The sequence below is a fragment of the Mustela erminea genome, chromosome 11, assembly GCF_009829155.1.
Source record: "Mustela erminea isolate mMusErm1 chromosome 11, mMusErm1.Pri, whole genome shotgun sequence".
In the NCBI taxonomy this organism is placed as follows: domain Eukaryota; kingdom Metazoa; phylum Chordata; class Mammalia; order Carnivora; family Mustelidae; genus Mustela; species Mustela erminea.
Window position 1 is genome coordinate 20619154 of NC_045624.1, and position 144179 is coordinate 20763332.

A 144179-nucleotide genomic window follows, 5' to 3' on the forward strand; every position below is an offset into this window, starting at 1 on the left:
TACCCTACAACCCAGCAATTGGACTACTGGGTATTTACCCTAAAGATACAAATGTAGTGATCCGAAGGGGTACGTGCACCCAAATGTTTACAGCAGCAATGTCCACAATAGCCAAACTTTAAAAAGAACCTAGATGTCCATCAAAAGATGAATGGATAAACAAGATGTGGGGTATATATATACATATATATATATATATATGTATATATATACACAATGGAATACTATGCAGCCATCAAAAGAAATGAAATCTTGCCATTTGCAATGATGTGTATGGAACTAGAGGGTATTATGCTGAGCGAAGTAAGTCAATCAGAGAAAGACAATTATCATATAATCTCCCTGATATGAGGAATCTGAGAGGCAGAGTGGGGGGTTAGAGGGGTAGGGAAGAAAAAAATGAAACAAGATGGGATCGGGAGGGAGACAAACCATAAGAGACTCTTAATCTCACAAAACAAACTGAGGGTTGCTGGGGGCAGGGAGGTGTGGAGAGGATGGTTGGGTTATGGACATTGGGGAGGGTATGTGATATGGTGAAGGTTGTGAAGTGTGTAAACCTAATGACTCACAGACCTGTACCCCTGGGGCATATAATACATTATATGTTAATAAAAATAATTAATAAAAAATTAAAAAGAGAACTTTAACATGATCTAACAACTCCACTTCTGTAAATATGTCCAATGGAAACGGGAAACACTAATTCAAAAAAATATCTGCACGCCCATGTCCCCTGCAGCATGACTCATAATCACCAACACATGGAAACAATCTAAATGTCCAACAATGGATAAATGGATAAGAAGTTGTGGTATACATACGCTGGACTTTTATTCAGTCTTTCAAAAAGAGGAAACCCTACCATTTGCAACAACATGGATGGACCTTGAAGGTATTACACTAAGTGAGATAAGTCAGACAGAAAAAGACAAATACTGAATGATCTCTCTTATATGTAGAATCTAAAATTTTGTCCTAAAAAAACAGATAGAAAAAGGGATCATATTTGTGGTTGAGAGAAGTAGAAGGTGCGAAACTGAAGGAAGTTGATCCAAAGGTACAAAATATTAACGACCGGGTAAGTAAGTACTGGGGATGTGATGTACCACATAGTGACTACAGCTGACACCGCAGTGTGGTATGCAAGAAAGTTATTAGAAGAGAAGATCCTGAGAGTTCTCATCACAAGAAGAATCTTTTTTTTATTTTCTTCTTATTGTATCCATATGAAATGATGGATGATAACTCAACCTAATGTGGTAATCATTTTGTAATATATCCAAATCAAACCATGCTATACCCCTCCAAGTTATACAGTGAGTTGTGCCAATTATCTCTCAATAAAACTGGAAAACAATCTATGTAATCTGAGCCACAGATGCAAGCCACAGATGCAAGTTACTCAGCCTCTGTTGCCTCATCTTTAACATGAAGATGATAGTATCTACCTTGCAGAGTTCTAGGAGGATAAAATGAGGAAGTGCTTAGAATAGTAATGGGCACATGGTGAGCAATGTTAAGGCATTTACTGCTGCCATTATTATTATTATTATTATTATTATCATCATCATCATCATTCCTACTGGGACTTAGTTATCTCATCTGTCAAAAAAAAATGTTAAAAACAGATGATTATTGAAATTCCTCCTTCCTCTGTTGTTCAGTGGAAAATTGGGATAGGAATCCAATGCTATGTAAGTGTAAGTTCTGGAGTATCCTGAGGGCAGGACCTCAGACCCAGCCTGTTTCTACAGGGGAGATCTGCAAGATGCTGCTTCTATGGCTGGATAAGGTGGGGAGAAGGACCTGCCGCTTCATTTGTCAGCACTGTTAGAAATGTGCTCTCTCGGGGCGCCTGGGTGGCTCAGAGGGTTAAGCCGCTGCCTTCGGCTCAGGTCATGATCTCAGGGTCCTGGGATTGAGCCCTGCATCGGGTTCTCTGCTCAGCATGGAACCTGCTTCCTCCTCTCTCTCTGCCTGCCTCTCTGCCTACTTGTGATCTCTGTCAAATAAATAAATAAAATCTTTAAAGAAAAAAAAAAAAAAGAAAGAAAGAAATGTGCTCTCTGCACCCTGGGCACATGTTGACTTCTTCCCTGGACAGCTTCAATATTCTCACAGAAAACCCCCATAGACCCTTACCAAGTCACCAGTTATAATCCTTCTGCTTTTTGAACCTTTGAGCTAGAGGAGATCTAGGCTGGGCTTGCAGTTTGAAGCAAAACCCATCCTTTTCCAAGTGCCTCTGGCACTAACTAATAGGAAAGAATCCCCACAGGGAATGATGGCCCTGCAGCTTTGCCCACCAGCTGTCCTTGGGCTGAGAGATGAAAGAGAAGCTGGGTGGTCAGAGGTGGAACACTTGAAAGCTGTGAATGAAGATGCTAAAACTGCAGCAATAGCTACCCCAAGGGGCACAGTTCGAGGCCTTCCACCTATCTGGCTTCTTTCCCCTAGAGACCAAACTGATTAGAGTTGTAGAAATGCAGTGTAGGAACAGCCCAGTGGGTCAGGCGCCTCATCTCTAGGGAGACTGGTGCGGAGAATGCATCTCCAAACTCATCTTCAGGAACTGCCCCAATCTCTCCTGGAATGACTCAAAAGCTGGAGCCTCTGCTACTGCCCTTGGAGGGCAGGAATCTGCCCTCTAATATGCCTCAGCACCAGGAATTCTTCCTCCCCAGGATACCAGTTAGAAGGATGACAGGACTACTCACCTCAGAAAAAGCAGTTCAACAACCAAACTACAACCCATGCCTCCCCAACCCTCACCCCTGCCAAGCAGCAGTTTCTTCCCAGCGGTTTGCGTAGATATGCTGAGAGCTCCATTCGCCCACATCAGCAAGTCCTTACCGAGAGCCCACCCTGGAAAGGGAGACGCCAAAGAACTGGGAAGAGCAGACCCACCCGGGGGGGGAAGAGACCCCAGCCCAGTCACCAGGCAGCGTAACAAGAACAAAGCACCGCCCTTGACCCGAGAGGAGGCAAGAACGAACCTGAGACCCTCATGCTCCAGGCCATTGGGAGCACCAGGTCCTGGATTCCCTTTTTTCTCTAGGCTAAATGGAAGGATGTTTTCTGCACATCCCAGACACACTCACTGAGTCTGAAACACTTCAGTATTCTGGCCTGACTGAGTGCCCTCCACATCCATTGCAAAGGGGTCACATTCTCCCTTTGTGACTTGCTGAGAGCTTCCTGGCAACTGAGCTGTACCCAGAAAGAATTCCAGAATCCCATTATCTAAAGCCAAGGGCCGGTCCGAGCGAAGAGAGTTGCCACCATGCCTGTATGGTTAGATACAGAGATACCATCTCTGACCCACCAACCTCACCCACCCACACCCCCGTGTAGCACCTTCCAGATGAGCCAGGGGCAGGTCTCCTTAACTGCAGCAGCGAAACACCAGAAATCCAGGCAAGACACAAAGAGACTTTCCTGTCTGGCCCTGAAGGAAAATGAAGGTCCTGCAGGACCTGGACCAAAGAGAACTAGAATGTGAAGAAAGAGGCGTGGACTTTTCCCACACTGCAACACGAGCGAGTTTTCTGCTCCGAGGCCACCTGTGGTCTTCAGTTAAGGCGCCTCTCCAGGCCTGTTCCTTTGGCTCATTAGGTAAATGTGCCGAGGCAAAGAAAGAAATCAAGATCTGTTTAGCTTTCCCCACTGGCCCTGTCAATTGTTCCGAGGAAGACAGTTCCTGCCACACCGCTCAGGAAATGGGCCCCCGAGGGCCAAAGCACGGCTCCGTCCTGTAAATGTATTTACACAGCACGGGCTTGTTCTTCATGTTTAGCCAGCAGCCCACCTCTCCTGAGAGCCCCCGGCAAGTTTTATCACCTGGGAGGGCCCTCAGCTGCTGCTCTCACCAAGTCCCTCCTCGATCATCAGAACAGACAGATTGGCTGGCTGTGCAGAGATGCACCACCACCAACCCGCTTCCCCGCACAGTGAGCCGGCTCAGGGGCTGACAGAAGGTTCTCCAGCCGGCTGAGACAGGCAGCCCCTGCAGAACCTCCTCTGAACACCCTCTGAGGCCCCTGGCTGGGGCTACCTACTCAGACTGCCCAAAGAGACGCTCTTCTCAAGGCGGAGGGAGCAGACAAAAGCTCAGATTACAGCATCTTTGACGCAGGTTTCACTTGGAAATGTGGGGAATGGGAAGACGCAGCAGTGGCGTCAAGGTCAAGCCAGACACAAGACTGATAATGCCAGAGAGTTTCAGAGACAAAAAAAGGGGTTCAAAGAAGATCTAGTCCTGCAACCCACTGTACAGATGAGAAAACTAAGACCCAAAGAAAATAAGTAAGAGTACTGCACGGTAGCGAAAAACAAGGGCTCCGGACTTGGTTGCAACCCCCACTTTACACATGTTTGCTCTATAATCTCTAACCTAATCTCTATGAATCTTTTCTCATCCTTAACATGCATATAATAAAACTCATCTCATATGATGTTTTCTTTTTTTTTTTATTTTAAATTTTTTTATTTTTTATAAACATATATTTTTATCCCCAGGGGTACAGGTCTGTGAATCACCAGGTTTACACACTTCACAGCACTCACCAAAGCACATACCCTCCCCAATGTCCATAATCCCACCCCCTTCTCCAAAACCCCCTCCCCCCAGCAACCCTCAGTTTGTTTTGTGAGATTAAGAGTCACTTATGGTTTGTCTCCCTCCCAATCCCATCTTGTTTCATTTATTCTTCTCCTACCCACTTAAGCCCCCATGTTGCATCACCACTTCCTCATATCAGGGAGATCATATGATAGTTGTCTTTCTCTGCTTGACTTATTTCGCTAAGCATGATACGCCCTAGTTCCATCCATGTTGTCGTTTTCTGATCCTCACTTGGGACCATGAAGGAAATAAAACACTTAGCACAGTAAGTGACTACATAATTAATGGCAACGTTACCACTATTATTAAATAACTTGGCCAAAATCATTCAGAGAATTCCTCTCAGATATAAGACTCAGATTCATTTCTTTGTTATTTCTACATCAGTGTTCATGTTCAGGGGGTCAGAGACTCCAAGTCACTTTCTGTTTCAGTGAGGACTTCCATTCCCCTACATAACAGTGACATAAAAAATTGGAGGTACCTTCTTCCATATAAGTAAGACCAAGTGAAGCACAGTGATGACAAGGGGCCCATGAACACAGACGCCTACATTTCTGCCATCCTGCACTCTTGGCTTACATCCTCAAGGTCACAAGACAGCTGCTGGGCTTCTGGTCACTGGCAGGAAATGGAATGGGAAGGGGTAACAAGACACTCCTCCCAGAAGAGTCAGCCCTCTTTCCAAAGATTTCCTGGAACCCCATTCTGTGACTTTTGCTTGTAACTACACACTCTGGCTGCGAGGGAAGTTGGACACCTGAGAAAGCGTGGGTTCTGTTTACAAAGAAAGGGAAAGATACTGCAAGGGTAATGAGCAGTCTCAGCTCTGCAGCCACATTCTTTATGATAAATTGTCACCCCTCCCATCTGCTTCCCATCCAGGAGCTCTACTGGATTACCTGGACACGCCCCATCTATGCCTGTGGCTGCCCCAGGGGCCCAGCCTGGTGCAGAATGGGAGTCTTAACACCCCATAAGCATCTGATCATGCCTTGCTGCTAAGGGCTGACAAGGATTCTGTAAAAGGAAAGAGTAAGCAAAGGAGGGGCTGCTCTAAGGGAGCCCCACATTGTCCATGGCCTCCCCAGAGGCCCATAGGTTTAGAGGTAGAATTCCCATTCCTCTCTCTTAGTAGAGTATATTTGAGCAACACTGAGATGACACCTTTGAAAGTCAGTTTCTAAATCAGACTATGTCTCTTCTGCTCCAAACCCCTCAAAGGTACCCCATTTCTTCCATGGTAAAAGCCAGAGTCCATCATCCATCACACCCACCTGCCAGGCCTCCCATAATCTCTTCAGGCACCTCTTTTGTGTCACTCGATCTACTCCTACATAGCAGCCTCCTTGCTGCTCCTCAAACATGCACATACATTCAACCTCAGGGCCTTTGTACTATTCTCATACCTGGAATGCTCCTTCCCCACATATCCAAATGGTTCGTCCTCACCTCCTGCAAAGCTTTGTTTAAATATCACGTTCTCAGGGCGCCTGCGTGGCTCAGTGGGTTAAAGCCTCTGCCTTCGGCTCAAGTCATGATCTCAGGGTCCTTGGATTGAGCCCTGCATCGGGCTCTCTGCTCGGCGGGAAGCCTGCTTCCTCCTCTCTCTCTGCCTGCCTCTCTGCCTACTTGTGATCTCTGCCTGTCAAATAAATAAATAAAATATTTTAAAAATAAATAAATGAATGAAGGAAGGAATGAATATCACGTTCTCAGGCTGCCTGGGTAGCTCAGTTATTAAATGTCACCTTCGGCTTTGGCCATGATCCCAGAGTCCTGTGATCAAGCCCCACATCAGGGTCCTTGTTTGGCAAGAAGCCTGCTTCTCCCTCTCCCACTCCCCCTGCTTGTGTTCCCTCTCTTGCTGTATCTTTCTCTGTCAAATAAATAAATAAAATCTTTTTTAAAATAAATAAATAAATAAATATCACCTTCTCACTGAGGCCTACATTGACTATTCTATTTAAAATTGTAACTGGGACGCCTTGGTGGCTCAGTTGGTTAAGTGTCTGCCTTCGGCTCAGGTCATGATCCTGTGGTCCTGGGATCCAGCCCTGCGTTGGGCTCCCTGCTCAGTGAGAAGTCTGCTTCTCCCTCTCCCTCTGCCCCACCCCGACTTGTGTGATGCGCGCTCTCTCTCTCTCAAATAAATAAAATCTTTTAAAAATTAAATTGTAACCACCATGGTACCCCCAACACTGTCATACTCCCCTACCTTCCCACAGCACTCATCATCTTGTAACTTACCATACCCTTTATTTTTTATTACATGTATTCATTATCCTTGTTATATGGCCACGCAATTTATTCATTTCTTGTCTTTAGTTACTTATGTGTTTTGAAAGCCGGGACTATGGTCTGTTGTGTTCATAGCTACACCCTTAGCACCTAGAACAGAGCCTGATATGCATAGCAAATGCTTTATAAATATTCATTGAATAAACATATACATTAATGTAGCTCTGTCTGGGGCCAAATTAGAATTGCCAATTGGGAATAAAGCAGGTGACAGGAAAGGAATAGATAAGAATCTGGCATAACCAGCAATAGAGACAGAAACATCCACATAAAGTCAGATCAAGGAAATGCGCCTTCTGAGAGAAGACACAGAAAAGTAATAACCTAGATTTAAGCTATACTTTTCCTACCTGGATGAGTAAATACATCCTCTACCTATTTTGCAGATAATGTAAGCACCCATTCAGTGGATGGGGAAACTAATTACTGGCAACAGAGAGTCTAGCATCTAGTATCTCATATGGTCCTACTAAATGATCTGAACTCAGCCCTGGCTCAGGGTCTACAGCCTGAAAGAAAAAGCAGGCTCCTTCTCCAAACCAGCTGCCACTAGGGTAATGGTTCATTTTCTTCTACCTACAACTTTCTGTCCCTTCTCTGGAGCTGCTCTCTTACTGTGTGGCTCTCACAAGCACCTTTCACCTCTAAGAGGGCACTTTTCAAAATAAGACCACCGTGCTGTCGAAAGCCAGAGAAAGGCCTAACAGTCCGGTCCAGGCAATGTTCCCTTCCATTTATATGCCCCAACACTCACACTGAAGGGATGCCTAGGTGGCAATGGAATCAATTCTCTGTCCCTAAATCAGCTGGAAATGGTTTTTTCCTCCCCTGCTGAATAATTTGGAAATGATTTTGAAAATGCAATGCCAAGAGAGCAGTCTTTTTTTGTTTTTTCTCCTAGCCATGAAAATACACACTGCCTTCCAGAGCCTGATTAATGTTAAATATGACCTTTTGCAAAGTTTCTTGGCAGGTTAATTTATGATACTTCCAGATTCTAATGTACCAGACAGTGGCTGTTGATGCGTTTGATGAAGTATTCTTTGTCCGGAGTTGATATGTTTTACCAGATCTTCTGTCGCTCGCTCCCCCTTGCTCCCTCTTGCTCTTTCAATCTCTCTTTGACTCTAACTTTGTGCTTGGGTATTTAATCAATCTTACTAGGGGAGAAAACATGAATATATTTATGAATTCTCGGTCCCTAAGTTGTCATGCATGCTGTATGAGCTTATTACTGTATCTCCAAGATAATTCTTCCCTCTCAGCTCCCTACACCTGTGCTTTTGAGTTCAGGGAGATCGCAACTCAACCAAAATTACTTTTAATGTATGGTTTGCTACAAGAGCTGCTTTGAGGGTCGCTGTCCTGAGCAGGTGTATCTTCTCCTTATTGCCTTTGTGTTTGTTCTTCCTCATCTCCAAAGAGAAATCTAGTGAGCTAGACTCGAGCCCCAAGAGGCTGTTTCAGTCCATGAATATAACTAAGCTTAATGAGCATGTACATACCTTCATGGAGGAAAAGCCAACAAATGTGCGTGAGGGACAGAGGGTGCTCAGGAGGCACTTTGCCCTCAGAAGGTACGTCGGAGAAGTCAACCATTGATTACACGGCAGTTTCAAGATAGCAAAAATTTTTGCCTTCCTTCTACAGAGGCTGGACCAGTGCTTGGCACACAGCAGGGGTTTGGGTTTTTTGAAAGAAAGAAAGAAGTGAGACAGCAAAGAAGAAAAGGAGGCAGGAAGTCCATACTCTCTCATACAGTGACCCTCAAATTCTCCATTAGAGGTGTAAGGAACAAGAGTTTGAGCCCAAAGGGCAATTTTTCCATTTTGATAATAGAGGCCAAGGTTGTGCCCAGTACCTCCTGGACTGTCACTACCTGAGAAAAGTTGTAGATACTGGAACCCACCTTTCCCCGGAACTACAGCCCTCTTTATGCTGTCGAACCCCAGGCATGTGCGCGTGGGCTGGTACTTTTTAATGCATCATAGACAGCTTTACTATAACAGTAAGGAAGGGAAGGAGCTGAAAACCAGAGCAGAGCAAAAGGATTGTTGAGCTACATCCCAGGACCAACTAAAGCAAGAGGACACAGACCGTGTGGAAGCCAGACAGGACAGCTGTGTGGTTTCTCCAGAAATATTCTGCCGCCTGGAAAAAAAAGCAAGAGAAATGGTATGGCTGAACTTGTCCAAGGTCAGGAATTAGCCAGACGAGTGCAGCACAGGCTCAAGGGGACAGGGAGGGGGTGAGTCAGAATGACCCAGGGTCCAGGCTGCAGAGACAGTGGGGAGAAAGCAGAGGCTTGTGATCTCTGTTATCATTTGGTCCAAGAGTTTTATATTTGGGAATGTATAAGTCATTAATGGGATAGTTTATTTTCTAGCTATTTGGGCCTCAATTATATATATCCCAACTTCCTTTGTCCACCTGAGGAGAAAATGGAATTGAGCTGGGCAGTTGCTATTTGCACTACACACCTTTGGGGGCTGCTTATGCAGCCTGACAGCTCTGTTCCAGGACTCTAGATTGGATGAGCCTCACTTGTGAGAAAAAGACCCAGATGTCACCTCTCTAGTGTAATTTGAAGGGCAAAGGGAAAGCTGCACAGCCTTACTTACCATGTCTTTTGTCAGCCTGCCATAGTGCTTGAAATTTCCCTGTTACTCATTGCTCAGGTTTACTGAACAGAAATTCTAGTAAAGCACAAATTTTACCTGAAGGGAGTCATGCAACTGAGATGGCAGAGAAAACTGAGACTCAGACCAAGCTGGATTCAGATCCCAGCTCTCTATATAGCCGTGTGATACTAGGCAAATTACTTAGAATCCCAAAGACTCTGTATCCTTATTACAAAAATATGAATTCTATCAACCTTGCATTGTCATTATAAGGATGGACTAACTGACACACAGAGAACTAACACAGAGACTGAAACAAGGGGGGGACTCGAGAAATGTTTGTTCTTTTTATCTTTATCGCTATAAAGGTACAGTAGGAAAAGGATATGGACAGGACTAAGGGCAAGGGCAATGAGTTCTAGTTCCTGCCCTTCCATTAATGAGCTATGTGACTTATGGGTTTTGTTGTTGTTGTTGCTGTTGCTGTTTAAGAGAGAGAGAGAGCACTCACGTGAGCTGGCAGGGAGCAGAGGGAGAGAAACCATCTCAAGCAGGCTCCACAGCCAGCATGAAGCCCGACACAAGGCTTGACCCCATGACCCTGAGATCATGATCTGAGCCGAAATCAAGAGTCAGATGCTGAACCAATGAAACTACCCAGGCACCCCAACGTAGGTCCCTTTACTTCTCTGGGTTTCAGTTTCCAGAGGGACTTGAACTAGAATCAGCCATCCAACAAATGTTATCAAGCTTCTGATATGTACCAGATGCTATTCATCTGCTTGCATGATCAATAAATTAATAAATAGGTATGTGAAACAGTGGTAAGTAATAAGTAGATAATTAAAATAGAGTCTTAGGATGGAGAGGTACTGGGAGGTTACTTTAGACTGAGTACTCAGGGAGACCCATGTGAGGAGGTGATTTCTATACTGAGGCCTCGAACGACAAAAGCGGGGGATGAAAGGTGGGAATGCTGTACACGCAGAGGAACAGAAAATGCAAAGGCTTCCCCAAAGAGGCAAAGCTCAGACGGCTTCTAAAGTTCTTTCTAGGTCCAACAGCCATTATCTTGTGTTCTTTATGATTTTTGTGTGTGTCACCAGAATACATCAACTGACAGTTCTTTGATGGGCTGATTACAGTCATGAAGAGGTAGAGAGAGGGTGATCTGGTTAGACTAGTTCTGCTGGGGCCCAACTGAGCAATGGGAAAACTAGAACAAAGACCAGAAAGGAAAAGAGTATGCCCCAAAAAAGCAAAGAAGTAATTGGGTAGAGGGCTAAAAATGGGATTATAGAGACTGTGTGGCCAGCTTCCTCCCAAAGCAGCCATCAGATCCTTATCATAAGACCTGGAGAGACAATGAAAGAAGCTGGATGTTCTCGGGAAGTCCCTTTGCTAACACTAAAGAAAGGTGGAACCAAGTCAAGAAGAAGCTTTCTGGATAAAGAAGGTTTAGGCTGGGAAAATTCTGGTCTCAGATGACAGAATAGAGATAGTCATTCATTTACCCCTCATTTACTTATTTAACCAGTATTTGTTGAAGAAGGCTCACTCTTCTAAGCCTGTTCTAATTGCTGGGCTTACATCCTTGAACAACATTCCAGTGGAGGAGACAGATGTGTACTGAAGAGGCCAAGATCTCAAACCTACACAAATTTAGACCCTTAATTTGCTCTCCATATTGAGTGACAAATCTGTGCCTGGTGCTGGGTTCTATCCTTACTGTTTCTGGACATGCAAACACATATGATACCTTAATAGAGAGGTTTACAGCTCTCAAGCTTTAAGGCTCTCACTAAGTTCCTTTTGTCCTCACACCACCTGACAGGCTCAAAAAGGTAAAGGAGTCTGCTTAGGCTCCCTTCTCTGGAAGATTGTGCTCTGACCTAAATCATCTGCTAGTCTAGTGGTCTTCCAGTTATATCCCTTTCTTACTTAGTACACAACACTCCCCCTGACTTTATATTGGAAGCAAGGGCAGTGACCATGCAGGAGCTGAGAGAATCCATTCCGTTCATGTGTGGCAGCAGCTATTTCTAGTTAACCAAGGCAGCATCTAGTTGGGGGGACTGCAGGGCAATCTTCAGTGTCAGTGCCCCAGGGCAGCAAGAGTGGTGTCTTTGCTGCCTTTGTTTTGTTGCACAGAATATTCTCCCAGCTGTATAATCCATGTATCCTAGGCTTCCTGAAGTTATATGGAACTACCCAGTGCTCCTCTTAATAAATTCTCCCTCTGCTTAAATTAACTGGATTTGACCTCTGTTGCCTAAAACTTAGATCTATGACTGCTACATTCACAAAGCCCACTGTTCCCATTTACCTACAAGATAAGCTAGTCTTTCTACAATTAAAAAAAAAAATCCTTAGCGTCTCAAAACAACAATGCTTCCTATCTTGATCAAACTTCTTGTGCATCAGGTTGGCTGGATTTTCCTAAGAGAAATGTAAAAATATTTTGAACTGAATGAAAATACACTAACTTATTATCAAAATTTGTGGGATGTAGCAAAAGCAGGGTTTAAAAGGAAATTTGTAACACTGAGTGTATGTATTAGAAAAGAAGATAGACCTAGGACACCTGGATAGCTCAATCCGTGGAGCATGGAACTTTTGATCTCGGGTTCATGAGTTCAAGCCCCATGTTCAGCATAGAGATTAATTTTATTTTATTTTTTTTAAAGATTTTGTTTATTTATTTATTTGACAGGCAGAGATCACAAGTAGGCAGAGAGGCAGGCAGAGAGAGAGGAAGGGAAGCAGGTTCCCTGCTGAGCAGAGAGCCCGACGCGGGACTCAATCCCAGGATCCTGAGATCATGACCTGAGCCCAAGGCAGAGGCTTTAACCCACTGAGCCACCCAGGCGCCCCATAATTTTAAAAATAAAATCTTAAAAAAAAAAAGGTGGGAGGCGCCTGGGTGGCTCAGTGGGTTAAGCCTCTGCCTTCGGCTCAGGTCATGATCTCCGGGTCCTGCGATCCAGTCCCACATCGGGCTCTCTGCTCAGCAGGGAGACTGCTTCCTCCTCTCTCTCTCTCTGCTTCTCTGCCTACTTGTGATCTCTCTCTGTCAAATAAATAAATAAAATCTTTAAAAAAAAAAATACCTAAAATCAATTACCAATCTTCCACCTTAGGAAATTAAAGAAAACTGGTAACACAAACCTAAAGAAGCAGAATAAGAGAAATAATAAAATTAAAGCAGAAATCAATGAAACTGAAAACAGGAAACCAGTAGAGAAAAACCAACAAAACCAAAAGCTGGTTCCTTTAAAAGATTAATAATATTAATAAATCTCTAGTCACGCTACCCAAGAAAAAGAGAAAGAAGACACAAATTACTAACTTCAGAAATGAAATAGGGGTTACTCTAATGGTCCCACAGACATCAAACCATAACAAAGGAATATTATGAACAACTCTATTAAACACAAACTTGATTAACTTATATAAAATGGGCCAATTCCTTCAAATATATAATCTACAAAAGCTCATACAAGGAGAACTAGGTATTATGGATAATCCTATTATATCAAAGAAACTGGATGAATAATTAGCAACATTCCAAAAAAGAAAACACCAAATGCAGATGGTTTCACTGCTGAATTTCACCGAACATTTCATAGAGAAATACCAATTCTCTATAATCTCTTCTAGAAAAGAAAAGCCGAGGAAACATTTCCTAACCCATTCTGTAAGATCAGCATTGCGCTAACACTAAAGCTAAACAGAAACATCCCAAGAGGGGCACCTGGCTGGCTCAGTCAGTAGAGCATGTGATCTTGATCTCGGGATTATGATTTCAAGCCCCACACTGGCTGTGAAGACTACTTAAAAATAAAAAAGTTTTTTTAAAAATTCCAAGAAAGGAAAACTACAGACAAGTTATTCCTCATTAACACAGAGGTAAAAACACTCAACAAAATATTAGAAAATCAAATCAAGTAATGTATAAAAAGAATTATACACCATGGCCAAATGGGATTTATTCTAGATATGCGAGGCTGGTTCATCATTCAAAAACCAATTAGTATTATCAACTAACTTTAGTATCAAAAGCTAAAGAAGAAAAATTATATGATCATATCAACAAACACACACACACACACACACAAAAAATTTGCAAAATCCAAAACCCATTCAGAATAGAAACCTTGGGCAAGCTAAGAATAGAAGACAACTTTCTTAACTTAAAAAGAACATCTATGGGGTACCTGGGTGGCTCAGTCATTAAGAGTCTGCCTTTGGCTCAAGTCATGATCCCAGGGTCCTGGGATCGAGCCCTACATTGGGCTTCCTGCCCAGTGGGAAGCCTTCTCCTTTTCCCACTCCCCGGCTTGTGCTCCTGCTCTTGCTGTTTCTCTGCCAAATAAATAAATAAAATCGTAAAAAATAAAAAAAATTAAAAAGAACATTTATAAGCCTTTCCAAGCTATTATTACAGTGAGTAACTAGATGCTTTCCCCCTACAATCAGGAACAGGAAAAGATGTTTCCTCTCACCAATATCACAAAGGACATCACATTTACGTTAGATAGGAGAGGAAGAATTAAAATTACCTTTGGTTGCAGATGACCTGATGGTCTATGATATCTAAAATCCCAAAGAATTGACCCCTGCCCCAATCCCCCCTCCAAAAAAACCCACTCTGGAACTAATAAGCAACTTTAGCAAAGTTTCAGGATACCAGGTTAATATACAGAAGTTGAATGTTTTTCTATATCCCAGCAATGCACAACTGGAATTTCTGTGAGATTAAAAACACAATATGACCCATAAGCACCAAAAAATTCTGAAATACTTAGGCTTAAATCTAACAAAATAAGTATAGAACCTATATGAGGAAAATTATGTAATTCTGATGAAGTAAATAAAAAATCTAAATAAATGGTAAAATATTCTAATTTCCTGGGTAGAAAGACTCCATATTGTTAAGATGTCAATTTTTCCCAACTTGATCACAGACTTGACACAATCCTAATCAAAATCTCAACAAGTTATTTTGTGGATATCAACAAAGTGATAATCAACAAAATGATGCTAAAGCTTATACCAGAAGCCTAAAGACACAAAAGAGCCAATATGATACTAAAGAAAAACAATGTCAAAAGACTGTCATTACCTGACTTCAAGGTTACTCTAAAGGTACAGTTATTAAGAAAGCTTGGTACTGCAGAAGAAATAAACAGATCAATGGAATATAAGAGTCCAGAAATAGACCCACACAAATATAGGTCCCTGGTCTTTAACAAAGGAACAAAGGAAATTCAATGAAGAAACAATAGTCTTCAACAAATGGTATTGGAAAAATTGGACATTCTTATGCAAAAATTTAATCTAGATATAGACTTTCTACTTTTCACAAGTTAATTGAAAGTGGATAATAAAACATAAACATAAAAGGCAAAACTATAAAACTTTTAGAAGATGACATAGAAGAAAATCTAGATGACCTTGGATTTGGAATTGAATTTTCACATACAACACCAAAAGGGCAATAGATGAAAGGGAAAAAAATCACAAGCTGGTCTTTATCAAAATTAATAACTTCTAATCTGCAAAAGACACTGTTAAGAGATGAAAGGACAAGCCACAGACAAGAAGAATATATATGTAGAACACCATCTGATAGAGGCTTTGTATCCCAAATAGAAAATGTGCTCTTAAAACTCAACAATAAGAAAATAACCCAATTTAAAAATGGGTGAAAAATACAAACAAGGTTTTTCACAGAACTAGAACAAATAATCCTAAAATTCGTATGCAACCACAAAAGACCCCAAATAGCCAAAATAATCTTAAAAGAGAAAAAAAAACTGGAGGTATCACAATTCCAGATTTCAAGTTATATTACAAAGCTGTAGTAAGCCAAACAGTATGGTACTGGCAAAAAATACTCACATAGATCCAGAACAGAAAGAACAGAACAGAACAGAAAGAATGGAACAGAACAGAAAGCCCAGAAACAAGCCAATTTTAATCTTTGACAAAAGAGGCAAGAATATACAATAGGAAAAAGTCTCTTCAACAAATGGTGCTGGGAAAACCAGACAGGAAAATGCAAAAGAATGAAACTGGACCACCTTCTTATACCATTTGCAAAAATAAGCTCAAAATGAATGAAAGACCTGAATAATGTAAAGAATTGTTGAATCACTATACTGTACACCTAAAACTAATATAAGACTGTATATTAACTATACCAGAATTAAGATAACTTGATTTTAAAAATGAAAGAAAGACAGAAAGAAGGAAAGTTCTAAACAGAGATCTCACCAAAGAAGATACACAGATGACAAACAAGTATATGAATAGATATTGAACACCATATGTCACTAGGGAACACAAGTTAAAACAACAATGAGGGGGCACCTGGGTGGCTCAGTGGGTTAAGCCTCTGCCTTTGGCTCAGGTCGTGATCTCAGGGTCTTGGGATCGAGCCCCTCATTGGGCTCTCTGCTTGGCAGAGAGCCTGCTTCCCCCTCTCTCTCTCTTCCTGCCTCTCTGCCTACTTGTGATCTGTATCTCTGTTAAATAAATAAAAAATCTTTAAAACAACAACAACCACGAGATACCACTAAATACCTATTAGAATCACTACTATGTAAAGGAAACTTAACAACACCCCATGCTGAAGAGGATGCAAAGCAACAAGAACTTCCAGTCATTGTTGTTGGGAATACCACAGGGTACAGCCACTTTGAGCGACAGTTCAGCAATTTCTTTTTTTTTTTAAGATTTTATTATTTATTTGATAGAGAACACAGGTAGGCAGAGAGGCAGGCAGAGAGAAAGGGGGAAGCAGGCTCCCTGCTGAGTAGAGAACCCAATGCAGGGCTCAATCCCAGGACCCTGGGATTATGAGATCATGACCAGAGCAAAAGGCAGAGGCTTAACCCACTGAGCCACCCAGGCACCCCTAGTTTGGCAATTTCTTATGAAGCTAAACATAGTTTTACCACACTATCTAGCAAGTACACTTCTATGTATTCACCCAATTAAAATGAAAACTTACACCCACACAAAATCTGCACGAGAATGATTATGGCAGCCTTATTCACAATTTTCAAAAACTAAAAGCAATCAAGATGTCCTTTAATAGGTAGATGGAAGTGTGTCTGCTTGGCTCAATCAGAAGAGTGTGTGACTCTTGATCTTGAGGTCCTGAGCTCAAGCCCCATGTTGGGTGGAGAGAACACTTAAACAATTTTTTTAAGTGAATGGATAAGCAACCTGCACTCCATATAATGTAGTATTATCCAGTGATAAAAATGAGTGAGCTCCACACCAGTCAGAATGGCTAAAATCAACAAGTCAGGAAATGACAGATGCTGGCGAGGATGCGGAGAAAGGGGAACCCTCCTACACCTTTGGTGGGAATGCAAGCTGGTGCAACCACTCTGGAAAACAGCATGGAGGTTCCTCAAAATGTTGAAAATAGAACTGCCCTATGACCCAGCAATTGCACTACTGGGCATTTACCCTAAAGATACAAACGTGGTGATCCAAAGGGGCACGTGCACCCGACTGTTTATAGCAGCAATGTCCACAATAGCCAAACTATGGAAAGAACCTAGATGTCCATCAACAGATGAATGGATCAAGAAGATGTGGTATATATACACAATGGAATACTATGCAGCCATCAAAAGAAATGAAATCTTGCCATTTGCAACAACATGGATGGAACTAGAGCGTATCATGCTTAGTGAAATAAGTCAAGCAGAGAAAGACAACTATCATATGATCTCCCTGATATGAGGAAGGGGTGATGCAACATGGGGGCTTAAGGGGGTAGGAGAAGAATCAGTGAAACAAGATGGGATTAGGAGGGAGACAAACCATAAGTGACTCTTAATCTCACAAAACAAACTGAGGGTTGCTGGGGGGAGAGGGGTTGGGAGAAGGGGGGTGGGGTTATGGACATTGGGGAGGGTATGTGCTTTGGTGAGTGCTGTGAAGTGTGTAAACCTGGCGATTCACAGACCTGTACCCCTGGGGATAAAAATATATGTTTATAAAAAATAAAAAATTAAAAAAAAAATGAGTGAGCTCTAACGCCATGAAAACACACAGAGGAAACTAAAACGCATACTGCTAATTGAAAAGAAACTACTCCAAAAAGGCTAAATACCATTAGGATCTCAATGATATGACATTTGGGACAAGGAAAAACCACAGAGACATTAAAAATACCAATGATCAAAAAGTAGGTATATATATATCAGTGATCAGCAAGAGCTCAGGGCAAGGGAATAAACAAACAGGTGAAGCACAGGATTTTTAGGGCAGTGGAACTATTCCACATGACAGTGTAGGTATGGACACCTGACATGCATTTGTCAAAGACCATAAATCTGTACAACACAAACAGTGAATCTAATATAAACTGTAAACTTGTAAACTATAGTTAATAATAATATACAAATAATGATTGATTAATCAAATATAACACACTCCAGCATGATGTTAATAACAGAGGGATCTCTGAGAGGGGACATACATGGAACTCTCTGTACGATCTTCTCAATTCTGTAAATCTAAAACCGTGCTAAAAAATAAAACCAATTGATTTTCTTTAAAATACCTGGTGGCTTAAAACAGCAATGGTTTCTTTCTTGTTCATATTTCATGTCCATAGCAGGCTGGCTGCCTTTTCCTCATTGGGGACAGCCTGTTTGATGGAGCACCCCCATCTTTAATATCACCAAGCACCATGGCAGAAATAAAATAGAAAATCATGCGATGGCTCTTAAAACTTTCTCCCTAGGAGTGCATCACTTCTGCTCATATTTTACTGTGAGCAAGTCATATAGCCACAGCTACCTTCAAGCAGGTTGATAATGAACTCTTACCATGTGTGCAAAAAAAAGGAAAATCAGAATATGAGTCATTAGTTCTAAAAACTACTATCGCTTTCTTCCTAGTTCCTTCCCCCTGGTGCAACATCATCACAAGGACACAGCGGCAAGACACTTGTGCACAAGGAACTTCAGGGCCAATGTAAGGAAACAGCGGCTGCCCTGAAACAGAAGTTCTGCAAGCCCACTAATCCCTACTTGCTCATCTCAAGCCCTACCTGTTTAATTGCCTCTTCACTCTGAAATCCCTCCTGAAAAACCTAGCTCTTTTATGAAGATCTCCCTTGGCTTCATACTTTTGGAATCAATTTACACAAGGGAGTCTGAAGAGAGACAGAAGCAAGACTGAGAAAACTGTGTGTTTCCAAAAGCCTTTGTAGGTAAGAAGATCAAGGACCTCAGGACCAGATTTCACCCCACTGAGTATGGCTCTGCAAACTGCTTGACCTGCCTCTTCTGCTGTCACAAAAGTGGATGGCAGACTACAAGAGGACATATTAGTGGTAAAAAATTATAAACTTTTGTTCTGCTCATGGTGGCCAAGAATGCCTTAAGTATTCTAAAGCTGAGATAAATGGATGAGAAAGTATTATTATGGACTACTTAATGAGCATGTGACAAAAATCTGACTCTAACCAGGAGCACCTACCTGGCTGCTCCAGCCAATAGACCACAAAACTCTTGATCTTGAGTTCATAAGTTCAAGCCCCATGTTGGGCACAGAGCCTATTTAAAAAAAGAAAAAATGACTCTTACCAGCTTAAACAAAAAAAGAATGAACTAATCTATATAACCAGGAAGTCCAAAGGGCAGGGCTTATCACAGAAATGTCTAGATTAAGGGATTCATTTCAATAATGTCATCAAATCCTCTCTTCTAAATTTTAGTTTGTAAATTGATGTATATGTTATGCCCAAGATTGTAGGATAAAGATGCTACCTTTTAAAGAGACTTATTCATTGGTAAAATGTTTACTTTAGTTTAAAATTAATTTAGTTTCCTTTCCTTAAAGTTGTTTATTCTGTCCTAAAAGTAGTCCTGTCACTGTGTTTATATGCTGTTATTGGAAGTGGAACTGACTGGCGTTCCTTGGCTGTTTTAACCAAAGCCAAGGAAAAATGATTTCACATCTTGTTGATAGCTACTTCAACAAACCACTTTTTGGGACCTCAGTTTTGTATATAAAAGAAAATATACTTCTTTAAAAAAAAAATCCTCTCTCCTCCTTCCCTACCATCCATGCCCAACCTCCAAACTCCATCCTGGTTAACTGGCTGCTTTTCTGTGTTGATTTCATTCTCAGGTAATCTTCCCCCATATGCTACAAAACTGGCCACTTGCGCCTCTAAACTTAGTGAGTTGACTCTATCCCAGACTGTTAGTTTTTACAGGAAAAGAGACAGAGACAGAGAGATAGAATACTTCTGCCACTGATTCTAGCAAAAGTACCAGAAGGATGCTGATTTGATCCAGCTTGTGGCACATGACCATCTTTGAACCAATCTCCATGGACACTGTTTTCTGATCTCACCATCTCTGAATGGAATAGGCTTCTTGTTAGAAAAGGGATTTCTGTTTCCATAGGAGAGAAGAAGGAAAGAAACTAACACTACCACTATCAGAGCCTATGGAAATGGGAAGAGAGGCTCACACAAACCCACACACATATTCAGACAGCCCTTCCATTCCCAAACTACCTATCTTGAACATGTGTTATGACTCCAGGATCTTCTATGGCTGAAAATGACAGAATCATTCCTCCAGAGCTGCAGCCCTGCTCCCATGCTCCATGAAGATGGGACTTGCTGTGGCACTCAGCTTCTCCTTGGTTGAACACTTGTGTGGCATGTGTTTCTCTTTGCATTCCACTACATGGCCCAGAAACACTCATTCAACCAGTGTTGAATGGACTCCTGGGTCTATGGATCCATGGATACACAGAATAAGGAGTTTCTGAGAAAGTAGAAGATATGTCTCTGATTCTAGGATCTTTTTACTTTGTCAAGTACACTTGGAATACCTTTTTAACATAACAGAACAGATTCACAAATAAAAGTAGCAACAAGTATAAATTAACTCCATATGATTCGGATTCAATAGTGATGAGAGAATGCCAAGTAACCTCATAAAAAAAAGTCAGGTTTCCACAGTTATGGAGTTCACTTAGAGACCACTTTTGCTTCTTGTCATTTGTACTCAAATTTTAATCACTATCAGTAATGTGATCTTCAAGTGAGAGGGACACATGGTGGATACAGAGAGTACCTTGGATTGGAAGGGCCTATGGTGCTTTGATTAATACAGAGGAACAAGCCTTAGGGCTCTACTTCCTGCCCAGGTCTAGAAAAGTCTGTGGCTGGCTCCCTTCCCCTTCCCTGGCCACCAGTGAGTGCCCCAGTGATCTCAACCATCCTCCATCTGGGAATAAGGAATTCTTCCACGTACAGAGAGTCAAAGTCCCTCTAATCTTCCTCCTCTGACATATGCAAACCGCACATTAGCATGGTAATGTCTCGTGCCATTAGTGAGTAACATGCTGAATAATTAGACTATGAAAATCTAACGGCAGGGATTTTTGTTTTATTAGCAATTTTCCATCCTATTGTGTTAATTTCATCTCATGTCAGTCGGCTTTCTAAGTAAACAATGATCACAGGCAGACATCATTTCCCAGCACATTGTGCTGCCTTGGGTGACTTAACAGACCAGAAAATGGCTTAAGTTGCCTTTAGTCTTGCAGTCTTCACCTTCTGTTGATGTCACAATATCTGGGGTCCCTGATTTCTTATGGCCCTGGAATATTCATTTCCTTTTTGTCTGTGTGTGTCTGCCTCTGCCTATCTGTTCTCAGTCTATCTCCATGTCCTTGGTGTTGTTCTTCCTCTTCGTCTTTCTGCCATTTCCTCTCCACATCTCTGCACGCCTACCTATAATGACAGTGCACTTGTCCAGACCCTTTTTCTAGTCAAACAGTTTTCACATCCATCTTGCATTCTCTCCCCTTCCCTTCCATTTTCTCCATACATCTTTCATATCTTTCACTTTCCTCCCTAATTCATCTGCTTTTCTTCCCACTTGCCTATCTTCTCATCATTTCTTCTTCCTCCCCTTCCTGGCACTCATCCTACCTAGCACCTGAAGTGCTATCTCTCAGTCTCTCCCCACTCCCTAACACATCCTGTGCTTCCTGTTCACTGCGATTTCTGGCTGACAGATGATTAATATTTGGCCCAGCCGCGTTGGAAAATTTAATGTTTTTTTTTTTCTGAGATATCCCCACAGTCATCAAACATCTGCAAGTTTCTCCCACAGCTAAGAAAAAGTTCTATTATTTAGGATGTCTTTGCTGTCCAAGTTACAAAAGCAGCTGCCATATCCTCAAAAAAGATGGTGGAAAAAGATATTGGCAGCATTTACCTAGGTGACCATGTGGGACAGATTTGGTGGGGAAGGAGTCATACGGATTAGCACTGTTTCTTCCATTCTCTCCTTCCTCTCTGCCTCTAGAAGAATACAGGTCTAGATTCCTCCAAGGCAGGATGGTGCTTACTGGCACTACTCAAATATCCAGGTCAAAGAACTAGAACAATGAGGTAATATCTACTTAAAAATATAGATGGCCAAATGCCAGTAATTCAAGTGCTTGATCTGTGTATGCATCCATACGAGACCAATCACCTGGCAGGCTGCCATCTGGGGCATCAGTTTGAGAGGAGCGAAAGTAATCCATAGTTTTCATAATTGACCCACAAAATGCAACACAGTTACTCTCCCCGCTAAGGACCACCAATACCATCACTTTCATTTTACCCACCCTTGACTCCTCATCATTCAGTCACATTTCTCTACCCCTTCTCTATAATCCCCAATACATATATGGCTATTTGACTTCTTTTAAAAGCAACTAGCTTAACAAATGAGATTTTAGGCCTACAAAAGCTGGCATGATTGTTGTACAAGAGAGGTTCAGGAAAGGTACAAGGAGCTTTTGAAAAGCACCACAACCCAAAAAGATTTGGTATTTTTTGTAATCTTTCACATCTCCAGAACCATACAGTGGAAAGTACAAAAGAAATGAAACATAACTTCTGTGATTTCAAGAAAATGTTGATTAGATAACAGAAAAAGAATCAGTGACTGTTAGATCATGTGAAATAAGTCTCATATATAATTGTACTTCAAAAGAGAAATAGAGAACATGGCTTCTGGAAGTCAATAATGATTTAAGTCACATTTTAAACATTCTGGAATAGAGAAACACAGCAATAAAAGCACCACGGTAGAATACACCCAGGTATACTGCAACAGAGGTGACACCACAGATCAGAATTCCACAAATGGGGTTAAGAAAATTGACCGGGGTTGGGGGTGGGTGGGAGAGTGTTTAAAAAAAAAAAAAAAAGTACCAAGGTAGCAATGTAGAAATGTACATGGTCTGGAATCACAGAAAAGGCAGCTTTGCTGATGTGAACAGTAATCAGTACTGGACAGCAGGAGGCTAGAAGGTGCTCCCAACGGCTATCCTGGCATAGCCACCTAGCATCATCCCAGGATGGGACCACTAAGACTATTATGTTTAGTTCACTGTGGACCAATCTTAGAATCAGAAATGGGCTCTCCAACCTCACTCCTGCCACACCTTCTTTCTTTCAGCTCTCACCACCTGTCCACATCAATATCCTGCATCAAGCACACGAACAGCCCGTGCGCTGACTGCTGCACTAGCTAAAATCACCAGCCACAGACCACTTCTCCTTGCATTCAGCGCATCAGCATTCAGCACCATGGCCAGCGCCTGAGGCAGCAGAAGGGGTGGCCAGGAAAATATAATCATTCTCTCCATAGTTAACCACGGGGCCTCTGATTCTTTCTCTTGTCTCTGATGTTTTCTCCCTAGGGTCCACTCAGGACCACTGTGTCTGGGTGACCAAAAAGACTGACTGTGTCATGCTAACATATTCACAGATTAACCAGCAGAGGAAGAGAAGGTAAAGCACCCCATCCCTCCTCTTTATATATACACAGCTCCCTCCCCTCTCTAAGAAGCCAACTGTGTTTGACAACAACTGTACAAACTCCTCCTTCCCACCCTCTGCCATTTGGTGACTGAGAGAGCAGGCGCTGGAACTGAGCTGCCTGGATTAAGTTCCCCCACATAGCGGCTGTGTAACCTTGGGCAAGTTACATAACCTCCCTGAACTTCAGATCCCTCATCTGCAAAATGGAGATGAGAACAGTATCAACCTCACTGGATCAGTGAGAACAAAAAATAGGTTATCTACACACCACTTAGCACAGTGCTAGGAACACAGAAAGTACTGCATAAATGGTTTTGTTGTTATTGTCACCCTCATTACCATTATCTGGCCACACTCTTGATTGAGCGTACTCCTACCTCAGAGCCTTTTCCTTGGCTATCTCCTAGCTGAGAAGCTTTCTCCCCAAATATCCAGGTGGCTTACTTCTTCACTTCCTTCAGGTGACCAATGAGATCTTCCCTGGCCACACTCTATAAAATACCTCTCTCTGTTATGCCCTACCCCACTCCTGTTTTCTCTTTCTAAAATATATCATATTCTGATGTACTAGATAGTATTTTTGTGTTTTTATTTTCTCTTTCGTCTTTTAGAATATAGGCTCCATGAGGACATGGATCTTGTTTACTTCTGTATCCCTAGAGCCATTAATCAGTACCTGGCATGTTCAAAACTACTATTATAAATACATTATTATCATCAATGTGATTATTCAGAAATGGTTTTTTTTTCTATTTTACAAAGAAACAAACTGAGACATTAAAAGAATGTGCCCCGCCTATAAAATATAAATCACTAGACATCAAGAGAAAAATGAATTAAGAACAAACCTTTTTTTTCGCTACGTTTGTTTCACTAGGACATTTGTTTCACTGGGATAGCACCTAACCCAATGTAGTGTTCACATACAGCCTGAGAGGGAGGTCCCCATAGCTCCAGAAGAATCCTTGGGTAACAGTTTTCATCTTCTGCACTCCCACCCAGAAGCCAGCCTGGGCCTCTGGCGAGACTGCTGAAGGCTGGCAAAGCTCTAAGGCTTCCCTGTCCTGGGAGGCATACTCCAGAACCCTGCCTCCCAGGGCACTTGGGTGGCTCAGTTCAGTCAGTTAAGCATTCGACTCTTGGTTTTGGGTCTGGTCATGATTCCAGAGTCATAAGATCGAGAGCTGTTATCAGACTCCACACCCGGGGTATGGATACTGCTTAAGATTTTCTCTTTCTGGGGCATGTGGTTGGTTCAGATGGTTAAATGGCTGCCTTCAGCTTAGGTCATGATCTCCAGGTCCTGGGATCAAGTTCCACATCAGGCTCCTTGCTCAACGGGGAGTCTGTTTCTCCCTCTGCCTCTGCCTCTCCCTATGCTTATACTGTCTCTGTCTATCTCTGTTTCTCTCTCTCTCTCTCAAATGATTTTATAAAACCTTATTTTAAAAAAAAAATTTCTCTCTCCCTCTGCCCCCTCCCACTCCACTCCAAGCTACTGCATGCTCTATCTCTCTCTCTCTCTCTCTCAAAAACAAAAAACAAACAAACAAACAAACAAAAAACCACCAAAGGATAAAAAGAATCCTGCCTTCCATGGGCCTGCCTGGCTCTTCAGATCTTGACATGAGACCTGACTAAAGCTAGACAAGGCTCAGCATGGAGAAGGTTGTGCCTCCAGAGATCCAATATATTAAGGTTTATCTCAGCCTCTTCTACAGTAAACAGCATCTCCATGAACCATTCAGCCCATGAACCTTGTTGCTGCCCTTCTGCCCTCTGGAAAAGGACAGTGGATATGACACCCATGTCCCTCCCTCAGCCAGAAGTTTATCAACATGAAGGGCATACAGTATGGATCATTCCGAATCTCCTCAAAGGAGTTTGCTTCTGAAATGCTCAGAATCTTAAATCTAACTTTTTTATGGAAGTTCTTATCTCAGAGCCAAGCTGAGAGAGAGATGCACACAACCTCCTCAAAAGGAGAAAAGCCTGACCTCAGGATGAGGTCATGTGAAAAGCCCTGTGCCATGACTGTCCTAGTGAAGAAGGGGCTCACTAGGGACAGAAAATCCAAATGTGGGCTGCTGAAGCCAACTCGAGAAGCTGGTTTTTCCAAACACTGAGTCTAGGAATGAGAGAAGTGACATCAAAACAGGACAAATTAGGAAATAAATGAGTGACAGGAAGTCCTAACTCTGCTCTGGGAGAGCTTTTAAAACCAAGCTAAATCTAGTAAAACTGAGTTCTGTGAGAAGCAGAAGACAGAGCCACAACACAGGTCCCTATTCCTAAGCCAGGCACAGAGGAGCACCTTCCACTAAGGAAGAAGTCAGAGGAGAACCATCACAGTCCAGAAGTCATGGGCTCCATCACAAAGAAGAATGACATGCTATGACTGGTCCAGCACCAACTCGAGAGTTAGTTCAGTCAGAATCTGGGGATGGATCCAGGAATGTGCATTTTAACATCCTGCCCAGATGATTCTCATGCACATTGAGTTTTGAAAGCGTTGCCATTAATTGTGCTGCTGAGGCAGAACAATTCAAATCACTCCAGCAAAACTTCTGTGAACACTTACAGGTTAGCTGACCTTCTTGGAATATGCAGTTTTGGGGGGTGAGGATGAATTAATTGTGTGGCCTCCTATCCATACGGTAGTAAGGAATAGGTCCAAGGGAATGCTGGATGCATCAGCGAGACGATTCATGGATTAGGGCAAAAGAAGAGAGAAACTGTTGCTTAGTCCAGCAGAGCTGCTTCCAGAGTTAGAAACTGGTAAGGTATCAAGCCTTGGGTTTTGCGCCACACTGGAGCCCATCCTCAGTGCAATGTAGGGGCAGCAGTTGGGGGAAAGGGAAAGGCCAGGTTACCCGGGGAAATTGGTGCTGACTGACCCCCACGTCTCACCACATTCCTCACTTTCATATTTATCTCTTCCTTACTACTCAACTGTTTATAGAATCAGACACTGCATTATAGAATGCAGAAAGAATTTTAGGCCCCACCCAATACAGACATGTCCTTCATGTCTCTGTTGTCTTCTTCTCCCCCACTCAATGTGAGGACTGCACCAATTCATCCAAAAGAGGCATGAACCCATCTGCATTACTTAACACCTGAAAGGTGGTTGATCCATATCAACAGTGTGAACCTGGTATATCCAAAGTCTGGCTACTTAAATGGCTAGCAGAACTGCCTCCAGTTCCCCAGAGAGCACTAAAAAGACTATGTGGAAGTCTAGCTTCCCCCAGAGAATAATGGAAGCATGTTCCCTCACACTACTTTGATGTCCTTCAATCATGCTTTCAAACTTTGCTACTCAAAAAGCACTAATACTAGAAATGGAGTCACTTGTGATTTGAGCTCATCACCTCTGACTACCCTCAGAAACCACGTGTGTCAGAGAAAGTCACGGCTCCTCTGCTTGTTGGAGGGAGGGGCATGAAAAGGGAGTGGCCAAAGATCAAAGCCTAAAGTTTTCTTCAACCTTGGCCTTCATCATTGCAGATATGCCTGACATCCAAGTCATGTAATCTTCCTTTCATCAGAGCACCCATTCATCAAGAGCAGGGCCATGTCTGTTTAGATGCATCAACCATGTCTGTTTAGGTCATCTTTGGATTCTTTGCAAATACTCAATGAAGGCTGCCTGGGTGGCTCAGTCGGATAAGCATCTGCCTTCAACTCAGGTCATGATCCCAGAATCCCAGGACGGAGTCCCGCATCAGGCTCCCTGCTCGGTGGAGAGTCTGCTTCTCCTTCTGATCCTCTCCCATCTCATGCTTTCTCTCTCTCTCTCTCTCTCTGATAAATAAATATTTAAAATCTTAAAAAAAAAAAAGGGGGGGGGGTGCCTGGGTGGCTCAGTGGGTTAAAGCCTCTGCCTTTGGCTCGCGTCATGATTCCAGGGTCCTGGGATGGAGCCCCACATCGGGCTCTCTGCTCAGCAGGGAGCCGGCTTCCCTTCCTCTCTCTCTGCCTGCTTCTCTGCCTACTCGTGATCTTTGTCAAATAAATAAATAATAAAATCTTTTTTTTAAAAAAAGTCTTAAAAAAAAAAAAAACAGGGCCCCTGGGTGGCTCAGTGGGTTAAAGCCTCTGCCTTCAGCTCAGGTCATGATCCCAGGGTCCTGGGATTGAGCCCCACATCGGGCTCTCTGCTCAGCAGGGAGCCGGCTTCCCTTCCTCTCTCTCTGCCTACTTATGGTCTCTGTCAAACAAATAAATAAAATTCTAAAAATACATAAATAAATAAATAGTCAATGAAGACAATATATAAGAACTAAGCTGCAGAACTTGGCAGTCAGGCTTGGCAAAGAGTATAGAAGCCATAGCTTAGATCAATTTCCCACCTGTACCATGGAAGAAAAAGACTGGGTAGGGCACCTGGGTGGCTCAGTGGGTTAAAGCCTCTGCCTTCAGCTCGGGTCATGATCTCAGGGTCCTGGGATCGCGCCCCGCGTAGGGCTCTCTGCTCAGTGGGGAACCTGCTTCCCACTCTCTCTGCCTGCCTCTCTGCCTACTTGTGATCCCTCTCTCTCTGTCGAATAAATAAATAAAATATTAAAAAAAAAAAAGACTGGGCCACCACAGTTGCTTCAACTACTCTCACAGATATCAACCAGCACAGTCAGCAATTTAGCAACTACCATGAATAAGAACCATTTATCGACCGTGCTAAGTAGCCCTGGTGACAGAGGGTCTCTCAAAAGAGGCTTAAATTAAAGATCCTATTGAGTTAAGGAATTTCAATGAAGGAGCCGTAGTTTGGGACTAGAAACTTAATTTGGCCATTACCATGCTGTGATCTCCTTGGCCTCTCCATCTGAATCTGAAAAATGAAGGGACTTGGCAGTGAGGATAAATGAAATCATGTCTTCACTACTATCAGAACCGTCTGGAGAGAGTATAGTATATACTCAAGGTTGTGTTGCCAAAGACATACTCAGGTGCCTTCTAAAGTTTAGAACTAATATTAACGGGAAACAGTTAACTATTTCATATCTCCAAAATATGTCAAGCAGAATGTCCTAGCATTAAACTAATGGCCTATTCTCATCTTTCTCTGGACTTCAGCATTTGTATCGGCTTCCTGATGAGAAGAGACATTACTAATCAGTTGGACTCAAGGATGTAGACTGACTTCCCTATTTGGTAATGCTCACTTGTTTCACTCTCCCTCTCTCAATATCTCTCTCTCGCTCTCTCGCTCTCTCGCTCTCTCTCTCTCTCTCTCCCTTCTTCCTATCCCCTCTCCCCTGCCCTTCTCTATCAAGGTGATACTGGCCACACTTCAGCAGTTGTAGCCCACGCAGCCACAGTAACAACAAGCAACAGCAGCCTCAACAGCAGAAAAGGCAGAGGTAAACAGAGCATCAGAGTTTTCCCTTCTCTTCATTTCAAGGAGTGAGAGACACAATGCCAAATGATGGGAAGGGGGCTGGCTGCTGTAGAATCTCAGCCCTCCTCCAGGAGCCTGGCACTGGGAATAGGAATTGCCATGAATACACACACTAACAGGGCAACTTCCAGCTGGCACAGAGAGCAGTACCCTCAGCACTGTTGGGAGGAGCTCGGAAGGAGGGGGCCTGAGCCAGCTTCTGGCTAGAGCTGAGATGTAGCCATGGCAAGAGTGGGGGATCTCAAAGCCATAAGGTAGCACCATGGAGTTGGACCCAGTCTCTAACAAGGAAATCCATCTGTCCTTGAGGCTCGGGGAGGGGGAATCCTTTCTGAAGGTCACATGGTGATGGAAAGGAAAAGCCAAACTTTTCCAAAGGACTTGGGCTCTGCTTCAGAGAACTGAAAACAGAGACAGCGAGCAAATAAATACAAGTCACTAAAAGTAAACATATTCTCTCAGCTCTCTATGTCTTGCCAACCTGAGCAGTGCTTCTGGACAAAGCACCCAACCAATATTATATATCTCATAGTACATAACATTTAGATAATGTATAAGATTTGAAAGAGCCTTCTAGAAAAGGCTTTAAGTATTGGTAGTCGAGATTGCAGACTCCATTTCCCACCAAACCATCGTCTATAGCTGCAAGCCCCGACATCTCTTTGGACCTGGCTATTCCTCCATGCCTTTCCCTATAACATCCCTGAAACCCTGGGCTCCAGAGGAGGGATCCCAGCCACTCCCCTAACTCAAACCTAACCAAGACACCTTCTGCCCTTTCCCAGCAGGCACTGCTAGAAGATCTGAGAAGCAAGCACCCAGAGCAAGGTGCAGGAAGAACTCTGAGAGTATCTGATAAACAAGCCGGGGAACTGAGGCAGGCAGTTCCCTGGAACCACAGGCAGTTCCAGTGACTCCTGGAACCACACAGTCTGGGTTCAAGAAGTAGCTCCATTCTTACCTGCTCTGTACTTGTGCATGCATTATCTAACCTCTGCGCCTTAACTTCCCCTTCCAGAAAACAAAGATGCTAACAGCAGCACTGATGCCCCGGCAAGGTTGAGCCACTCAGGTGAGAGTGCAGGGCAGTGCCTAGCAGGTGCCTGACCCCTAGAGACTATGGGGCAAAAAATAGTTCTATAATGGGTGAAGGGGTCATTTCCACAGGACAGGAGGAAGGCCACGGTCCAGGAGGAGGAGGTTTTGAACTACAGAAGGTATACAGAACAAACATTCTTCCTATATACTTAGCAAATTTCCTGAAAAGAAATGTGCTTATGGGCCCACAACCCTCACTGATTTGGGGATCCCATTCTTTTACTGAAATGCACCTTCTCCCTCTGGTTACCTCTTTTAAAGTCCTTGAATCCTAGGCCGGAGGGGCCCCCCGATGTTCCCATAACCCCTGGGCCCCTTGGTGAAATCAGGCTCTAAGCAAAGCAGGCAGGAGAGGCGGGGGGACTCTCCTTTTCCTCACTCCTTCCCCGCCCTCCAACTCTGGGCAGAGCAGGCATCTCCCTCCCTCAGGTCCCCGACACCTGTTGGTGTGAGTGCCAAGTCTTCTCCCACGCCTGCCATCGTGGGATCCCCCTCCCGAGCAGTCCCTGCACCTGTATTTGTTAATCAAGCCGCAGAGGACGCAGTAATTGCCCAGCAGAAAACACGGGTGCAGATGTTAGGGAGCGCTGGGGCAAAAGCACTAAATGAGATTCTTGTTTTCCAAACAGAGCCCGAGATTTAATTACAGCCTTTCCAAGTGCTTATTAAAAACCCTTATTTTTTTCCTTATTGTTTTCCTGCATGGCGCATATTGAATCAGCCGCCGCTGTTGTCTTGTTTTTGGAGCGTTCATAAAAAGAACCGATGTGGAAAATTGCAAACACAGATTGTACCCAAACAATATCTTCTCCCTTTGCTTTTCTTTCTGGTCTTTCTTCCTGCTGAATAACAACATCGGGGGTTGTATTCTGTGCACATCGGGCTCTTTCCCAACAGCCAAAGGGGGTCTTTTTGACACACAGGACTGCCTCTCCACCTGCCTGAGGAAAGAGTGTGGGGGCGACTGAGCTTCTGCTCTGAGGCCAGCGGGAGAAGCAACACACAGCCTGCAGGAAAGGCAAGGGGACAGGTGAGTGGGAGACCTGGAATCACAGAGCACCAGAGCCAAGGGGGCTCTCTGCAGGTGCGGCCATTGTGTCCCCTGACAGCTCAGTCCCTGCAGGTAATGGGATGGATCCAAGACAAGGCCAGACCTCCTGCCCAGCTGGCCTGGAGAATTTCCCACTGATGTACACAGCCGCTCTTGACACTGTGGGAGGGGCCCACACCCAGAAGGATCCATGGGCTCTTCTTTTTAGCTCATAAATTTCCACATCAGAAAAGGGGGTTGGACCCTCAATGCCTTCTCAAATGGAACATTCCATCCTGACGACCAACTGTGCTGCCCATAAGTCACATCACTGCCCCCAGGGGACCAGGACAGATATGGTGCCATCCAAGTGCTCAAAATTTTACTTGCCCACCTACCTCTGAATGATGCTGCCTCAAAAAACTGTTTCCCAGGCCTTGCTTAGGCCATTTCCATGAGACAAAGTCCTAGGGATGCAGCAGGAGAAAGAGACTAAAGCTCTCTGGGTATCCCCAGGTCTCCAGTAGAGCTACCCTTCTACCCTCTCCTACTTTCCCCACTCACTGTCCCCAACACTGCCTCTTAGATGGAGGCCAGCTTCTGAAGGAGAGCTATCGCCTCCCTCCAAGGCACCTCCCCTCCTCCCCCACTGCTCTACTGACAGGGATGGGGGTGGGGGTGCCCTTAGGACCAATGCAGAGGAGCAATGCAGGCATGGGGGATGTTCCTCAGTACACAATGTATAAGACTCTGTCCCTTCCTTCTGTCCGCCGTTGCTGGTACTCCACCAGCAGCAGCCAGCCTCCCGCCCTCCATGCGGGTCAGGACCCCAAGCTGCCACGTCAGCACAGCAGGAAAGAGTAAGGAAACGGAGCCTGTTCCTCCACCCCTGCTCCAGGTCAGAACCCACTGAACTCAGACTCTGCCCAGGTCCCTCCCGGCAGAGAAGGGGCCCATCTGTGCTTCGATAATGGGGCTCAGGGCTCTGCCGTGTGCCTCCAGAGAACCCTTGCTTTCCTCCTAACGTTCCTCCTGAACTCCTTCATCCTCCAGATCCTATTTTTCAGCCTCACCTCAGGACAGGAGCTGGAGTAGACCCAGGGAAGAGAAGGCAACTGGCAGATTCCTTCACCACAGAGGATGGAGGCCACAAGGAGACCTCAACGGTCATCCGCACCCACTGCACAGCACGCAGTGGGGCACACAGGAGCCTGGGTGAAGTGTAGTAAAACCAACAACTTTGGAAATCTGCTTCAGGGCTAAGATCCCCAGCCGAATCATGGAACCCCGGAACAAAAAGACTGTGCTAGACGCTCCAACTGAGTCTTAACCTCCTTTCTCCCTTCTAGCTCCAGGGCTTGCAAAGCTAAAAACTCCACCTCCCAGACAGTCTGGTAGCTCAGCTCAGGTTCTGCTGCTTTGATGCATTTCTGCCAGATTCGGAGAGTGGTGCCTCATAGGGACCATGTCTCTGCAAAGCTCAAACAAGCAGGGCCAGGCAGATGGTTGGACCCCAGGGTCCACAATCACATCACCAGCTTCAAGGATGTGGGACAGCTGTGACAATGACAGCAGAGGCAATGACAATGACAGAAGCTGACCCTGCCCTTGACTTCATTCTTCTAGCTCTTCCAGTGATTTTGTGAAGTACTAATTCTCTGTATAAAATTCCTTTCTGCTTGAGGGGCACCTGGGTGGCTCAGTTGCTTAAGCGTCTGCCTTCGGCAAGGTCCTGGGATTGAGCCCAACTCCGGTGTCCCTGCTCAGCGGGGAGTCTGCTTCTCCCTCTCCCGTTCCCTCTGCCTCTCCCCCCTGCTCATTCTCTATCTCCCTGTCTCTATGTCTGTCTTAAATAAATAAAATCTTTTTTAAAAGTCCTTTCTGCTTGAAATACCTACAATGGTTTCTGTTTTCCGCTTCAAATGCTGACACAGAGTCTCTAAAGGTCTTTGTATCCATTTTGCAGATGAAGCTCAGAGAAGTGAAGTGACTTCTCCAAGGCTCCACAGCACCTTAGAGACAGAACAGGCATGGGATTCAACCTTCTGGTCTAATTCAGAGTTCACGTCAGTGGCAGGTGAAGAGAAAAATGGCTCTTTCCTTCAAACTCCCACTCCTTGCCCCGCCAAGGCCTGCCCCTGCGGCCCCCAGCAGTGGCGCGTGTTGCACATGCGGGCACGTCAGTACCCAAGCACAGCCGTATGTGTGCTGGCACACGTTAACGTGGCACATGCCGGGACTGAGGTGCTTTGTCCCTGCAGCCACCAAAGGCCCAAGTAGCTGAGCAGCAACCTTTGTGCTGCAGCTCCATTAAAGTTCTTTCGGGAACGAGCTTTCATTTCATGGACAATTCAGAATCTCCGCTCAGAGGAAATTGATGTTTTGCCAGGCATTTTCCCACTTGAGAGATGGTCAGAACTTACGGTAAGAACAGATAAAGACAATGTAAGTCAGCAGCCTGAACAACAAATAAAAAAGCTGAACCAATGAAAAAAGGTTCTGAAGGTGATGCAGCTAAAAAATGTGTCTTCCTCAGGAAACTGTTAACAGCCTGTCACCTGGGGCCACGGGGAGCGATCCACCAGCCAGAGTCAAACTCAGACAGGGTTCGCACAGACTGGTCCCAGGAGCTCTAGACATAGGCTTCCAGCTGGACTCTACTGGGACTTTAGAACGTTGTGGCCAAGACTCTGGCTGGAGCAGAGCTTCCTTCCAAGAATGGAAACTGGAAGGAAGAATGGAAACATCTAGGAGATGACGTGCCCACTGGAACGGCAAATGGGAAGGGTGTGTTGAAAAGGAGGGGGAATGGGAGGAGACCCCACCAGGGAGAAGCCCACTGTGACTCCCTCCTCCAGCTCTCCTTTTCTAAGATGGGCTACGTTAGAAGAATCGACCTGGGCTGCTTCGAGAAGAGTCCTCAGCTCTATCAGCCCTTGAGGTGAGGGCAGGCCACCTCTCAGCCCAAAGGGTGCTCTCCTACTCCAGCCATCCCCTCTCCCTCTCCAGACCCCACAGCTCCTGGAGCCCCCGAGTCCTTTGTCTTCAAGGCCAATCTACAGACCAGATCTACCCAGGGGAACACTTTTGTCAGACTTTATCAAAATGAAACAATTATAATAAGGATAATGCAGGATGCACAACAGCACGCGCGCGTGGGTGTGTCTGTGTGAGAGAGAGAGAGAGAGTTTGCCAACTGTCCTTTCAGAACAAACTTTTATTCTGAGATTATGAGAACAGTCCCCTTTTCAGATTAAAATATCCTTTCTTAGGGCATCTGTGTGGCTCAGTCAGTTAAGTATCTGACTCTTGATTTCAGCCCAGGTCATGATCTCAGAGTTGTGGGATCAAGCCCTGTGTAGGCTCCAAGCTGAGTGTGAGGCCTGCTTGAGATTCTCTCCCTCTCTCCCTCTCTCTCTGCCCTTCCCTATCCTGCTCTTGCATGTTCTCTCTAAAGATAAATAAACAAATAAATAATTTTAAAAATTAAATATCTTTTCTTTTTTAGAGAAAGAGATTTATTTACTTATTTTAAAAAGAGAGAACACACAGGCAAGTGAGGGGAGGGGGAGAGGGAGAGGAGAGAGAGAGAAGAGAGAGAGACCAGAGGAGGGGCAGAGGGAGAGGGAGCAAATCTCCCACCTCTAAGGATGGAGCCCCACACAGGGCTCCATCTCACAACCCTGAGATCATGACCTGAGCCAAAATCAAGAGCTAGACACTTAATCAACTGAGACACCCAGGTGTCCCTAAAATATCCTTTCTTTATTATTTTTTTAAGATTTTTTTAAAATGTATTTGACAGACAGAGATCACAAGTAGGCAGAGAGGCAGGCAGAGAGAGAGAAAGAGGAGGAAGCAGGCTCCCTGCTGAGCAGAGAGCCTGATGTGGGACTCGATCCCAGGACCCTTGGATCATGACCTGAGCTGAAGGCAGAGGCTTAACCCACTGAGCCACCCAGGCGCCCCTAAAATATCCTTTCTTTTGTGAATAGGTAATAATAGTAATGGTGGTTTTATTACGGTTGTTGTTTTATGGCCATGTTTTTATTCTCTTTTTTTTTTCTTCCAAATTTGTATTTAAATTCTGTTAGTTAATATGTAGTATAATATTGGTTTTAGGAGTAGAATTTAGTGATTCATCTTATATGGAACACCTAGTGCTCATCACAGCAAGTGCCCTCCTTAATACCCATCCTTTTCTTTTTTTAAATTCCCACTTGACAGGGGTACCTGGCTGGCTCAGTGTGTAGAGCAAGTTAGTTCAAGCCCCATGTTGGGTGTAGAGTTTACTTAAAAAAAAAAAAAAAGAAAGAAAGAAAGAAAATCACTTGACAAAAGAACTCAGTTCCCTCATGTTAGTCCCCATCAGCAGGCTGGGTGGTTGGTTTTTACTTTTTACTGGGACTGTGCAGTACAGAGACCACAACTCACCCCCATCTTTGTAAGACTGATGTAGAGGCCCAAGGGAGGTTCTACCTTCCCTCCCTTGAGGGGCTTGCCTCCAGCACCTTTCTCATAATGCAGCAGGGAGCCAGAATTGGGAGGCTACCGACCCCCAACCATCTTCTTAAGAAAATGAGGGGCACCTGAAGCCCCACCACACTCAGAGGGTCGCACCTTCGTGTCCACCTGTACCATCTCCTTCCAGACAGAAACCAACAGTTTTGACGCAGTTCATGTTAGTCATTGCCCCAAGGAAGCTTTAAATTCTTACAAAGGGCTAGCAGTGAGTGTGTGAGATAGCAGTGCCATCTCAAAACCAAGCCTGTCCTCTCTGAAGAAGGCTCTCGGCTCTGAGTCAGGCACCAGCCAGGCAGGTGGAACACGTGTATGCTTAGCCTCATCTTCGCCTCTGCCCAAGCTCCCCACTGCTGGTAGGGTTCCCTCTGCTCCCATCTGCCTCTACTTTACCCCTGTTTGTAATTCAGATGCACAATCAGCTAATGAGAGGACCATTCTGAGAACTGCTTCCTTCCTGGAACCACCAGTGCCCCAGATAGCCCCAGAGACCTCAACATTGACCCTGTCACATATAAGCTGCAGCCAGATCCCCAAAGGACTCCTCCCACACTGAACTCTCCATCACCCCAGAGCTCCAGACCCAGGCAACTCGGGGTTACAGGGATTGTTTCTCCACATACAGCGCTCCCTGCTCAATTTTCCCACCCTCTCTCTGCAGCCAACCACACTAGCACACTGCACATTCTTTTATGCTTCCCCACAGAGTGAATTATACTAGCAGGTATTCCAGGCCCAATTTTTTTTTATGTGAAATGCATAATAACTTCTTTAATGTGTACTATTCTTATCCCCATTTGAGAGATAGGAAATAGGCACAGAGAAGTTAGGAAACTTGTCCAAGATCACACAGCTCGTAGATGGGAGAAACTGGGATTTGAACCCAGCAGTTTGGCTCAAGAGTGCATGCTCTCTCCTCTGTCCTTGACATATGATGAGCCCTCTGGGACCCAGAAGCTTGGACAAAGGTAGAACTTGGGAAAGACAGAAATCAAAGACCCATTTCATGCCAAGCCTCATGCAGATCTAAGAGGTCTAAGAGACCTCTTAGATTCTCAGGTATGTGGAGGTAACTAAGTAGCTCTATGAATGTTGCTAACCTGCTCCAGGAAGCCTATGAGAGACCTCTCTCCACTTAGCACCCTCTTGTTGTCAGTAAGATTTCCAGGGGGATCCCAGGAAAACCTCTGCAGGCAATCGACAACTTTAGAGCAAATCTGGGCAGGATCCCCACCCCTCTCTCACTGGCAAAGCCACCTTCTCAGACCCACCATAGCCCGCACTCTCCAGGGGATCCCCAAGTATCTCTGAGACCCACAGAGTTTAGGGGACCACAAAACAGCCTGGCCCTGTGCAAATCAGAAAACAGTGTTTACCCAAAAGTGAATAAAGTCCCATGAAACACCATTTGTTGAGCAAAATGCAGGCTGTGTTTTAACACTCTCTTGCTCCCAAGCAGGTTCTCCTGTGCACAACCACATACTTATTTTGGGGAAGGACATTCCAGACAAAGAGAATAGCAAGAGAAAAGTCAGGCTACTGTGACAAACAGATGTGGGGAGACGGGGAAGCCAGAGGACCGTGCAACTGTCAAGAAATGAGCAAGTCCTGCGAATGGATAAGGAAGATGTGGTCCCTATATACTATGGAGTATTATGCCTCCATCAGAAAAGATGAATACCCAACTTTTGTAGCAACATGGATGGAACTGGAAGAGATTATGCTGAGTGAAATAAGTCAAGCAGAGAGAGTCAATTATCATATGGTTTCACTTATTTGTGCGGCATAAGGAATAACACAGAGGACATTGGGAGATGGAGAGGTGAAGGGAGTTGGGGGAAATTGGAGGAGGAGATGAACCATGGGAGACTATGGACTCTGAAAAACAAACTGAGGGTTTTGAAGGGGTGGGGAGTGGGAGGCTGGGTGAGCCTGGTGGTGGGTATTATGGAGGGTACATATTGCATGGAGCACTGGGTGTGGTGCATAAACAATTCCAGTACACTGAGAAGAAATTTTAAAAGTTCAAAATTTAAAAAAAAAAAAAGAAAGAAAGAAAGAAATGAGCACGTCCTGAACCAGGGTGGGTAGAGGAAGGGATAGGAAGGGGTCCGAATGTGGATGTACTTTTAAAGCAGACCTGGTGACTGGATGTGGAGAATTTAAAAAGGAGTCAACGAAGACTCAATGATTTTTTTTGGCCCGAGCCATGGAGAGATGGATTTGCCATTTACTGCGATGAGAAAATTGGAGGAGGAGCAGGTTTGGAATGGAAGATGCAGAATTAAAATTTGTCAGGGCAACTCTGGGATGCCTAGTAGATATCTAGCGGAGGTGTCGAAGAGCCAGCTGAATAAAAACACACACCTGATGCAGTGGAATGGTCAGCATAAAGCTGGCACATTCAGGAGACTAAATGGGGTCACCGAGGGAGTGAACACAGAGAGATAAGAGATCAAGAACCAAGCCATCAATGACTGGAGGTCCAAAAGATAAGGAGAAACCAACTGGAGTTGGAAAAGGAGAAACCAACAAGGTAGGAGGTGTTAAGGATTTCAAACAGGAGAGAGTAGCCATGGTGCCCAGCTGCTGATCACTAAAAATGAGGACAAAGGACCGGCCATCGGACTTCACTAATGCTTTTGCCTTGAATGAGACCACTTCACTTCCCAGGCACTCTTTTCTCCATTTGTCCAACAGGGATAGCATAGTACCTATCTCATCAGGGGGCTGTGATGAGCTGCTAGGTTGAAAACAGAAAGTCACTCCAAGTGCCTGTCACTGCGCCTGGCAATGGCAAATGACAGCTCCGAGTAAGTAGCACGAGATATTCAGCAAGTTCCTCTCCTCCTCAACTCTTCAAATGTCAAAAGGAAACGAGGGAGGCGGCAGGTTCCTGTAGGCAAGGAGAAGAAAGCTGGAAGTATTTTGGAGATTCTAGCCACCACCTGCTTCTTTCTCCCAGGCTTTTAAACATTGGAAGCCTTCTCCCCAGGATGTCACCCAAGCCCTACAAGGGGCATGAGGACCAACAGGGGCACAAGGGAAGTATAACCCCAGAGAGAAGTCCAGCAATGCGCTGGAACTCACTAGCACTGCTAGAGCAGAGCAGAGTGGTGAATCAGAGCACAGGGAGGTCGGGGGCGGGGGGGATATGGAGGGAGGCGGGCAGGGAGGAAAGGCTTTCCTGGACGATAGGAGAAGACCTCACAGCGCTGAGGGCCCAGTGTGTGCCATGATACTACCACTGGCCAGTACCGGGGTACTCCCATAACCTCCACAGCCCCTCCCAGCAAACTCTCTCCTGGTCTCCAGTGACAATGACGCTTCTGCTTATGATCTGCCTCCTGCCCACCCACCCCAACCCCCTCCCACCGGGCACCTTCAGCACAGGTGGGGCAGGGCCCAGGCCCATTCTTTACAGTCTGGTGCACTTCCGGTTCCCATAGCTACCACACACCTCCTAGCAGGTCAGAACTGAGACCTGCCTACTCCCACGGCTGCCCAGCCTCACTCCCCAGCCTGACAGGTACATGTTGCTAGGCATACACAACTCCCTTTTCCTCTGCTCTGGGTTAAAGTGGCTCAGAGTCCCAGGGGTCTCTTATCTGAGCCAAAGGCCTTAGCTCATCACAGCATTTTTGCCCCCATTACCTCCAATCTGCCAGGCCAAACCCAGACTTGCTCTAGGTTGCCATGGTAACTCATGTCACCATCACATGGGCCTTGACCCCTACGGCTAAGAGACTAGGATTTGTGCTTTCAGCTCTTTGGGATGCCCACCACTGAAGCCCCTAGACAGGCAGGACACCGAGCTGAAAGCACCTATGGAGCTGGTGCTGGCCCTGCTGGAAATTTCTGCAATAAAATATTCCTGCAATAAAAAATAAAAAATAAAAAAAATCCATGTAGACAAGTGAGAGACAAGACACTTTCCAAATTGCCTATTTTTCTCTGGTCCTGTCTGGCACCAGCCCAGTCTTGGCCACCAGCTTCTCTCACCCCGACTAGGCTAATGGCAGACAGGACCAGAAGAATGTGGGAGCAGCCTGTGATGGGTCACCCTGACTCCAAGAGAGGGCCTGAATCCCTTCTCCACCCACAACCATGGATCATTTTGTAACAGAAATGGCTTCTATCAGACCCCACCGAGTACTTTTTTCCTGCTGTTGAGTGTGCGCTGGCTGTCTGAGCCCTGCAGGGTGGGGAGAGGCGTAAGAGCTGTCCAACCACACCACGGCACACCCAGCCCCCCTCCTCTTCCTGGGGAGGAATGAGCTCCAGCACCCCCCCACCCCATGCAGCCACTTCCAGTCTCTACAGCTGATTCCCTGGAGGCTACCTTCACCTTCCTCAGATTCAGGGACACATTTCCCACGGAGAGGGGAGGGAAAATCCACAGTACTCTCCCGCCACCAGGACTTAAACTCCATATTTCTGAAAATTATCTTGACGTCACCCTTGTCTGTTGCTTCAACAAACTGGGGATGAGGATGAAGGTGTGACAGTGGTTGGTGACAGGGCCTTCTGGAAGCTTCTGTAATGCGAATGGTGGGAGTACCTATTATTTTCAGGTTTGAGGCCCTACCTGCAATTCTGCAAGCAGACACAACTGGAGAAGTGTCACTGGGCAAGCTCTCACACTGCGTCTCTGGAACTGAAGTCACCCGTGTAGAGGTGCCCTCCCATTTCCATGTCCTGTCGTTCAGTCGGTCAGTCAGTCACACGTGGATTTCTCAGCTCTGTGTCCTGTGAGAGGCTCAGTGTTAGAGACACAGAAGTGAATGAAGACAATCATTCCTGTCTTCAAGGAGCAGAGAGTCAGATGAGAATGCAGACCCGCTAATCTACATGATAGGCCCTGAAGGGGAAAGATTAAGCGTAGGAGAGTGTGCAGGCACCCAGCTTAGCTGAGGAGGGGTGGGTATCGGGGAAGGCTCTCCAGACTAAGTGGTAACTAAGAGGGGCCCTGAAGGCTGATCAGGAATTAGCTAGACAAAGGGGATAAGCCAAGGGCACAGCACTTGCAAAGGCCCAGAGGACAGGGAAAAATACATGTGGGGAATTACAAGAACTTCAGAGCGGCTAGATCACACGAAGCAGGGCAGGGGTGAGGGTTAAGGGATAAAGGGATAACTAAGACCGGAAAGTTGGCCGGAGTCTGATCACGAAAGGCCTCGTCCCAGCGCAGGACCTTATCCTGAGGATAACAGGCAGCGTATGGAGAGTGTCTAGCAGAGGCCGAGAAAACACTTTCTCCAGCTACAAAACAGGGCACGTTATGGGTGGAGAAGGGATTGTAGGGCCTCTCCTGGAGTCGGGGAGACCCAACAGGAGGCTGCTCCCACATTTTTCTGGTCCTGTTTGACATTAGCCTCGTCCAAGGGAGAGAAACTGGTAGCCTGGACTGGGCTGGTACCAGAGAGAACCGGAGATAAGTGGGCAGATTTGAGAAACATCTTGTTTTTTATTGGCTTACACTGTTCCTGGAAAACCCGTCAGGCCCAGTACCACTGCAGCAGCATGCTCTGGGAGGGGGGCAGCAGGAACGCTGACTTGGGTGGGTGGTGGGATGAGGTGTATAAGCCAAGCTGTCTTTTATTCCCTAAAGGGGCTGGAAAGCCAATCTCTGTGCGAGACGGCATCAGGGGATGGGACAGGAGACTTGTCCTGGCTTCTCTGTATCCTACTCAATTCAGATGGTTCAATAAGCCAGATCCATCAGGAAAGAAAATAATTTGTGTCTCATGTGGATCTGGAGAAATAAGGGCACTGGGGAGTATAACCATGGAGAAGTTCCTCCGAAGGCAGGGAGATGAGCTTTTAGGCTCCTGCTCTTCCTCTCTGCCCCATCGCTCCCCTCCCCCATGTTATTTTGATTATCAGTTATTAAGCATCTGGATCAAAGTTCAGCACTAAGGTCAGTCACGCTAATGCTAAGTCAACACCAGTGCCATTTCCAGAATGGGCACAACATCCAGCCAGGGTGTTCTCTTCCATTGTTCATTAGAATGTGTGCTTTGGCTTCCTGAAGGCACAGCACACACTCGAATGCAAAACAAGGCAGACTGAGCCAGCGCACGTGGCACCCCCAACACTACTCGGCTTTGGACAAGAACACCGCTCACAGCTCTGAATCCTGAAATTTCTGCCTCCACAATAAGCCCCAACCCAAGAACAAAATCTCTTTCCTTTTTGGTTCCTAAAATGATGTGTTTTCCTCTTTCCCTTCCTCCCTGGTTCCTGTTTCCAGCTCCTTGGGTCTAACTATTTATGACGTCATGACTCATTAACATTCCTCCCAGGATATCGTTAATAAATATGCTGAGGGGGGAAAGCGTCTGCTTGAATATTAAATATGAAATTTATAAGACATATAATCCTTCTAATTAAGTTGAATTTAGTCTCATGCATTAGATTAAGAGAATGGGAAAGGCAGTAGTAGCCACCAAAAAGCCCAAGGACCCGGCAGCAGGCTCAGCCATTTTAAATCCTAGGAGTTCTGTTCTCTGCTCCCTGGGACATAGAGCCCGACAGCAACTCTGGGGCCAGAGCCAGTCAGCCAGGCAGGCTCAGAAAGGATTCCTCTTCCACTTGATCCCTGTTCCCTGCAAACAGGCTGGACTCCAACGCTCCATGTCCAGCTAGAGAGATGGAACCTCCAGCATCTCGAGAAATCTGGGGAGCCTGGCCTTACAACCCCCACCCCAAAGGTGAGGTCTCCAGCCCAGAGCCACCCCCCCAGGACACTCATTCTCCAGGCTTCCTCCCCCACAGAGATCCCCAGGTGCCCTTGAGTTTCTGTACTTCTGCATTACAGCATTTCATGATGGTATTTGCCCAAAGCATTTTCACTGTTGTTAAGGTCTGCTCCTCCCTGGGCTGTTCGATATTCCTAAAGGGTCCCTCCCACAGTGCCCCTTCCCATCCGTCACACACACCTCCTGGGCCTGCCTGTGCTACCTACTGTTTGCCTGGAAAGAGTCGGGCCTGTGGTATCACTCTCAGATTTACTCAACCCGTATTTTTTGAAGCCCCACTATGTACCGAGTTGTCTTTCAAATTCTACAAGGAACACCAGAATAAAATAGGTCCTGCTCTCTGAGAGCCACCTGTCTACCGGCTGGCTTGAGAAAAAGGGGGACACATTAGAGCAGGACTATGATTCCCTGTGGGAGGGGTAGTGGGAGGAGCTCCGGAAAGAAACCTTCCAAAGCACAGGCGCAGTGCACGGCCCTAACCAGGCACCAAGGTCTGGGGCCAAGGGTGCTGCTAAGGGACCAAGTGTGCTGAATGGACTGGAGCAGAGTCAGAAGAGTCAGGAAGAGGCTTCTCAGGGGCAGGCGAAGGTAGGTAGACGTGCCTGGGTGGGCAAGGCCTGGATAAACAAAGGGGACAGAGACATTTCAAAGGGCATCAACCCGTGCAAAGAGAGAAACCTGAAACAGACAGGACACAATCAGTTCCCTCAGGGGTAAGATTATGCTCCACCGTGGGAAGCCTTGTGGGGCCCAGCGGTGGGACACAGAGTCTTCCTTGTGGCCCTTCCAAGGGCATCAGTCACTGCTGGGGAAGAGACTCTGACTTTGTAAAGAAAAGTCTCTGCCTACCTGTGCCCTCCTCGGGCAGCTGCTTTCCCAGTAATCGATTGGAAGCGGCTGCTTGTGTATGCTAGCTTTCACTGGTAATGGGAGAGTAAACAGCCTCTGGCCCTTTCTGCAAAGGAGAAAAGCAGAAAGTGCTCTGAATTCCAAATGGAAAAACAGATCAAAAAAAGGGTGGGGCGTCCCTGACACAAAGGGGTGGGCAGAGGCCTCAGCTTCAAGGGACAGGGGATCCAGGAGGTCCTTTCTGCTCAAAGCCAAGTGGGGGCAGGCGTCGTAGAGCAATGTTGCTACGCTCAGGGGGAAAAAAAAAAAAAAAAACAGGGACCAGAGGAACTACTGTCCTCTTCGGGAGCAAGTGAGTGCGGGGAGAGCTCAGCGTGGGTAAGAGCTTGAAGCTCAACAGAGTGCCCACAGGGCAAGCAGGATCTGGTCTCGGACGGGGCTGGCTTTGGGTAGCTGGAACGGTGCTCCAGGAGCTGAGGCTTCTCTGCACAAGACCTGCAGAATGACGCCTATTTCTCATGAACATGTAATGCCCACCCAGAAGCAGACTGGGTGGAAAGTGAAATCAGCAGTATGATCGCAGCAATGCTTTATAAATATGCATGAGATAAAAACTAGAAGGAAACACACCTAAGTATTTGCAGTGGTTATCTCTAGGTCAAAGAATTGTGGGTGATTTTTATGTATCTTCCCCATCAGCCCTCGCCTTTAATTACTTTATTACTCTTAAGAGTCTGTATGCTATAAATCCTTAAGCCTGCAGGCTCTTGTTGCATTTTCAATGACCAGTCTGAAAGCATGTTGTCGATAACTTCTTAGGAAAGAGTGAAGAAGAGACAGACATAGGCTGCAACCGCAGGAAGCAGCCCCAGACACGCAGGAGACGGGCGGCTGCAGGCTGGACACAGGGTCACCGGGTCAGTACCCTCAGAGCCAGGCCCAGGGCTATACCTGAAGATTGCAGGTGGAGATCACGCCAAAAGAGGAAGGCTCTGCTGAGAACCGGGAGAAGCCAAGAAGGCTAAGAAAGGAAAGCATTGATCTCAGGAAATCCGCTAAAGGAGCTGATGCTGGTCTAGAAAGGGAATCTGATATATAGAGAAGGGGAGCAGTCGGGTACAGGATTAAAGGCACAAGTGCAAGAGTGGGATGGGGGTGTGCCTCCACCTAGGAGGAGACACAGCAATTAGCCCCCAGGAAGGAAAGGGTGGGAAGGTCTGGGACAGAACTGAACCTTTCTCAAGTTCATCCGTCAAAACCGCTCTCATCTGAGCTGGGCTCCACCGGGAGCTGGCAGAGACACCCAAGGCCTTCTGGTATTTCCCCCCTGTGTCTGCATCCATTATGTTTGCCAATGTTCTCGGGGAATTGGATTTTAGACTCCCGGGTGGGAAGGAACAGGGATAACAGGATTACAGCACTTCCTGTGCCTTTGACATACACACACAGAGACTCACAGCAGGAAGATGAGCTGTAGGAGCCCGCTCTGAGCAGCCTCAGGGTCCCCTGCCCCAGAGCACCCCATGGGGCACAAGTGACCAGCCACTTTCCAAAGCTGTGGCCTCTGTGGTCATCCTGCAGGGCTCCTGGGTCCTGTCAGTAGCCCCGCCCTCATCTTCTGGACCCCGAGAAGCAGCTTCAAGGAACACCAGGGAGGCTGGGTGGGCGGATATGCCAGAGTTGTCCCTCACCACCCACACCTTGTGACCTCAGGGCTGACTTGGCTTGCTTCAGTGGCATCCAAGCAGACAAGCCTGCCAACAGCCCACTTCGGTGTCAGAGACGGCACAGGTGGTATAAAGCTGTGCATTCATTCATCCTACAGATTTTTACGAAGTGTGGGCCACTGAGCTCACATTCTAGTGGGAGACAGAAAACACAAAATAAGCATAGACATGAACAAAATCTTATCTCCCCAACCTCTTAAGGAGGGGGCGGCCCAGGGCTCGGTCCTTGGGCCTCTCCTCTCCTCCTGCCTTCTCTGTCTCTACCCACACTGGTGAGTGCCCTGGTGTCTTCCCTAAACCTAGACTTCTAGCCAAATGTCTACTTTTGGCTGGTTGGATATAAATTGCCACTTGGATATATATAAAATTATTTCAACTTAACATATTTCAAACAAAAATTTTTTTTAATTTTTTTATTAACATATAATGTATTATTAGCCCCAGGGGTACAGGTCTGTGAATCACCAGGTTTACACACTTCACAGCACTCACCATAGCACACACCCTCCCCAATGTCCATAACCCAATAAAACTAAATTCTTAATCCTCCCCTCCTCAACCCTAAATTTGCTCCCCCAATAAATCCCCCATCTCAGTTCATAACAGTGCAATCCTTGCAGTTGCTGAGGCCTAAGACCTTGAAGTCACCCTTGACTTCCTGCTTTTTCTCACACCCCAGATCCAGCTTGCCAAGAAATCCCGCTGGCTCTACCTACAAAATGTAATCAAAATCCAGTCACTCCTCACTCCACCATGATTTGGACACCACCATCTTCTCTCACCTGGGTCAGTGTAGTGGACTCTGAAATGTTCTGCTTCCAGGCCTGCCCCTACAGTAGCTCTCAACCCAGCAGTGAGAAGGATCCTGTGTGGTGGCTGTCACACCTCGGGAACTGCCCAGAGTAAACAGTTACTTGCAGATGGCCAGGCAAACAGGGAGGGTCCAGGATCTAACACTAACCCCCATCTAATGAGGGCAAAGCAGGCCCTGGAGAATCTGCTGTTGCTTTAGGGACCAGCAGAAAGAGTTCCTTCCGGGGTGCCTGAGTGACTCAGTGGGTTAAAGCCTCTGCCTTTGGCTCAGGTCATGATCCCAGGGTCCTGGGATGGAGCCCCTCATCGAGCTCTCTGCTCAGCAGGGAGCCTGCTTCCTTCACTCTCTCTGCCTGCCTCTCTGCCTTGTGATCTCCGTCTGTCAAATGAATAAATAAAATCTTTAAAAAAAAAAAAAAAGAGTTCCTTCCAGAGGGCAAGCTCCATATCTCAGGGACACAACAATCTCTGGCATTAGTCAAATAACAGCAAATAGAAGAAATCCGAGGCAGGGATATTTTAGGGAAAAGGCCACAACATGGAGACACTTGGAGAAAAGGGTCTTAGACAAAATCACTAGCCCACCTGAGATTAGAGGTCCTAAGGAAATCCCCCACGTCGCTTTAATATTGACTTAGTCCAACCCCAAATGGAACTAAGTCTCCCCTTCTGCCTCTGTCTCGAAGAGCCACAGTCAAAACCAAGACCAAAGACACTGAGGGGATAGGAAAAGATGTGATACCAGAAGAGGTAAAAAGACTGACGCCTGAAATCCTGACACTCATTGCTTAAGGACACAAGGGTCGGGGCTGCCTGGCTTTTCCTCTTAGATGGTCATCAGGAGGGGAGCCTGGGAAGCTCAGTGGGTTGGACAACTGGTTTTGACTTCAGCCCAGCTCATGTTCTCAGCATCATTGGATCAAGCCCGTGGACTCTGCGCTTGGTGTGGAGTCTGCTTGTCCGTTTCCCTCTGCTCCTCCCTCCGCTTGCTCTCTCTCAAATAAATAAAATCTTTTAAAAAAAAAAAAAAAAAAAAAAGGATTGTCAGCAGAATCCCTTTTCCCATGTCCTACGTCCTACTCTCTAAGAAAACTAAAAAGAAACCAGGGTGGGTCCAAGAGAAAAGAGGCATGTGCAGGAAAGCTCAGGCTTAGACATAAGGGAACTGATCTGATCTCCTGAGACCTGGAGTGCTAAGAGCATTTAGGGCCAAATCCCTATCATAGTAGCCAATAATGCTTATTTGTGGGTTATATAATCGACATGTATCTTCCTACAGAACCTAGCAGGGAAGGCATAGTTTGATGTCTGGCTGGCTCCTCCCTGGAGCTACATCCAATTCTTGAGGGATAAGGCCTGGCATGTTTGGCCTGTCTGCCTATCCAATTAGAAAACTAGACGATCGGGGATGGGTCTGTGGTCTCTTACTATCTGACAGTCAATGCCGCATCCATTTGCCTTGGTTTAAACGCCCCTCTGAAGCACCAAATGCAAATATACAGACATTATAAACCACAGCTCCCAGGAAGGAGTCTCTCTGTCTCTGAGCTAGAAGTAGCCTCTCCATGCTGGCTCCCAACCACCCGCAGAGCAAACCCTGTGTCGCTCTGCTCCTACTCCCAGCTCTAAGGCTCACCCCCACCTTCCCTGCCACCCTCCCACCCTCCACTTGCTGCTTCTTGAGCTGCCCAGAGCAACAGTGTGTGTGGTCAACACCATCTCATTCAGAGGCTGCCTTCAAATATTCATCTCCTGAGCATCCTGGAGAGGACATGCTGATAGACAACTGTGTCTGGTGGCCACTTCCTCTGTTTTCTCTCCAACCCCCACTGTAGCTGCCCTGGAAATCTAAACTCCCACATTGGTGAGCAATTAATCAGCAAGGCCTAGCAAAGCCAGCTCAAGGACAAAGCCACACCTGCTTGGCCAGAGGTGAAAACACCATAGGAAGGGCAAGAAGTTACTGGAGTGGCCATTTCCCAAGGCCTACTGCACCCAGCCATGCCTTCCCTCTGGCCATGCAAATTCCTAAAGGCGTTCATTATTACTCACCCAGAAGACACTGCTCTTCTGACATACTCTCTGTGGATGTGTATTGTGTGTGTTTGTGTTTATGTGTTCCTGCACGTGGGCACACCAACAGGGCAGGGAGGATTGAGCCTGTTACCAATATTGTTTGATGGAATCATGCTGCACTGGGAGGCATCCAGTCTACAAACAACTGTAGAATAAAAATGTCCACATGAAACTTGGCCCAGGACATAAGTCATCAAAATGGAAGGAAAAAGCCTTGCTAGCCATAGGATTTTTATCCTCCATGCCAATATTTGTTTGAATGCAGAAAATCCTTAATACTCACAAAGTCAGAAGAAACTTTTCCTGAACAAAGATACTCTAATCAGCTGTCTGCTTGAGAACAATTTTTAGATTAGCTGGGACATTTTATTTATCATTGCTTAGAAATGAGTGCAGTCTTGGGAGAATAGCAAATGATATGTTCTAGATAAACTTCCTATTTCTTTTTTTTTTTTGACAATTATTGGGACTTTATATCAAGACATGAGAAATATAAAAATAAATATGATAAGGTTCTTGCCTTCACTGTTTTCAATCTTCAAAAAGACTGGTCAGAATTTTTTTTTTTAAAGTATTCCAATCAAATATCAAATATCAATCAGATATTGGATACCATGTATTCCCTAAAAATGAATTAATATCAATTTCCAGTAATACAGTAGATGACATAGCCAAAACATCTCCCGTTAACCAAATGCTTAGAAATGCTGGATAGGGCGCCTGGGTGGCTCAGTGGGTTAAGCTGCTGCCTTCGGCTCAGGTCATGATCTCAGGGTCCTGGGATCGAGTCCCACGTCGGGCTCTCTGCTCAGCAGGGAGCCTGCTTCCTCCTCTCTCTCTGCCTGCCTCTCTGCCTACTTGTGATCTCTCTCTGTCAAAGAAATAAATAAAATCTTTAAAAAAAAAAATAAAATAAATGCTGGATAAAATAAAGCAAACATCCTTTAAATGCTTGCATGATCTCATAAGAAAGCAGTAAAATCTCTAGAGGCAAAATTAATAAATTAATTAATGAAAAAACAGAAAGAGGAAGCTGAAATCCAGAATGGTAAAGTAGTGCTAGGGCTGGGGCTGCCCCTGGAGCATTTACTGGTCTTGATTAAAGGCAAATAACAAAGTTTGGGTTTGAATAACCACATAAGGACAACAGACAAAGCTGGGGGCCTGGATGAAACGGGGAATAATTCATCTGAAGGCTATGATCTCTGTCTATGGTCAAAGGGAGGTGGCATGGAAGCCTATATAGCAGGGCCTGAGACCCAGGTAGCCAAAAAATGTCTTCCTAAGAACATATAACCACAGATCTGCCCTCTACTATCTGCAGTCTCAGAACCTACTGACTGAGAAAGCCACACAGAAGTGGCCCCTTTGCAGTGCCCCAAGCACATGATAGAAATGAATGCAAACCACCTCCAGAAAGATATGCTCTTCTATATATTGTACAGAATACCATTGTTAAATCCCACTATATAAAAGCTGGTCAGCCCAAATTACAAAACATGTGAGCAAACACAACAAAGTGAACAGGAGTCATCGGAAACAATAAACAGCAGAACGTGACCCAAGGGAGTTTTAGTTCACAGAATCACTTGATACAGACTATAAAATCAAAACCTCAAATCATTCATAATACAAAATAAAGAGTCAAAAACAAGAAAGGAACAAGATAGTAAAAAAGAAAGGTGTAGAATTTCTATAAATAATTTATATAATCATTAAATTTTAAATCTCAATGAAGTCTACTAAGACTCAAAGAAATACCACATATTAAAAAAAATACATAAAAAACTTGCAACTTATTATCAGAAATAACCAACCACACAAGGGAGCAAAGCCCCATGACTAAAAACAAGCAGAAACAACAAGATGCAGAAGCAGACCTGCAAAGGCATCATACATTGAAATTATAGGGTTAGATTATAAAAGAAACACATAGCTTTAAATAAATAAAAGTCAAGCTTGGAAGAAAGTCTGCAGGATAACAGAAAACTATAATCCAAATGACCAAGCAGATCTGAAAAAGAACCAAAATGGGATTCTGGAATTAAGATAATGAGAATAAAAAACTCAGTGGGTGGATTTAGCAGCAGTTTAGACAATCTAAAGAGAGAATTAGTAAAATAGATTTTTTAAAATAATGATTTTGTTTATTTATTTGACAGAAAGAAAGAGAGGACAAGCAGGAGGAGCAGCAGAGGGAGAGGGAGAAACAGGCTTTTTGCTGAGCAGTGGGCCTGATGTGGGACTCGATTCTAGCACCCTGGGATCAGACCTGAACCAAAGACAGACACTTAACTGATTGAGCCACCCAGGTGCCCTGAATGTTTCTAGTCTTAAATGCATATAGTAGGTAAGAAGACAGGATGGAAACTCTATAACCCCAAATCTGAAAGTCAAATAAAATGGACAGTTTTGTAGCAAAACATATAAAAACTGACTCAAGAAAAATAGAATATAAACCAATCATTAAAGTAATCAAATCATTGCTTACTTTTGGGGAGTGGGTCTTCATAAGTATGTTCTCAAACCCTCAAAAAATAAATAATTTCAATCATACTCAGACTGGTTTAAAGAGAAAAAGCCATAAACTCATCAACTTTTGAGGCTTCCAAAATGCTGACTCTAAAACCAAGAAGGAAGGAAATATTTCCGGCCAAATTCATAAAAAATAGATGTAAAAATGTTAAATAAAATTTTAACTGAATCAAATAATGTTTAAAATCATAATATAATACAACCATGTAAGATTTTGTCTCTCAAACGCAACGAAAGTTCAATACTGGAATCTACCAACATAATAAATGGCATTAAAAGAAGGTAGGTAAACTACATAACCAACTCAATAGAGACAGAAAATCTTTTGATTAAAAAAGCATTAGGGACTTTAAAAGTTTTATCAAACTGGAAATAGAAGGGATCTTCTTAATAGCCACCAAAAACTTTATCAAATTTTGTACTTAAGATGAAAAAGAAGGGGCTCCAGGGTGGGTTAGTGGGTTAAGCCTCTGCCTTCAGCTCAGGTCATGGTCTCAGGGTCCTGGGATCAAGCCCCGCATCAGGCTCTCTGCTCAGCAGGAAGCCTGCTACCCCCCACCCCACCTGCCTCTCTGCCTACTTGTGATCTCTCTCTCTGTGTCAAATAAATAAATAAATAAAATCTTTAAAAAAAATAAATAAAAAAGAAGTATTTCTTTTTAAAAGCAGGAACAAGGTGGGCACCTGGGTGGCTCAGTGGGTTAAAGCCTCTGCCTTCAGCTCGGGTCATGATCCCAGAGTCCTGGGATCAAGCCCCGCATCGGACTCTCTGCTCGTTGGGGAGCCTGCTTCCTCCTCTCTCTCTCTGCCTGCCTCTCTGCCTACTTGTGATCTCTGTCTGTCAAATAAATAAATAAAATATTTTTTAAAAATAAAATAAAATAAATAAAATCAGGAACAAGGTAAGAGCAGCACTTTCATTTCCTCTATTGACCATTTCATTAAAAGTATAAAACTGTAATTACTCACGAATAATATGATTTCCATATAGAAGACCCAAAACTATTTTAAAATAATTAAGATTAATGAGAGAATTCAGCAAAGTTGTGAGATATAAAATTTTTATACAAAAATGAAGTATCCTAGGGATGCCTGGCTGGCTGAGTCAGTAAAGCATGCAACTCTTGATCTTGGGTTTATGAGTTCAAGCCCCATGTTGGATGTAGAGATTACTTAAAAATAAAATCTTTAGGGGCACCTGGGTGGCTCAGTGGGTTAAGACTCTGCCTTCAGCTCAGGTCATGATCCCAGGGTCCTGGGATCGAGCCCCGCATCGGGCTCTCTGCCCAGCAGGGAGCCTGCTTTCCCTCTCTCTCTGTCTGCCTCTCTGCCTACTTGTGATCCCTGTCTGTCAAATAAATAAATAAAAATCTTTAAAAAAATTTTTTTAAATAAATTTTAAAAAATCTTTAAAAGAGAATGAATTATCGGGGTGGCTGGGTGGCTCAGTCAGTCAAGCATATGACTCTTGGTTTCAGCTCAGGTCACGATCTCAGGGTCTTGAGATTGAGCCCACATCTGGCTCCCTGCTCAGCAGGGAGTCTGCTTCTCCCCCTCTCCCTCTGCCCCTCCTCTGGCTTGTGCGCATGTGCACTCTCTCTCACTCTCAAACAAATACATAAACATTTTTTAAATGAATTATCCTATACATTGACATCAAATAGTCAGAATATTTAATTTCAAAAATACAACCTAGAATGGCAAATTAAACTATAAATGATCTAAGAATAAATGTAACAATAGGTACACAAGATTTTTATAGATAAATCATAAAACACTACTTAGTGCTATTACAGACGACCAAAAATTTTTGAAAAATATTTGATTTTAAGTCCATAGTCAATTTTTAGTTAATTTTTGTACAGGTGTGAGTTTTAAGTCAAGGCTCTTTTCGTTTTTGTTTTGAGGGAGCTTTTTTGCCCATGGATATCCAATTGCCCAGCGCTATTTGTTGAAAAGACTATACTTCTTTCACTGAATTATTTTTGCACCACTGTCAAAAAATCAGTTGGCCATTCTTGTGTGGGGCACTTTCTTGGTTCTCTATTTTATTCCATAGATCTATATGCCTATCTCTCTACCAATACCACACTGCCTTGGTTACTAGAGCTATTACAATGAGTCTCAATATACACAAAACAGTTCAAAATTTAAAAATCAATCCATGTAATCCCTACATCAAAAAGCTAAAGAAGAAAAATCACATGATCATATAAGTTGATTCAGAAATGGCACTTGACAAATTCAATACCCATTTATGATTAAAAACTCTTGGAAAACTAGAAAGAGAAGGAAATTCCCTCAACTTGATAAAGGACATCCACAAATAAGATACAACTAACACCATACTTACTAGTGACGGATTTCCCTCTCAGAGCAAGAACAAAGCAAGTCTGTCCACTCTCACCACTATTCTTCAACATAATACTGGAAGTTTTAGCAATCATACTGTGGCAAGAAAAGACAAGACATACAGATCAGAAAGAAACTGAACTGTCCCTACTTGTGCATGACAGGAACATCTGGGCAGAAAATTTCAGAATCTGTAAAAGCAAAATCGAAATTCCTAAAACTAATAAGTAAGTCCAGCAAGGTCACAGGATTCAAGATCAACATTAAAAAATCAACTATAAAAATACAATGCCACTCAAGAGTAAATGAAATGCTTAGATACAAATCTAAGAAAATATGTATAGGACTTACATGCTGAAAACTACAAAACACTAGTGAAAGAAATCAAAGATCTAATTAAGTGGAGACACACACTGTATTCATGGATTAGAACACTCAGGGTAATAAAGATGTCAATTCTCTCCAAATTGATGTAAAGGTATAATAAATTCCTAGCAAAATCCCAGCAAGAATTTTTGTCAATGTTTTACAACTTTAAAAAATTTCTGGGTCACCTGGCTGGCTCAGTCAGTAGAGCATGCAACTCTTGATCTCAGGGTTGTAAATTTGAGCCCAACTTGGGGTATAGCAATTACTTATTTTTTTTTTCCGTAGGTCAACCAGTTTTTACAGATTTCAACTAAAAGAATGAATACCTGTGTGTATGTGTATGTGTGTAGGATTAGGCCTTAATTCAATTCTCTGAAATACAACCCTTTGTTATGCTTGGCTATTCATGGCCATTCATTCCTCCTCAATTAAGTTCACTTTATATGAAATACAAAATATAAAACATAACCACACATGAAACAAAGACATGTATGAACCACTACATGTTATATCTTGTGTCCAGGCACACTTTCACTTTCCCTTTTCTTCCTTCACTCTCATCTGAGACCAACACAGGGAAAATATCTAATATTATATATAAATACCTAATAATCTAATATCTAGTATTTCTCTCCCTCACATCTGCATCTCAACATAACACTGAGCACAGACAAGGTCCTCAATAAACTCCAGAACTAACTCTTAATCTAGTCAGTTTCCTACATCACTTTCCTGTTGGCCTCTGCCAAGCTAAAAAAAATCCAATATCCACTCAGTTTGTCTTAACTCCACACAGCATTCTCCCCATCCATGAATCTTGCCCATCCAAGAATGCCATTTATTCTTTTATCTTTGTCCACGTTGTTTTCTGCCTCTATGCTCCCACTGGCACACAGGTGTCCTGGTCTCATTATGGAACACTCATTAATATTCATCATGGGTACCCTGTGGGTGTCCTCTCTACCCACAGATGTGTCTAGCCTTCCATGAATATCAGCACTGAGAAAAGCACATTAAAAATTAGTGGTGAATCAACAGGGAGAATACAGAGCTCTGAGGTGGGACTCAGAGTAATGGGGCTGGGGGACAGCTGGAGTGGTTTGACTGTGATGTCATCACAAATCATTCTGATAGAAGATTCTATGTGAAAGCCAAATTCCATTAAGCAACTGCTCTTAGTGGTGCTTGGAATTTGGCTGGTTGATAACCCAAATATAACTCAGCGAACTTCACTGCTCATACTTCAATCCAGAGGTCTTGATGTTGGACCCCACTGAGTTCTCCAACTCTGCTCAATTCAGGGCAACTTGAAACACTCCAGACCATGTTCACATGATACTCATGGCTGAAACACTGGCTTCTGCTCCACTGCCAGTGGTAGATAGGATGAACTATAATTAATAAATCAAAGCACACCCTCTGTGTGCCAGGTGCCAAACCAAGCACACTGGCAAGTAAAGTGTCAAACCAGTTAAGGACTCTGCTCCTTAAGATCTTATCATCTACTGGCAGAAAAGAAAATCATCACTAAAGAAACAACTGAGGACTCTTAAATAATGTACTGAGGTCTGTATTTGCAGGTAACTTAAAAGAGGAGTAATCACAACACGGAAAATTGCCCATGTAAATTTCATGGACCAGGGCAAGATTTTTTTCTGGGTCTTGCAGGGTGGCTGGTGATTGGATGGGTAGAAAGGAGAAAAGAAGTTGTCTGAAGCAGAAGGAACCTGCCAGCCCCACATAGAGAGGGAGCAGTCCAACTGGCTGCTGCACCCACATCCAGAATTACTTTGGGTTACCTGTCACCATGAATGGGAAGCACATAGAAATGAAGCCACCATAGCTGACCTACCTCACCAGTTCTCCCCAGAACTTGAAGGAACTCACCACTGATACTCCTGGAAAGCACACCTTAGTGAAAGAAATGTAGACTTGGCAGTAAGACCAACTCAAATTCACTGCTTACGTGACCTCAGGCAAGCCGCCTGTACTTTCTAAGCCTCCCTCCCTCTGCTCCAAATGGGACTAATAAAAGTACCAAACCCACAGGACTATTATGGAGAATAAATAAAATAATACATGCATATTGCCTGGAACACAATGCACACTTCATAAAAAGTAACTCTTGTTATTATTTTACACAGTCAATATTCATGACAGTTTATCCACATAGTCACTCTTCATTCCTTCCTGCATCCTTGGGCTCCCATCTGGAATCCTTTTCCTTCTGTCCAAAGAATAATTTTAGTATTTCTTTCAGGGTAGGTCTGCTAGTGAAGAATTCTATCTGTGTTTGTGTGACTAAGATGCTTTATTTCACCTTAACTTTTTTTTTTCAAAGATTTATTCATTCTTTTTGAGAGAGAAAGAGAGAGTGCGTGCATGCACAGGAGTGGGGGGAGGAGCAGAGGGAGAGGAGAGCAAGAATCCCAAGCAGACTCCATACTGAGTGCAGAGCCCATTGTGGGCTCAATCTCAGGATCCTTGAGATCATGAGCTGAGAGAGTCAGACATCCAACCAAATGAGCCACCCAGGTGACCCTCCCCTTAACTTCTGAAGGATATCTTCAATGGACATAGAATTCTAGATTAGCAAATATTTTCTTAAGGCACTTTAAAGATATCACATTGTCTTCCAGCTGCCATAATTTCGGGTGAGAAGTCAGCTGTTAATCTTACTGCTGTTTGAAAGTAACATCCATTTTCTCCTCTTTGGCTGCCTCATAATTTTCTTCTCTTTATCTTCTGTTTCTGGCCATTTTACTATGATGAGCTTAGATATACAGTTTTCTTTGCATTTACCTTGCTTAAGGTTCATGGTTCTTCTTGAAACTATAGTTTGTTTTCATCACTTTCAAAAAATTCTTGCTTATTGTTTCTCCCACTATTACTTCTGCCCCATTGTCTCTCTGATCTTTCTAGGATTCCCAATGCATATTTGTTGGAACTCTTCATCATGCTCTTTCTATCTCTTATACTCTTTTCTGAACTTCACATTTTTGTCTTTAGTCTGATTATTTCCTCACTTCAGATCACTATTCTCTTCATGTGTGTCAAATCTACTATTAAACCCATATTGTGAGCGCCTGGGTGGCTCAGTGGGTTAAGCCTCTGCTTTCAGCTCAGGTCATGATCTCAGGGTCCTGGGATCGAGTCCCACATCAGGCTCTCTGCTCAGCAGGGAGCCTGCTTCCTCCTCTCTCTCTCTCTGCCTGCCTCTCTACCTACTTGTGATCTCTGTCTGTCAAATAAATAAATAAAATCTTTAAAAAAAAAAAACCATATTGTGTTGCATTTTTCAGTTCTAGAATTTTCCTCTTTTTTGCTTGTAGATTCCAGTTCTTTGCTGAAATGCTCTTTCTCTTTGAACTTCCTGAATATGTTAATTATTTATTTTAAAAATCCACTATGCTTGTCCTAGGATAAGTGTTTTAGGGGCATGTAGGTGGCTCAGTTGGTTAAGTGTCCAACTCTTGATTTCAGCTCAGGTCATAATATCAGGATCAGGAGATCAAGCCCTGTGTTGGGCTTTGTGCTGAGCATGAAGCCTGCTTAAGATTCTCTCTCTCTTCCTCTCCTTCTGTCTCTCCCCCTACCACACTCTCTAACAACAACAACAAAAAAGTATATATATATATACATATATATATATATATATATATACACACACACACACATACATATATATATGAAGAATAAAGAAATATAAGTCTTTTATAGGTTGATTTCTATTACGGTTTTTTCCTCCATGGTGGTCCTGTTTCTTGAGATGACTCACATACCTGAAGCTTAATAATAGCACAATCATTTCCCAACTAGGCCCTTAACTCCACCCACTTCTCTGAATTTGGTTTTCTCCTTTTTTTAAAATTTTATTTTTAAGTAATCTCTACACCCAATGTGGGGCTTGAACTCACAACCCCAAGATCAAAAGTCACGTGCTCCACTAACAGCCAGCCAAGCACCCCTAAATTTAGTTTTCTTAACCTCTCCCTCCTTACCAAGTGACACTTTGATAGAATTCTAACAACTTTATTTCCTAATCCTTTAAACATAGAATAACAGTGCTATACTTCTTTCCCCATAGTATCCAAAATGGTATCTGAGACCCTCATGAGCCAATCTCAAATTTCCCACACTTCCCGTCATATAGCCTACAATCCAGCAAAGTAGAACCACTTGTTGCCCTATTGCACCCCAGACCAAACTTCGGCATGGAAGGTACCCCTACTCTCATATTTACCTGCCCAAACTCTATTATCTAAGTCCCAGATTAAATGGCACCTTTCATAATTAAACCCTGAATCCTCAGGATTTGTATTAGTCTCACCTTTCTCTGAACTCCAAGAATCTTTTATTGGAACGTTATTTATGCCCAGGTCCTATTTCCACCACCAGCTCACTGAGGATGGTCAATGTTTCTGTCTTCCAAAGATCTATTCTCCTTTCTAGTGGCATAGTTACATGCTCAACTGATGTTCCCCTCAGGAGCCACCTCTCTTCACTCTCTGGTTAGGTGGTTCTAACAGAACCAACTCCTACTGCTGGCTCACAGAACCTACAGGCCTCAGCCAAGAAATCTGTATGGAATTTGGGGAATGGCTAAATTGGAAGGATGTCACACTATTTCATTTCTCTACCTACTCTTAGAGGAGAAACCTTGAAGGCTCTAGACAGATCTAGCCTTCTCCTCCTCTTTGACCTTTTTTCTGTGTTCTTTCCCACCTGTCTACTTCAGCCACACTGGCCGCTTTGATTCTTCAGACATGCCAGGCATAATTTCATCTTAATGCCTATACTCTATCTTCTCTCTCTGCCAGACCAACCTTCCCCCAGACAGCCATTTGACTGACTCCAAATGGAGACCTAAAGGAGTCTGTGCAAATCTCACTTCTCAGCAACAGTTATCCTGACCCCACTTTACTGCTGACACACACCACCTGCTCAGCATTCCTGATGCCTCTCTTTCCTTTTTCCAGATCACTTCTTTCTAATAGACTCTATAATTTGCTTATTCTTAGCTTTACCTACATTTACATGCAGTATATCTATACACACTGGAATCTCAGCAACCAGAGACAGGAATCTTTGCCCCTCACTGATATCTCTAAAGCCCTAGAACAGAGCCTGGCTCAGAGTAAGTGCTGCAGAAATACCCACTGACTGTTGCATCAACTTGGGATCAGTCCTCATTCTATGAGCAGCAAGCTTGCATCACACCCTCACTTGGGTACTTAGAAGATGCTGATGTTCAGGCAGGGGGAATGTCCTTTGAAAGTCCCAACTTCAGGGGCTGCTACAGCTATGTCTGCTCTCATGGGTGGGGACACCCCCTTGCTCTGCCACCACCATGCCTATCTCTTCACTTGAAGAGAAATTTTATTAATCAGGCAGAGAAATCAAGTCAGGGAGCAACAGACTTCAACTAAGCCCTGGGAAACTGAGATTGAGCTAGACACTCTAAGTAAAATGCATGTGTCAGTATCTAGTGAAATAAATCTGGGGGCCAGAGTAGATCAGAAGCTCCCTGTGGTTCAATTGGCCTCCTGATGTCAAAACTAAATGTTAACCAAAGATGTCATGCTTTTACACTTCACAGACTCTTTTTGTATACATTATTTCACATTATCTTCATAACAACTCTAAGAAAGCAGTCGTCCCCATCTTAGATGGTAAGGAACTGGTGCTCTGGGAAATGAAAAGATACCCCCAAAGCCATACAGCCATGTGGTGATGTTGGAAGTCAAATCTCATGACTCAGCACAGAAATGTTCCCACTGGGGTGTCTGAAGCCCAGAAGTACGTGGATGTGTGCCTGAGGGGACCCAAAGCCACAGCACAGATATGGCTCCCCAGAGCACTGATTCCATCCTGGGGTTCACAGAAATAAAAGATGTTGGGCATCTGGGTAGTTCAGTCAGTTAAGTGTCTGCTTTTGACTTGAGTCATGATCTTAGGGTCCTAGGACCAAGCCCCTTGTCAGGCTCCCTGTTCAGCATGAAGTCTGCTCCTCCCTCTACCTCTCCCCCTCACCCCTGCTCCTGGTGTTTCTCTCTCATTAATACTCTCTCTCTCTCAGATAAATATAATCTTTTTTTTAAAAAAAAAAAAAGAAAGAAAGGAAGGGTCTTATTCTTACACTAAAACAAACATGGGTTTTGTGTAAAGGACAATGCAAAATATTTGCATGAATTTTAAAAATTAAACAACACAAGTTTCCATATTTATAGAAGGCAGCTTAGAGCTCTGTAGCACCCTCCCCCAACCCTGCATAGCTCTTACACTAACCAGCTGTGCAGCCTTGGACAAGCTATTTACTTTCCCTAAGCCGAATTTGGGGATATGAAATGAAATAATATTGCCGTCCTCATAGACTTGCTGTTAAGAACATTAAATTAAGACAGAGAGGGGCGCCTGGGTGGCTCAGTGGGTTAAAGCCTCTGTCTTCAGCTCAGGTCATGATCCTAGGGTCCTGGGATTGAGCCCCACATCGGGCTCTCTGCTCAGCAGGGAGCCTGCTTCCTCCCTTCTCTCTCTCTGCCTGCCTCTCTGCCTACTTGTGATCTGTCTGTCAAATAAATAAATAAAATCTTAAAAATAAATAAGTAAAAATAAATAAATTCAGACACATAAGAGAAGTCCTAAAAACAGACCCTGACATAGGAAAAAAGATTTTTTACTTATCATTATTATGATGCAATATTAAAAAAAAAAAAACATACGGGAAGCAATCATCCCATTAAGTCCCTAAACATGTCCAATGTAAGGTTTCACTTGAGAAGCAAGAAGAGGAAAAGATTTAGAGAATACAAATAGCAAACATGATTGGGGGTAAAAAGCAAGATGCTTCAGAAAGGTTAAAGGAACCAATATTCTTTGAACTTGAGGAAGAAAGAGCTGAGAGACTTGGAACCTTCACGAAGTAAAGAGAAGGCTCAGCTATTGTCCACCTTCACCAGAGCAGCGAGGGGCACCACCCTGACCCTAGCTGGGGTGGGGCAGAGAGGGCTGGTTAGGCATCAGGGGTATCTGCATTGCTTTGGGGATCTTAGAACCAATGAGAGAGAATTGGAGCCCATTTCCCTGGAGATTTCCCTGGAGAGCCTAGATACGGACACATGGATGAGGAGGAGCTGATCATGTAAGTGAAAAGCTTGGTCATCAGTAGGGTAAAGTTTGATGCACCAGGAGTCCAAATTCCCATGTTGTCTTCTTCACTGACCCTGTCTGGCTGCCCTGCGGTCCAGTTTTACCTACTATATTGTGTTAAGCCATTTATGGCTCCGAAGGATACATGCTACCCCCAAGGCATTATCGGTTCAGTCATTACGTCTTTAACACTAAACCTCCTTAAATGAACTCCTGCCAACCAGGGGAATACCCAGGAAAGGACACAGAACAGGTATGTCGTGAAACTGCAACACGAGAAAGGCAAAGGACCCCCTCGGAGGGACCTGGCAGCCCCGGAAGGAGCTCGGCTTGGAGCAGAGAGGGGCCAGGAGATAAACCTCATTTCCTCCCAAACCCTCCGCTCCACTCACCCTGCTTTCAGGAGGCTCTGTCTCCTCGGGGGAGCTCGAGGAAGGCACGGACTTTGCCTTGATGACTTTACTCGTGGGTCGAAGAGCTCGCGCACCCACCCCTATGTGGGCACACTCCCACACACAGTGCTGGCCACTCAAGGCGAGCTCTACAGCTGTAGCTGGGACCTCTAGGTCCCTGGGGCCTCTGTCTAGTCCGTGCTTCATCACTGCCTACTCCAAGGCTTCCGGTTTCAAATCTGAAGCACAAACACTCTCCGACACCATCCTGGCCTCTCACATCCTGTCCTGGAGGTAGGGACCCCTCCAGCCCCCAACTGTCCAGCATTTCTCCTTGTCTCATCCCCATGAAGGCCCCAACTGCCCTCCCCGCTGCCGCTGTCTCCTCGCCTCTCCGGTCTCCCCATCCCTTCCCCACCAGATCTGGCCTGCCCATCCATCTGGTCCCCTTCCCTAGTCTGTCCTCCCTCCTACCCCGATCTGTCCATCTTCTCCCCCAGTATCTGTCACGCTTCGCCCTCCCACCTCTGCCTGGCTGGGTGCCCCTACTCGTCCTCTGGCTCCATCCTCCTCACCGTTCTATCCCAAATCTGGAGCCACGCTGGGTTCTCACTGCGGGGAAGAGGAGCAAGACTATCCATGGGGCCTGAAACTGGACGTCAATCCCCCTCCCTAACATAAAAAAAAAGGACGGGTTACATCATGGCTCTTCAGTAAATACCGATAAACCAATGAATGAACGAATACTAACTGAATGAGTAATGTGGTAACAGTGACAGTGGCAGGCGTGAGAGTGCAGAGGACACCGGACCCATCCAGAATCCCAGAATATTCGGCAGCACAGGGTATTTCTCAGGTGTGAGCAAACACTGTGGGAGATTCCTGCTTTCTGGGAAGAAGGGTCCTGCGAGAGAGATCATGCCATCACCCAGGGGAAGCCAGAGTGATTGCCAAGGCTCAGGACTTGGCTGGCTGTTGTTTCACTTGGGGGAGAGAACAATGACCCTGAGGGAACGATGACATTCCATCTGCCTTAAAGTCCCCTGTGGCCTCAAAACTCCCTCTGGGCAAAACACAACAGAAACAGATTCATGTTATTCTGTCTTTTCTCAAGGGGCTGTAAGGCGCTAGGAACCCTGGGCCAAGTCCCTCGTGCTCAGTAAGTTCATCCTGCAGCCTCGTCCTGCACTGTACTCAGATGCTGGGTGAGGGGGGTACCCGCTGGGAACAGAACCTGGCACCTGCCTTCGGTCTCAAGCTGGGGGCACTCAGGAATCTAGGGACGTGGGGGATGGCTGAGTGCAGGCAGGAGCTGGGCTTCCAGGAGCTGGGCCAGCAGGGGGTCAGGGTTCCTACTAGGAGTGGAGGCTGAGGGCAAGAGTCTGGGCAAGGGTCCAGCCTCCAGGCAGGAGACCTGGCGCAGGTCTCCTGGGGTGGGTGCCCCCTTGCTGTTTGCACTACCTGAGCTCAGCAGGTGCCCTAGAGGGCCTGGCCAGGTGAGACCCCCCCCCCAACCTGCTCTCCACCCAACTGTCAGTGCTCATCTGAGCCACACCCGGGGACCCCCCTCTGAGCGGGAAGCTGGGTGTGTGCAAGCCGTCCCTAAGAGGGGCCTCAGCATTAGTCGGCATCATCCAGGACACCGTCCCCCTCCACCTGGGCTCCCTGGAGGAAATCCGCACTTAATGCCAGGCCTGGTCCAGGCGGCCCTGCCACATCAGGCCCTCGGTTAACCCATCACACGCAGCCCATTAAGACATCCACCTGCCTGCCGCACCCACACCAGCTCCCGGAGGTGGCTTTCAGGCCCAGGCCAGGAAGCCTGGGGGTGGGGGGGGTGGGGGGAGTCAAGACACGAGGTGCTACTGCCCTCTGCTGGCAGCTTCCAGATACTCCGGCTGATGCCAAAGAGAAGGCCGAATAGGCCAAAAAGGGCATCCTCCCTCCTCCCACTCATCCTTACCCTGGGGAACACACAGGATTGGCAGCTCTCACTGGGGTCGTGGAACTGGCTGCACCCAGTAGAGTCAGCCAGCTTGCAGAAGAGAGCAGACAGCACACAAGACGAGAGAGGAAGAGGAAGCAGAAAGAAGGGAGCTCACCCATCTCCCCCGAGGAGTAATAGCCCCTTCCATTTACTAGTCCTTCACAGGATGCAGAGAGCGCTCGCATATATTGACCAACACATCAAACAGGACAGCCCCAAATGACACGGTGGGGCAGGTATGGGTTCCTTCCATTTTGCAGATGAGAAAGGTGCGGGCCCAGAGGGTTGGGGTCCCTCACCCACAGGCACACAGCCACGTGCGCATTGAGACCCACAACACAGGGTCTGCCTTCCTTGTCCAGAGCTGGGACAGATAATACTAAACAAGTGATTCTTGTCCCGTTACACATCCCAGAACACCCGCCATCATCTGGGCTCACCGTACACCCACATCTTTGTTGGTTTGGGGACCTTCTTCCTCTTGTCCCCTGGAGACAGATTATGCCCTGACCAGTCCCCGTATCCACATTCTCCCCCATGCTCCCTGTTTCTGGTTGGTCTCCCACGGCCTCCGCCCTAGCCACTGCCCAGGACTGCTTTCCTCCCTCCCTCCTGCCCTTCCCTAGACTATGGCCTGGGTCAAGGGCAGAGCTAGCCCTCCCAAGCAGGATTAAACTGATTAGAAAGAAGCAAGCACATCCCTCATGCCTGCTTCTCTGAGTCAGCCACAAGCAATAGCAAAATGCGTCCTCTGCTCTGGACCGAGGAGCTGGTGACAAATGGGCAACGTGTTCTTGCTCTGGATTTTTTTTAACGCTTAGAGAGGAGAGGAGGAATATTTATTAGTAAGGAAATGGGACTTGTCGGAGCCTATGAACGCCCCCACACATGTCTGCTCTCAAGGAAGAAGAAAGACAAGTTAAGAAATCTAAGACCCCCGGTGAGCTATGGAGCAATCTCTCTGGAAATAAAATGTGCACCCAAGCAGGGGCTCCAATCAGACACTTTCACCAGCTAGAAAGGGGAGCTACCGGAGGAGAAAATGAAGCCTGGTGCCCACCGGTGCCCTCAGTCCTGGCTTCCCTGGAGCTCATTTCCAGCCCTAGTCTTTGCCTACCTGAACAAGTCACACCATCCCAGACCCCCCTGCCACCCTGGGGTGAGTGGGGTTCCGGCAGCTTGCAGATGGGCCAAACCTGTCCCAAGAAAGCTTTCTAGAAGGGATTACTTCCACGGAAACTCTGAGATCACTGCCGCCCACACTTGGAGTATGCACGGTCTTGGGGCAGATCAGGCCTGTGCAGGTCTGTCCCTTGTGGCTTCATCTGTCACCCCAACTCACCGTGTCCTGTAAGAGCCAGTGCTGACCAGATGGTGCTGACTCACTCATCTGCTCTCAGGGACTACCCTCCATGTGCCGAAACAGTGCTCAGCCCCATGGGGTCTGAGAGATGAGTAAGACCCCGTTTTTGTCCTCACAAAGCCTTCATGCTTAAAAGGGATGGTCAATGACAAAAAGTAACATTTCTATCTCATGTAACTGCTCAGAAGAGTGTTTATGCAATTACCTCACTTTCAATACCTAATGGCCATGGGTAAGAGCTGGTTTTCAAATCTCTGCTTCGCAGAAGAGTTAAGAGTCTCACAGAGTTGACCGGGACGCTTAGACTTCTGCTCCAAGTTCTGGTACTCTACCGCCCACAGGCGGATGGCAAGGCAGGGTCATTCCACTGATGCCAGAAATGGGGAGGGTCTTGATGAGCCCCCGCACAGAGACAGGACCACTGGCTGGGGTCCTCGGATCGGAGGGTGTGCAGCTGTAGGGTATGGAACTTTCTGCCTACATGAGTGCCTCTCCCAAACCAGGTGTCCTCTCCAATAAGCATCCCAGACGAGGGAGGGGGACAGACAAGTCCTGTTTCTGAGCAATGGGCTAAAAGCAGACTGGACAGTGAGACTGCCTGAACCAGGTCCTCCCTGGTGCTGCCTGGGGTCACCTTTTCAGTGGTCCTCCACAGCACAGCTTCAGCATCACTCTATAGAGCCCAGAGGCTGGGAAATGTCCAGCCAGAGAATCTGTCTTAGGGAGAAGAAGAAGATTCAATTTTCCTCCCTGATCCTCACTACATCTTCCTGACCACCCAGCCCCCAGCCAAGGCCGGGGACCTTCCGGGAAACTCAGCCAGCGCCACTCAAGCCTCATACGTGGGTCTCTCCTTCCCTCTGGTGGACAGACCACAGCAGTGCAACCACATCCCTGCACAACCCAAGCGCAGAAATCCCCGTTCTTCCCGCTGCCTCTCTGACCTTTGCTTTTTCCCCCAGGATGCTGCGCCTGGATGGGGGTCAACGACCCTGATCTCTGCTCCCAACTCCCACTCCTCTTACTTCCCCCTACAGATGAGGACCAGCTCCTTTCTGACCTCAGCGCTGCCTAGCTGAGAGTCCAGGCCCTTCCACGTGGTTGGTGCCCTGCCCCTGGTTCTGTTGGGCCTCGGCTGCACCGTGACCCCTCCTCGCCAGACCTCCTTGCCCACATCTCATTCCTGCCATCTGCCTGTCAATCTGGTCTCCTCACCCACAGAAGGCTCTGACCTTGGGTAAGGGCTGACCTGGCCCCGGAGGCCCCACTGTGACCACCAGCTTCGTGGCCCTGGGATGCCAGTTTCTGAGCCTCTGCTTCTCTAGGTTGACTTGATTTGCTGCTTGGCCCCAGTTCAACCCACCTTAACCAACACTGACCTTGGCTTTTAGCTGGCACTGTGCTAGGAGCAGCAGGAGCCAGTATCAGTCTACCAGGTAAAGTGGACATGAGTCAAATGAACCAATTATGGTGACACCAGCCTGGAAGCCCTGAGAGGGAGGCTTTCTGGGGAAAGTGCTCCGTCTACACTGATGCATGAGCGACTTCACCCATGGGAAACGGTGTGAGGAGGCTGACTGCAGTGGCCGCCTGAACACTGTCTTTGTCTACAGCACCTTCCACCCTGGTCCTAGCCCTGAAGTTAACTTATTACCTGATGATGGAGTCTCAGAGCATTAGAGTAGCTTTCCCACAGCTAGAGGGCTATTTGCACCTGGTCTCGTGTTGCTTGCACCGTATTCTGCTGCTTTTCCAGCAGAAGGCAGAGCAGGAGCAAACACGTAAGGGCCCGGAGGTTCTGGCACACTGAGGAATGGACAGTGTTTCCAGATAGGCTGGGACAAAGCTCTGCCCGCATGATTTTGTAGTAGAGGGAGGTGTATGACTTAGACTTTCCGAGATTTGCAGATGGCAAATGAGGATGGTAAGACTGGGAGTGGCTGACCAGATGGTCCTGCGTAACCCTTCTCTCCTTCCACGGTAATAGAACCTATAGTTTTTACCTTAGTGCTTGGTCACTCTAAATGAAAACTACATTTCCCAGCCTTCCTTGCTGATGTGACCCATGGCTACGGGATGTAGCAGAGCCTACTGTCAACAACTTTTAGGGGATGCGTTTGAAGAAAGGAGCGTGCCTTCCCTTTCCTCCTTTACCTCCTGCCCCTCGCAGGACTGCAGAGTTGCTGGTGAGATACATGGGATCACACAAACGCAGGAATAACAGAGCAGAAACAGAGGAGACACCTGCATCCCACACACCACAGAGCCGTCATGCTGTCCCAGGACTGCCCATGGTCAAACCGTTACTTATGAAAGAGAAATAAACTCTCGCGTTTAAGCTGTTGTTATTTGTGATCTCTCTGTTGGAAGGGCCTTGGCCAGAGAGGATGAGTCCGAGGCCGTGGCAAGAAGTGGGGGACAGGGGGCAAAGACACTGGAGGAAACCCTAACAGGACTTGGCATCTGACTGAATGGGAGGCATGAGGATAAAGGACCAGAATGGCATTACGTTGACAGCAGAGTGGAGGTAATTTGAGACACAGTGTCCTTTCTCTTTATTATTTCGCTGTTAGATCTAACTTCCCCCTCACCCATCTTCTCTTCAGGATCTCGCCTTTCCCAAATGCCAAATAGCTTTGCCAAGACCTCTCCTGCCTCTGTCCTTCACACATACTTCTCTCCCTGCTGGGACACCACTTGCAGCCCCACACCACCTTTGCCTGGCTGACTCGGAGCATCTCTTATGAACCCAATACAAACAGTGCCTCCCCCCGGGAAGCTGTCCTGACTCCCCGGAGCTGGACGGTGTCCCATCGCCTGCACTTTCCCTGTGGCCCTGTACTACACTCCCTCTGTCTCAGCATGGACTTCTCTCTGTGCTGTAAGCATTTGCTTTCCAGTCATTTCTCTCACTTAACCAGGAGCTCCTTGGGGACAGAGACCATATTCACCTTTGGATCCCCACCGCCCAGTACAGAGCCTGGCACTTGATGCGCAGCCAAAGGATGTCACTGTGCGGGATTTTCCTTTATCCTCACTCCTCAAAACCACCCTCTGGCTCCGCATCTACCATTCACCCTCAGCAGGTTCCACCGACTGAGTTACGTACGGCACTTACATGAAACAGAAGCAAAACAAGCCAGCAACGCCGGGCAGCCGCCTGCAGCTGCCCTCACCATGCTGTGACTCAGAACTGCCATCATCAAAAGGTAACAGGTCTCTGCAGTCTTCCTCCTCATTTGGGCGGAAAAACATGAAGCAAGCTTTCTCAAGGATGTTTAACTTGAAATGTTCCGTACCTTAAGACGTAGGTCTCTATTTCAGAAATGATTCAGCCTCAGATGAAAGAAGACAAATGTTGCTATTTTACCGAAAGTTACGAAACACCACGCACGCATGTCAAATCTCCATATACCTTTCCCTCCTAATGCAGCAAAATGATACCTTTATCACCATTCAATCAAAGGCTCATCAAGTCGGTGCGGGGAGACGGGTCCGTAGCAGTAATCACCGGAAGCTCCTGCAACCCCTCACAGCAATCTACAGCCCAGCACCGCCGTCATAAACACATGAAAGGCTTCCTTGATTTCACTCCCCGTCATCATCAGCCACAAGAGGTATTTACTGACCATGTGTTATATGCAGGACACTTTGCTAGGTGCGGGAAAGGAAAACTTGAAGAGAAATTTCCCAAGGACTTTGAAAAGGCGAGCACGTGTCCCTTAGAAATAAGTTATCTGTCTCTGAAATGAGTCACCTAGTCATCTGTAAAAGGAGACAAATACAATAGCTTTTACAAAGAAAAATGATCGAGACCAATGTGCACTGTCAGATTGCTCTGTGTGCCATTTTTGCCCAATGCAGGAAAATGATGCCATCATAATTATTCAACCGTGTGGTGACCGAGTCCATGCGGGAAGGCCAGACCTTCAGCAGTAGGCATCGACATCCCTCTTCTGGCGCCGTCTCTGGATTCTGCCCCCCAGCACTGCCAAAACCAGTTGGCAAAATGTTGTCACAGTCCTGCAATACACCCAGCCACAAGATGTGAAGACTGGCTTTACAAATGTTTTGAGGTCAAGAAGATGTTCACTTTTGAAGAAGGCTCTGTGTCTCCAAAATTCGTCACACAGAGAGTTAAAACAATTGCACTGGTTTCCAGGAGAAAAAAAGACAGAATTCTATGAACACAAAATTTCCGTTTGCCTTGGTTAATGAGTTCAGGAAAACAAAAGAAACGTCATTTGTCCTACAAATGCTCACTGAGTCACTCAGCAATGCAAGCCTTTATCAGTTGTTTCAGAGCATTTCTTAAAATCTCTTTACACATTCAAGTCACTGAGCATCGTTATTAGCAAAATATTGAAATGTACATGATTTTACTCATTTGTGCAAGAAAACTTGAAGGGAAATTTCTCAATATTTTGAATCTTGGAGTTTTATGTATTTGACACGTACCATTTCTGCATCAAGTATCTATATAGCTGTTTTGTTTAATGTGGAGAAAAAAGGCTTCTATCCCTATTTAGAATGCAGAGCCTGAGAGATACCAAAAACCAATTTCTTCACTCTAAAAGAAAAGAAGATGGAGGCCCAGGAAGGGGCACAGCCTTCACAGTCACAAAATGTGATGCAAGAGCCAGGATTGTCTGAAAGTGACCCCAAAACCTCACGCTGGGCTTCCAGGGCACTGGGCCAGCTGGGAAGAGGCTCCCAATTCTCCCGGGGCAAAGTGCAGCACTCAAGGCCAGCTTGTCCACTTGTCCAGCCTGACCACTGGGTTTCTTCCCCTCCCTGCACATACGCCTCTGCAGAGGAGCTGCAACTTGCAACGGCCCCAGACCTGCAGGTGCTGAACAGCTAGAGTTTCCAGAAAACTCTGTAACAGCTGGTACTAAAACCCAGACTGCCCTGTGCCAGGCACTAAGGTTTCCCTTGCCGACTATCAGGTCACTCTCATTCTTGCCCCCCAAAGAGGCAGACTGCAGGTAGAAAGGTCCTTCCACTGGAATGCAAAGCCAAAGCACCTGGTCCTGGTATGCCCCTTTGGAGAGACAAGGAGAGGGGAGAGGTTTGTACCTTTTCCTTCTGCTGACTCTGCTTCTAAGTTTTTTGTCTACCCCCACCCACCAAGAGAAGCCTCATTCTTAACCTGTACCATGTGACATTGTGGAATGCATACTGAGTCCTGCTGCATAACAGGTGAACAGCCAGATGGAAACCCCTGTGTCACTCTGGTAACCCCTACAGGACCCTCTTGGGCCATGCAGAGCCAGCTGACAGGAAGAGTTGGGAAGAAAACCAAGGAGCCCAACTCCCAATCTGCCTCATTATTATAACTTCTGCATTATATACTTCTGCAGAGATGGTAATACATATATAACTGTGTTTGTCAGGGTTCTCCAGAGAAACAGAACCAGTAGGAGATAAATATACACAGAGATATAGATATAGACATAGATCAAGAGATTTTTGGTAAGGAATTGGCCCACATGATTATGGAATACAAGTCCCAAGATCTGCAGTTGGAAAACTGGAGACCCATGAGAGCCAGCGGTGCAAGTTTCAGTCCAAAAGCCAGCAGCAGGCTCAAGATCCAACAAGAGCCAAGTGTTCAGTTCCATTCTGAGGCAGGGAAAGACCAATGGCCAAGCTCAGCAGTCAGGCAGAAGTTCTCTTACTCAGCCTTTTTTGTTCTATTCAGATCTTTAACAGATTGGATGAGGTCCACTCACCTTAGGAAGGGCAATCGGCTCTCCTCACACTACCAGTTCAAATGCTAATCTTGAAGCCCCCGCTGGCTCTCTCAGTAGAGCATGCAACTCCTGATCTCAGGGTTGAATTCAAGCCCCATGTTAGGCACAGAGCCTACTTACCAAAAAAAAAAAAAAAATTTAATGTTAATCTACCAGAAACCAATACTGCACTGTATGTTCACAAACTAAAATTTAAATTACATATACATACATACATAAATGCTCATCTTATCCAGAAATACCCTCACAGGCACATCCAGAAAAAATGTTTAACAAAATCCCTGGACACCCCCATGGCCCAGTCAAGCTGACACATGAAATTCACCACCACAATAACATGTCACAGCTATCCACGGAAGTCCTAGGGGAAGTTATTTAGTATTTGAAGTTCTTTAATGGGGAACACACACTCCAGGGTACAGTTAGCATTTGGAATATTCTCATGAAACCCCACACTCGAAAGTTTCTTATAAGCATTCCAACCAACTTAATCTCTGACTGACGTTACCACTTTTGTAAACTGGTCTAATGGATGTTAGAAAATATTTTCATCACTGCAATAAATGCTGGTCAAGATGCACAGACTGACTAAACATACTTCACAGGCATTACCCTCCATGCGCGAATGAGGGCTCTGAATCCACTCAACACAGCAGCCTGTGCCCTCCAGAGGAACACCCTGGACCTCAGGACTCGCCCCGTGCTTATAGAGGACAGTCACCTGACCCTAACTAGCAAGTTCACAGAATCCTTTAATCAAGCCTCATCTCATCATACCCTAGTACACGAAGTGCTTAGAACAATGCCCAAAGGACAGCGAGCTGGGACATCATAGAGCTTTCCAGAGTGGGCTTTATGACTCTTTTGTGCCTGTTGGCTGATAAGAATTTGCATGTTAAGGGCACCTGGGTGGCTCAGTTGGTTAGGCGACTGCCTTCAGCTCAGGTCATGATCTTGGAGTCCTGGGATTGAGTTCCATATCGGGCTCCCTGCTCGGCAGGGAGTCTGCTTCTCCCACTGACCTCTCTCCTCTCATGTTCTCTCTCTCTCTCTCATAAATAAATAAAAAAAAATCTTAAAAAAAAAAAAGAATTTGCATGTTTAACAGAATTCAGCTTGAGGCTACTTTCCCTGGTACATACCATTCAGTACACGATTTAGTAGGAAGAAAACAACACTATCCTTTATCTATCTCTAAATAATAGAAATGATTGGTATCAACTAAAAAGAACCTAAAATACTGATGACCTAATTGGCTTGGGGACGTTCACAAAACCATTCATCCACAGCCCTTTTTCCTAAGCCCTCAGGTTCACTATACACTACCATGTGTTGTGCCCTCCTCCCTAATGAACAGAATCACAATTCAAAATCTCTCCAGTAAGCTACAATACGGACTGTGCCCATCAAGATGAAGCTTCAAAGAGATAAATGTAGAGTCCCATATTCAAGTTTACAAACTGTCCATTGCAGAACTATAGGACGGGATAGGAGATTGGGTTTGTAGCAGAGCTGCATCCTAATCTGTGGATGGTGGTTTAAAGTTTACCTAGTCAACAGAGAGGATGCTCAGGAAAAACTATTAAGTGTTCAGATGACATCTAAAGATGAGGGAAAGAGCAATTTCACAGCACTCTGCCCTGGTCAAAGCACATCTGGAATATGATGAGAAAATCTGGGCACCATATTTGAAAAGTCATTTTGACAAATGAGAATATATCCAGGAGAGTGACCAGACGGATAATGAGTCTTAAAATTATAAAACGCATTTAAACAAAGAGCTCAAGAGATTTATCCTGGAGAAGAGACAACAAAGGGAAGAGGTATTTCAACATCAAACAGCTAGAAGGCTTGTTATGAAGAGATGTTTCATAGATAAGGAGATAGAAGACAAATTTTGCCGAGACAGAAGAGAGAGCTAGGAATGTCGAGGATTGGAAGGTACGGGCTAATAGCTCATTGCTCCTTATACAGTAGATATCGTCACTGCCACCATCATCATCAACACCATCATCACCATCATCACCATTACCACCATCATCACCAGCCTCTCCATTCCTATTCTACAGATGCAATTACTAGCACTGAGACTAGCTAACTCACCCCCTGGAATGTTGCTCATTTTATTTATTTTTTATTTATTTATTTGACAGAGAGAATGAGAGAGAGAGAGAGAAGCAGGGGAAGCGGCAGACAAAGAGAGAAGCAGGCTCCCAGCAGAGCAGAGAGCCCCATGTGGGGCTCAATCCCAGGATCCTGGGATCATGACCTGAGCTGCAGGCAGATGCTCAGCCAGCTGAACCACCCAGGTACCCACATGTTGCTCATTTTAAAAAGCCATTTCCAACAGTACCACTCTACTATTTTTAACTATCCAGGAAGCGATCTCTTTTCTCCTCTCTCCCTGACAGAAGAGGAGGGAGGTGGATTTATGAGCCTATCCTGAGACTTCTCTCTGCCGCTTGTCCTTTTTAGCAATTGTTAAGATGGTGGGCTTTGATCAAAGGAAATGAAATCTTGCCATTTGCAACAACGTGGGTGGAACTAGAGGGTATTACACTGAGCGAAATAAGTCAACCAGAGAAGGACAATTATCATACGATCTCCCTGATATGAGGAATCTGAGAGGCAACGTGGGGGGCTTGGGGGGTGGGAAGGAAAAAAATGAAACAAGATGGGATCGGGAGGGAGACAAACCGTAAGACTCTCAATCTCACAAAAAAAATGAGGGTTGCCCGAGGGAGGTGACTAGGGAGAGGGTGGTTGGGTTACGGACACTGGGGAAGGTATGGGCTATGGTGAGTGCTGTGAAGTGTGTAAACCTGGCGATTCACAGACCTGTACCCGTGGGGGTGATAATACATTGCATGTTAATAAAAAATGAAAATTTAAAAAAAAAAAAAAAAAGATGGTGTGTCGCTCTCGACCCGCAAGAACGACCCGTAGGCGAGGTGAGTGGCAAACTTCTTTATTCACAATCTTCAGTCGGGGACCCCTGACCCGTCTAAGACCCCCAAGTATATCTCCACCAAGTGCGAACTATATCCAATCAGAGTATACCACGACTAACAAAACTACCAATCAGAAGGACTATCTATGTGCACGCATCGTGCTCGTGAGCACGTATGTGACTCCATAGGTTTTCTTTGTTCTACAGATCATGCGCCTTTCCCTTGACTCCTGGTATCTATCAAACGTCACCCGCGAATGCACTCACAGTCCTTGGGTTAATCTCTCACTCCTCCCACTCCTCAGGCCTCGCTTAGTACGTGACTCCTTGCTCCTGCTGCATGGCTCTCCACAATGGTGGGCTTTGGTATTAGACAGACCCTTTGGGGCCCAAGCCCCAGTTCTATTACTTACCACTCTTGCAATCTACAGCAAATTCTTTAGCCCCTCAATTCATAGAGTCTTACCTCGTAGATAGAGTTAAAATGAATAAACTCCTCATGGTGACTGAGCTAAGGCTCACAAGACACCACTACGGTGCCAGGGCACGGCAAAGACACAGGAAATGTTAGCTGACTGTGGCCCACCTTGAATTTGCTGAGCGCTGCCCCCACCACGACAAGGACGCATTGCCACATGTGTCCATACCCAGAGAACTGCAAAGCCATCCTCCTTTAGGAAGCTTTCCTCGATCAAATGATTGAGGGTCCAGGAAACTTTCAAAGGGGTGCTCAGGGCTGTCAGTCTCAAGGGGAATCAGTTTCCTCTCCAGACACTCAATTTCCAAATGTACTCCCCTTCCTAATATGGATCTACCTGAAAACACTGACAACAGAGGATTTTCCAACATGGTTTCCCTTCTCCCAGTTTTAACTGAAGGCACCTCTCTCACCCACCCAGAATCTCACTGCCTTGCTCTCAGGTGGGCAAACCTCTGGGGCACCTAACAAAACAATTTTGAAACACGAGTTTACATGGTGAGAAAATTAGTGACTCCATTTACATTTTATAAGTCATGTGATTTTTCAATTTCTGCTATCTGCAAAACTGGAGGAAAACCTAACCAAGTTACCTGACAGACCACTAAAAAATAATTTTTGATGACAGATCACAATGTGATTTTGGCTTAAAAATTAAGTGAAATTAAAGAATTGAATAGTGGGTAAAACAAAACTTTCATTTCTCATACTCTTATTTACATCAACAAAGTTGCTCAGGGTTTACATCTATTTTTAAAAAATTAATTAATTGGGGTGCCGGGGTGGCTCCGTGGGTTAAGCCACTACCTTCGGCTCAGGTCATGATATCAGGGTTCTGGGATCGAGCCTGCATCGGACTCTCTGCTCAGCGGGGAGCCTGCTTCCCTTTCTCTCTCTGCCTGCCTCTCTGCCTACTTGTGATCTCTCTCTCTCTGTAAAATAAATAAATAAAATCTTAATAAATAAATAAATAAAAGCAAAATGTAGACTGAATCCTGTCCCACTTGAGCATTAGTGATATATGCCATTGGATATCTGACTTAATGTGCCAGTTTCATCTCAATAACTATTCCATTTTTAAGCATTTATCAAATTTTGCAATATATTCATATCATTTTGGTCAATGGCATATTAATAATAATTGCAAGGGTGCCTGAGTGGCTAAGTCAGTTAAGTGTCTGCCTTCGGCTCAGGTCATGATCCCAGGGTCCTTCGATTGACTCCCACATCAGGCTCTCTGCTCAGCAGTGAGTCTGCTTCTACCTCTCCTTCTGTAATCTCTCATTTTTACTCTCTCTCAAATAAATAAAATCTTTTAAAATAATAATAATAGAAAAAATAACAACCCAGAAGAAATGTGCTCAATGCTTAGGGACTTATGATCATAGGAAATAAAATTTAATTTCATAAACATCTTTGCGTTGCTAGGAAATATGAGAAGATGATCAATAAAATGCTTCTAAAGGCAAAACATTACATCAGGATAAATTTATTTAGGAGGAAATGGTGCAGAAAAATGAGTTCAAAGAGGAAACGGATATAAAGTTCCAAACATTTAAAAAAGAAGCTTTATGTGTATGTTTTAATGAATGATGATAGGTATCAAATCACTAGCACTTTTAAAAGCAATATAACAGTTTTATTTTTAAATGAAAAACATTTCAAATATGCCAGGAGTTATATCCTTTGCATTTATTTCAACGTATTTTGAAAACATGAATAAGTGAACTTAAATATGAGCCACATCGTTTTTCAAAATTCTTGTGAGTAAAAGAAGATGACTGAGGTACGCGATATCCCCCTGTTCCAAAGAGGCTATCTACAAGTTAACACAACCAATTCTGGCCCCCTCTTCCCTTCTCACTTAGGCAAGAAGCATAATTGCCATCCAGCAGAAAGGTGGGCCTGGGAGATTCAGACTCCAGCAAGGTGAGGACCAAAATAACCGAAAAACTTCTAGAAGTTCTGGGGGAAATGTAACAGAAAAATATTTTTGGTTTAGCTGAACTCCTAAGAAAAAGGGGGAATTCCCCAGGGACAGAACCCAAGAGGGAGCTGAAATCTGCTGACAGTGTGGGCATGAGCTGACACCAGTGCTGCCGCAGCTAATCGGAGGCTGTTCATCTGCCCCAGTTAAATCTGAACTGTTCATCCCATCTCGGGAGCTTCCCATATCCAAGAATAGGAAACGAGACTTTGCACAGAACAAGGTGGGGAATGGGAACTAAGATCCCCACATAAAGCCAGAACTTTCTCAAAGAGATGGCATGTCAGTAACGGGATGGATCAGAAAAATTCATGCCCTCATACACGGGACATGAAGGAGACTGCAAGGACACGTATCTTTCCTTCCTAGTCCATTACAGAAGTCTCCCCTGAAAATTCTAGGCATCGGGGCTATGACTCACAAGGGTATGGGATTTGAAATTATGCTGTGAATCTGGGAATCCCCAGGTAGAGACATTAACATGAAATTGCTTCCACGGCCAGGAAGCCCGGAAGAAGCAATTGCAAAACTACTCTGAAGGAACATGCACTGAACCCACAAAGGAAGCTCCCTGAAAGCGAGAGCTCATGATTCAAAATTACAATTCCTAATTGTAAGGAAATGCCCATCGTAAGCAATAACCAGCAAGCAAAACAAACAAGAATACTAGAAACCAAAAATTTCAAATAAAGGGAAAATCGATAGAGACAATAAAATCAGAATATTTAAAATAATGAGACATAAAAGATTTAATTAAAAATATAAAAGCAGCATGTGCCCTGAAAGAATGAGCTACTTTGGAGAAGATTCTAAAGAAAACTCAGGCCTGAGTGATGAGAAGTGCCCTTACACTGCCTTCTGCTTAACAACTGGTAGGGACCCCAGTCAGATCGGACCCCCAACGGGCCAAGACAATGTCAAGTGTGGAAAGCCAAACTGCTTCAAGTAGATACTAGGTGCATCAAAGGCTCCCTCCAGGAGAGCATCCGCCAACCCTGCACCTTGGAGCAGAGCCCAGTTCTATCACACAACCGGGCAGCAGTACCGTCCCAGACTACCTCTGTTGTTTGCAAAGTTAATAAGAAAAGCAGCTGGTTGTTGTTTTGCCTTGTTTTTAAGATCAATTGTGGGGCACAGATTAGTTTTCAACAGAGAAAGCCACAGTGCTGAGCCAGCAAACACCAAGACTCAGAAAACTGTTCTGCAGAGAAAAATTACAGACTCACCAAATACAAGAGGCAGAAATACTGAGGATTATCTCCTTCAACCTTTGTTTTCCATGAAAGGAAAGGGAGCCCCAGAAAGAAGCAGCTCTCTGCAGGCTCTGCACCAAGTTTGCCAAAGAGGTGAGTTTCCACCTCCAAGGCCACAGCAGCACCAGCTGAGAGCAGGCTTGTGAGAAGGGCCCAGGGGGCCCTTTCTGCTGCCTCCCTCAGATGGAGTCCCTACTTGACCTCTCAACTCAGAGCCCTGATGCTCCTTCCCTCTATCAGGGCAAACTTCTAAGGGCACAGGGCACAGGGGCTGGGGGTGGTGAGACAGGCAGGAGGCAAGAGGAGTGTCCCTTATTAGTTGACATAATTACCCTTCAGAGTAGTAGAATTATATGAGAATTCTATGTATGTCTTGCAAATATACTGTCTTCAGGGGGAAATCTGGTACATTTTGCTGATAAGACTACCTCTCAAGTTGCATTCTAGTTAAAGAATTAATCTCTAATGATAAAACTTCCTAGGACAGGAAGAGATAGGGGATAGATTCGAGCACCTCCTCCATCCCTCAGCCCACACTTAGGGGACCCTATCTAGCCTCTCAGTAAGATAACTCTAGTGAAAGAACCTAAGAGAAAGGACTGGAATGGGAGGAAGGGACAAAACAATGCCTACAAGGAGATGAGCCAGCCAGCCAGCCAGCCAGCCAGCCTGCAGCAAGCCCACGGAGGATCTGGAAAAGAACAGGCTAATTTAGGCTCTAAATGTGACTCGGAGTCACCAGGAGCAGCTGTTATCCTGCTCTGCGCCTCTCCTCTCCTGTCGTGATTATCACTCACTCACCCAGGGCCCCCAAAAACACTTCCACCTACGTGACAGAACTTGCTGGCTCCTAAGGGAGGGAGCAGCTCCTCCTCCTTTGGTGACACTTAAATCAGACATTTAAACGTGTCATGCAGTGTTGGGGGAAATGAAGGTAAAGTCTTGTCCCAGGGGACCCTGGTACCAATGAGGCTGAGACCTGCCCTCTGAGAAAGCAGGTAGAATGTGAACTCGACAAGGTCCTGCCCTATGCAAATGGTCCAGGGATTCCAGAGGGGACTTCAAGGGTAATGACATGGGACTGAAGGACCATCGTTCCGCTAATAAGCCCAGATGCAGTGTGGAGTTTAGGAGCAGGGGCTCTGCAGTCAGACAGACTTTCTGAACACGTGACCTCAGGTAAATTACTCACCGCTCCAAGTCCCAGGTTCCTCATTGATCAAACAGGAATAGTAATAGCCGCAGCCCAAAGGGGTTCTGTGAAGATTAAACAGGATGGTGCATATAAGGCACGTGGTTCAATGCCGACACACAGTGCTTGACACTCGATAAATGCGACTTCCCTTTGCCTTCCTTCTCCCTAATGGGCCCAGTACCAGTGAAGATTTAGAGAATGAAATTGATGACTGCCAAGAAAAGTTATGTGCAGAGGGGAAACACCCAGGCCCAGTGAGGGTTGGACCAGAGAGGTCAAAGAAGAACCCGCAGCGAGTCTGAACCCAATCTTACCTCATTTCCCTAAGGAGCACAGACTCTGCTCAAACCTTTTTCCACTCAGATGTCTATCTTTCCACAAACAGCTCTACCTGGGCGCCAAGATCAACACCAGCCATGTCAGAAGCTCCCGACCCAGAAGGTGGCTGACGTAGCATGTGCTCCATGCCTGCTGGGAATACCCTGCCTTTGACCAAAATCCTTGCCAGAATTCTGAATCCTAGCTGCCCAGGCCCGTGGTCTTGGCGCCTGATAGTTCTTTTGTTCTCTGGCTCCAAACGTGGATTCCAGGCAGCTGCCCAAGCTGATGTGGGTTGGCCCTCTATAACTAGACCCAGGACACTCACTCATTTCTCCCAGTCGTGGCTGACCTCTCCATGTGCCCTCAGACATGCCTATCTTTCCAGTTTTCCTCCTTTCTGCTAGATTCTCCTGCTTCTTCCTTGACAGATTTATCTAACTCCTGCCGAGTCCTGGGTAACAAGCAGCTGCTTGACGACCAGCTGGAAGCCAACAATGACCACCACAGGGAGAGTGAGGGAACACCCAAGACGAAGCCCTGCATTCTCTCTCAGGTAAGGAAGTCAGCAAGGAACAGTACTGACTGAAACAACCACTCCACAAGGCTGTGTGCACTCCATCACCCAGAAGACCCATTTGTGGCAAAACAATTTGCTGCAGCTAAAAACAACTCACAAGTGTCAATGGCTCAAGACAGCAAATGTTTATTTCTATCTCGTGCTACTTGTCTCTCACAGCTCGGCTTGGATGTCTGCTCCATGCCATCCTCACTCAGGAGCACAGACTGACGGAGCCTCCTCACCCAGAACTTCAACAATCAGCGTAGCAAGGAGAAGGAAAGGTCAAGTGACACACAGGCTCATGGAGGCTTTAAATGCTCAGTCATTGGCCAAAGCAGGTCATGTGGACCCTTCTTTAAGGGGTCCTTTAGACTTTAAGAGGATAGGCAAGAGGCAAGTGCAACCCTAGGCTCTCACATGGGCTGGTAGTGGGGAGATGACCCCTTCTCCCAAATGGAAAGATAGCCCCTGAGTTCTGTTTCCTGAACTGGAACCTTCCTCCCTCAGTAGAGAAGACAGAACTTCTCACAGACTCAAGGTCCTTAGAGAAACCTAGTAAATTCAACATCCCATATCCATACTGCCCAACATCAGAAATCCCACATCTTCTCCTCTAAGAAGGCCACATTCTCAGACTCCCCTACAAAAAGGGAGACTCCCCTATGGAAAGGTATGAAGGGGAACTTCGCTGAAATGAAACCCATGCCATGACAAGCAGCAGGTTGCCTCGCCTGGCATGCCTCTCCCAGAGGTGATGGGAAAAGAGAAGCCACATGCATCTCGATCTTGCTGAGTGTTCCATTTTTTCAATAAAGTCTATTTCTCTATGCATGTCTTGTGAACTCTGGGATTCACTCCTGACCAATGTCATACTGGAGGGGGCTACCTAGCATAAGAGCTCAGAAGGGGAGAATCAGAAATATTGGTGATAGCACTAACAACTTTCAGTCTATCCCCTTCCAAATACCCAGTATTGATTATTCTCTGGATGCAAAATATATTCACCCCTTTCCCAAGGGAGACAACCCAGAGCCCTATCCCAGCACAGGACCAAGCTTGAAGTCTAAGATATCCAATTTTTCACAGTAACTTCTACATCAAGGTGAGGGGCAATTGTCTTCTCCATCTAGATGTGATCCCTCTTCCCTCAGGAGACTAATAAGACTAGTTACCTTCTCCAACATACCAGTATTTAATGATAGAACATGGGACAGGAAAATAGAAATAAATACTCCCATTCAGAAAGGAGAATAATCGAACACAGTAGACACTGGTCCATAGCAATTCCAAAATCTCAGAGCATTCTCCCCCATGAAGGAAGAATATTCTTTGATTAGATCCCAGTTCCACCTCCTGAAATACCCTCTGTAGGTTCTGCCCCGACCCTCCAGAGATTTCCCTTTCCCCTTATGCTCCTTGGCCAAAGCTGAAGTGGGCACCAGAGATTAAGTTCTCCCTATGGACTAAGCATATTTCCCAGCATACTTCCTGGGGCACCCAGGTATTATTTTAAGATTCAAAGTCAAGATCTGGCCAGTGTTCTCTGGGCAGTATAATTCTCTCAAAACCTTGAGTCTCTTGTTATATGATTTCAGGCAGCATTACTAAGTACCAACTGACACACTCAAATTTCCTTTATAAATAAATCTATTTGCTGAATTCGTTTCCTTCCCGCCATGTCACTCTGGACTTAACTGAAGGTATTTTGGTCTACACCTTTAGTCTTCCTGCCCCCTCCCCAACCCAGTACATTTTGTCCAGTGGAAAGAACCTGGACATTTACTAGAAGACACCTTAATACATGCAGAGATTTAAAAATGGATGTGACATCTGCAGTGTTGATGTAACTCTTGCTTACAAAACTGAATTTCAATCATTCTTTGTCTCTCTAAGCCTTTCTTATCTTTTATTGTTTCAAAATGAGAAACGTTTGCTTTTTCCATCCCTGAAAGTGTTGCACACCAGCCAACTCTTTCCTGACCTCATCTTTTTCTTGTAATATCTCACCAAACACTGTCAGGAGTGACTAACTTACCCCATTAATATTCTGCTTTCCAACCTCTTTTCTTAAATCTCCAAGTTCATTGGGTCAATTAGCTGCCTCCCAAATTCCTCCAAGTGCAATTTAAGAAAATCTCTCTCCGCTGCATAATGTAAATGGCCATTTTTTCCAGCAGTTAGTAGGTTTTTTTCACTGCACATCCCCCGGCTACAAAGCCAGTCCCATTGTCAGGTGTTTTGTTAGGGGTGCCTAACTCCTAGGAGTACCCTCTAGTACTGATTTATATTTCAGACAAGATAGAAAGGCTGTGCTGGTTGGAAAAACTAACCTAAATCTCAAGGGTTCAAATCAAGTTTAATTTCTTCCTCAAGCTACACAACCATCATGGGATGCCTAGAGGTTGAGCTCCGCATTATTCTCACTCAAAGCAGCTCGCTGACCGACCTCACCATCCAGGACAATGCTGGTCATTATAGTAGGAGGAGAGAAACGACAAGTCACACAGTAGCTGTTCACCTGTAAGTGAAATACAGCACCTCCACTGATATCTCACTAGCCAAAAAAGTCATATAGTTAGGTCTAAACTCAAGAGGATGGGGACGCAGCTCTGTCTCGTCCCCCGCAGGAGGAAAATGGCAATACTGGTAAGTGGTACATAGCACCCGTGATTACCCTTCCATGCTAGTGTACATCCTTGAGAGACTCATGCTGACATGAACAGGAAGACTCAACTACAAGCATGTTTCCTAATAAGTAGTTTGTAATAACCTAAAATAAAGAAATCACACACACACACACACACACACACACAGGAACAAATTAAGTGCCCATGATTGGGAGAATGGATTAAAACTTCAGTGGTTTGGGGCACCCAGGTGGCTCAGTCAGTTAAACATCTGCTTTTGGTTCAGGTCATTATCTCAGGGTCCCAAGATCAATCCCTGCTCGGCGGGGAGCCTGCTTCTCCCTCTGCCTGCCACTCCCCCTGGTTGTGCTCTATCAAATAAAGAAAGAAATGAAATATTTTTAAAAGCTCAGAACATTTAAAAAATGTGTGGTGTATTCATTTTTCAAATTTTTTAATCTTTTTTTCAGATTTTAATTTTAAGTACTCTCTACACCCAACGTGGGGCTCAAACTTACAACCCTGGGATCAAGAGTCGAGTGTTCTACCTACTGAGTCAGCCAGGTGCACTCTTCAACAATTTTTTTTTTTTTTTAAGATTTTACTTATTATTTATTTATTTATTTATTTGACAGAGAAAGACACAGCGAGAGAGGGAACACAAGCAGGCAGGAGGAGTGGGAGAGGGAGAGCAGGGAGCGCAGTGAGGGGCTAGGTCCCCTGAGCTGAAGGCGGGTGCTTAACAACTAAGCCCCCCAGGTGCTCCCCTCCCCTTCAACAAGTTAAATGAAAAATTCAAACTACAAACATCAGCCTGATTAAATCTCAAAAACATAACACTGAGCGAAAAGGGCAATTCACAGAATGTAAGACGATGCTATTTATGTAAATTTTAAACACATATAGCGTTATTACACACCGTTAATGGAAGCATATATGACTGTTAAGTTGAACAAGCAAGATGCGTGGGGATCATCAGAAAGCAACTTAACTGCTGTCTATTAATGCTCCTTTAAATTTATTTGGTTAGACATATTCTCCCCCCACCCCAGAATGAAACTTAGTTCTGGTCAATAAACAATGTCTACCTTAATGTAATCATTACAATTTTCAGCTTTATTTGGTTACTCCTTTTACCAATTATTGCCACTGCTCTCATTATTAATGCCACATAATAAACCACCCCAAAGCCCAGTCACACACAGAAATAAGCATCAATTTCTCACTCGCAAGTCTGTGATGGCTCTGCTGATCTCAGTTGGCTCTAGGCTGTGAGCTCTGTTCAAGGCTGTTGCAAGCCTTTCATTCTTTAGGAACCCCACTACCTGGGGCATGTTTTCTGATGATGGCAGAAGCACAAGAGGGAAGTCCTCAATGCAAGCTTTATTCGTGTAACATCTGCTAACATCCCACTGGCAAGTTACATGGCCAAGCCCAATACCAACAGGGTAGGGAAATACACTCTGGGCCGGGGGGGGGGGGGGGGGGGGGGTGCGGTGCACCAAGTTTACAGAATCAAGATCAAAAGCCACTCTCCCACTGTGCAGCTCAGGCCAGCTGCAGTCCAGCCATTCAGTGGGAAATGAGGCTGGCTTCTTCCTACCTGCCCTCCCTGGTGCTTTTGCGCCTTCTCTCCCACCTTGCCAACTCTGGTTTCTGATCTCTCCATGTCCAAGAAAAGGGAAGGGGCAGGAAAGCTCTTACTGGTCCAGTACCTGCATCACTGTCTCTGAGCCAAGAGATACTTAAGGCGACTCACAAACACTCCCTTCTTCGGTTTTTCCTGAGTCTTCGGGGATCATCAGAGTTCTGGTTGATGCCTTTCAGTTTTAGGGTGGAGGATGGTGTCCACAGCCCAGAGCTCACTGACTACAGCTGATGCCATAAATCCTCCTTGAATCTTAAATCCCCAACTCATGTATACTGTCATGGTAGATAAGGGTTAATGGTTCTGCAGCTGGTTTTCCTTTGTAAATTCTTTTAACATGGCCTCACACTTCATCCTTTAACAGGATACCTCAACTGAAACTTTCAGTTTACCTGCCATACTGATCCACAAACCTATGTAGTAACAGTATAAAAACACAGACAGGACGAAACACACCAACCTCAGGATGGATGCCATAGCCCCAGGAAGGGGTTAAAGAAAGAGAAGGGCATCAGAGAGAAACAGAGGGAGATTATGATGGTGAAATTCATGTGCCAACTTGGCTAGGCCACAGTACCTAGATATTCTGTCAATTACTCTAGCTGTTTCTATGAAGGTGTTTTTCAATGAAATTAATATTTAAATCAATAATAGACTTTGAAGAAAGCAGATTACCCTCTGTAATGTGGGTGGGCTTTACCCCATCACTTAAAGAAAGACCTTAATAGAAAAACACTGACCTGGGGCTCCTGGGTGGCTCAGTGGGTTAAAGCCTCTGCCTTCGGCTCAGGTCATAATCCCAGGGTCCTGGGATCGAGCCCCACATTGGGCTCTCTACTCTGCGGAGAGCCTGCTTCCTCCTCTCTCTGCCTACCTCCCTGCCTACCTGTGATCTCTCTCCATATCAGATAAATAAATAAAATCTGTAAAAAAAAAGAAGAAGAAGTAAAACACTGACCTCCCCCAAAAAAGAGGGAATTCTGCCAGAAGACCACCTTTGGACTTGAACTGCAAATCAGCCTGTTCATGGGTCTCCAGCCCACTGGCCTACCCTGAAGATTTTGAACTTACCAAAGCTCCACAGTTGCATGAGCCAATTCCTTAAAATAAATAGATAAACACACACACACACACACACACACACACACACACGGGCATCCTGTTTTTTCTTTTTCTCTGGAGAACCCTAGTATAAGGACTTCTCTGCAGGAGGGCAAGGTGAAGCAAGATGAGCATCATAGCTGGGGAAAGTTTTCGTTTTCTTTTCTTTTTATTTCAAAATCTGCCTGGGCAGTTCCTGTCTTTTGCCACAGTGCATTTTATCCTCAGGTCAGGTTATGTTGCTTTTGGCCAAAGACTGCTTCGAGATAAATGCATTCCTGGAAACGACGTTGTAAATCCAATTGTCATAAAGCAAGTTGCGCTTTCCCATGGAAACAATGTTATATTGAATAATAACAGCAGGAATAATACCAGGCACTTGCATAGATGTTTGTAGTTCAAAAAGGACTTTCACAAACACTGTTGCCATTAGTCCTAGAAAGTAGACAATACATTCTCTTCATTGCACAGATGGAAGAAATTGAGGCTTAGAGAAGTGCTTTGCTCAAGGTCACTTGGCTAATAGGGACCTGCCTAGTTCAGCGGCCTTTCCAATGTCCCCTTAAAACTAAGTAAGGTACCAGCTTCAAGTGAATCATACTCATAATGAAAAGCTGACCAAATGCAAAGCTTCTAGAACTCAAGCCTCCACAACTGTTCAAAATTGTAAAATTTTACTCTTAAGTCACATAAAACAGGCAAATGAGCATACTGATTACTCAAGAGATCCCTGAACTATAAAGCAGACATAGAACACATAAATAATCATCATTACCTACCACAAAGCTACTTGTCCAAAACTATTACACCATCTACACAAACACTTCACAATCACTCACCCCACCGAGGGAGATGCAAAATTACACCGGGACGGCCTAAACCTGTGTACTTTTTCAATCCCTTTGTAATGCCCTTTTTGTTACTTTGATCTTCCTGAACACATAACAAATTCATGAACACCAGGGCTTGTGTCTGTCCAGGTTAGGGGTGGAGGTGAACAGGGGCCGATTTTATAAAATAAGACTAAGCTACAGACACCAAGAAGTAGAGGCAGAGAAAACGTGGGTGGGTGGAGCTGGGGACCCGGGGAGATCAGGCAGACCCCTCAGCCAGGGCTGCAAGTTTCCCAGAAGAAGCAAGAGTCCTCCTCTCCTCACTATGGCTCCTCGCATCTTTCACCTCTAACACTGCCTCAGCACTGCCAGGAAACCCCACCGAGGCCTCACTCTTTCCTACCCTTTGTCTCGGGGCTAACCCTAATCCTAACCCTTGCCATCTCTGCAGATTCAGCCAGGTCCCAAGGTCTGGGTTCTTCCTGGTGGGCTGGAAATTACGGAGAGCCTCTGGAGACTCAGCACCCATCAGCCTTACCAGCTGTCTCGCTCTACTCGTTCCAGTATTTACCTCACTCTGCAAGCTTCATTTCCAGTTCTGGTTCCTGCTCTACCTCCACGTAGAAGAAATGGCTATAGAAATCAGGTGGACCCTCGGCTTCCCCTAGACCTGGGATTTGGTGCTCTTACTGCCTATCTGAGCCTACAGTGGCCCTTAGTATGCTGCTTCCTACAGACCATCAGTCAACTAAACCACGACTCCAACTCATTCTTGTTCCTGCTCCCAAGAGCTGCCCAGGCTCTCGGTATCCTCAGTTTTGGATGGCCCTCCCAAAGCTAAATGAGCATGGGCAATAACCCGTCGGCACCTGCTCAGTCCAACAGGCTCACATCAGTGGGCTTCTCTTCACGCCCACTTCCCTGTGACAGCAAGGAACTGTCAGCCAAAGTCCCAGAGGGCAGTCATGGAAGCTTCTGTCCCACATACCATATGCTGAGGGCATCTTGGACCAAAAATGCCTGGACAGTAGTTCAGGAAAGCAGCAAGAAGGAAGAGGGGACCCTAGTAGCTAGAGCTACAGAAGACCTAAAAAGCATGCACGTGAAAGTTAGATTTAAACCACCAGCCCCCAGGGATACCTGGCTGGCTCAGCTGGAGGAGTCAAGAGTTCAAGCCCCATGTTGGGTGTGGAGATTACTAAAACAAAATAAAAATAAAAAAATTTAAACCACCAGCCCTCAAACCAAGGCCAGTGACAAAGGGAACAGAAAGGCCTGGTCTCTCAAACAGCCTCATATTCTTCTTCTTAAGGTCCATGTGAATTTCACACATATTGAAATATGTAAGGAGGAACTCCGTACCTAGTGAAGAGGGTCACTTGTGTGATCTCCTTTTACCCCCCAGGCTATAAGGGTAAATTCCAGCAGGTCTGGGATTCACCTGGGACTGACCCCGGTTGAAGCATGAGCACACTGATTAATACCGGTGCTCTGTAACAATGCCCCCGAGGAGTCTGGGGTGGTTTGTACGAGCTTGTCTGAATTGCGCTTTGGTAGCAATGAGATTGATGATCTGCACCTGGCCTAGATGAGCACCGCCACCCACCCGGAGGCTCTCCCATTTGGAGGTGGTTTTATAGTGAGGATATGCGTGAGGATATGCGTGCACGACAACTTATAAGAAACCCGGGCCAAGACTCTGGGGCTCTGAAGTATTCCATGTACCCACTGGTAGTTCCTGATCTGCAAGAGCACGCCCTGCCACGGACCTTAACAGAGGGAGGAAATAGGAGCTGGGACTTGCCTTCTCGAGGCCCCTTGCCCTGAGTAGCCCCTGGCCGTGATGGTATCTCAGCTTTGATGATGTTGCTATGCTGTAATAAATTGTAGGTCTGAAAGCAATATCATTTTGAACCTCTGAGCCTTCTCCAGTAATTGAATCTGTTTAACTGCTATTGTTAGTGCTACCCACTGTTGTGGGTTGAATTGTGTCCCCACCACCACCCCAATGTCCTGTGTGGAAGTCCTAACTTCAAATATCTCAGAATGTGAGCTATTTGGAAGTAAGGTCATTGCAGATCTAATTAGTTAACATGAATCATTACAGAAGAGTAAGCTGGGCCCCCAATCCAACATGATTGATAACCTTATAAAGAGGAGAAACACCAGGAGAACTCCCTGTGAAGACTGGCATTAAGGCTTCCACAAACCAAGCAATTACCAGAAGCTAGGAGAAAGGCCTGGAACAGACCCTTCCCTAGTGCCTTCTGAAGGAGCATGGTCCCACACCTTGATCTCCAAAGAAATTTCTGTTGTTTAAGCCAGGCAGTGTGTGGTATTTTGTTACGGCAGCCTTAGCAAGCTAGAACACCCGCTGGAAGGCTCTGTTCTCTCCTTCTCCATCTGCAACAAATGCCATAGTCAACTCGGGTGCACCTAGGTCCCTACGGGGGACATCCACGTGGGACCCTATGACTTTAACTCTCTTCTCCCCAGGCGAATGTGTTCTCTCTCTCTTTTTTTTTAATAAGGGAAGTCTGCACCCCATGTGGGACTTGAACTCATGATCCTGAGATCAAGAGTCACATGTTCTACAGCCAGGCAACCCTGTTTTCTTTTCTTTTTATTTATTTATTTATTTATTTATTTGACAGAGATCACAAGTAGGCTGAGAGGCAGGCAGAGAGAGAAAGGAGGAAGCAGGCTCCCCGTGGAGCAGAGAGCCTGACGCGGGGCTCGATCCCAGGACCTCGGGACCATGACCTGAGCCGAAGGCAGAGGCTCCAACCCACTGAGTCACCCAGGCGCCCCTCCCTGTTTTCTTTTTAGCAAAAAGTGCTTTTACATACTCACAGAATACAAGGAGTTTGCCCATAGCATCCCCATGCTTCTCCAGAGTCCTACATACTCTGCTCTCCAAACAAGACGTTCTGGCCAGGTTCACAGTCAGCTTCAGATGAAGCAGAGCCTTAGAAATCAGGTCATCCAAACCTTGCAATTTATGGCTAAAGAAGATGAGGACGAGCAAACAGGGGCCATTTTCCCAGGGTTGCACACATAACTCATTAATATAAGGTTGTGATAACAGCCAAGGAATTCTGGTGCTCAACCCAATGCAGTTCATTGGTTCAGTCCTAGATTTTTTTCTACAGGGATGACTTGTCACCAGCTGCCCTAAAGTCTGTCTGTCTTGCTCATCCGAAGTTAACTGCCTTTAGAAGTAGGACCTTGATTGTGTCACCTCTGGAGCCCCTATAGTCCTTCAGTGTGTAGGTATTAAATAAATGGTGTTTTCTTGGGGCGCCTGGGTGGCTCAGTGGTTAAAGCCACCTCTGCCTGCCTCTCTGTCTACTTGTGATCTGTCTGTCAAATAAATTAAAAATCTAAAAAAAATAAAAATAAATTTTTTTAAATGGTGTTTTCTTTATTTAATTTTTTTAAGATTTTTTTCATTTATTTGACAGATCACAAGTAGGCAGAGAGGCAGGCAGAGAGAGAGGGGAGGAAGCAGGCTCCCTGCTGAGCAGAGAGCCCGATGTGGGTCTCGATCCCAGGACCCTGGGACCATGACCTGAGCCAAAGGCAGAGGCTTAACCCACTGAGCCACCCAGGTGCCCTGAATAAATGTTTTGTTTTGTTTTGTTTTTAAGATTTTATTTATTATTTGACAGAGAGAGATCACAAGTAGGCAGAGAGGCAGGCAGAGTGGGGTTGGGGGAAGCAGGCTCCCTGCTGAGCAGAGAGCCCGATGCGGGGCTCGATCCCAGGACCCTGAGATCATGACCTGAGCCGAAGGCAGAGGCTTAATCCACTGAGCCACCCAGGCACTCCCTGAATAAATGTTTTAATTGATCAGAACATCCACTTCTGTTCAAAGCTAACAAATCCACAAGAGAATAAGATTCTAGACCAGTGTTTCTTTCTCGAAATGTGCCCTGGGCAACCCTTGCATGGGTATCACTGTTGACTTAGCTTTAAGAGAAACATCCCCAGCTTCCACTGTAGATCATGTACTGAGAATCTCTTTGAGGGAAGCCTGGAAAACAGGCCACAAGTGATACTTAATCCACAGTAAAGCCATGATTCTCAGCTTTAGCTGCACACAGAAATCACCCACCTAGAGAGGTTTTTTTTTTTCTTTTTTTTAACCTTAGTTTTATTTTTTTTTTTAAGATTTTATTTATTTATTTGACAGAGAGAGATTACATGTAGGCAGAGAGGCAGGCAGAGAGAGAGGAGGAAGCAGGCTCCCTGCTGAGCAGAGAGCCCGATGCGGGACTCGATCCCAGGACTCTGGGATCATGACCTGAGCTGAAGGCAGCGGCTTAACCCACTGAGCCACCCAGGCGCCCTTAGAGAGGTTTTTTTTAAATGTAGATGCCTGGGGGCTCCTGGGGGCTCCTGGGTGGCTCAGGTCCCAAGGCATCTGACACTGGGTTCCTAAGATCAAGCCCAGTATCAGTGAGCAGGGATCCTGCTCTCCCTTCCCCTGCTTCCCCCTCCCACGGCTTTGCTCTCTCTCAAGTGTTCTCTCTCTCTCTCAAATAAATTTTTAAAAATTTTCAAAAGAAAAATGCAGATGCCTGGGGGTACCTGAGTGGCTCAGTCGGTTAAGCATCTGTCTTCAGCTCAGGCCATGATCCCACAGTCCTGGCATGGAGTCCACATCACGTTCCCTATTCAGTGGGAGTCTGCTTCTCCCTCTGCTCCTCCTACCTGTTCATGCGTACTGGCTCGCTCTCTCAAGTAAGAAAATAAAATCGATAACATAACATAACATAATAAAATAAATAAAATGCAGATGCCTGGATCCCACACTGAGAGTCTAATTGGTCTGACTGCAGTCTAGGTCCTGGGTTTTGTTTTGTTTTTTTTTTTCCCTAAGATCTTATTTATTTGAGGGCCACCTGGGTGGCTCGGTCGTTAGGTGTCTGCCTTCTGCTCCAGTTATGATATCAAGGACCTAGGATCGAGCCCCGCATCGGGCTCCCCGCTCTGTGGGAAGCCTGCTTCTCCCTCTCCCACTCCCCCTGCTTGTGGTCCCTTTCTTGCTATCTCCCTCTCTCTGTCAAATAGATAGATAAAATCTTTTTTTAAAATTTTAATATTTTACTTATTTGAAATAAAGAGGGACGGGGGAGGCAAGCAGAGGGAGAGAGAGAAGCAGGCTCCCCACTGAGCAGGGAGCCCAACATGGGGCTCAATCCCAGGACCCTGAGATCATGACCTGAGCTGAAAGCAGAGGCTTAACCCACTGAGCCACCCAGGCACCCCTACTTCCCTGGTTTTAAAACTCAGATTTCCATGTCCCGAGGACCCCTTTAGTCCGGGAACAAGAAGACTGCTGGCCACCCTGGTAAAGACCTACCCCTCCATGCAATTAACGATCAAGGTGGTACAGATATGCTGTGTTACTAATGCCGCAAAAGACTGAACCTGATGCTTTCCCAGTCTGTCCCCGTTCCCCACCCCAGCCCAAGTCTGGCTTCCGCCATTTCCTTCCATGGAGAGTGCTCACAGGGAGCAGCAGATTTGCCACAGGGTGGTGTCTGCCCCCACAGCTCTTAATCCTGATTTCCTGATAATTCAGAAAGCATTTCCACGCTGGCCCAAAGTTTCTGTTTCCTGTTCCCTCCCACACTATTTTTAGGTGTAGCGGACATTTCCTGCGTCCTGCCCCACCCATCTCAGTGTCTGTCCCAGCCTTGGACACCCAGCAACGGGGTCTGCAGGACGAAGGAGCTACTCCCCAGGAGCTACTCCCCTGCTACCCAGGGGCACAATGGTGCGCCCAGCAGGCAGTCCTGCAGCAGCCCTGGATGGCCAGCTCTGACTTGCTGGGGTCCCCCTCTTCCCAGGTGAAACTGCTTCTTTGTGTACCTTACAAGCTTTAAAATAGTATTTTCCCATTTTTGTTTCCTTCGATCTGGCTGCACCAAGCTTCATGTAGCTTTATGCTTCTGTCTACAGCCTAAAGGCAGAAAAGCCCAAAATGATGGGCCAACTCCGCGGCAATCTCACGAGGGATAGCAAAGTTTCAGACCTAAAGGTAATGCCTTTAGCCTCTGTTTTTAAACACCTGTAAAGCTCACAGAGATATCATGAGGTGGTGAGAACCTCCATTTCCCAGGTAAAGAATCTGAAGCCCAAAGAAGTAAATGCCTTACCTCAAGGTCACACAGTGGCCAAGCTGTCCCCCAATCCCTGTCTGACTGGCTGGAAGTCTGTCAGCATTCCTCAGCATTGCTCTTCTAAGGAGGCTCTTTGGACATTTCCCCCCCCCCAACTGCTTCCTGCCCCATGAAACTCAATACCACAGATACGTACCCTGTATCTTTATTACTACCTGGAAATCTGTGCATTATATATAAAAAATAAAGCTTTTTCACTCTTCAAAAACCAACTTCATTCCCTCAGGGGTGGTATCACTCTAGTTAATAGTGCCAGCCTAGGGGCTCCCGGGTGGCTCAGTCAGTTAAGCATCTGCCTTTGGCTCAGGTCATGATGCTGGGGTCCTGGGATTGAGCCCTGAGTTGGGCTCCCTGCTCAGGGGGAGCCTGCTTCTCCCTCTCCCTCTGCCTGCCATTCCTCCTGACTATACTCTCTCTCTCTCCCCCTTCTCAAATAACATTTTTTTTTAATTTTTTTAAGATTTTATTTATTTATTTGACAGAGAGAGATCACAACTAGGCAGAAAGGCTGACAGAGAGAGAGAGAGGAGGAAGCAGGCTCCCTGCGGAGCAGAAAGCCCAATGTGGGACTCGATCCCAGGACCCTGGGATCATGACCTGAGCCGAAGGCAGAGGCTTAACCCATTGAGCCACCCAGGCGCCCCTAAAATTTTTAAAATCTTAAAAAAGAAAAAGAGTGCCAGCCTGGTTTGAGGTCTCACCAATTTTTTCTCTTTGTGTTGGACGTAGGTGAAAAGGAAAAACGGGGAAACCGAAAAAAAGTTTCTTTCAGGGACACCTGGGTAACTCAGTTGGTAAAGCATCTGCCTTCCACTCGGGTCCTGATCCCAGACTCCTGGGATGAAGTCCCACATCAGGCTCCTTGCTCAGTAGGGAGCCTGCTTCTCCCTCTGCCTGCCACTCCCCCTGCTTGTATTCACTCTCTCTTTTTCTCCCCCACCCCTGACAAATAAATAAAATCTTTAAAAAATTTTAAAAAATTTCTTCCAAACTAATGCTCCCCAGAACCCTAGTATAAACAGAAGAGATGGTTCACAAAAAAGAGCTCCACAACCAAATACATTTGGGAAATGCTGAATGCAACACCACTCCACCTGGAAAGTCATCTTATCAAAATCGGAGTGGCTACTTTAAAAAAAAAACAAAAAACAACAAAAAAAATCCTTTATTTTTACAGCAGTGTTATCTTAATTTGAATTGATCATGAGTCAATATCTCTTCTTCTCTCTTTCTCTTTACATTTGTAATTAATATTTATGCATTAATATTTATAAATTACTTTGAATTCATGTTTTCAGAACATACTTTTGGAAATGTTGCCATAGATACAGAGCTGCTTTCTTTCCTGAAGCGAATCTTTCCGGTGATGTTTGGCCAAGAAGGTGAATAAACTGCTTTTCCAAAATTCAGTCAAGCCAGGCCAGCCAGTCCGCAGAGCTCTGTCAGGCCGGAGAACACAGGGCACAGACCCAGCTGTGTGTGTCCTACTCCAGCAAGGTGCAGGTAGCAGGCTGCTCTGAGCCACACTATTCCACTAGGCCACAGGCCAGTCACCTTGAAATCCACTGACTTGTCTCCACTGGCCTATCCCAGCCACAGACTAGAGAAGGGGTTCTAAACCTGGCTTTCCAGTAGCTTTATAGAAGTCTGACTCCTGAGTCCAACCCCAGACCTAACATACTAAGATCTCTAAGCATCAAGATATGAGTTTTTACACAGATGAGTCTGATGGGACCCATGCTTGTGCACCACTAAATCACCACATCTTGAATACCCCCCACATACCAGACCCCTTCGGGGATCTCAGCATCAGTGTAGGTGGGGACCCCAGCTAACAGTCTCAAGGGAGCATTCATCCTAAAGAAGCTTCCTAGCCCATAGTCAAGACCCTCAAGAGGTGTGTGTTTTGTTTTGTTTTGTTTTGTTTTGGTCTGGTTTGGTCTGGTTTGGTTTGGTTTTTTAAAGATTTTATTTACTTATTTGACAGAGATCACAAGCAGGCAGAGGCAGGCAGAGAGAGAGGAGGTAGCAGGCTCCCTGCTGAGCAGAGAGCCCGATGTGAGGCTCGATCCCAGAACCCTGAGATCATGACCTGAGCTGAAGGCAGAGAGCTGAGCCACCCAGGCACCCGTTTTGTTTTGTTTTTAAGATTTTTATTTATTCGAGAGAGAGAGAACATGCTCACACAAGCTGGGGGAGAGAGGGCAAAGGCAGAGGGAGAAGCAGACTCCCCGCTGAGCAGGGAGCCAGACATGGGGCTTGATCCCATAACCTACTAGCCAACTAGGCGCCCCTGAGAGGTGTGTGTTTTATTTATCTTTTTGACCCCCGTGTCTAGCACAGTGCCAGGTGTGTGCTGAGTAGTTAGTAAATACTAGTTGCCTCAGAAACAAATGAGTGAATAAATCATCACAGGAGCAGAGCAAAGACACCAACCCATTCAGCTGGTTGTGTCTGAAAGGTCCAGGGCCAGCTCTTAAGGGGAGCCGGGATCAGTAGCTAAAAGCAGAACAACACCTGTGCAGCACACCTGCCATTAGTCACAGTGTTTAATTGTTTTTGGAAACCTGCACAGTGTAATTTTGTTACTCTGCAATAATTTCTTTGTTTGTTTTAAAAACCCTTCCTAGAAAAAACAAAGCAGCTGGGAATTGTGTGGAGTAGAAATGCCTGAGCCCAGTGATATCCTCCACTTGTCCGCCATCACCCAGTCACTGCCTGAAGTCCTAATTCCTCTGGGGTCCTAAAGGAACGGTTCCACAAACGGCCCCCTGATTAGGAACGACAGCACCCTGTTGTCACACTGATCACGGACATTCACAAGGCCCTGAGAGCTACAAAATCCTTTCATGCCCCCCACCCATCATCCATTTTTACCGTCACGGCTGCGCTGGGAGGCAAGCAGCTTCGGACTTATCACCCCCATTTATGTTTGAGAAGTTTGGGGGAACCCAGGCAGAAACGCACCATCCTTGGGAACAGAGGTAGAAGAGCCCAGAGGGTGTAGAAAAGAGGCGAGGGGGAGCAGAAACAAAAAGAAAATAGGAGAGCAGGACAGCAACCGGCTCTAGAAGAGGATGTGATGTGTCCAAACCACAGCCTTGGTGAGACTCCAGGCCCCTGCCACTCTCGGCCACCAGGTGGCAGGCCCAGGCTGGCCGACCTGACACAGCCCTCAGAGACTCCTGAAGGGAAGCCTGAGGCGGAGGAAGCTCTAAAAGGGTGGGAAATTAATACGGACACACACACACACACACACCACATAGCCCACACATAAACTAGACACACACAGCACACATACACCACACACACCACACGCACCACATACGCACCGCGAACATAGCACACACACACTACACATGCCATCTCTCACCCCGTTTTGGTAGATGCTAGTAGCATCTCCTTTTTCCAGCTTATCTACCTCTTCCCCTCCCCTTTTCTCCTCAGTGTCTACAAATTCCAAACTTCTCCTCATCATCGTTTCCCTGATACTCCTATCCTGTGCCTTTCTCTCCCACCAGCCTCTCCCCAGATATCAACATTTTCCTTTCCTCCACCATCCATTCCTCAGAGGTAAAAATAAAGCCTCCCACCAGCAGAACATTTTCTGCTTTGTCAAGTGTTTTCTCACCTGCTTCTCTTTTGATTGTCTCAATAAGCCAAAGAGGCAAATATTATTACTGCGGCTTTATAAACGAGGGAACAGTCTTGAGAGGTTGAGCTCCTTGCCTGCTCACGGTGGACAGGACCAGAGGCCAACTCCTCGGGCTCCCAGGATGTCCCTTTGCCTCTGCAGTCCCCAAATATCTCAGCACCTGTCCCTCCACACAGCTTACCCCCACCTTCTCACTCACTGTCCCCCTCCCCTAACACATGGATGACTGCACTCTCTCCCAGTGGGATGGGGGGGGTGAGAAGACAGAGAGTCTCTGCCCCCAGGACCCACTCATTCACGGAAGAGGCGGCTTGACTGAGAGAGGCAAAGAGAGGTCAGGCCTGTTTCTCCAGAAATGCCCTTGGAAAGAGGTGCTCATGACCAAAGCTGTCATGGGTATAAGTGGAAGAGACTGAGAAAGTCACCTGAAACTTAACAGACTGAGAAAGTCACCTGAAACTTAACAGATGGGCATTTCTGTTGAAATGTGTCCCATGTGTTTATGACTCAGCAGCGGCCTCAGGGAACAAAGGTTTCCTGGTGCCTGCACAGCGAGCAGCCAGGAAGATGGTTCTGTGGGCCTGAGACCTCCACCCACAATTCCTAACCTGAGGATGTCTTAAATGCAACAGAGTGGCCTGCTTCTCCTTCTGGAGGCATGAGGCATCCGCATAAGCCCTGCGTGGCTGTGGGTTTCTCCATCTGCATCCACAGCAGCTTCAGGTGGCTCCTCTCAGGGACACTGAGAAGCAGTCGTCAGAACCAAACAGCAGACAAAAGAGACTGGCAGAGAATGTGCCTGTAACTCCGGCACTGTGCGGGTCCTGGGGTTCTGCTGCTCTCAGGCCCAACCCTGCTTACCAGGAGCCCAGCTCCCAGAAGACTCCCCAACTTCCAGCCCAGTGTCCCTTGCAGGTGAGCCCATCTCAGGGTAGCTCAGACCCTACGGCTGTGGACAACTGCTCCTGGCCGTGGGGAGGCCTCTCTCAGGCTCAGCCTCCAGCCAGGGCCTCACCAGGGTGCAGCAAGCAAGGTGCCTAGGGCACAAAACATAAGGGCACTCGCTCTCAGGCGGGCATTCACCCTACTCCTGGCCGAGCCCACAACCACCCGTCACCTTCCCAGCCTCCTCTTGCCTTCATCCTCCTACTCCTCTCGATCTTAACCCTTCTGTACCCTCCTCTGAAAAATGGGGACCATGCAACTCTCACACAGCAGTACGATGACCAAACGAGATAAAGCTGAAGTTTCCAAACTTTATTCAGCTACAAAATCCATGGTTTGTTCTTTTTTCTATGGTTTTCATTTTTTTAAAGGCTTATCAAAGCAGTACAGGATCATAGCTGAAGTCTTTGAGGGCTGCTCTGGCAAAACAGGGGTCTGAAGAGTGAAGAGGGCGGGAGAGTACACAGACCCTACTGGGTCCACTGGCAGTGGACATTCCTGACAAGGTGAGAACGCCTCAGGAATGGGTGTCCAAAACAACGCAACAGTCAGCAGCATTCAGTTGGTACTCAATAATGGCCAGTTGGAGGTGCCTGGGTGGCTCAGTTAGTTAGGTGTCTGCCTTGGGCTTCCGAGGTACTAGGCTCAAGCCCTGCACTGGGCTTCTTGCTCAGGGGGGAATCTACTTCTCCCTCCCCCCTGCCCTTCCCCCCAACTCATACTCCCTCACATGTGCAAATACATCAACAAAATATTTTTTAAAAATAAAAATAATGGGGGCGCTTAGGTGGCTCAGTGGGTTAAAACCTCTGCTCTCTGCTCAGCGGGGAGCCTGCTTCCCTTCCTCTCTCGGCCTGCTTCTCACAAGTAGGCATACTTGTGACCTCTGTCTGTCAAATGAATAAACAAAATCTTTAAAAAAATAAAAAATAAAATAAAATCAATATAAATAAATAAATAATAAAAATAATGGCCAGTTGGATCAGAATCAAAATCCAAGCTAAACGCTACACTGACAGATGAATGCATAAATAACTATGGTACATCATACAATGGAATATCACTCAAACTTTTAAAAAGGCGGTCCAGGGGCGCCTGGGTGGCTCAGTGGTTAAAGTCTCTGCCTTCGGCTCAGGTCATGATCTCAGGGTCCTGGGATCGAGCCCCGCATCGGGCTCTCTGCTCAGCGGGGAGCCTGCTTCCCCCTCATTCTCTGCCTGCCTCTCTGCCTGCTTGTGATCTCTCTCTCTGTCAAAGAAATAAAGTCTTAAATAAATAAACAAGGCCATCCAGTCATGCACAACTACATGGATGAATCTTGAAGACATTCTGCTAAGTGGAATAAGCCAGTCACAAAAAGACAAATACTGTACGATTTCACTTACAAGAAGAGGTCCCTCCCTAGAGTAGTCCAATTCATAAGCCAAAAAGTAGAATGGTCATTTCCAGGGCCTGTAAGAGGTAGAAATAGGGACAGGTTGTAGTTCTACGAGATGAAAAAGTTCTGGAGATTTGTTGCACAATGATGTGGATACACTTAACACTACTGTACACTTAAAAATGGTTCAAATAGGGGCAGCTGGGCCGCTCAGTTGGTTGAGCATCTGACTCTTGATTCTAGCTTAGGTCATGATCTCAAGGTTGTGAAATCACGCCTCACCTCAGGCTCTGGGCCTGGCACCTGCTTGGAATTCTCTCCCTCTCTCTCCCTCTGCCCCTCCCCCACCTCTAAAAAAAATGGTTAAAATAAAAAAAGTTTAGGGATTCCTGGCTGGCTCAGTCAGAAGACCAAGCAATCCTTGACCGGGGTCGTGAGTTCGAGCTGTAGAGATTATTTTATTTTATTTTAAATAGTTTGCATTTTAAAGATTTTATTTATTTATTTGACAGAGAGAAATCACAAGTAGATGGAGAGGCAGGCAGAGAGAGAGATCGGGAAGCAGGCTCCCTGCTGAGCAGAGAGCACGATGCGGGGCTCGATCCCAGGACCCTGAGATCATGACCTGAGCCGAAGGCAGTGGCTTAACCCACTGAGCCACCCAGATGCCCCTGTAGACATTATTTTAAATGAATAAATAAATTTTTAGAAATAGTGAAGCTTAGGTTACTGTTTACAATTAAAAATAAATAAAAATAAAAACAAAAGAAGCTCTTGGGGGCCTGAGAGAGTACTAGATGTGAAATCTCAACATCCTTCCACGTACCCCAGTCTCACCTAGCTGATTCCAGGTTTCTACAAACAGCTTCAAAGTCCGTCCATCACAAAGAGCACCATGGAGAAGGTGGAAGGAATTTGCTTATGAGCTGCTTGGGAGCATTTATGATGTAGAGGTCTGTTACATGGGCTGAAGGCCATTTTAAGCATCAGCTGAACAAGTCCATCCTTCCTGGCACCCACAGTCCAGCCCCCAAACTGCAGGTACTGGCTCAGTGCTGAATGACTGCCTGGACGCCCAGTTCCCTACCTAGCACAGGCCTGGGCACACAGCCAGGGCTCCCCAACACACTTGCAGTTCCAGAGTTCCCGCAGCTGCAGCGTCTACCAAAGGAGCACCAGACATGGGGGCCAGGGGGCACCAGTGTGGGTTAGGGTGAGGGCTGGTGCACAGATGATGACTTTCCACCCGTGCCCACCTGAAGCTCCTATCCTTGAACGCGAACATTACCACCTGGCCTTTGGGATAGCAAGTGCGCCAGCACGGTGACAGCCGGGTGGACCCATCGGTAAGACAAGTGGTGAGGGCATCTATGACCCCCTGGGCAAAGTTCCCGTGCATGAACTTGAAGAGGCAAGCCTATTAGAGCCAGGGGCTAGAGATGGAGGCCAAGCACCATCACCACCAGCCCTGGTCCTACCACTTAAGAAGGAAACGCCTCCAGAACTTACAATATGTGGCAGACACTTTATACAGCTTAACTTATTTAGTCCTCTCTTGACACCCCTAAAAGGTCCATGTCACAGAAATGGGGACAAAGGTTCCAACACCTTGACAAATAATCATACAGTCAAGGTGGGTAGAGGAGGACCTGAAAGCCGTGTGTGCCCCCGCTGAGGTCTCTCCCTCCTCACCTTGCGCTTGAACAATCAGCTGTGGCAGCCCAGGGCTTGACACGGTAACCCCATCAGCATGGCTTCCCCAACCAGTTAAGACTCAGAACATAAAGAGCATCCTGCCCCCCATTAGGCAGTACAAGTGCTAAACTGACAGGGTCACAACCAAGCTCTTTCACACCTGCTCCCTAACCCCTACCTTCTCAAAGACCCACAGGCTTCCAGACCTTTCCTTCCTGCCTTTCTAGCCTCAGATCCCCCCAGCCTTAGGGAAAAACTGACCCCATACATCATGTCCTATGATAGTTTCTTGAGCTTCAGCTCTGAGATTGCCAAACCTCCCTCTTTGCTTTTCTTTCCTAGCCTCTCCTTACCAACCCACGGAGCTGTTCTGTAGTCCTGCTTAGCGTTCTCCTACGAGGAACATATTTATGTCTCGTTTTCACAAAAGAGAAACACAAAACAAAACAGCACAACCATCACATACTGAAACAGACGATTGCAGAGTGCTGGAAAGAACCCCTCCCAGGGATGGCCACTGGGTGGGGGCAGGAGGCATTCCTGGGTTGGGGGCAGGGAGTCTAGGGTTATCTTGAACTGACTGCACTTAAAAGTGGTTACTTCACTTCAAAGCGGCTTTTAGGGCTAGTTGTGGGTTCTGATAATCAGAGCCTATCCCCAGGGCAAGCAGTAAACCTGTGAGAAGCAAGAGCCAGAGTTCCACCCCCCATGCCATGCTAAGTCCCATGCACAGAAATGAGGCTTTTAAAACAGGTTTCAGAACTATTATTTAGTCATTACTGTGAATTTTGCCACTTCCCTGTCCCTTTGTGACAAAGGGAGAAACTGAGGCAGGAGACAAGTGATACCCAGTGCTCACGGAGCAATGAGAACTCTGGGACACCCTGGGCCTACCCCTCTACAGCACCCCAACCCCTCCCCGAACAAGTTTCTTGCCTCACTAAGAGGCGCTCAACCACCTAGGCTACAGGGAATAGGGCTGATAAAATGAGTTTCCAGGGAGACAGCATCCAACAGACAGACCTAGTGCCACACACAGTGCTTCACACATGCCTCCTGAGAACCTGGGCTTTGGACTGACTCTCTAAGATAAATCAGAAAAAAATCAGGGCATCTGGGTGGCTCAGTCAGTTGAGTATCTGACTTGATTTCAGATCATGGTCGTGATCTCAGGGTCATGGGATCCAGCCCTGCGTCAGGCTCCGCACTGAGCACAGAACCTCCTTAAAATTCTCTCTCTCTCCCTCTCCTTCTGCCTCTCCCCATCTTTAAAAAAAGGGAGGGGAATAGAACTGATTTTACTAAGTACTTGTATGAGGACTTTTCATCATTTTTCTCCTTTAAGCCTCCTAACCACCCTGTAAGATTGCTGTCACACACACTTTTTTTTTTTTGAAAGATTTTATTTATTTATTTGAGAGACAGACAGTGAGAGAGAGCATGAGAGGCGAGAAGGTCAGAGGGAGAAGCAGACTCCCCATGGATCTGGGAGCCTGATGCGGGACTCGATCCCAGGACTCCGGGACCATGACCTGAGCCGAAGGCAGTTGCTTAACCAACTGAGCCAACCAGGCACCCTGTCACACACACTTTAAAAACAAGGAAAAGCAGGGAGCCTGGGTGGCTCAGTCATCAGGCTTTGGCTCAGATAATCATCCCAGGGTCCTGGGATTGAGTGGCATCTAGCTCACTGCTCAGCAGGAAGCTTGCTTCTCCCTCTCTCACTCCCCCTGCTCATGTTCCCTCTCTCGCTGTCTCTCTTTCTCTGTCAAATAAATAAAATATTTTTAAAAATAAAACGAGGGGCACCTGGGTGTCTCAGTGGGATAAAGCCTCTGCCTTCAGCTCAGGTCATGATCTCAGGGTCCTGGGATCGAGCCCTGCATCGGGCTTTCTGCTCGGCAGGGAGCCTGCCTGCCTCTCTGCCTACTTGTGATCTCTGTCAAATAAATAAATAAATCTTTTTTTAAAAAAATAAAAATAAAAACGAGGAAAAATGCTCAACATCACTAATCATCATGGAATGCCAATCAATGCCACAAGGAGATACCACCTCACGCCCTTTAGGATGGCTACTATCAGGAAAAGAGAAGAGAAGTCGAGGATTTGGAGAAAAGGGAACCTTCCAGCACTGTTGACAGGAATGAGACATGGTGCGGCCACTACAGAAGACAGTATGGTGGCTCCTCACAAAACTAAAAATTACCATATGATCCAGCAATCCCACTTCTGGGTATATACCCAAAAGAACGGAAAGTAGGGTCTTGAAAAGATATTTGCACACTCCTGCTCATAGTAACATTATTCGCACGAGCCAAAATACGGAAATGACCCAACTGTCCATCAGCAGAGGAATGCATCAACAGAATGTGGCATACACATATAATGGACTGCTATTCAGCCCTAAAAGGAAAGGCAATTCTGACACCTGCTACAACATGGATCAACTTTGAGGACATTATGCTAAGCGAACAAAGCCAGTCACAAAAAAATAACTACCCTATGATTCTATTTACATGAAGTTCTTGGAGTTGTCAGACTCGCAGAAACAGAAAGAACGGTGGTTGCCAGCGGCTGAGGGGAGGAAGGAATGGAGAGTCATTGTTTAACAGGCAGACAGTTTCACTTTTGCAAGATGAAAAGAGTTCAGGAGATCGGTTGCACAGCAATGTGCTTAGAACTTAACAATACTGAACTCTTGTATTTAAAAATGGTACATTTTATGTCATGTATACTTTGCCATAATTAAAAATAAAAAGTAAATGAGGAAAGGGAAGTATCCATAATAAAGAAATTCTCCCACAGGGCAAAACTGGGATCTGAATTCACATCTACCTGAGGCCAAAATTTGTGCTTTCAAGCACCCAACCTCCCTGGGACCAGAAGTTTTTATGGAGTCAGCCGCAGGCCCCCGCCTGTGCCCTTGGCAACCAAGAACCCGTGCAGTCCTGTCCTAGATGACAAGCTCCTGGCTCTCAGCTCGGTTCCAGGCATGCACGTCTTTGCTGAGCACCTTTTCAGTCTCTGCACTGGGCACTAAGGTATAATGATGAGTAAATAAGACAGTCCCCTTCCTCGTGGCATTTACATTCTAGTGAGGTAAGCCAGATAATAGGCACAGAAATAAATATCCAAGAGAAGTATGAGCAGTGATAAGAACCAGTAATCGAATAACCGTGAATAGAAAGGAAAATAAGTAAGCATCAGAGGAAAGAATGGTTGGCTTTAGTGGGACATGTTAGGGGCGAGCTCTCTGAGGAAGGGACATCTTAGGCCCCACAGATGGACCTGCGGAGGGGTATTCCAAACCAGAGGATACAGTTCACACAAAAACTTGGACCCAGGGGTGCCTGGGTGGCTCAGTGGGTTAAAGCCTCTGCCTTTGGCTCAAGTCATGATCCCAGGGTCCTGGGATCGAGCCCCACATCGTGCTCTCTGCTCAGCAGGGAGCCTGCTTCTTCCTCTCTCTCTGCCTGCCTCTCTGCCTACTTGTGATCTCTGTCTGTCAAATAAATAAATAAAATCTTAAAAAAAAAAAAAAACTTGGACCCAGAAATAAGCTCCAAGGTTGAAAAGGAGATGGCCAGAGTGGCTAGCACAGAAGGAAAGGGGACAAAAGAGATGAGAGGTGGAGGCAAAGGGTAGGACTGGGGCAGCAGGGGCCTCACGGGACTTGCTGCACAGCTTGGATTTTGTACGGGCAGTAGGAAGCCACTGGAGGACTGCAAGCAGGGGATGACATGGGTTGATTTTCACTTTAGAAATAACTCATGGGGGGCGCCTGGGTGGCTCAGTGGGTTAAGGCCTCTGCCTTCGGCTCAGGTCATGGTCTCAGGGTCCCGGGATCGAGCCCTGCATTGGGCTTCACGCTCAGCAGAGTCTGCTTCTCCCTCTGCCCTTCCCCACGCTCGTGCTCTCTCTCTCTCAAATAAATAAATGAAATCTTTAAAGAGAACAAACAAACAAACAAAAAAAAAAACCAGAACTCTAGTCAATGGAGCTCAGGGTTCAGATCAGGATCTCTCAAAGTGACCTGTAAGGCACACACATTGCCTGGGGTCTTCTGCACACCTGCCCAGGTTTTCCACCCCTGGAAAGCAGAGGGGCTTGGAGATAGCACCACCACCACAGAGTAGCAGAGAAACACTCTGAGCAGCACTGCAGGGCTGAGATCCTATTTCTTTTTCTTCTTCTTCTTCTTTTTTTTAAGATTTCATTTACTTGACAGAGAGAGAGCACAAGCATAGGGAGCGGCTGGCAGAGGTAGAGGGAAAAGCAAGCTCCCTGCAAAGCAGGGAGCCAACACAGGGCTCAGTCCCAGAACCCTGAGATCATCAAAGCAAATGCTTAACCAACTGAGCCACCCAGGTTCCCCGGAGGTCCCATTTCTGGCTGCTCCAAGCCTTGGCTTCCTCCATCTGTAATATGGAGCCAGGATGGCTGAGTTCTCCAGATTGCTCATCCTTAATAATTTATGAGTTAAGGAGGGACATAGGTGTTGACTTCCCTAAGATATAAGCTGCTCTTTCACTGAATTGTGGAGTGTTTCAGCCTCCTAAAAAGCTCAAAGGAGTCAGGAGTTACTGACACACCCGACAGCTGAGGTGTCGAGGTGAAGGTTCTGAAGCCCCTCGTCACTATCAGAACCCAGGGATTCTGCTACCCCAGTGTGTCAGCCCAGCGTCCTTAAGCCCACTTCCTCAGCAAGCAAGGGCCCACACTCCCGGGATCAGAGAGTTTTGTGATTATGACACCTGCTGTCATCCAAGGCCCCCCTAGGACCTCCTGAATTCCTTATCAACTCCAGCCCCTGATTTTACACTTCTCTCCCATCTGCCCACAATGTCCGAACTCCATGGGGGAGAAGCAATGATTTCCTTGACCACCATGATGGTTTTACGTAGAAATGGCCCAGTTTTACAGAGAAATGACCCAGTTTCAGTGGGGGATGCTAAGCAAGCTCCCTGTGCACTGAGACTCTGGACTCATCATTTGCTTTTCTCCAAGACTCAGTGACCCCATCCAGGGCTCTCCTCACTCTGACCCCCGGCTCTCCCACCATCTTCATTCTCTGGTTTCTACAATGGCTGTTCCTCAAACATTAGGGGATTCAAGGCTCCATCTTTGGCCCTCTGGTCCTCACTCTACATTCTCCTGGGTTGTACCTCTCAGCCCCTCTGCTGATGAGCTCAGAACCACAGCCCCATCCTTAACTTAGTTCCTGGTCAAAGAACATCCTGCAAGTACCTTCAGCCTAGTCTGACTGATGTGAAAGTAATTACTTCCTTCCCCAGATGGGCTCCTCTCCTGGGTTCCCTACCTACCTTAAAAGGCACATCAGTTAGCAGCCAGGCATGCGTCATCTCTGACTTCGCCTGTGCTCACTTCCCATAAGAGGTCATGAGATGCAATCAGTCCTACTTTCAACATACCTCACATCTCTCCTGTCCTCACCATTCCCACCACCATGACCCTCACTCAGGTTTTGTCATCTCTTTCCCAGGTCACCACAGAGGCCACAAATTACACGACAGTTAGGGCCACAAATGGCCCTAAACCTCCAAGCCCCCCACCTACTACCAGAGGTAACTCTCCAAAACAGATCTGGTGATATTCCCTTACCCCAAATTCTTTCATGAGTTGCCTAAGTCTTCAAGCCCTTCCTAATGTGACCTCACCCACCTTTCCGTGTTGGCTCTCACCAGTCTACAAAAGCATCCTACTCTTCAGCAAGCCCACGGTATCATTCCCTTAAAGCCATGCACGTTTTCAGCATTTTTCTCATGCTGCACCTCTGCCTAGCATGCCTTTCCACCCTTTTCCCACTTTGCAAAGTCAAGACGCAATTCAAATCCCATCTCCACTGACATGCTTTCTCTGACCCTCCCAGCCCTGTACCCAGATGGCCACTTATCCCCTCTGGACCCTCACTGCTTTGGTCCCGGCTCTATGCCCCCAGCCCCTCTCAGCATGGAACACTATAGATATTCAAACACTGGCGGAATTAGATTCATTCGTTCATGCATTAACTTCCTCAGTCAATATTTATTTGGACCTTTCTCTATACTAGGCATAGTTCAAGGCACTGGTGGGAGGGGATATGCAAGGATGAGTGACCCAGAACCTACCAGGGAGCTGAGATGTGTGCCCTTGCACCTGTACTACCTAACAGCCTGTGAGAAGGGCACAGGGCATCCCTGGGGGGAACCTCCCAGCACAGGTGCTGCCTTCACCTGAACAACCCCAGTGGCCCACCGGGACCCAGGCTGGGAAGGGGTTAGCAACTACTGCTGAATTCCAAGCATCATCAAGCACCCCCGTTTGGTCCTGTCCAATTCTTTGTGCACCATGCTAGGAGCCGCACAGAGCCATCTCAGTTCCCACCACCCTTCAAGGTCTCAGCTCCCGTGACCTCTGTGAAGTCCTCCCTGCCTGTCCCAGGCCACTTGAACTCTCATTGCCCCAAACTCCTGTAGCACTCACGCCTTTGGGTATGTAGTTGTGCTTCACTGGTCATTTTTATCTGCTGGCTGCTCTTTGCCTCAGTCAGGATCCCACCAGGGCACAAACGCACTCTCACATGAGGATGACTGTAGGAAAGGTTTTTGTTTGTTCGTTCGTTTTTTAAGATTTTATTTATTTATTTGACAGAGAGAGAGAGACGGCGAGCAGAGGGAGTGGGAGAGGGAGAAGCAGGCTTCCTGCTGAGCAGGGAGGCTTGACTTGGGGTTTCACGCCAGGACCCCGGGATCATGACCTGAGCCGAAGGCAGACACTTAACAATTGAGCCACCCAGGCACCACGTCTGGGTTTTTTTGTTTGTTTGTTTGTTTTAAGATTTTATTTATTTATTTAACGGAAAGAGACACAAGAGAGGGAAGACAAGCAAGGGGAATGGAAGAGGGAGCAGCAGGCTTCCTGATGAGCAGGGAGCCCACAGCGGAACTCTATCCCAGGATCCTGGGATCACGACCTGAGCAGAAGGCAGATGCTTAACAATGGAGTCACCCAGGTGCCCCAGCGTAAGCGAGTTTTTAAATAAAGGGCCTATTTACAAAAGTGCGGGCAGGTTAGAAAGGAACGAGAAGAGACAGAGCTATGCCCAGCCCTGGTAACGGGGCACCTGTCACAACCTAGGACTGAAGAGCTAAGGGAAAGGGCTGTCACTGGACCCTGGAAGGCGGAGGTCACACAGGATTCCACGCAGGCAGAGCTGGCGTTCGTAACCAGCACCCACACTCTATTCCCACCATCTTCCCCCCTCATCTTCCACCCCCACAGCATCCAATGTCCTGCACCTTTAGGACCAGAAAGGTAACCTGAAGCTGAAGCTGCTTCTTCCAAATGCCATTGCTGATCCAGAGGGACCCATCTGCCCAATGCCAAGACCCAGTGCTGGCCGTGCAGATGTATTTGAATTTATGGTCTTCTTCCCCTAACTTACACAGACACTCGGGGCTCTACCCGCCAAGACAGCCCCAACATCTTGCTGTGGAATACTAGGGCCATGCTGCCCCCTTTCCAGGGGGGCAATTCTTCTCCTTTCGAGAAAAAGCACATCACCTGGCTAGTAAACGTCTAAGCGAGGCTGGGGGGAAGGGGCCACTGGAATTCCACGGCTCTTTACCAAGACTATTTGACATCACTCCCCAAGTTGTACCAGGAACCAGGGGATCCCATAAGTCTGCTTGAAGTTTCTCTAAACAGCAGAGTGCTGGATACTAGGCAGCTCCAGCCTCAGCCCCCACATGAGAGCTTGCAAGGGGTGTGGGGCTTTGCCCTTCCTATCAGCCCAACCAAGAGCCCAGCCTCAGCAGCACCATAAACAGGGCCCTAAGGGGGTGGGGGGTGGGGAGCGTGGGTAGAAGATGGACTGCTTTTTCTACAACACAGTCAATTAATAAGAAAGTTAAAAAGGCCATTGTGTTATTCCACTTATGAAAAGAATGTGACCTGGGGCCTCGGTTCCAGGTACCTGCTCTCAGCAGCTCTGGTGTTGCTCTGGGTGATAAGGGCGGCTCTGGGGGAGTGTGGATCTGTCTGGTCTCCTGTAAGTGCTTATGCTGAGCAGGCCACAGGGCCCATGGCAAGGAAATCACAGTCAGCAGGTTCATCTGAGGCTCACCCCAAACCCTCTGCTGTTCTCTCCAAGCCCAGACTGCCCCTCAGGGGTCATGCCCCTCAGCAGGATTCCCAGGCCTCTGCGGCATGTTTGTTCTGTGTCCTGTTCTGTCTTCTAAGATGTGACCAAGTCACTCTGATCCCCAGCCTGCACAGATGTGGCCATGTCAAGTGTGAAGCTTGAATGGACAGGATACATCCCATCAGCATCAGGGTCTGTGTCACTACCAATGCAGAAGCCCAGGATCAGGCAGACGCTCGAAGCTATCAGAGAAAGAACTTTCTCACATACTGGCCAATGCCTGAAATTCTATCCTTAGACATCCATTCCTTTAACTTTTTAAAACACTAAATTATCAGGAGTCTTCTGTTCTAGGAGAGAGGAGTGACCTGCCACCCCTTCCCTCCAAGTGGCCACATGTTCGTTGCTCATTCTAATGGCAGCTTTCCAGAGACAATGATCTTGTCCTTGCTTGGGGTACCTGAGTCCTGGCACAGATGGGGCTGTGGCCTGCTAATGAGGAGATGCTGTTGTGGACTAGCCCCGCCAAGAGCAAATGGTTTCATAAAAAGAGCAGTAGCCCAAGGATCAGCAACTGTGGGTCCTAGGCTTAAGAAGGTCACCTCTCAGGGCACCTGGGTGGCTCAGTTCCTTAAGTGTCTGCCTTCAGCCCAGGTCATAATCCCTGGGTCCTGGAATCAAGGCCCACATCAGGCTCCCTGCACTTCTCCCTCTCCCTCTGCCCCCACACCTCACCCGTGTTCTCTTGTGCATGCATGTGCTCTATCTCAAATAAACAAAAAACTCTGAAAAATTTTTTTAAAAAGATGTTTTTAAGGTTTTTGTTTATTTATTTATTTGACAGAGAGAAAGAGAGAGAGAGGCAGAGCAGCAGGCAGCGAGAGAGGGGAAAGCAGGGCCCCTGATGAGCAGAGAACCCGATGCAGGGCTTGATCCCAGGACCCTGAGATCAGGACCTGAGCCAAAGGAAGAGGCTTAACCCACTGAGCCATGCAAGTGCCCCTTAAAAAAAAAAAAATTTTTTTAAAGTCATTCTTCAGGGCCTCTGGGTGGCTCAATCAGTTAAGTGTCTGCCTTCTTCAGTGCAGGTCGTTATCCCAGGGCCCTGAGATCAAGTTCTGCATCAGGCTCCCTGCTCAGCAGCAAGGAGTCTGTTTCCTCCTCTCCCTTTGCCCCTCTCCCCTGTTCATGCTCTCTCTCACATAAATAAATGAAGTCTTTTTAAAAAAAGAATGGAAGGGGGCACCTGGGTGGCTCAGTGGTTTAAGCCTCTGCCTTCAGCTCAGGTCATAATCTCAGGGTCCTGGGATCGAGCCCCGCATCAGGCTCTCTGCTTGGCGGGGAGCCTGCTTCTCTCTCTGCCTGCCTCTCTGCCTACTTGTGATCTGTCTATCAAATAAATAAATAAAATATTTTTAAAAGAAAAAAAAGAATGGACCACATGGATGGCTCTGCCTTTGGCTTAGTCACAGTCCCGGGGTCGTGGGATCAAGACCCGAGTCAGGCTCCCTGTTCACTGGAGAGTCCGCTTCTCCCTCTCCCTCTGCCCCTCTCCCCTACGCATGCTCTCTCTGTTTTGCTTGCTCTCTCTCTCTCTCTCTCAAGTAAGTAAATAAATACCTTTAAAACAAAAAAAAAAAAAAAGAGGAGGTAGTCACTCCTCTCTCTGGGTCTCCGTTTCCCCAACTCTAAACTGAGGAGGTGATAAGTGTTCTCCTCCCAGCTCCAAAATGCTCTGCCACGCAAGGTCCTAATCCTCCAGGACCAGAAAGGCATGGCCCCCGCGGGCCCCGTGGCAGGCTGAGCGCAGCTCCCCCTCCCACCTTATGTTCAATATCTCCAAGAGTTGCCTCCGGTTTTCTCCCCCACCTCTTCCCTCAGGTCCTCGGGCCCCTCCCACCAGCCCCCACCCATAGGTTCCACTCCTCCTTCTGACGCCCCCCACCCCCCGATTTGGCCCCCACCTCCTATCAAACGGTCTTCCAGTCTCTGAGTTCATATAGGAGCAAGGTCTTTCGCCACCAGGGTCTGCCCTTTGTTGGACGTGACCTTTCCAGAAGCCACCTCTCAGGCTGCAAAGAGAGAGAGGTGCCTGTGTGTCACCGCGGAGCTGGGCTTCCAGAGCCACAGCCGCTCTTCCCCTCAGCAATCTGCTCTCCCCGCTGCCGTCCAGCCGCCCGCCCACAGCCTGCTCCTCGGCCTCCCCGCAGCCTCAGGTAAAAGCCTGAGCTTTTACCTCCTGCAGGTCCGAACCCCAAGCCCTAGGCCTGTAAGACCACTGCCGACTCTGGGCCAGGGAGACCCACTGTTCACGTGCTCCTCGCGGATCCCTATCCCGCTTCCAGTAGTTCAAGGTCACATTAGTCCAGACAGAGGCCAAGATCAAACTGTACAGTGTTTATTTCCTCCTTTTGGTCAAGCTCCTGACTTACAGGAGAGGACGCCAACCCAAACCCACCCTAAACTCTCTCTGTGAAAAGGCTCAACCAGAGGCTTCCAGCAGAACACTGAGGTCCTCAAAGCACCGCTTCCAGCGGAAACTGCCATCAATCTTAAGCCCCAGGACAGCCAAGAAAACAGTTAAAAGCTGACCTTTACCACTTCTCAAGAACATCCGGCCTGATCCCCAGGCACGTTGTCATCTATAATCACTTTGGCAAAGGGGAGGTCAGAGCTTTTTTTCCTTAGAGATTTCCTTGGTCTGCCAGGGCCTGGGTTGGTGTCCTGTCCCTTTACTAAATGTTGGGTAGTGGGAGGAAAAAGTGATGGTCGTTCAGGGATGGAGGCAGGAGCAAGGCTGATGGCTCACAGACATCATGTTTGGGGGCATGCCCCCCCACAGAAACCACTGCGTGTGCAGGTGTGCCAACAACAGAAAACGGCTGTGATTTTGTGTGTCTGCCAGGGACTCATAACTCAGCATAATTCATCTCTTCTGAAATACTTAATACCTAAAAAAATTACTTTCCCAACTCCATCACAGAACCCTCTCCCAAGGATGAAGGAAAGTGGCTGGACATCACATGTAAAGTCTAATTTAAAGGACAAATGCAAGGACGCCTGGGTGGTTTGGTTGGCTGAACATCTGCCTTTGGCTCAGGTCATGACCCCAGGGTCCTGGGACGGAGTCCTGCATCGGGCTCCCTCGAGCAGGGAGCTTGCTTCTCCCTCGAGCAGCCCTCCTTGCTGGTGAGCTCGCTCTCTCTCTCTCTTTCTCTGACGAATAAAGTACATAAATAAATCTCTTAAATAAAATAAAGCACAGATGCAATGCAGCTTAATCAAATATATACATTTACATGCTTTCTTAATTTAATCTGTCCAAACAAGGATAGCTGTGATCCATGATATGGCTCGAGCCGGCTCTCCAGATTCCGGGGCACCAGCAGAAAGCTTAGTAAGAAGTAAGAACAACAAAGCAAACATCCCTTGAGTAATCAATACTCTGAGGAGACAGTTCTAGGTAGGCATATAAATTGGCAGAAGTTTAGGATAAGATTACAGCCGGCCTATCCATAGTGGACTATGACAAGCAAAATGAAATTTGGACAATAATTCCCCGAGCCTAAGGGTGGCATCAGAGAGAAGGATCACGCACAAATTCAGGGTGCTGCCTTATCAGACACAGCCCCCAGGTAAGCAGACCACAGACCTAAGCCAGGGTGGCATTTGCTATATCCTCAGGGACACCCTCCAGCCTGATGAAGCCAGAAATTCCGTCTTCCAGACAGCTGAACATCTGCCAAATGCCTCTGCCGGGGCCCAAAGGTCAAAGCGCAGAAGGTGGTGTTTTTTAATTTTGCTGCTTTTCTGTGTCTTTGTTCGTCCCTGGGCCTCATTACCTTGAGATGCCTTTAATAACTGAGCAGGCCTGGAACATTCCTCCTCCTCTTCTCCCACATGGGCTCTTGCCATTCCCCCTCTGTGGAGGAGGATGGCGAGAGTGCCAAGCTAGCTGGCCTGAGTGTCTCCTCCTGGGGCAGCTGGCTCCCAGCCCCTGGGCAGGACCTGGGAACAGAGGGTCCTGGAGCCTCCCCGGAATCCATCAGCCACAGGAAATGAGGTTTTAGCCGAAAAGGAGGTCTGTCCACCGACACTTCTGCCTTGCCCTGTGTGTATGCAACCATGCGTAAGTGCACCCCCGTCCACCCCTGAGTTCTCCGGCCGGCAGTGCCTGAGTCATTGTGCCTCCTGAGTCAGTACATTACAGAGGTTTTGAGGGAGGTGTTCTAGGTTGGAACACACCAAATCAGGTGTTTTCCAACAGCTCAGGCTGACGCTAGGAACACACCCCCATGGACAGGATATTACTTATAGGAACAGTGAATCCCCAGCTGGTCATCGTTCAGGTGGCAGCTATAAACATCCCAGATCTCCCAAACACTTCTCAAACCATCAAATTTCCTGTCAGTCCAGATGCAAGGAAGGAAGGTTGGTATAGTCAAGTCCACAGAGCACTGTGCTGAGAAGGCAGCACTGAGGAGGAAACAGGAGGCCCCAAGGGACGGACCCCCAGGCTTTCTGAGGAGCCACCATCACACACGGAAGGCTGCCAGTGAGGCTCTAACAAACTAAATTCTGTGAGAACACCAACCAGGAGTCAAGGGAGGTATCTCAAAGGAGGGGGCACTGGAGCTGAGCTTTCACCTCTGAGCAGGACCCTAACTATCCTCTAGCGCAGGCACGGGAGGGTGAGCCCCGGATATGACAGGCCTGTCTGGGAGCAGGCCAGAGCATCGAGAGCACAAGTTACTTGAGAACTGACAAGTCTAGAAAAAAAGCAGAGCCAGGTCACAGAGGACTTGAGTGTTGTGATGAGAGTCTGGATTTCATCTACTCCAGGAAATGGGTTTCCACCAAAGGCTTTCTAGTACACTACAGATCCCAGAGGCTGACTGCCCAGGTTCAAGTCCCAGCTCTGCCACTTATGTGGCCCCGGGAAAGATGCTCAACCTCTGTGCACCTCAGCTTTCTCATCTGTTAAATGGGACAGTGTGTTTCATCCACTGCAAGATGTAATTGTGTTAAAATCATCTGAGTATCACTGGCTAGGAGGCAAGAAAGACGGAACAACATGTCAAATACTGCAGAATCAGCATCAGCTGTTTGGGTGATGGGGGAGAAGAGACGGATAGGAGAGGGGCCAGGAGAGGGACAAGCAAGACAAGATAGGTCAACACAGAAGATAGGAGAAAGAAATAAGAACATTCCAGGGCTGGCCAGGAGTCTCTACTCGGCTGTCTCCTGCTGTGGCCTCAGTGTCCCCAGACAGGAAACCCCACCCTCTCCGCTTTCCAGATCAGGCAGTGTCTGAAAGGGGATGGAAAGAGCCCTGACCCCAGGAGCTTAGCTGCAGGGTCATCCGTACCTCTGTGGCTGGGTGCTCACAAGCCAAACCCCTCACCTCCTTGGGTGGGTCTCGGTTTCCTCCTCTGTGCCCTGAGGAGGTGGCTGGATGTGGATGCCTGCTACTTCCCTACTCAGAGCCTCTCCTCTGCCTCCCATCAGCATGCAGGGAGAGCTAGCTGCACCACACAAATTTACTTCTACGGTGCTTTGCAAGCACCTTTCGCTAGACCCTGTCGTTCGGGCCTTGCCATTCTCCCCAACTCTCCCTCTGTCTCTGCCACTTTTGTATGCACCACCCTCCACCAGACTCGACTCTGCGTAACAGGGTGGGTCTATCAGGGTCAACCCTCTGAGAGTCTTTCCTCATGGTCCCGGGGCATCCCACACCCCACAACCCAAAGGCCTGGCTATAAGTCCCACTCATGCTCCTGTGATCACATCATTGTTTGGGGTGAGTCACTTCCAATTCAAGGAGTCTGAAAGAGAAGCTGGGAACCACCCCCTAGTACACACCCTCAGCCACAATGGGCTTTCTGATGAGTCCCCACTCTTAGGGGACGGTCCAGTCCTACCCCACCGGCCCCCAGGGCCCAGGTTGAGAAAAAAGACAGGAAAAGGGGCAGCCCATAGCCTTCTCCATGTGAGCAGGAGATGATAAAGGTCGGCTAGGATAGCCCTGCCCTGGGGAGACAAAGGAAAACAGACACTGGATGAGATCAGGGAAACGCGGGTCCACCCTGCTCCACGCCACCACACTTTCCATGGATGACCCAGAGTGAATCCAGGCTCTAATTTTAACCACTACCCACCCCCTTCCCTGCACAGGTCTGCCTGGCCTGGGGGGGGGGGGTCATCGCAGGGACACTCCACCCACCCTGCAACTGGGGGAGTCTAGAACCCCCAGGGCATGTTCCACTGTCCCCTTTGCTCTTTCCTTGGCCCAGCTGGCTGAGAGAGCACAAAGTCACTTGACTTCATCAGAGCTCAAAAGGCACGGCTGAGGCACTGAGCAGAAGAGGGGATCCCAGGAGGTCACTGGGAGCCCAAAAAAGGCTGGAGCCTGAAAGCAGGAGGCGGCATCCGCAAAATAGTGGCCATGACAGTCCCATGAGACCACGGGACTTTACAAGGAGATCCTGAAACAGAACAAGGGCCGGAATGGCCAGGAAGAGGAATACCAAGAGGAGGAAGAGGCCAGAAGTGCCACAGAGAGGTCCAGAAGCCGAATCTTGTTAACATGAAGTTCTGTAGGAAGGTGGAGGGAGTGGTAGGAGTGGGGGTTCTGAGGAATGAAAACCCCAAAAGACCCTGAGCTCTATGCAAGAAGAGGTCCTTGGAGGGTAACAGTTGGCAAGCCAGGCTAAATACCAGATTTCCAGAGGTGGAAAGACCCAGAAGAAATTAAAGAAAATAGTATAGGTTTTGAAAATGGGTTTTCCTGGGTAAGTAAGGGGCAGAGGGGGCAGGCAACGTGTGGTTTTAGCTCAGGGAGCTAAATACAGAGCAAAGCTGATGTTTTGATGTACTCTGTGTCTCCGTGCTTGATTTACACAACTGTCAAAAGCACCACTTCAGCCAGGCCCACTGGCAGTCAGTTGAGTGGTTTGACACGGGGCACGCTCGTTGAGGGCAGAGTACATCTTTTGTTCATCCTGTTCTGAAGGGCTTTTAGAGATTTTAAGTTATATATATAAAACCCATCAGAACAGCTATCAGCCAGCACACCATACCCCGTGACTACCGGCTGGGTTTGGATCCCAAGCAGAGCTCAGTCTCGGGAAATATTTGTTGCTTTGAAATGATCAGAGTGAGCACAGAAGAAAATATCCGTCAGTGAGTTAAGCAGTGGGCTCAATGTGGGGACTGACTGTGGGGACCCTGAACTAAGGTCCTAATGCAGGCTCTAGGCTGGCACACAAAGCAGTATCACGTGGAGGACACTGCCCTGGCTGCCTGCTGTTTCCCTTAGACCAGGGAGCTCATCCCAAACCCAGGTTGGCCCAAACAGAGCAGCTGGGCCCTGCTGTGTTTTCAGAACTCAGGATTACCTCTGGCATCAGCAAATAGCACCAGAAAGTTCCATCAGAAAGCAGGGACAAAATAAATAAATAAAAAGAGACCAGTGACAGCTGCCTGCCATCACCCTAATTAAAATAAATACGCAGTCCACCATGGTCCGTCAGTCTTCTGCGGCTCCCTGGTACCCGATCCACACACACACAGGCAACAGCCCACCTGTGGAGGGAAAGAGGTCAGCCTCAAGAGAGAGGGCTCCCCAGGACCCATGTGTGCCCACAGCTCCCATGCACCCTCTCTCCCTTTACCTCCGTCTTCTCTGGTCTTCATGCTCTTGCTAGAACCTCCCAAGCGGGGTCTCTACCTCAAGGACTCCAAATCTGCTGTTGTCAATGGCTGGAAAACACCACTGCCACGTTCTCACCCCTTCATTCCACTCAAAAATTGCTCCAAGATCACATCCTTAGAAAGGCCTGTCCTATTTAAAATAGCATACATGCAGCCCATCACCATCTAACCTTTTATTCTATTTCCATTTTCTTCAAAGCACCCACCTCTACGTGAAATTATATTTTTATGTTTTGCTAATCTGTTATCTGTTCCTATCTTCCCAACCACCACCACCCTGCACATTCTTTCACTCCGACGACAGGAATTGTCTTGCTCACTGTTGTTTCCCAATATGCTTGAAATGTGCCTGGCACATAGTAAGCTTTCAATAAATAGGTGTTTAGTGAGCGAATGAATGAATGAATGAATGAAGTGTTTTTGCTTCCATGCCAAGATGACCCATCTGATTTACTATCAGAAGAGCTACCGTTTCCAGTAAAGGGTGAGGTGGGGCGAGCTCCTACTCACTGGTATCTCAAGGCCACCTATCAGACGGCAGCACAGAAATGACCATCGTACTAGTCTCCAGGGCCAGGCCCTCTGACAGGTTCCCTACACGTGTTAGATCTTTTACTCCTTGCAGTCACCTTACGCATATGGCATTTTCACCCCCGTTTAACAGATGAGAAACTGGGGCGCCTGGGTGGCTCAGTGGGCTAAGCCTCTGCCTTCGGCTCAGGTCATGATCTCAGGGTCCTGGGATCGAGTTCCGCATTGGGCTCTCTGCTGGGCAGGGAGCCTGCTTCCTCCTCCTCTCTCTCTCTCTCTCTCTCTGCCTACTTGTGATCTCTGTCTGTCAAATAAATAAATAAAATCTTTAAAAAAAACAAAAACAAAAACAAAAACAGTTGAGAAACCCAGGGCCCGGAGAAGAAACTTTAATAAGTTTCCCAAGCTCACTGAGCTAATCCACGACAGAGCCTGGACTTAAAAAGCTTCTTAAAGCTTTTTTCTGGGCCAAAACTAGGGCCACTTACCTATATATGATGGAATATTGTATAGCCATCAGAAAACTGAAATCTTGGCATTTGCAACAACATGGATGGAACTAGAGGGTATTATGATAAGCAAAATAAGGCAATCAGAGAACGACAATTATCATATGATCTCACTTACATGAGGAATTTGAGAAACAAGACTCTTAACCTCAGGTAACAAGTTAAGAGTTGCTGAAATGGGGGGGGGGGGCTGGGTGATGGACATTCAGGAGGTATGTGCTATGGTGAGTGTTGTGAACTGTGTAAGACTGATGAATCACAGACCTATACCTCTGAAACAAATAATACATTAGATGTTAATAAAAAATAAAAATTAAAAAAAAAAAAACAAAACAAAACTAGGGCCACTGGACCATCCCTACCAACACCCCCCTCCCCTCCCCCGGCCCAGGTACTTTTCCACCTTCCCTACCCATAGCACTGACAGCACTGAAGGAGTTAATGAGCTTGTCTGGCCTCCCACCAAGCTTCCCAGAAACTCATCAAAGCCTTGAGAGTTAGGGGTGAGGATGAGGGGAGAAGAGGAGGGGGGAGGAGGAAGGGAGAAAGTGGCAAAGGGCAAGGCTACGAGGTTAAATGAGCTCCTCTCTATATGCCGCCCACCAGATATCTCAGGGCAGCAAAGGGCTCACTCAGACCCTCCACCCTTTCCCTGAGCCCGATAGACATCTCCCAAAGTTATCTCAGCCACGAAAGGAAACTGTCAGCCCAGCAGTAGCTGAGCTCCCCAGGCCGAGGCTGCCTGGGACAATGGGGCGGGGTTTCCTGCAGGGGGACTGCAGCAAGATGGGAGGCAGGGCCCCAGGCTGGCCTGCAGAAGGCAGAAACTCAGTGCACTAGTGACAGTCCAGTCTGCAGGGAGAGGCGGGCTCCAGGACCCCCAAGCTGTTGACTCACTGCACGTCTCAGGGTCAAGTCACTTCGCCTGGGGACAGCTTTGTCTCAAAGAGACAGAGTCATCCCACACCCATCTTCACAGCCTGTGAGGGACAAGGGAAAGGAAAAAGGAAGGTTGGCTCAGAAGGAGCACCCTTTAGGAAAAATGGTTTCTCAGCCTTAGTAAGCTTCCCGTGTACTGTACTCTCTGGGCACTTAGTAAATATTATCTCAGTTGACCCTCCGCCCTGAGGGTAGGTCCCTTTCTTGTTCCCACTTTACAAATAAGGAAATAAAGTTCAAAGAGATCAAATCATTCACCCCAGTCACTTCCACGCCGCATTTCTAATTTTAAAGGAATAGGAGTTCAGCCCTGCCATCTTACACCCTTTCTCTACCATCAACAAAACCGAGAGCCTGGAGCTCTGTGAAACCTTCCCGTAGGATGAGGATAATTATATTGTCTACAGGGACCACCTCTGGCCCGCCTAAGCCACACAGAGCATGGGCACAATGACAACTGTATGGAGATGTGGGAATTCTGTTGTCCTTTTCCAACCCTGATTACACACTTCCTTCTTTATGCAATGTCCGGTTTCTGGAGTCTCTGGACATGGTCATCTCACTACATGGGGAAGGACAGGGTGGGGATCCAAAACTTTGACTTTCAGGCTCAATTCTGCCCCTCAACAGCAGCATGACCTTCATGTGTCAGATGCTGGGAAACTGGCTCACACTGGAGACTTTGCAAGGGCCATGATGCCCTAGAGACCCCCACCCTGCCATGCTATATAACGCCCTTGGAGCTGAGTTTGTGAAAGAGCAGGAAAAAGAAGCATGCCGTCCAGAGTGTGAGGAAGGAGAGCAGTGAGGTTGACAATGGCTTGGCATAGTCCTGCTGGGGATGTCCAGGCAGAACCAGTTCTCCCAGGAGGCCCCCTTCTGCAGCAGAGCATACATAGGACACATACACCCGAGACAAGATCCAAAGTTAAAGCTGAACATAACAAATCATCAATTTATCTGAACATGAGTTAGGCCATTCGGTTCCTTCCCCCTCAGGCACAATCTCCTTGACTGCACACATAACATATCTGAACCTCATAAACCCCAGAATTCAGGTTATTGGCCAAAGGAGCCCAGAAAACCCAGGGACCTCTAGAACTATTAACAGCAGAAGAAACAAAATCGCCTTCTTGCAAGACATCACCTTTGGAGCACTGTCTCTGAAGAACCTGTACTGACAAATTCCAGAGGTAATTGTTGATGCTGAAAGTTCAAGTCTCATCTGGCCATTTGACAGCATCTAGACCAAAAAGTCAGTTGATTTTTCTAGGTGTAACCCTGGTACCTCAGCAGACCCTTTGAGGTTCCTGTCAACTCTATTTTTGTCCCTGTGTCTGGGAAAACTGACTAAATTTCCTTTTATTTGGAACCAAGCCCAACTCTGAAGTTGGGTGGATGTAGCCACACTTCCGCACCCAAATTTCCGTAGGTTTGAAAACAACACTGGGTGTTGCAGAGAACAGCTGTGCTAACAAGCACGGTTCTTATCTGTCGGAGCCTGGTCCTGCCGGGGTGTCCTGGAGAGCTGGGGCAGTGACTGAAGAGTGGCCAGCCACACCTAACAGGGCCCAGAGTTACAAAGAAGCTGCTTCATCAGATAAGGAGCCTGAGAGAAAACCCTTAGAAAGGACCAGAAGTGTCAGTGCACCATTGTGAAGGAATCTTCCCCCACAAAAACTGCCTCCAGAACTTCTTCCAGGAAGATCACCCTGATTATCCTCAGGACACCAGAAATGCCTCCTTCCTCAGCATTTTTAACAGCCCTGTCAGAACGGGCACAGGTTAGACACAATGGGCATCACACTGAGTGTTCCCACCTCTCTGTGCACAGGTTCTGGCTTGTTCACCAACTTTGTGATCAACTACAAGCCCTCAGAAAGCAGGCAGGCAGCTCTGTGTGCAGCCCTCTGTGTGTCCTCCTCCACAGTTCCCAGCGCAGGGCAAGCGAATCCATGCTGGTCCCTCTGTCCACACTGGGGAACTTTCTGCATCTGCCTCAGTGGTCCTCAACCCTCACTCTACATTAGAGGCATCTGGAGATCCTAAAAATTCAACGGCTCACCCCAGAGGTTCTGATTTAAGTGGGATGGGATGGGAGTCAGACCTTGGCTTTTTTTTTTTTTTTTTTTAGATCTTGGCACTTTCTAAACATGCAGCCAAGGCTGGGGATCCCTGCTCTAGAGTGTGGACACCAGCTTGGAACCCAAGACTGCTTACTGTAAGGGCGGGGAGGTTGAAGCAGATAATCCAGGGAAGAGGTGGTAGAAACCCCTCCTGCAGCCACCTTTAGAGGAAGCAAAGAGAGCAATGTAGACCATCACTGGATCGGGGTTGCTGGCTTGGGGAAGGAAAGTGACCCCAGAATGCAATCTTCCTCCTAGCCAAAGAAGTGACAGGACTTCTGGGCAGGGGAGATAGTCAAATATTTATTAATGGGTGTGGCACAGGTATTGGCCTGTGAAAATAAGTCAGTGGCCATCAGGATGGATGCCTGCTGAAGGCCAGCCCAGCTGCTGGGGCTTCTGTATTCATCCTTTAAAACTCATCTCTAGGGGCACCTGGGTGGCTCAGTGGGTTAAGCCTCTGCCTTTAGCTCAGGTCATGACCTCAGAGTCCTGTGATCAAACCCCACATCATGCTCTCTGCTCAGCGGGGAGCCTGCTTCCCCCTCTCTCTCTGTCTGCCTCTCTGCCTATTTGTGTGTGATCACTCTCTATCTGTCAAATAAATAAATAAAATCTTTAAAAAATTAAAATTAAAAAAAAAACTCACCTCAACAGTCACTACTCAACAAAATACTCAATAAACATTTCACTTTTTACATTTCTAATTCCTCTTTTGAGAGTGTAAAAGTAGTGTTTGCTCATAGTAGAAAATGCAGAACACCAAAAATCATCCACAACCCACCATCCAGAGACAACCACCTGAACACACACACAGAGGGTGCCTCTCTCCACTCTTGCTTAGAAAGCCCGACTGTGTCTTCCTCTGCTCCTTTCTGGCAGGTGTCTTTGTTGATAGGCAAGGTGTCCCAACTTCAGTCAGAGGAGAAAATCCCAAAGACCCCAAAACAACCCCATGTCATTTTATCACTTTCCATTATCCTAAGGGAATAAAAACGGAAATCCTAGTTCCATTTGAAGAGAAAGGGAAAGTGAGTAACCAGGATGGGATGATACCTCCCACAGGCAGACTGAGTCAATCAGCAAACATTCCTGGAGTGCAAGGAATTCGGGGGATACAAAGATGTGTCACCCCAGTCTCCACCCTTGAGGACTTCATTGTGTAATTAAAGATATTAGACAGAGCCCCCTCACACCAACCACTGAGATTTAATGAACTAATAACGATAAAGTGCTTAGAATAGTACCTAGAACCTAGTAAGTGCTCTCGAGTGTTTGCTGATAATCTTATTTTTATTACCCAAGACATCTGGCATGTATGTTGCAAAAGAGTGATAAAGATCAAAAGGGTTCTTTGTTTGGAGGAAGGAAAGATTGTTAGGGTTTGGGGGAGGCGGTGATGAGTTCCTGGATCCTGAAAGCAGACAAAGACCCCAGCCTTGGGCTTTGGAAATACCCCAGGGCACACAGGAACCTGCGACAGCCACCCACCCACCTGGGCCCTCCACCCTGCAGTGGGGACTGCACAACTCACAGTTAAACTCTTCTCTGCGGGGCGGCTGGGTGACTCAGTGGGTTGAGCCTCTGCCTTCCACTCACGTCATGATCTTAGGATCCTGGGACAAGCCCTGCATCAGGATCTCTGCTCAGTAGGGAGCCTGCTTCTCTCTCTCTGCCTGCTTGGGATCTCTGTCTGTCAAATAAATAAATAAAATCTTAAAAAATAAAATAAATAAACTCTTCTCTGCTATATAAGTGGTGGGACGAGGGGGACCCCTGACTGGCTCAGCCAGCAGAGCATGTGACTCTTGACCTCGGGGTCATGAGTTCGAGCCTCACACTGGGAGCAGAGATTACTAAAAAATAAAAATAAGAAAAATATACATATATGGGGGGGTTGTTTTTGGTTTTGTTTTAAATAAGAAGGAGTCAGGGGATGAAGCAGGTTTAAGAAGGCAATCACAGCACAGCTCTTCCGTGGCAGCTGCCGGCTGAGGCCGCTTGGAGACTGTGTGCTGGGTGAAAGCTGCAGTCTGTAAGCTGCAGGGAAACCCCAAGGAGGCCTGAGGGAAGGACCTGGGAAAGGCCCCGTTGCACTGGACAACAGAGGGGTTTTTAGAGTCTGAATAAGGAACAGAAAGGGAAGAGGGGGCTGGCAGCCAGCACTGAGAACAAGGATGCGGAGTGGGCCAGGCTGTCTACTGGGCAGGGAGGTGTTGCTCGGGGATAGATGTGAGAAATGCCCTCTTCTTGACCTCCACAAAACGTCCAGGAAAATCCACTCTTCCTCCAGGACTTAGGCTAGATTAAAGACTGTAACAAAATGTCTGCTGACCCCAAGACTGGCAAGGCTGGGCACAGAGCCCCCCCCCCCCCAGGGGTCTCACTGAGGCTCACAGAAGCTACTGTTCATCTTCATTTCAAGCCAACCTGGGCTGCAAAGGATAAACCAGAAAGGACACAGGACAGACCTAATAGGAAGACCCAGAGGAGGGGGGGGGGGGGCGGGGGGAGCGGGGTGTAAGACCCAACACCAGAAGGGTAGGGGCTGTGCAGGAGATGTGCATCGGCTGCTTCACACAGAAGATGTTTGTGCAAAGGACTTCAAAAGGAAACACAAAATCCCCTCCCTGTATATATGTTATCTGTCTTGTCACTCCAGCCACTGGGTGGTGGATCCTGACATTGGGGTGTAGGAGGGTTTGGCCACTTTGATCCATCCTTATCTAGCCTAGAGCAGTGTGAGGCCCATGGCTCCCCAGCTCAGCCGGGCCAGACCTATAATTCATATACTCTGGCCTCCTGGCTTCAGAGGGGCTTTGGTGGTGAAACTGCAGTCCTAGCTGGTACCAGCCACGCCCTCCCCCAGGCCCTGGGGATTAAGGCATGGGGGAGGGGGGGCAACTGCATTCCTACAGACCACCTCACCTCCAATCCCTGCTGGTGGGGCCTCTCTGGCCTCTGTGAGCCAGGCCCAGGGGCTGTAATGGTCCCTGAGGAAAACTGTGTAGCATTTCAACTGGAGAAATGAGGAAGTGAGATTGTTTCTCCTCAGGAACTTCAGGCCTTCCTCTGAGACAAGCCCTTTCCAATAGCATCCGTGTGAGTCAACCCCCAGTGCCTGGAGCCAGGAAGCACCCTCCTTCGTGCCTGGCAGACCTACCTCAGCAGTTCCAGGAGAGAAAGAGCCAGCTAGCAGCAGTGGGACAGGGTCACCCACCAGCGGCTTCCGCCCCGACAAGCCTCAGCCTTCACTGCTCCGTAACAAGGCAGGAGCTTTGCCCTGGATAAGGGCATCCATCTATTGCCTGTTCAACCATACGCTCTTTGAGGGCAAAGCTATGCCTTCAGCTCCTATATCCTAGGATCTGGCATAGCTTTATGCACAAAAGGGACACGTGCATTTCCAGGAGGCTTCTCTCTGCTCCTGACCTCTCTTTCATTTGTCCTTGGAGGCACGAGGGCCTGTCCAGGACCAGAGCCGATCTAGGAAACGGAACTCTTGGGTCTAACCTGTTCTGCTCTCTGCATGAGCTGCCCCATGTGTGAGTCCCACAGTGGCAGTGGTGGAGGGAGAGGCGCTGGGCCCCCTGGCGGGCCAATACCCCCCACATACACGCACCTGCTGACGCTCTCTCCACCACAGCTTTCAGAATCCTGTGAAGATGCAGCCAGCTCCACAGAGAGCTGTGTTCCTTGAAGTGCTTCCAGTTAAGGTTTCCTTTATGGAGGACAAAAACAGCAGGGCTGCTGACATCAGTGTGACCACCTAGGGCTTAAAGCAGGAGGACTGTTCAAGGGCTCCTCTGAATTCAGGTTGGTGCGTTGGTGCTACTCTATCTGAAACATCATCTCTCACCTTCAGAGCAACCTCCAGAGGTGGGGAGAGCAAATATTACTGTCTCTAATTTATCCAGAAGATGGAGACCGACTGAGAAAACTTATATGGGTCACCGGAGACTTCACAGCCACCGTGTGAGAACCAGAATTCAAGTTCAAGCTCCCGGCTCTTTTCTGTGAGCTGCATACACTAGGGAGGAAAGATCTCCTAGCACAGGTCTCTTCTTTGCCTCCTTGGGACCCTTAAGGCAGGAGGGAGGGGACAGTTCTTCAAGACGAACCTCAAGGATGGGGATGCACCCCCATATTCCTGTAACAACCAGCCATTTGTTCACTCATCAAATATTTATTATGTGTGTACCTTGTATGGGGCGCCTGGGTGGCTCAGTGGGTTAAAGCCTCTGCCTTCTGCTCAGGTCATGATCCCAGTGCCCAGGGATCGAGCCCCACATCGGGCTCTCTGCTCGGCAGACAGCCTGCTTCCTCCTCTCTCTCTCTCTCTCTCTCTCTGCCTGCTTCTCTGCCTGCTTGTGATCTCCGTCTGTCAAATTAATTAATTAATTTTTTTTAAAAAGTATGTACCTTGTACCAAACACAATGCCCCCCCATCACGGGGGAGTGTTCCAAGACCCGCCCCTCCCCGTCATGCCTGAGACTGCTGATGGTACCTATACACGCAAACGTATGGCAAAGTTCAACTTATACAGTAGGTGCAGTAAGAAATTAACAATTATACTACAAAGAATATGTAACAATATACTTTAACAAAAGTTTTGTTTTGCAAGATGCAAATGTTTTGCAAAAGATGTTTTGCAAAAGTTTTGCAAATGTCTCAAAATATCTTACTGTACTCCACTCACCCCTCCTCTCGGGATAATGGGAGACGAAAACCGCGAGGGGACGGAGCAAGGTGATGACCTAGAGTCAGGTTCTTATTGACCTTCGGCAGATTCGGCAGGACCTTCTGCTCCCTGAGTGTGGCTGACCACGGGTGAATGGAACCCCGGAAAGAGACACGGAGGTTGGGGCACGGGTACTACTGTACTGTGCCAGGAGCTGGCCACGGAGTTGCAGTTACCCCTGGTGGGATGTGAGAAAAGATTTCAGTCTAAAATGGAACCCGAGGGCGCCTGGGTGGCTCCGTGGGTTAAAGCCTCTGCCTTCGGCTCAGGTCATGATCTCAGGGACCTAGGATCGAGCCCCACATCAGGCTCCCTGCTCAGTGGGTAGCCTGCTTCCTCCTCTCTCTCTGCCTGCCTCTCTGCCTACTTGTGATCTCTCTCTGTCAAATAAATAAACAAAATCTTAAAAAAATAAAATGGAATCAGAGATCAGGCCACAGAGAATCTCACGCATGCGCCCTAAGAAGGATGAAGGACTCGGCTTGATTTCCCGCTCTAGGCTGATTTAAGTAAAAGGGGGACTTAGTGCCTGATCCATGAACATCTGGCAAGAATCCCTCCTAGTCCTAAGCCAATGAATGTACTGCTTGGACTCTGGCTGGACTCCCGGATCTGTGCTCCTTGCAGGTAAATACAGCCCATCCCAGACCCTGGAGGGACTGTCTCTGGCTTGCTACGGGGCGTACTTCCCCAGTTATTAGAATTCTGGTAATTTGAGATTGCCTCGGTTTACTTCTTTTATTTGGACTGACAGAAGAAACACGTTAATGAGCTAGTGACAATAAAGCCTGAGCTGTAGGAGTATCCTTTAGGAACCAAGGTAGCATTCTGGGAAGAAGTCAGGTGAGACCCAAGCCACAGGAAAAAAACACATCGTCCAGGTGGAGATCTGGAGCTGGCTGTTGGATATATGAGGGGTCTAGACGGCATGTAGAAAACTTTAAAATTATTAACCTGGGGAAAGAGGACAGTAACCTTTCCGTGCCCAGTATCCAGCAATCTCTCCAAGAAGCAGACCCTACGTAAGAGTGGCATGCAAGCACTTTCTAAATAAGTTCCTTATTTCCAGCTCCAATCAGTTGGCTCTACTAAGGGAAATTGGCTAACATTGTGCCTGGAGTCTGCCAACTCTCCCTTCTGCCCTTATCCCCCACCTGGGCTGGTTTGGCCTCTTCTTCCTCTACTCTGCCCACCTCCCTCGCAACAGTACAAGACCCTCCCATCTTGAGCAGACTTTCTCATCCCTATGGCTCCTTCCAGCCAACATCCTGGTTCTCCCCCTCCTTTTCTGGGCCAGCCATGAGCCTGTTGCTCTCAGCTTCCTGCTCTCTTCTGCTCCATATTGCAAGAAGACACAGGAAGACTGACCTTGACAAGCTGTGCTCCCCAAAGTTCCCCAAAGTGTGCCGAGAAGTAGCTTCCAGGCAGGATTGTCCAGTGAAATTGGATAACAGGAGAAAGAGAGAAACCAGGACACTTGTCCCCACTTCTCTCTGCTCCGGGTGGGTTTTCCAACTAGGGCTCACCTCCTTCATATTTTGAGCTACTGTCAAGGAATCCCTGACATGATTCTGGTTCCCAGAAGGTATCCCTGACTCTAGTGCCTTTTATTTATTTATTTATTTTTAAGATTTTATTTATTTGACAGAGAGAAACACAGCGAGAGAGGGAACACAAGCAGAGGGAATGGGAGAAGGAGAAGCAGGCAGGCAGCCCTATGTGGGGCTCGAACCCAGGACCCAGCACCTGAGCCGAAGGCAGACACTTAACGACTGAGCCACCCAGGCGCCTGGACTCTAGTGCCTCTTAATGCCAAGTTCCAAAAGAAAGCTCCCGCTCTTGGTCACTGGTACATCACCCCCTCAATCATCCTCCGTCGCAAGGGTAGTAGCAGGGCCCACTGAAGCCACCCTCTGGCTTCCTTGCCACTGTTTGGCCTTTCAGCAATTCCAACAATCCTTTGACTTGCTAGCTGCATTATGTTCCCTCTATTGCTTCTGAATTTTTTTGGATTTAGGATTCCTTTATAGTCTTAAATATCGTTGCTGATATGCTGATTTATAATAAGATAAATATGGTTTTCATTCCCATTCATGCCACACAGCTCCTAAAACCCTTGGAATTTCCTAAGTGTTGAGAGCCTGGAAGGTGTCTTTTGTTATGGTAATGAAATAACTTAGGAAAATCTCCGAGGATGGGGGAGCTGGTTGCCGGGACAACCAATGTTGTGATTAGAGGGCTGGAACTTTCAGTCCTACCCCTCTAACCTCCGGAGAGGGGATAGGAGCTGTGTATTGAGTTCAGTCACCAATGGCCAATGACTTAATCAATCATGCCTATGTAATGAAGCCTTTATAAAAACCCCCAAAAATAGGGAGAGTAGAGCTTCCGTGTTGGTGAAGAGATGGAGACCAAGGAGAAAGCATGGAAGCTCCACGCACCCCCCCCCCCACCCTTACTCTGCCCTATGCATCTCTTCCATCTCTCTGTTCTGGAGTTATATAACCTTTTATAATAAACCGACAATCTAGGAAGCAAAATGTTTCTCTGAGTTCTGTGATCCACTGTAGCAAATTAACTGAATCCAGGGAGGGGATCTTTGGAACCTCTGAGCTCTAGCCCATTGGTGAGAAACACCGGTGACATGGGCTTGTGAGAGGGTTCGGAAGGGGTGGAGGGAGGTAGAGGGCAGTGTTGTAAGACTGAGCCTTACACCTGTGGGCTCTGATGCCAGCGCCAAGCAGACAGTGTCAGAATTGAGTTGTGTTGTAGGACACCCATTTGGTGTCAGAGAATTGCTTGCCAGTTGGGAAAAACACACACTGGGACTGGGTGCAGAGTATTGTGTTAGAGACATGAGATAGCTGGATTCTATGTACTGCTACTGGCCCCATTAGAAATTAAAATAGGGGGCGCCTGGGTGGCTCAGTGGGTTAAAGCCTCTGCCTTCAGCTCGGGTCATGATCCCAGGGTCCTGGGATCGAGCCCCGCATCGGCCTCTCTGCTCAGCAGGGAGCCTGCTTCCCCCCTTTCTCTCTGCCTGCCTCTCTGCCTACTTGTGATCTCTGTCTGTCAAATAAATTAATAAAATCTTTAAAAAAAAAATTAAGAATCTTATTTAAAAAAAAAAAAAAAAAGAAAGAAATTAAAATAAGGGCGCCTGGGTGGCTCAGATGGTTAAGCACATGCCTTCGGCTCAGGTCATGATCCCAGAATCCTAAGATCGAGTTCTGCATCAGGATCCCTGCTCAGCAGTGAGTTTGGTTCTCCCTCTGCCTCTCTCTCTCTTTCTTTCTTTTCTTTTCTTTTCTTTTCTTTATTTATTTGACCAACAACAGAGATCACAAATAGGCAGAGAAGCAGGCAGAGAGAGGAGGAGGAAGCAGACTCCTCAAGGAACAGAGAGCCCGATGCGGGGCTCAATCCCAGGACCTTGGGATCATGACCTGAGCTGAAGGCAGAAGCTTTAACCCACTTTAACCCACTTTAACCCACTGAGCCACCCAGGTGCCCCCCTCTCTCTCTTTCATGAATAAATAAATAAAATCTTTTTAAAAAATAAACAAAAATAATGAAGAATGCCTAGAGTTAAATTTTTTTTTTTTTAAAGAAATTAAAGGGCGCCTGGATGGCTCAGTGGGTTAAAGCCTCTGCCTTCGGCTCAGGTCAGGGTCTCAGGGTCCTGGGATCGGGCCCTACATCAGGCTCTCTGCTCAGTAGGGAGCCTGCTTCCCCTTCTCTCTCTGTCTGCCTCTCTGCCTATTTGTGATCTCTGTCAAAATAAATAAATAAATAAAATCTTTAAGAAAGAAAGAAATTAAAATAAAAGACTATGGATTCCTTTCAATTAATAATAACCCCGTCCATGTTAACATAAATAAGATTTTTATTTTTAAAAGCTGTATTACAAAACAAAAATATACTTGTGAGCAGAGCAGCATTGTTTTGCATGTCTGTAAATCTCTTTATTGTCCGGATGAGTAAAGGGCAGCTGAATTCTTGTGTCTGCTTCTGCTTTCAGTCTACTGTGAAATGTTGTTTTGAAGAAGTATGAAGAAATTCTGGCCTCACTCAGATTTGCCATTGAGAACAGGTATAATATTTTCATAGACTTTTTTTTTTTCCTTTCTTTTAGGGAGGCGGGGAGAAGGGCAAAGGGAGAGAGAATCTTAAAAAGCCTCCACGCCCAGCATGGAGCCTGACCTGATTGTGGACTCAGTCACCACCCTGAGATCATGATCTGAGCCAAAACCAAAAGTCGGATGCTTAACTGACTATGCCACCCAGGTTCCTTTCATAGCTTTTTCTAGTAATTGTGGATATTCTTCTCTGATACTCAACAAGTGGTATAGTTTTGTTTTTTGTTTTTTTTTTCTTCTTCTTCTTCTTTTTTAAGAGTTTATGTATTTATTTATTTGAGAGAGAGAGAAAGAGTGAGAAAGAGGATGAGAAGGGAAGAGAGGAAGAAGCAGGTTCCTTTGAGCAGGGAACCCAACACGGGGCTCAATCCCAGGACCCTGAGATCATGATCCAAGCCGAAGGCAGATGCTTAACCAACTGAGCCACCCAGGCGTCCCAGGTGGTATAGTTTCTTTCTTTTTTTTTTTTTTTTTAAAGATTTTATTTATTTATTTGAGAGAGAGACAGTGAGAGAGAACATGAGAGGTGAGAAGGTCAGAGGGAGAAGCAGACTCCCCATGGAGCTGGGAGCCCGATGCACAACTCGATCCCGGGACTCCAGGACCGTGACCTGAGCCGAAGGCAGTTGCTCAACCAACTGAGCCACCCAGGCACCCCCCAGGTGGTATAGTTTCTTAAAGGTAACTTGCAATATGGAATTTGAAACCCTAACACTGAACTTTTATTCTGTTACAATGAAATACATTAGTCTCTCTTTAATTTTGAATAGATCTTTGTATCTATTCATGATTTTGCAGTCTCCTAGATGGTCATTTAAAAAGTGTTGGTAGGGGAGGGGGTTCCTGGATGGCTCAGTTGGTTAAGTGGCTGCCTTCAGCTCAGGTCATGATCTCAGGGTCCTGCTACCAACCCCCATGTTGGGCTCCCAGCTCATGGGGGAGTGTGTTTCTCTCTCTCCCTCTGCCCCTCCCCTTGTTTCTATACTCTCTCTCAAATAAATAAATAAAATATTTAAAAAATATTTTGATAGGGGCACCTGGGTGGCTCAGTGGTTTAAGGCCTCTGCCTTCGGCTCGGGTCATGATCCCAGGGTCCTGGGATCGAGCCCCACATGGGGCTCTCTGCTCAGCAGGGAGCCTACTTCCTCCTCTCTCTCTGCCTGCCTTTCTGCCTACTTGTGATCTCTCTCTCTGTCAAATAAATAAATAAAATCTTTTTTTTTTTTAAGATTTTATTTACTTATTTGACAGAGAGAGATTACAAGTAGGCAGAGAGGCAGGCAGAGAGAGAGAGGAGGAAGCAGGCTCCCTGCTGAGCAGAGAGCCCGATGCGGGACTCGATCCCAGGACCCTGAGATCATGACCTGAGCCGAAGGCAGCGGCTTAACCCATTGAGCCACCCAGGCGCCCAATAAATAAAATCTTTTAAAAAAATATTTTGATAGGCATCCGATGGGTCAGTTGATAGAGCATGTGACTCTTGATCTCAGTGTCGTGAGTTCAATCCCCGCATTGAACATGGAGCCTACCTAAAAATATATTTATATTGGCTCATTAAATCATACAACTCTTCCAAGCAAGGGCCCGTTTCATATAATATCAAAAGGTACATTAATTACTCTCAACACCAATCCCATCAGAAAAGACTTAAAGTATTAGGCAGTTGTCAAGCTCACGGAGGTGGATACAAGGTTTCCAGATTCTAATTTCTACTTTAAAGCTCATGTTTTATAATTGGGAACAATTACTATCAGTTGTTTTCACTGAAGTGACAGTCTCACTTTGATCACTTTCAAAAATGTCTGCAAAATATCCAAGTCTAAGAAACAATTTGTCATTCTTTGAAGTAAAGAATTTAAAAAAAAAAAGAGTTCCGTGAAGAAAGCAGCTAGTTTAGTTCACAACTCAAAACTGCGCATACATTTTCTTAAAACAATCATCATACTTGAGCATGCACTAGAAGTTCTTCATGCATAATTCCTATATCATCACACAGAATTTAAAAAAAATGGGTTCAGATTCAACAAAATTAACCTTTTACAGCTTCATCAAACACAATCTTGAGACACCTGGGTGGCTAAGTTGGTTAAGCTTCTGCCTTCAGCTCAGGTCATGCTCCCAGGGTCCTGGGATCAAGTCCCACATCAGGTTCCCTACTCAGTGAGGAATCTGCTTCTCCCTCTACCCCTCCCATCTGCTGGTGAAGTCTCTCTCTCATTCTCTCTCAAAAAAATAAATAAAATCTTTTAAAAAAAAAAATTCTTAAGCGAAACTGACCTTTTTTTTTCTTCCAGTGAATGAATAAATGAACGAATTCTGGGCTCTGTCAAGAACAGTGTGGTCTTGAACAAATGACTTCACACGTCTGAGCCTTACTTGTTCTTCCATAGGAGCCTGGGCACAGGATCTTCGATGTCCCTCCTAGGACTAGTCTCCATGTCACCAGAGGAGCCCTGATCACAGAGCAGACAGAGCTGGAGGACAGAAGGAAAAATAAACTCAGTGCTCTGGACCAAAGGAGTGTGGGCACTAGTGGAGCAGGACTCTTGAGAAGATGCAGAGAGCACAGTGAGAGAGTCTAGAGGTTTCCCCTTTCAGAACGTAAGGCACACAATTGGGGGGTGGGGGACACATGGACACTTCCTCTAGCCTCCTATGACTCCCCTGGGGTTTTTTTTTGTGTTGTTGTTTTTTTTTTTTAAGATTTTATTTATTCATTTGACAGATCACAAGTAGGGACAGAGGCAGGCAGGGAGAGAGGGGAAGCAGGCTCCCCACTGAGCAGAGAGCCCGATGCAGGGCTTGATCCCAGGACCCTGAGACCAGGGCCTGAGCCAAAGGCAGAGGCTTAACCCAGTGAGCCACCCAGGCACCCCTCCCCTGGGTTTAAAAAAAAAAAAAATGTGGGTTTACAACCGCAGGGGGCTTGCCCTAACTCTAAGCTCCCAGCTCTCTGTTCCAGGAAACTTTTTTTTTTTAAGTAACCTCCGCACCCAACATGGGTCTCAAACACACAACCCCAAGACCAAGAATCTAATGCTCTTCCAACTGAGCCAACCAGACCCCCCATGTCCCAGGAAACTTCTAAACACAGTACTTGGCACTATCCTGCACTAAATTGCTGTAGCCTGGGGCCTTGATCAAATACTGGGCCTTGTTCATTGAGTCATTAATTATGATGTACCAGGCACTGTTTTTAGTGCTGGGGCACAGTTAAGTGAATGAGCTGGTCTCTGCTCTCTATCCATTCAAATTGGGAAGGCAGCACAAAAGAGGCAATCGATTTCAGGTTGTAATAAGTACCACAAAGGAAAACAAAGCAGTAATGGATTCGCTAGGGTGGTTGAAAGAGACTCGTTTGGCCACGTCATCCTCTCCTGGACTAAGGCGCAAGGACTGCCCGCTGGGGAGGAGAGAGGTACAGATAGGGAAAGTGAGAACAAAAGAGAAGGAAGAGAGGAAGACCGTGATTCACGCAGTGTGGTGGGGCCTGCTGGTTAGCTAAGCCCCTGTGGGTGCCAAAAGCTGCTGGTGGCCCAGGGCCCTGGCCTTCCTGGTGCTCACCTTGAGTTCATACTCTCTGCCCCCCAGGCTTTCTCCAACCTTGGCCTCCTGCCCAAAGGTTGAGAGCTTGTGACAGTCTGGCTTGGGCTCCAGGGGAGACCTCTGAAGGAGACAGGAGGACCCCCCAAGCATGACCACAAAACACAAGCCCACGGGGTCGCCAAGATGACCTGGGTGGAATCCTTTGTTTCTGATGGAAGACCTAAAGCAGAATAGCATTTTCCCTGAAAACCAGGTGGTCCCTGAGACAGCTGTCATTTTGAGAGGGCTGTGCATGCACGACTCTCCTGGGCCAGCCTGTCAATGAGCTCAAGAAGAAAACTGAGCCCCAGGGAGCAGTGAGTTCCCCCTGCTTGACAGCCACCGCCACCCAGGACTGACAGTAGACACCAGGAGGACTGACTCAAGACTGCTCTGGAGACGGGGCAGCAGGGGCAGCAGCCCGGAGAAACTCAGGCCTCGGCTCTCCCAGGCGCTGCATAGCTCCCTCCCAGAAGGCCACCACCCCTATCCCCCTACCCTGCAGTTCTCTCATGGATGGGAAATCTGAGCCTTCCATGTGGCAGCAGATTCCAAAAAAGCAAAGAAAACAATCCTTCCTTTAAGGAGATCGCAATCTCCTGGAGCCGATTAGTAACTGAATATGAGGAGTGCTAGGCACAGCTACGTGTGTGTGTGTGTGTGTGTACACATCTCACATATGACATTACAAGCACAGAGGCCACCTTGCCCAGCATGGGCCATTTGGAGGGATGAGTGTGATCTGCCAGGCCAAGTGCAAGAGCCCTTATAAAGGAGCAAAAAAGTGGGGGATCAGTGTGTCCACAGAGTGAAAATGGAGGAAGCATGGCCACCTCCTCAGTCGAAGTACACTAAAGCCACGACTTGCTTCCCCGTTTTCTTTTGACCCAGGGACACACCTACCAGATCCGCAGACAGGACACCATTAACCCCACTTGCAAGTGGAGAAACAGTCCCATCCCCTTTTGTTACCACATTTTGGTGGGGGAGTCACAGGAGATAAGTATAAGAAGTGTTTTTGTTTTTTTTTTTAACTTGTTTACCTGATTATTTATTTATTTATTTGACAGAGATCACAAGTAGGCAGAGAGGCAGGCAGAGAGAGAGAGGGGGAAGCAGGCTCCCCGCCGAGCAGAGAGCCCAACGCGGGGCTCGATCCCAGGACCCTGGGATCACGACCTGAGCCGAAGGCAGAGGCTTTAACCCCCTGAGCCACCCAGGCATCCCAGTATAAGAAGTTTCAAACTGAATAAAAGCTATCCAAGATGAAAGCAGGGTGATCCACTGACCCAATTTTAGCACCAAATGTTCTGCCTCCCGGGAAATCCTTGGTCCCAGGTCATCCAGGAGGATGGGTCATCCTAGACAAGTGCAAGGGGCCCCTGGGTGGCTCAGTCGGTTAAGCATCTGTCTTCCACTTGGGTCATGATCCCAGGGTCCCGGGATGGAGCCCCACATCAGGCAGCTAAGGAGGGAGACTGCTTCTCCCTTGCCCTCTGCCTGCTGCTTCCCCAGCTTGTGTTCTCTCTCTATCAAATAAACAAATACAATCTTTGAAAGAAAGAAACAAAGGAAAGACAGTGCAAGCAGAGAGAAGAAGCCAGGGAGCTGGCTAGCTAATCAACTACCACTAACCACCTTGGGGAGGTGGGTGTTGGAGGCAGGTGACACAGTGAGTCTGTACATGACAGACTGAATCTCCTTTGGTAGCATTAACCCCCCCACACCCCCATCCTCACCATCACCTTGTCCTGAATGCCCCTGGCAGTTGGCATCTGTCCCTGCCTAGCAGACTCCTCACAGCCCCCCAGCAGTGCTTCCTCACCTCTCAATGACCCCTTGGTGGGGCACACTGGGCTTCCATCCCCCTTTAATAGATAAGAGCACACCTGGCATCCTCCCTGGCCTTGTAGCAAGCCCCCAGAGTTGTACTTTGGCAATGTCTCCGGGCAGCTGCCTTTAACCCATTCCTGACCGGCATCCCGGCGTACTCCCTGCATGCGTGGACCCCCTTGTTCGCATTCTGGGCCCTTGCTACAGCCTTGCACACTGACTCATGGCTCATGGGAGGAGGGGCATGTCAGAGCAGCTTCAGCTATGGACAGTAGGACTCTTGGAGTCTTCCCCTCTGAAAGGAGATATCTAAGCACCCCCACCCCCGGCCAGGGCAGGGTCAGCAGGAACAACAATGTTATTCCAATGATGCCACGCGTCCACCAGACCCTACGTCTGCCCACAAGCCACCAGTCACGCTCAATGCCGCCTCTGTTGCAAGGTTGCTCGTGAAAAGCCCCTGTGTTGTGGCTCCTGGCTCCAGCGAGGTCTTCAATACAAGGTCTCCATTCATGCCAAGCTGGCCCTCCTTGGCTGCACAGGCAGCCCCTGCTCCCTGAGGAAAGCTGCCGGGGGTACAGGGTGAATCTTCCCCCCAGCTTCCACAAAGGCCAAGCGCACGCTGCCTGTGTTCCCGCCTTCCACCCAGCATCGCCGCTCTCTGCCTTCTGGGAAACCCTGACACAGGCTCGGAAAAGCAGGGCCCAGGAGTGCACACCACACAGGGTCTGGGGGGGGCCTGGACCTCTCTGTTAAAACCATCCAAGCTCCTGGCTGTCCCAAAATGTCAGTGACAGGACACACACAGTGAAGCACAGACAGGAAGAAAACCAGCTGTCTGAAAGGTACCTCCCTCCGGGACTGAAGGAAGAGAGTCAACTCTGGGGAATAGGGCAGCGTTTTTGGTTGGAGAGCTGGTTTACTGGCTTTTTGAAGCTCATGGAGCATCATGAGTCCTGTACCGTCCTGCAGCGCGTGTAGGCTCCAGGCAATGGAACAGAGCAGTGGTTTTCCAACTTGAGCGTGCACCAGAATCATCTGGAAGATTTGATACAACACAGACTGCTGGACCACCCACCAGAGTCAGTGGTTCATGGGCGGTGGGGGGGGTGGAGTTTGCATTTCTACCAAGTTCGCAAGAGGTTCTCTTGCTGTGGTCAGAGGACATCACTCTAAGAACCATCAGAATAGGGTCTCCCTTGTTTAAAAAAACAAAAACAAAAACAAAAATACCAACATGGAGTCACTTGTGCTAAGGCCCATGTCCCCTAACCAAACTGCAGTTTCTGCCTTTCCTAGGAATTTGATTTTCACTGGTCAGTCTCAAATTTCCTGGTCAACACCAGTGAAGAAATCCTCCTGAAAGACCCCTAGTGTCCTCCAAAGGAAGGTGACCTTGCCTGAAACAATCTACTCCTTGCAAGAATCACTGCTTTGCCCTGACTCCCTCTTCCTGTAAGTCTTCCATTTTGCACAGCTTCTCAGAGCTCCTTCGTACTCGCTAGAGCTAGGATGCTGTCGGGATTCATGAGTCACTGAAGAGAGCCAGTAAGATCTTCACATCTATTCAGCTGAATTTTGTTTTTCAGCACCCCTGGCCTCAAGGAGTTTGAGTTCCCAAAGGCGGCCCCAGAGCAAAAAGTACCCATGAGGGCAAGGCACACTGAACACATCACAACTGAGGGAATTGGGGGGAAAAAAGAGTGAGACGGGGGCACCTGGGTGGCTCAGTGGGTTAAAGCCCCTGCCGTCGGCTTGGGTCATGATCCCAGGGTCCTGGGATCGAGCCCGCATCAGGCTTTCTGCTCAGCGGGGAGCCTGCTTCCTCCTCTCTCTCTGTCTGCCTCTCTGCCTCCTTGTGATTTCTGTCTGTCAAATAAATAAATAAATCTTTAAAAAAAAAAAAAAGAGGGAGCCGTGTTGAGCCCTTACTACAGTGTTCTTATCATCTCACGCAATCGGTGAGGCCTATGAGGTGGGTAAGCATTTCCCTACTTCACAGATGAGAAGCCCAAAGGTCCATCACTTCCCCGAGGGCAAGCGAGCAGGAGTGTCAGGCTCTTCAGCACTCTGGAGGCCAAGCCTGCCAGACACTGGGAGGCCAGGTGGCAGGACATTCCTAAAGGAAAAGTAACTCAAGCTAGATGGTGAATGTGATAAGCAATGAAGAGGGTCGGGGAGTTTGTGAAATGCCGTATTAAAATGGGGAAGAGGAGAAGGAGAGGAAGGAAGGTGTCCTCCACGGTGGATAGAGTAAGAGTTGAGAAGGTAAGAACAGACTGTTGACGGAAGGGTAGGACAAATGGCAGGCAGGGCTGGCCCTGCTGAAGTGAAGGTTGAGTTGTAGAGACTGGGAAGAGGGGACTCCAGGCTCCTGTCAGAACTTGAGTGTCCCACCAAGACCCCTGGGCCAGATACAGGGGTCAACAGGTACACCTGTGGGCTCTAGCATTGACAATGGCATGACTAGGCCAGGGCTTGAGGAAGCTAGTCTGGCAGCCAGTGAGAAGTAAGCAAAGCCTGAAGCAAGCCTACCAAGTTGTAGGTCAGTGCAGCCAGGGAACAAGGTCATTCCCTAATATTGCCATATGGTAAGTAGAACAGTCCTGCATAGGTTTTGCAAACAAATGTAGGGTTTTATTTTGTTTTGTTTTTCTGCTTTATAAAGATTTTATTTTTAAGTCATCTCTACCCCAAAAATGGGGCTCAAACTTACAACCCCAAGAATTTGGCAGAGAGAGACACAGTGAGATAGGGAACACAAGCAGGGGGAATGGGAGAGGGAGAAGCAGGCTTCCCACAGAGCAGAGAGCCCCAGGCGGGGCTTGATCCCAGGACCCTGGGATCATGACCTGAGCCGAAAACAGAGGCTTAATCCACTGAGCCACCCAGGCGCCCCCACTGTTCCCACTCTCAACCAACCCACACCCAAGATTATCTATGGGTCATCATCTTCTAGGTTTTCCTTCTCACTTTCTGAGGGGTCACAGTGACCCCCAAATAACCCAGCATCCTGCAGGGAAGAGAAGGAATATTGATGTTAAATAAATGGGTCAGTGCAGGCCTGGAGACATTTTCCGAGACTGCCAAGGGCCTCTGGACAGCGAGCGTCCCTCTCTGTGACTCAAAGGTGTCTTAAAATGAGAATTCTGTGGACTCTTTCCCAGTCTCTTTCTTCACTCCTTATGACGTCCTGGAAGCTTATTCCCTTCTGTTCAGCCTCGGAAGGGGAAGGAGAACAAAAGAACCCTTAGCCCAGTGAGGCTCCTTTTAAAGGCCTCCCTCCGAAAGTGAGAACATTCTCATTGCCCTGGAGTGGGTGGGGTGCATCCGCCTCTTCCACCCGCCCTCACAGGGGCTGCCCACCGGGGAGGGGGCTGGTGAGCAAGGGAGCCTGTGGGCTGCCCCCACCGTGCCCCCTCACCAGGCCCACCCACTATTTGGGTGCCCAGAAGTGTCTTCTTCCAGGAGCACAAGAACACGAGGCTGCGGAAGGGAGATTCCTAATTTCATTTGTCCTCAGAGCCAATCTTTTAGCAAGCGGGCAGCAGGCCAGGCCAGGCCCACGGAAGAAAGCCGCCATTCGCATCGTGGTGCCCGTGGAGCAGAGCCAGAGGGTGGGGGAGATGCTGTTTGCAAGAGGCGCTTTGGAAATTCCTCGCATTTTTTGGCCTTTGTCTCTGGGCATTGAGATGGAGATCCACGTTTGACTCCGCGGAGAACTCCCAGTCTCTCCTTTGCATTCAAAAGGAAGCTCCTAGCTGGGCGCTGAAAGAATTCGTGACTGTTTTCAAATCTCAGTGACCAATGGAGTCCCTTGAGGGTAGGAGGGATGCGGCAGGGGAGATGGGGTTTCATTTGCCGCTCTTCACAGCTTTTCCCTCACTGCCATCCGGCCCCAGCGCCAGGCCCAAGTCCTAAGTGATGTAAATGTGACACCCTTTCTAAGAGGAGCTGCCCTCCAGCGCTCTCGGGGTTCTGGGGAACATCAAAGGCGCCTGCAGGCCGGAAGGTCTGACTGGAAGGCAGGATGCCTAGGTCCTGTGGACTCCGCAAGACCCGAAGCAAGCCAGTACAGACTTGGATGCCTGGTTCCCGCCCTGGCCCCATGTGGACAAGAGTTTGGTCTCATCCTCCCATTTCCCATCCCAGGAGTGGTCAGGGCACCACAGGCGACAGTCAGGGCTCAATGGGAGACCCAACATGAATGAAGGACACAGATGCCACAGCGAGTGCCAGAGCAAGTATCCATGAAGAGATTAGCCAGAAGCCCCCGCTGGCCCCAATTCCAGACTTCTACCGACCTCTGGGTCCAGCAAGTCTTCTGAAGTCGTTGTGAAGGATGATCCCTCCGTTACCAGTTTGAGATCCTGGCCTTCCGTTCTCCCGCTGAACTGGCATCCCGCTCCCACCAGATGCCACTTTGCAAGGCAGCGGATTCGCAAGCAGCAGGGGGGTGGGGAGGAGAGGAGGCCAGGGAGTCTCCATCCTGGGACTGTAAGGACCTATTTAGAAACTGTCCCTGCTCCCCTTCCCCCAGGGGATTTACTTGGAGACCAGTCCCGGAAACCAGCTTCAGGGAACAAAGCCCAGATACAAAGGGTGGGTCAGGCCAGGTGGAGACATCCGATCAGTGGGGGGATGCATACTGTCTCCCCGGTTACCAAGGAGTATGGGCTCCGCCCTTTGGGAGCCTTTTGGGTGCCAATCCCAACCAAGGTGTAATAGGCTGGTTCAAATGTCTACTAGGGTAAATTGTAACTCAGTTGGTCACCTAGCATCACTGTGGAGTTTCCTGTGTGTGTTACAATCTCATTGGCCACCTGTGCATGGCCAGGCCCGACCGCATGGCCTTTGCCCTTAAATCTAGTCTGTGAAACAGAGAAGGGTCGCCCTCTCTTGAAAGAGGTGCGTCCCTGAACGTTCGGTTAGAGTCTTGATGCTTGGCGTGAAATAAAGCTTTGCTTGACCTTCACTTTATATCAGTCTCGCTCCTTTAATCACGGACCCATTATTGGGGCATAACAGGGACGAAGGTCACAGCTGCTCCCGAAAGCCATCAGTTAGCTTCTCCGTCCACTGCCTTCCCGAATCCGTCCAAATCACCCACGCTCTGAAGGACCCGAGTCCCTGTTATACATATATACATTATTATACCTACACACATACCTACACTACATACCTTTTGTAACCAAAATGAAGTCTTCAAGGAGAGCTGGCCCAAAGGGGTAGAGAGCCCACCGAGCAAATGAAGCAGAAACTAATGTGACAGGTCCCCGGGGCTTTCTCGGAGACACTTGTACCTACTGTCAGTTTTTCTCCCCACTAGCCCAACCATGCGGACTTGATCTCCAAGAAGTAAAGAGAACACTGACCTCTGTAGCAACAGTCATTGTTGGGCCAGAATTCCAGGCCACCGTAACTCAGTGCATGCACTCAGGCGGACTACTTAACTTCCGAGCCTCTGTGCTTTCTGGAAAATGAACAGGTTGGCAAGGTCTCCGCTGTCCCTGGCAGATGTGATGGCCTAAGGCTCAAGTTGTGAGCTCCCCATCTTACCCCGGGAGCAACTCCTCCATTTCCCCACACAGCTGCTCAGGTGCCGGCCCTGCCCCACGGGACCAGCTGTGGCTGGAATCCAGCGTCCAATTCCTTCACAATCTCTCATCCCTTTCTCCCCTGGTGTCGGTGCCTGTGCAGTGAGAACCCCAGGCACCCAGTGGCCACCCTTCTGGGTACCACGGGCTCTCCAGCCCAGACTGACCATTTCTCCAGACACTCAAGGGCCTACAGTTGCTTCCTGAGGGGGTCCCTTCAGAGTGCCAGGGCCTCAGATAAAGTCCACTCAGAATTCATCTGGGTTCTGGAGACTTTGCCAAAAGTATGTCTACTCCTGCCTTCTTTTTTTTTTTTTTTTTTTTTTTTTTTACCTTTTCAACCTCAAAGAACACATTTTCCTGTGATGAGGGATTATATTGAATTGCTAGTCATAGCATTCACCCTCTCCTCTCTTGAAATGAGCTCAGCAACTTCTTCACCATGACATCCTGGATGTCATGGAGCCACAAAGATGGCCCCTTTTTCCCTTTCGTGCTGGATGCCTCACCCTTCTGTGTGGAGGGATGAGACCCTGGGTCTACTTCAGCCTCAGGCTCTCTTTAGATGTCTGCTTGTGTCCGTGGCTGTGGGTGTGCTTTCTGTGTATCTCTCCGGGTGTGTGTCCCTCTGTGTGCCTCACTCTCTGCGTGTGTGTGTGTGTGTGTGTGTATGTGTGCTTATCTCCCTGGCATCTCACATTCATATCTCTAGGTCAGTTCGTTGTGCACATAATCCTGATATAGGGAAGAGTGTTAAGGTCCGGAGCTGATGGCCAAGAAAGAATGCTTGAGATATCTTTTTTGGTGCAAAAAGGTGGTGTTCTGAAAACCCAGGGACAGGGGCGCCTGGGTGGCTCAGTGGGTTAAAGCCTCTGCCTTCAGCTCAGGTCATGATCCCAGGGTTCTGGGATCAAGCCCCATATCAGGCTCTCTGCCCAGCAGGGAGCCTGCTTCCTCCCCTCTCTCTCTGCCTGCCTCTCCACCTACTTGTGATTTCTGTCTGTCAAATAAATAAATAAAATCTTAAAAAAAAAAACCCAGGGACGGGACTCATGGGCAGAAAGAACTGCACTGGGCTCCTGAGGAATGGCCGATTATACACTTTCAGGTTGGGAGGAGGTTAGGGGTAGCATAACCTGTAAGGAATTTGGGGAGCAAGTTTCCTAGGGTCTTGAGGGGACTAGTTATTGTTGGGAAAAGGTCATTTATTACTGTTTAGTAAAAACTCAGTCATGAGACCTTCCAAATGTGGATCAGTGGGTCATATGCTTGGAGGATGATTGCCGACACGTATCTTGGGGGGTAGAGATAAAGGAAGTTTCCAAAGGAATTTTTATGTGTCAAAGTAAACTTACAGGATCCTGGCAATAGAGCTAAGATTACCTTTTGCCCTTAGCCAAGTATGAACATCAAGGCAGCTGAGTCCTTAGAGGAATGTCACTCTGCTTGTTTCAAGGACTTGTCAGTGGGCTGTAGGTAGTAAGGAAATTTAATTTTTCTTTTGCCTTTATTTCCCACATCAATCCTCCTACTCCGGTGATTCACTGCCAAACTTCCCAAGTGTTCCTATAGGTAACTCCTTGTGGCTGAGGCCCCAAGACCAGCCTCTGTTCTAAACCTCTGCCCTCCCAGAGACTAGAGTCAGCATAGCCAACCTCCCTCCAAAAACACAAGGCTGAGGCCAGAAGTACTTTTTAAAGATTTATTGATTTATTTTAGAAAGAGAGTGCGACTTGCGGGGAGGGGCAGCCGAAGACCAAGAATATCCAACAGACTTCCCACTGAGCTTAAAACCCTTGTGGGGTTAGATCTCATAACCCTGAGATCAGGACCTGAGTGGAAATCAAAAGTCAGATGCTTAACCGACTGAGCCATACAGGTGCCTTTAAGGCCAGAAGTTTGGGTTTTTTTGTTTTTTTCTTTAATTTGACAGAGAGAGACACAGTGAGAGAGGGAACACATGCAGGGGAAGTGGGAGAGGGAGAAGCAGGCCCCCCGCTGAGGAGAGAGCCTGACGTGGGGCTCGATCCCAGGACCCTGGGATCATGACCTGAGCCGAAGACACCTAACCGACTGAGCCACCCAGGCGCCCCAGGCCAGAAGTATTGATGAATGATGCACATTTTACCAAAGTCTCCATGGGTGACAGAGGAGAGACGATACCATACACCATTCAATCAAGCTTTCTCATTAGACATGTTTCTCTCTCCAAAATTCCTCTGACAGCATCACTTCATCACATACTTTATGCTGGGTGGATGCGTGGCTCAGAAGATCTGCCACAGCTGCAGCTCCCGTTTAACAACGTGGCCCTTCGCCCTGTGAGCTGGGGCCTGCGGACCGAGGGTGATCACCTGACCGGGGGCCTGCCAGTCAGGTCCTACGAGGTCACTAGGCCCAAAAGCTAGTGAATCCTGAAGCATTACTTAGGGAGTCAGGGTCCACATAAAAGGGGAGCCCGGAGGTTGTCAGTGGGAGAAGCAGAATGACAGAAAGAAAGGCAAGGACAAAGAGCGATGGAGATCGGTCTGTGGCTGTGTAGAGTCAGTGCCCTCCTGGCAAGAAGGTGGAGATCCAGGGTGATGCAAAGCCCTGGCGGGCCTGTCAACATGCATTGTGCATCGCCGGTGCCCAGCCCGCTCCCAGCAGGCCTCAGAGGGGTCCTGATAGAGCTCGTATCTGATAGGGGCCTAGATGCATTCCTGAAACACCTCCCCAGAGCCACATCCCATGCATTACCATGTGCGTTAGGTGGACTATTCCCCAGGACCTCTGGCTCCCTTCCCAGTGATATAATCTCTTAACCTAAGGCCTTGGGGAAAGTGTGGCTTAATCACTATTTCCAGATTTCGAGGTTGGGAGGGACCACCAGTGAGAGGCTTTCCTTCCCCATCATGTCCTTCTTAGACCCTCAGTGAGGACATTTATTCCACATTGTCCCGTCAAGAGAAATCCCAGATCTCCGTGTCTGGGTGGTGAGGAACACTCACAAATCCCCACTGTTTTGATGGCTCCCCAGGAGCCCCTCCACCCAATGCGTGCTCTCTGCCTGGGCCCTACGGTCCAAGCGGAGTGAGTGAAACTGGAGAAGAATGTGGGGAAGTTTGTGGCTTTCATCTCTTAAACAAATAGCAAATTCCTCCAGGCTGAGCTGCAGGCCTTAAACAATAATGTGTTCGGGAAGCCTCTACGGTGTTACCTTAGCAACGCCCAGGCTGTTTTCAGGCAAGATCTCATTAAAGAGAAAAAAGAACAAAAATAATAAAGGGACGAGTCTGGATGGGATCCAGGAACAGGGGGCTTTGGGCTGAATGTGTGTGTTTTGTGTTCTGATGTGCTTGCAGCCCACCTTCCAGCAGAGTTTCCTCTCAGCTCCCCAGCGGGGTCTGCATCGTGAGGGTCGCCCACTGGCATACTAAGGGCGAGCTAAGAAAAGGCAGCATCTGCCCTGGAAGACGGGCTGGAAAGGGAAGGACGTCAGAGCAGGGACCACTTATGCGCCAGTGACCCGCACAGAGCTGGTCAGGCTGGCTCCTGAAATCCAAAGGTCCCTGGAGGAAGAGGGCGAGTCTCTTCACCTGTGACCGATAGCCATAGGCAGGGCAGAGGCCTGCATGGTGGAAGTCCATCTCTGTGGACCAGCGGACCAGCAACAGAGGCATTACCTGGAGGCTTAACAGAAATGCGAATGTCCGCTGCTGCAGGCCTATTGAGCAAGTCTGCATTCTGAGACCCCCAGGGGACTCGGGGATTCCTGTGTGAACTGTGGTTTGAGAAGTGCCAGGACCTACCTTTGTTGTGTCAAAGTGTATGCTAAAATTAGGTGACTCTCCCACACAAAAGCAGGCATATCCTGTTTGCGGATAATGCATTTTTGGTGTGTTTGTTTGCTCTGAAGACTTTATTTTTAAGTCCTCTCTGTACCTAATGTGGGGCTCGAACCTGAAACCCCAAGATCAAGGAGTTGCATCCTGAGCCAGCCAGGCACCATGGTGTGTTTGGTCTTTGACACTGATTTTTAGTGGTGATGATGGCAAGGCTGCTGCTGAAAGGGACATTGGTACTGTAATGGGTTGGATTGTGTCCCTACAAAGAGATAAGTTCAAGTTCTAACCCCTGGTACCAGTGAATGTGACCTTATTTGGGGATAGGGTCTTTGCAGATGTAGTGGAGTTAAGACACAGTCATTAGGATGGCCCCTAATCCAATAACTGGTGTCCTTATAAGAGAGACATTTGGGCACAGACTCCCCAGGGAGATTGCCATGGGATTGGAGTTAGGATGTCACAAACCAAGGAACACCAGGGATGGCTGACAGCCACTCGAAGTTAGGACAGAGACCTGGAACTCATTCTTCCTTGGAGCCCCTAAGAAGGGATCAATGTTGTTGAGACCTTGATTTTGAACTCGTAGCCTCCAGAACTGTGAGACAATGATTTCTGTTGTTTTAAGCCATCCAGTGTGTGGTACTTTGTTACAGCAACTCTAGTAGGACACTCATCTAGAAACTTCCTTCTCTAAAGCAACTTCACTTACATGATCTTGTGGAAGCAGAGGCGGACGAGGCATTGCATTCCGTTTTACAAATAAGAAAGTCCCCTTATGGGGCACCAGGTGGCTCAGCTGTTGGGCATCTGCCTTTGGCTCAGGTGATGGTCCCAGGCTCCTGGGATCGAGCCCCGCATAGGGTTCCCTGCTCAGTGGGGATCCTGCTTCTCCCTCTCTCACATATCCTGTTTGTGTTCTCTCTCTTGCTGTCTCTCTGTCAGATGAGTAAATAAAATCTTTAACAAAGAAAAAAAAAAAAAGTCGCGTTATTACTTTGAGAGATCACAAGAATGAGGAAGCCGCCTCGCTGGGCCTGGCCCAGGGCTCTGTCAAGCCTCTGGGTCTGTGACAAGGGACTCGCTCACAGGGCATGGGGGCTGCCTGCTGACCAGGCTGCACACCTGTCCCTTGGCAGCTGCCCACACCTGCTGCCCCTGAGGACACCAAGGAAGAGGGGAGACTAGTGCCGCAGGGTTCACCCCTTTTCTGTCTCCACTACCCACAGCATGTGGGCTTAAAGGGTTTGCCAGCGGCGTGTGTCTTGGCCCAAAACTCTGCATCCTTCTTGTTACCCAGACGTTTGTATTGGAGTTGTCAAATATAACCTCCGAGTGACTCTTGCTCCAACCCCCCTAGTTTCATTTTCTCTGTAACGCTTAACACCATCCGTGGTGCTGCTGCTTATTTCTATAATGACCTTTATATACTGAGGCACCCGGGTGGCTCAGTCGGTTAGGCCGCTGCCTTCAGCTCAGGTCATGATCCCAGGGTCCCGGGATGGAGCCCCGCATCAGGCTCCCTGCCCAGCAGAGGAGTCTTCTCCCTCTGTCTCTCCCTCTACTCCTTCTTGTGTGCTCTCTCTCTCACTCACTCTCTCTCTCCAATAAATAGATTAAAAATTTTTTTTAAAATGACTTGTATATTTTCTGTTTTCCTTACTTGAATGTAAATTCTGGTCCCCAGAACAAAGCTTTACCCATGACAGTTTCTCAGTAAAGAACGGGAAGAGAACCTGTTGAAACTATGATGGCACATGCATGGACTGAAACATTACGCAGGCCACTGAAAAGAAAGAGGTGGATCCAGTTTCAGTCTGTAGAGAGAAGGTCATGACATTATTGAGGTAGCGGAGCCACATGAACAGTGACACACATTGTTTGATCCTGTTTCTTAATATATATCACCAATATTGGGTCACCTGAGTGGCTCAGTCGGTTAAGGGTCTGCCTTCAGCTCTGGTCATGATCCTGGAATCCTGGGATCCTGGGATGGAGCCCTGAGTCGGGGGTTCCTGGCTTGGAAGAAAGCCTGCTTCTCCCTCTCCCTCTCCTTCTGCCTGCCACTC

The 144179-nt window shown here is 47.0% G+C and overlaps 1 long non-coding RNA gene across 2 annotated transcripts; it reads right to left on the reverse strand.

The window, feature by feature from the left end:
• Positions 1–40078: 40078 nt before the first annotated feature.
• Positions 40079–120004, reverse strand: LOC116569460. Of its 2 annotated transcripts, none has more exons than XR_004277034.1 (4): positions 119925–120004; positions 77474–77538; positions 69593–69725; positions 40079–40233 (listed from the first exon to the last, which is right to left on the reverse strand). It is a non-coding gene; the product is annotated as an uncharacterized LOC116569460 (long non-coding RNA). The 2 variants fall into 2 exon arrangements; XR_004277035.1 differs by lacking the exon at positions 119925–120004 and adding an exon at positions 117412–117550.
• Positions 120005–144179: the final 24175 nt, after the last annotated feature.